The sequence below is a fragment of the Phocoena phocoena genome, chromosome 20 (assembly GCF_963924675.1).
Source record: "Phocoena phocoena chromosome 20, mPhoPho1.1, whole genome shotgun sequence".
Lineage (NCBI taxonomy): Eukaryota > Metazoa > Chordata > Mammalia > Artiodactyla > Phocoenidae > Phocoena > Phocoena phocoena.
In genome coordinates, this window is record NC_089238.1 from 59,143,009 (window position 1) to 59,283,224 (window position 140,216).

General features: G+C 54.8%; 4 protein-coding genes and 2 non-coding genes across 7 annotated transcripts in view; 5 read left to right on the plus strand and 1 right to left on the minus strand.

Annotated features, from left to right (window-relative positions):
• The first annotated feature begins 60,244 nt into the window (after positions 1-60,244).
• SPG7 (SPG7 matrix AAA peptidase subunit, paraplegin) lies at positions 60,245-90,092 on the plus strand. The gene is given in 18 exon segments (XM_065898667.1): positions 60,245-60,448; positions 62,586-62,688; positions 63,989-64,078; positions 70,979-71,220; positions 73,465-73,604; positions 74,606-74,708; positions 75,813-75,938; positions 76,199-76,361; positions 76,593-76,766; positions 82,293-82,417; positions 83,513-83,615; positions 84,220-84,330; positions 85,550-85,665; positions 86,731-86,887; positions 87,660-87,826; positions 88,332-88,409; positions 89,887-90,048; positions 90,051-90,092. Coding segments are annotated over 18 exon segments (2,385 nt in total). The 5' UTR covers positions 60,245-60,265.
• LOC136141579 (U6 spliceosomal RNA) lies at positions 62,259-62,365 on the minus strand. Its single transcript, XR_010657753.1, has one exon. It is a non-coding gene; the product is annotated as a U6 spliceosomal RNA (small nuclear RNA).
• A 5,450-nt stretch (positions 90,093-95,542) lies between the features above and the next one.
• RPL13 (ribosomal protein L13) lies at positions 95,543-98,370 on the plus strand. Of its 2 annotated transcripts, none has more exons than XM_065898778.1 (6): positions 95,543-95,605; positions 95,771-95,891; positions 96,017-96,158; positions 96,359-96,532; positions 97,606-97,662; positions 98,192-98,370. In XM_065898778.1, the coding sequence occupies exons 2-6, from the start codon at positions 95,788-95,790 to the stop codon at positions 98,348-98,350; spliced, it is 636 nt and encodes a 211-aa protein (XP_065754850.1). In that variant the 5' UTR covers positions 95,543-95,605; positions 95,771-95,787; the 3' UTR covers positions 98,351-98,370. The 2 variants fall into 2 exon arrangements, with proteins under 2 accessions (XP_065754850.1, XP_065754851.1); XM_065898779.1 differs by lacking the exon at positions 95,543-95,605 and having other exon boundaries at positions 95,788-95,891; positions 96,359-96,379; positions 96,521-96,532.
• LOC136141619 (small nucleolar RNA MBII-202) lies at positions 96,220-96,303 on the plus strand. Its single transcript, XR_010657787.1, has one exon. It is a non-coding gene; the product is annotated as a small nucleolar RNA MBII-202 (small nucleolar RNA).
• A 2,095-nt stretch (positions 98,371-100,465) lies between the features above and the next one.
• CPNE7 (copine 7) lies at positions 100,466-112,864 on the plus strand. Its single transcript, XM_065898424.1, is given in 23 exon segments — positions 100,466-100,701; positions 101,404-101,579; positions 101,582-101,610; positions 103,948-104,022; positions 104,185-104,259; positions 104,763-104,846; positions 105,505-105,594; positions 105,794-105,892; positions 106,398-106,485; positions 106,861-106,905; positions 106,908-106,918; positions 107,551-107,635; positions 107,638-107,683; positions 108,078-108,132; positions 108,575-108,626; positions 108,746-108,891; positions 109,612-109,676; positions 110,422-110,536; positions 111,416-111,606; positions 111,608-111,647; positions 112,167-112,236; positions 112,239-112,287; positions 112,729-112,864. Coding segments are annotated over 23 exon segments (2,058 nt in total).
• Positions 112,865-139,005: 26,141 nt separating this feature from the next.
• Positions 139,006-140,216, plus strand: part of DPEP1 (dipeptidase 1) — a 6,360-nt gene continuing 5,149 nt past the window's right edge. Inside the window, exon 1 of the mRNA XM_065898671.1 lies at positions 139,006-139,218. Coding sequence (XP_065754743.1) covers positions 139,115-139,218 — 104 coding nt within the window. The 5' untranslated portion in view covers positions 139,006-139,114. The remainder of the gene's footprint in view (positions 139,219-140,216) is intronic.

Consider the following 140,216-nt stretch of genomic DNA (forward strand, 5'->3'; position numbering starts at 1 on the left):
GGCTCCATAAAGCGCTCAATCGCTACTTTGTAAGACACAGAGAACTGCCGCCATCAGGCCAGCGCTGCCCGGTGCCTTGCTGGCAGGAACCGGCACCTTTCTGCACGCACAGGAACTTCCCGCTTCCAGGCCCAATATTCGTGTCATCTTTCAGAAGACATTCCAACATCAACAGTACCAAGACTTTTACTACCAAAATATACATAACAACTAAATTTAAGCTGTTTAAACAACAATGACAAGGTCCAGCCAAGTGCAGGGAATTACAACTAGTTAGGACCGCTGCTGATGTCCAAGACATCCCCTTCCAGAGATGTAAAAGAATCACACATCTTGGAATCAACATGAAAAGACAGCAGTGATGGATTTATAAAAACTGTTTTCTGATAACAGGCAAAGAGCTCCTTAAGGGCAGCACCTGAGCACCGTCGCCCAGGGCCTGGCACCTAGTGGGCTTTGAACACATACTTGATGAGAAGCTAAGCAAAGCAGAATCTCAAGAGGTGGAAAGTCCCTTCAAGGTCACTCAGACCAGGAGCTCTCATACTTTTCCACACACAATCAATGGCGAGAAACACAACTGACACCCTGACCCAGGATATACCACACCCAAGCAAAACAAAAATTGAGACAGTATTTCCATACAGTATGTGTGACACTCTGATGTTTTCTAGTCTATTACCTTAAATTTTTAAAAACTGGCAAGACCCACTCGGCTGTGCTATCCTCTGCCCTACGCAGTCAATGTTTGCAAACTCACTCATCTAGGTACCGTATCCCTAAGTTTTTGCCATAATCATGCATTCATTACCCATGCCACCATTTATCTAGTTGTGTTTTTTTTTGTTGTTTTTTTGCTGCATTGGGTCTTTGTTGCTGTGTACGGGCTTTCCCTAGTTGTGGCGAGCGGGGGCTACTCTTCATTGCGGTGCGCGGGCTTCTCTTGTTGTGGAGCACAGGCTCTAGGCACACAGGCTCAGTAGTTGTGGCGCATGGGCTTAGCTGCTCCGCGGCATGTGGGATCCTCCCGGACCAGGGCTCGAACCCATGGCCCCCTGCACTGGCAGGCGGATTCTTAACCACTGTGCCACCAGGGAAATCCCACATCTAGTATTTTCTTTAAATAGAATAAATTTCTTATTTTAACGAAAGTAACTTTCCTTTCATAAGCGTGCCATGATGAATGGGAAACGAGCACCACTCTCTGTACAGAGACGGAACTCTACACTGTGCCGTGCGCCTCACCTTCACAGCCGCGCCCCCTACTTGGCAGCAGCCCTGAGAGCCCTCCCGTTCCCTTCAGGTGAGCCCCTTGGCCCCAGGCCCCAGAACCTCCACGCCCCGGCACGGCCTCAGCACGCTCCAGAGCTGCAGGAAGGAGTGCAGGGCTGCTGAGCCCTGGGCCCCCATCACCACGACACACAGTGCCCAGGTGGCAAAGGCATGTGGGCCTCCAAGACTCACCCACCCGGCCCAGGGGTCCCCACAGCCCTGTGCATGTCTCTCCTCATCCTTCCCAAACCTTCCAGCTGTCTGGTATCAAGTGCGTCTCCACAGACAGGCGGCCAACTCCTGCAGGTGGAGAACTGGGCCTCCCCTCTCGGAGGTCCCCACGCTGAAGCACGGCACAGCCACATGGGCCTGATGCCCCACTGTGCGAGTCCAGGCAAGCCCACCGACAGAACATCCACCCTACAGGTGCCCAGGGACTCACGCCCGGTTACCTTTGGACTTAGGTAGCAAATACGTGCATATACTGCACAGAAAACACACACCAAGACAGTCTCCTTAAGACCTTCTCAACCACAAAACTAACATACACAGTCCTCTCAAACCAAAAATTGAAATAAAAAATATATATAATAATATCTAGAAAATACTAGATATGGGACTTCCCTGGTGGTGCAGTGATTAAGAATCCACCTGCCAAAAAAAAAAAAAAAAAAGAATCCACCTGCCAATGCAGGAGACACGGGTTCGAGCCCTGGTCCGGGAAGATCCCACATGCCGTGGAGCAACTAAGCCCGTGAGCCACAACTACTGAGCCTGCGCTCTAGAGCCCGCGAGCCACAACTACTGAGCCCGCATGCCACAACTACTGAAGCCCACATGGCTAGAGCCCATGCTCCACAACGAGAAGCCACTGCAGCGAGAGGCCTGCACACCACAATGAAGAGTAGGCCCTGCTCAACGCAACTAGAGAAAGCCCACACACAGTAACGAAGACCCAGTGCAACCAAAAATAAATAAATAAAACTGACTCATGATGATAAATAAATAAATGAAACTGATTCTTTTAAAAATAAGTAAATAAATAATAAAACTGTACTGCACACACGGTACATATACACTCACGTTACATACATACCCCACACGTGTTCCATATACACCCACACATGTGCTACACGTGTTACATATACACCTGCACACATTACGTGTGCCCACACGTTACGTCATTTACTTGCACAGATGTGTTACAGTACATCCACACGTTGCGTATACACTCACATTGCATATAAACCCCACACATGTATGTCATATATACACCCACAAGTGTTACATAAACACTCACATGTGTTGCATGTACACCCACACACGTGTTACATGTTGGCAAGGAAGTGAGCATCTTTTAAGGCACAGCACATCTCCTGCACAAGGTCAGGCATGAAGTGAAGCAGAGGGAGCAGGTGGCGGGTTCAGTCCCAGGGACGGGCTGACCAGGCTGCGTGAGGAGCCCTCCTGGCTCCCTCCACCTGCTGACCCACAGGGTGACCCCTGCCATGGGGGTGGGAAGCACCTGACTGCAGGCTTGGTCCACACTCGTGCATTTATCCCCTCCTTGTTACAGGGAAAGCAGACGGCTGATAAAACAGCGGGCGATTCTAACTTTATCCCTTTCCTCTCCTGCTCCACGCCCAAACCTTGCATCACACAATCACGGCACATCCCTCACCGTGACCCAGCCCCACACATCTCAGTCACTGAGCTATCACGAAAATTTCTACCTGAAGGACATGAAGTAAATTATTTTTAAACATTTGAAATTCAAATACTTAAAAAATTCACCCAAAAGTTACACTGTTACATATCAAACTTAAACTTATTACAAACACTGTGGGGCCGGGATCAGGCCTCAGTATCTGTCAAAGCCATTTTTTAGTTCCATGCATCACTTTCCTGTTTCCTTGCATTATGGGTTCTACACAACTTACCTCTAATTCACTGATTAACGGTGAGATAATCCCATCTTATTGTGCTGACAGAATCACAAACCTTCCTCACTTGTGCTGTCTTCCAGGGACAGTCAGCACCAGTTCTAGGAGAGGGCGCTGGTTGATGCCAGAGGACCTACGAGTAGTGCACACATCACAAAAAGCTCTACTTTGGTGAGAAGTGGAATCACTGGAGGTGCCCAAGATGACTACTTATGTGTTTTTATAGAAATTCAGGTATAGATAAAAACGGATGAAGATCACTTCATCTTCTTCGTGCAGTTCCTTAGACACAAGAACTTATCAGAAGGGAAAAGTTAAAATATTTGAATTGCATCAGAATATAATTAAATTCTGCCCCCAAAGAAGACCCAGAAAATCCCAAAGCAAGTCTCAATTCTACAGCACACAGCCAACTGCCCTAAGTCCCACCCGATGCTGCATTATGCATTAAAGAGCAGAAATAAATCAAAGTCAGTCAGGAAACCACCCAGGGCTCTAGTCACAAAGTGGAAGCCGACTTACACAGGGTCCTCGCTGTTAGTGATACTCCCAACGTCCTCCAAACGCCACATTAAGAAAAACAAAGGCCAGAAACCTAACACCCTGAAATGATGGGGGGGGGGGGGGGGGCGGGTGACGAACTCGGAGGTCTACACTCTCACTTCACTTCCACCTTCATCAAAAACCTCTCTATAAACACAGCTCAGCAAAGCACTCCTGCAGGAAGCGGCTGCAAAGAGCCCCAGCACCTGGGAAAGCGTAAGCGTGTGCATTAAAGCCTAAGTCATGTCCCATGGCCTGTGTGTCCCGGGAGCCACCAGGCAGGGGTGGGAGGATCACAGGGTTGGGAAGACCTCCTCAAGGACCCAGCTCCCTGCAAGCGGGGTCGCTGCCCCAGCAACCTGCCACGGGAGACACCTGTGAGGTGAGGAGGGGCACGCTGCACTCCCTGACTTTAAAAAAATCATCCTGTTTTTAATGCTATCCTGGGAAACTTCTGCATTCTTTCCTCAGATCCCAACTGAATGTCTAGCAATTCAATATGTGGTGAAGAGATGTGTACAATATAGTAAGACTGGAAAAAAGAGAAAACAGGGTGTCTTAGCATACAAAGGCCTGTGACTTTCGTTCACATTTTTTAACTTACATTTTAACATATACACACACCTGTTCTCATAGGCCCGGGATGGGCACTGCAGCCTCCACAGGAGGACACAACCAACCCCCCTCTGCGCCCTCTGCGGTGGGACCACGTGTGCAGATCCGGTGTGTGCGATATACGCCTCACTGTTGCTCAAAACACAGCACTTTCACAAATTGGAGAAGGGAATTTTTCCACTTTATAAAAAAGTAAATATAAACTGAAGACTCTGAGACAGACCAAGAGCACACCCGGCTGGTGGGGCAACTCCCACAGCGACCACACTCCCCCGGGAAGAGGGGCTGCAGGCCCAAACCCACACTTGACGGCACAGAAGGGCTTGTTCTCCCAGTTAAACGTGACTAAGCAATATTCAAAATTAACAAGTTTGGGGGACGTCCCTGGCGGTCCAATGATTAAGATTCTGCGCCTCCACTGCACGGAGCGCGGGGTCCGATCCCTGGTCAGGAAATTAAGGCCCCATGTGCCACATGGCGCAGCCAAATTAATTAATTAATAATAAAATTAATAGGTTTTAAGTTCCAAACCCATTCATTTTCACATTTACTGCTGATGAATGCTTGCTTATGATCCTACAAAACCCAAATCCTTTCTCTTGATTATCATTTACAAATTCTCTTTCTAATATATCCCCCAGACACTAAGTATGCTCTCCATCAGCCACCAACATGTCACATGACTGGAGAAAGGTCCAAGCTCAGCTTCTGCAGGAAGTCCTGCTGGCCCATCCCATCTCGGACGTGTGACCACGATCAGGGGGAGCGAGGGCCTGGCTCTGTAAAGGGTTTTCCTGGAACACGGCCACACTCTTTCCCTCCCCCGTTACCCACGGCTATCCTCGTGGTTCAACGGCAAAGCTGGGTACCTTTGACAGACACCTGTGGCCCACAGAGTCCAAAATACTGAGCATCTGGCCCTCTATGTCAGATCCCAAGGTTTTACTCAACCAAAGATAAAGTATGTCTTCATACAGACAACTGAGGAAGGTGCTACTGCTGCTTTTAAGGGTGTTTAAGGGTTTTCATTTTTAAAGTTAATTATCTGTAAAGACAAATCTACAGAGATGGGAAGTAGGCTAGCAACTGCCTGGGGGTGGGGGCAGAAACAGGAACTAACTGGAAACAGGTAAGAGGGATCTTAGTAAACTCAGGAAAAATCACTAAATTATACACTTAATATGAGTCAATTTATGCTATGAAAATTACAACTCAATAAATTAAAGAAAAATTTTAAGTTAGTTATCTGTATAACCGTGCTTTTTGTCATCTAAGGCTGAAGCTCAGGGTGCAATTCCCAGTAATTCTCTACAGATTCCTCCCAAACATGTGTCCCAAAACTTAACCCTGTGACAGCACGCAGCTCACTGTGGCTGGAGGGACAGGAGCGCACGTGCGCCCTCATCCCGGCCAGGCAGCCTGCGCGTGGCCCACCCCGGTGTCCAGTGCCGCCGTGAACCCCCAGTTCTCCACCCTCCACCCACCCGAGTGCTCAAGGGCTAGGGTGTCCACGTTCTGGATCCGGCTTAACCAAATAACGCCTCGCTCTTAGTAACCACAGAGGTGAACACAGCCGTCTAGCTGTCACAAGTCAAGAATACTTCGTCAGGAGAAACACATCTTCAGCACATTTTAAATATCCTCTACTACGTTAGCAGTTAAAAAATCATCCTTTGTCATCAAATTTTGTTTTACTTTGCTGACATCAATGTTTCAAATCCAGGAAATAAGATGATTATCATTAAAGGTAAATACTACACTTTTTTTTTTTTTCTTTTTGGTCACGTTGCTTGGCATGTGGGATATGGGATCTTAGTTCCCCGACCAGGGATCGAACCCACGCCCCTTGCGGTGGAAATGCGGAGTCTTAATCACTGGACAGTCAGGGAAGTCCCAAAACTCCATTTTTTTTTTAAGTCTTTATTGAATTTGTTACAATATTGCTTCTGTTTTATGTTTTGGTTTTTTTGTCCGCAAGGCATGTGTGATCTTAGCTCCCCGACCAGGGACTGAACCCATGCCCTCTGCATTGGAAGGCAAAGTCTTAACCACTGGACCACCAGGGAAGTCCCCCAATACTCTACTTTTATATCAAAAAAATTCTAACTTAAAACTGAAGCAGAAAAAAAAAAAACTGAAGCAGGCCCACACCTCTACAGTCAATTAACCTATGACAAAGGAGGCGAGAAAATACAACGGAGAAAAGAGAGTCTCCTCAGCAAGCGGTGCTGGGAAAGGTGGACAACCACATGTAAATCAATGAAGTTAGAACACTCCCTCACACTATGCACAAAAATAAACTCAAATGGCTTAAAGACTTAAACCATAAGACATGACACCATAAAACTCCTGGAAAAAAACACAGGTCAAACATTCTCTGACACAAATGGTACCAATGTTGGGACTTCCCTGGTGGTCCAGTGCCTAAGGCTCCGTGCTCCCAATACAGGGGGCCGGGGTTCAATCCCTGGTCAGGGAACTAGATCCCACATGCATGCCACAACTAAGAGTTCGCGTGCCACGACTAAAGATCCCAAGTGCGGCAACTAAGACCCGGTGCAGCCAAATAAACAAATAAAAATTTTTTTAAAAATTTGTCCCAATGTTTTCTTAGATCAGTGTCCCAAGGCAAAAGAAATAAAAGCAAAAATAAACAAACTTGACCTAATCAAACTTACAAGCTTTTGCACAGCAAAGGAAACTGTAAATAAAACGAAAAGACAACCTACAGAATGGAAGAAAATATTTGCAAACGATGCGACCAACAAGGGCTTAATTTCCAAAAGATTCAAGCAGCTCATACAACTCAATAACAAACCAAAAAAAAAAAATCAAGAAATGTGCAGAAGGGCTTCCCTGGTGGCGCAGCGGTTGAGAGTCCGCCTGCCGATGCAGGGGACACGGGTTCGTGCCCCGGTCCGGGAAGATCCCACATGCCACGGAGCGGCTGGGCCCGTGAGCCATGTCCGCTGAGCCTGCGCGTCCGGAGCCTGTGCTCCGCAACGGGAGAGGCCACAACAGTGAGAGGCAAAACTACAATGAGGTATCACCTCACAAAGGTCAAAATGGCCATTATCAAAAAGTCTAAAAACAGCAAATGCTGGAGAGGGTGTGGAGAAAAGGGAACCCTTCTACACTGTTGGTGGGAATGTAAATTGGTGTCGCCACTGTGGAGAACAGTATGGAGGTTCCTTAAAAAACTAAAAACAGAGTTACCATGTGATCCAGCAATTCCACTCCTGGGCATATATCTGGAAAAAATGAAAATTCTAATTTGAAAAGATACATGTACCCCAATGTCCATAGCAGCACTATTTACAATACCCAAGACATGGAAGCAACCTAAGGGTCCATCAACAGGTGAATGGATAAAGAAGATGTGGTATTTATACACACGATGGAATATTACTCAGCCATAAAAAAGAATGAAATAATGCCGCTTGCAGCAACATGGATGGACCTAGAGATTATCATATTAAGTCAGAGAAAGATAAATACCATATGATACCACTTATATGTGCAATCTAAAAATTAATACAGGGACTCCCCCAGCAGACCAGCGGTTAAAGACTCCGAGCTTCCACTGCAGGGGGCATGGGTTTGATCCCGGGTCAGGGAACTAAGATCCAGCATGCTGTGCAGCATGGCCAAAATTAATTGATTAATTAATACAACTGAACTTGTTTACAAAACAAAAACAGACTCATAGACAGCAAATTTATTATTACCAAAAGAGAAGGGGGGAGGGATAAATTAGGAGGTTGGGATTAACGTACACACACTACTATATATAAAACAGATAATCAACGAGAACCTACTGCATCGCACAGGGCACTGTACTCAGTATCTTGTAACACCCTATAATGGCAGAGAACCTGACATGCATATACATATCTGCAACACTTTGCTGCACACCTGAAACTCACACTATTGTAAATCAACTACAGTTCAAATAAACAAACAAACCGAGGCAGGAATCCCTCAAACAGCACCTACATCCCTGCTAACATTTCTAAAAAGAATTTATAGCTGAGTTAAAGTCCTAATCAGCCCAATAAAAGTTCTCTCCCTCCACAAAAAGACCCTTCTACAAGCCAAGCTGCCTTCCCCTGAGCAGGAACCGGCTGCTGAGGACCCCCTGAGCCAGTGTCCCCAGCAGCTCAGGGCAGCAGCATGGCTACGTCCACAAGCATAGCCAACCCAGGAGCCAAAAGAGATGTTATGTTACTTCTGTAAGACCACAAGTCGTCCTTCCGCCAGCAAGAGTGTAAGTGGGAAAGCACGAGACCACAATGTTGTGAGAAGACGTTCACTCGGCGCTCTACTACCTGCTGGAGGTACAGCTGCCAACACAACATACGCTATCTACCCGTCCAAAACAGTGCGGGGAGTGGGGTGGCTTATTACAGAACGTGGCCAGAGGTGGGGCTCTGGAGCCAGGCTGCCCAGGGCCCAATGCCGGCCTTGCTACTCATGACCTGTGTAACCCCAGGCATGTGGTCCAGCCTCTCTGTGCCTCAGTTTACTCACCTCGACAACAGAGAGATGAGTAGGTCTACCTATGCCTCAGGAGTTACCAGGAGCAAATGAGTTGATCTTGTGAAGCACACAGAACGGCCCCCGGCAAGGAGCGCATGTTTTACAACTGTTCCTTCAATAACGAACAGAAGTGATGTGCTCACTAAATGCACAAGCTATGCCGCTTCACAAAGGCCTGGACGCAGGCTGCCACGCGGACACGTGGAGAGCCGCTGTCAGCCACCCACGTCCGGGGCCAGAGGTCAGGACGTAGCGCAGCGCCACCGGGGGCAGATGGAGCAGGCGGCACTGTGTGGGGAGTGGGCCTGCGCCTGGCCCGGCACTGGCAGCACCTGAGAGCTGCACTTCACCCAGACCAGAGCCCGATCCTTCCATGAGCACTCTTCACAAACCATAACCCAACCTGCTTAAACCAGCCTCTACAGAAAAACGCTCCAGGCAAGACTCCTCAGCAATGACCAGGATCACAGGGTCCTCAAATCGGCTCCACGTGAGCCACACAGCTATGTGTGTCTCCTCAACAAGAAAAAGTCACAAAGTACCAACACAGACGCATCTCAGAACGCAGGCCAGGTGAAGATGTCACCACAAAGGCAGAACAGGGAACCCAACAAGTCCCTCCCTCAAAAGAAAGCAATGGACAAGGTGGCAAAAACCATCAGGATCAACTTCTTCACAACTATGTAACCACGGGATCCAATCAAAAGCTTCCATCTACGGGGACACATACTGAGAAAGCTCCTGATTTCTGTGGCAGAGCACCGACAGTGGTGGGACGAACCCACTCACCACACTCTTCGTGCAGGCGGCTGATGCCAGACAGGGCACCGCCCACCCGACCCCCAAAGGCCTGTGGTTGTGCTTCTGACCTGTATGGTAGGAATGTAAAACGGTGCACCTGTTGTGCAAAAGAGTTTGGTGATTCCTCAAAAAGTTAATAACAGATCTATAAAAAAATTTTAAAAGATTTTTTTAAATCACTAGGGACTTCCCTGGTGGTCCAGTGGTTAAGACTCCACGCTTCCACTGCAGGGGTTGCGGGTTCAATCCCTGGTCGGGGAGCTAAGATCCTGTATGCCACTCGGCACAGCCAATAAATAAATAAATAAAAATTAAATTTAAAAAATCAATCACAGAACTGTCACATCACCCGACAATTCCACTCCCAGTCACACACCTACGAGGTGTTCAAACAAAACCTTAATACACATTTGCTCACATCAGCACTATTCATTATAGCCAGAAGGTGGAAAGAGCCCACATGTCCATCAACAGATAAATGTAAACAAAATGTGTGTATCAGTACAATGAAATACTTTCCAAACATATAAAAGAATGGAGTTCCACTACCTGCTACAACAAGGATGAGCCCTGAAAACACCCAGATGCAAAAGACCAACCTTGTAAGATTCCCTTGACATGAAATGTCTAGAACAGGCAAATCCACAGAGAACCAAAGGACGTGAGTGGTTGTGAGGGGCTGGGGGAGGGGAGCATGCAGAGTGACTGTTTCTGGGAAACCCTAAACCGGGCAAAACTAATCTATGCCAAAAGCGGAATAGGTGGTGGCTTGGGCTGGGCCTGGGGCATTAAGTGTGACAAGGAACTTTAGGGGGTGACAGACATGTTCTACATCAATTTTGACTGTTGGCCACATGGGGTAATACAACTGTCAAAATGCACCTAGCCAGGCTTCCCTGGTGGCACAGTGGTTAAGAATCCGCCTGCCAACGCAGTGGACACGGGTTCGAGCCCTGGTTCCGGACGATCCCACATGCCACAGAGCAACTAAGCCCGTGCGCCACAACTACTGAGCCTGCGTGCCCACATGCCTAGAGCCTGTGCTCCGCAACAAGAGAAGCCACCACAATGAGAAGCCCGCACACCGCAATGAAGAGTAGACCCCGCTCGCAGCAACCAGAGAAAGCCCACGTACAGCAATGAAGACCCAACGCAACCAAAAATAAATAAATTAATTTATTTAAAAAAAGAACACCTATATCGATTTTAGAACGAGCACTGTTACTGTCGAGACTATACCCATGGAAATGTCACTAAAACCATCACAGGCACACTAGTGATTACCCTGAGCGACACAATCACGTGCCAGATGGACATGAGAAATGACACACTCTGGTTAACGTCAGATCAAGTGAAGGGCCAGAGGCCCCACCTAAGAACGGCTGCTCCCACAGAAAGCCCCCCGCCAGAGCCTTGGTGACTCTCCTCCTTGGAAGACAGCCCAACCAGCACAGCTGCTGTCTGTCCTGAGAGGAACACCACTGCTGCAAGGCAACCAAGGGAAGACAGTGATGCTAACAGAAAAGAATTTTCTGAAAAGTTGTTGTTTTGGGGTTTTTTGGTCTCTGCTGGATCTTCGTTGTAGCGCGCAGGCTTCTCTAGTGGCGGCGCGTGGGTTTGGTTGCAGCATGTGGGATCTTAGTTCCCTGACCAGGGATCAAACCCGGCCCCCTGCATTGGAAGCGCAGATTCTTAACCACTGGACCACTAGGGAAGTCCTGAAATGATGTATTTTTTAAAGTTTATTCAAAATAAATTCCAGTCAACCCCGCTCCTGCATGAAGTTAGCACTCACGTTATGTAATTCAGGTCTGCGGCAGGGCTTTCATTGATGTCACAACTCCCCTAGAAGACACACCATCACCCTGCTGGGTTCAGACGTCTCCCACTCATCTCCAAAGCTGCCGCCACAAAGAAGCCGCTGCATTCAACAACACTTCTTTCCACAAAATCCAGACTTGTCTTACCTAAGGCAGCAAAACTTGATTAAAGTTCTCACAAAGGAAAATACACCTACAGTGTATCTTCTCCATCTTAAAAATATCTCAAATCCATCCAGTCCCTCGGCTGTACCACCAGCCCTCCATGGTCCAGTTCCACCATTACTGCCTCTAGACACGGTCTCACCCGCGTGCAGCAGGCGGGAGCTCTGAGATCAGAACTAGGTCAGAGCAGAAAGGACTAGTCTTCTTCCCGGAGCCGACACCTGCAAGGCGGGTGCAGCACTGCTGCCCCGCAGTCGCAACTCTACGAGCAGTGTCACTTTACAGTAACAACACTTCCTCTTCTGGATCAATCAGTAAACCTTAACTTTGTTAAACTTCGGCACTGAGCTACACACTGTCTTAATACTGCGACAGAACTAAAGAGGGCATGAAGCACACCTACTGAAGACACAGGACAAGGATTCCCTGAACCAAGCCCTCGTGCTGCTGTCTGAGCTGCAGCTGCTCGTGGGGAGCCCAATCTGACTCCAACAAACAACTGACAAACTCTAGCTTTTCAAGTAAACAACTGTTGTCAGTATCTGTTGTCAATTATAAAATCTAAGCTTTTAAGCAAAAAATATTAAAATTCTGGAAAACTTCTATGCCAGCTTCCACTCTGACCAAGATGGCATAAAAGGAACACATTCACCATCCCCTCAGCCCTGGACAAAAGTACAGTTTCCAGAGTCTGGACACCAGGTGGTGAGGAGTGACCCCCCAAGAGATGAGAAGTGGGGAGAGGGAGAGGGTGCGGCAGGGGCAGGAGAGCCTGAAGAGTACGGAGCTGGGTCCGGGTGGGCACATGGGGGACCTGTACAGGGACAGAGCTCCAAGGAGCAGAAAAACCAGCCCTGGACTGAACGCAGCTCTGGTCCCACCTAGCAAAGCTGCAAGTAAAGAACTGAAAGAAGTAACTGCTTCAAAGGAGCTCAACTACCCCCAAGAACAAAGCCCAAGGATGTTTACAGTAACACGAAAATATCCAGCAACGACAAGGTACCATTAACAATGCCTGGCACACAATCAAAAATGACCACGCAGAAGAGCAGGAGAGTGTGGGCAACAACAGAGGACAGCAGCCACGCACAAGTGAGAGGACAGCCACGCCGGATGGACACGGACCCGGATGCTGAAGACCCATGTGCTGATCAGACAGATGAAGATCTAAAACGACCCAAATCCAACTTCTTGACAAAATAAAACTACAATGTATGAGGTAAACTTTCCTGAGACGAGAATGTGTGTCACAGCAGACATCACAGAAGGAAAGCAGTGAGCTGAGAGACAGAGCAACAGCAAGCGCCCCGAATGAGACAGGGGGCACGGGGCACCGCCGCGCTGGGTGACATTTTAGGCAATCCCACAGGAATGAAAGTGGAGTCTCCAAAAGAGAAAAGGAGGGAAAGAACGTTATCTGAAAAAATAACGGCCAAGAATTGATGGACACTATAAACCCACAGACCCATAAAGCTCAACAAACCCCAAGCACAAGAAACATAAATAAAACTGCTCTACGCTGCATCAGAAACCAAGTGACTTGAACTCTCAACAGCTTCAGAGGAAACAGCCACATTCCACACAGAGGTCTGAGTACCAGGGGGACAGCAGATTTCTGGCTGTAAACAGTACAAGTCACAATCAGTGAAGTGACAGGACTAAAGCACTCGGAACACAGGGTCAGCCTGCAAAACACCTCTCAAAACAACGGCAGAAGAAACACACAGTGAGGCAGACAGAAGCTGGAAGAGCTCATGCCTGAGTCCACTGTGAGAATACCACACAGAGGAATGAAGAACACCAAAAAACAGAAACCACCCAGTTTCTATGCAGTTTTACTCCTTAAACTTACAAATCTGCAAACTGCACCGTATGATTTAGGTTGTCTAAAAAACTCTTCAAGTCTAGGTTTTAAAGTTTTTTCAACTTATTATTTAAATCTACTTAGAAGAAAATTAACCATTAAAGTAAAAATAACGTAGCATGTATTCTATAACATGTAGAAGATGTGTCACAACAATAACACAGAGACCTGGAGGGGAAGAATGAAGTACAGCACACAAGAGCAGTAAAGCACTGCTCACAACACCGACGGCCCACGCGGTCCATCGCGCAAGGGAACGGTATTCTACAGCCTGGACGAGCCCTGACGACAGTACACTTGGTGAGGCGAGCCAGACACAGAAGGACAATGCCATGTGACCCCACTCACACGAGGTCCCTGGAGGAGTCACGTTCACAGACGCAGAGCAGCGTGGGGGCCGGGGCGGGGGGCAAGTTGACAGTGTCCTGGGGACAGAGCTTCAGTCAGGGAAGATGAAAAAGTTCTGCAAATGGAGGGTGGTGACGAGAGCTGCACAACACTATGAGGACACAAGACTGTGCACTTAAAAATGGCTGAAATGGGGCTTCCCTGGTGGCGCAGTGGTTAGGAATCCACCTGCCAATGCAGGGGACACGGGTTCGAGCCCTGGTCCGGGAGGAGCCCACAAGCCGCAGAGCAACTAAGCCCATGCACCACAACTACTGAAGCCGGCACGCCTAGAGCCCGTGAGCCACAACAGGAGAGGCCCAAGTACTGCAACGAGGAGTGGCCCCCACTGGCCACAACTAGGGAAAGGCCAAGAGCAGCAGCGGAGACCCAATGCAGCCAAAAATAAATTTTTTAAAAAAATGGCTAAAATGGGTTATGTTACGTGTACTGTACCACAATAAAAAAAAAAACTCAAGCTGGCAATAATCCAACTTTAATGAAGTTTTACTAAATAAAGAAAAATTCACAGAACCATGAACGGTACCATCCTATTTTAGTTGCCTAAATTCTCCAAACTTTTTCCCCCAATCTAGGAAAATAAGGACAAATGCCTCCTCTAACTAATTACCATGGTCATTTCTACTACACTATAAAGCTGTGAACACTAGGGTCTCCTCTACGCCATGGTCACTGACCAGCAGTGCAGCTCCTGGATGCCAGAGGGACCAAGTCCCAGCCCCTCCCCCACCGCCGTCCAGTCGTGAGGCGCCGCCCAGAATGTGCAAAGGCCCCTCAGCATCTCTGTAATCAGTGGGATACTCCACTCATCACAGCTTCACTTCACAAGCAGCCTCGTTAGTACCAACTCAATCACCATAAATACTTCATCCCAATGTGTTACTCCACAGCAAAGTGTTCAGTTCACATTTAATTCAAAATTAATCCCTCCGGCTGGCATACATGCATGACGACTGTTAGTAAGTTTAATACTCCCCCAGCTTTCTACTTAAGGAAAAAATTCATTTCTTCTGTACAAGTCAAAACACACTTGGGGAAAGTGCTTCCTGTTCAGAGCGCAACTGTGTTTACAAAAAGATCAATACCAGTAGATCACGATGGTGGAATGTATCCCCTTAGCCTAAAATTTCTTAAAAGTGACAAACATCTTAGAAAAAATAAATCTAAAACAGCACTGAAAAACAATGATGTATCAGTAGCTGACCAGATCAGACGGACAAATAACCCACATCTAGGGAAACCACAGGTCAAACTATATAGAAAGACCAAAGTCAAGACACTGCTGCAGTTAAAAGAAAGCTGCAAGGACAAAACTCAGTGAATTTATGCACTTCCAAATTCATCTGGTGTGACAGGGCTCTCTGCACACTGGCTCCAGAAGGCCAAATCTGTCCCACTGCTGCTTTTGACACAGTCCACAATCTAAGAATGGTTTTATATTTGTATCTGATTGAAATAGAAGAGAATATTTTGTGGCAACAGAAAATGACATGAAATTCAAATTTCCGTGTCAATAAATAAAGTCTTACTGGAACACAGCCAGGCTCCTTTGTTACATATGGTCTATGGTTCCTTCATGGCAGAGCTGGGCAGGTGCAATGGAGACCACGCAGCCCCAAAGTCTGCAAGTTACTATCAGGCCCCTTATAGAAAACCTTGGAGAGATAAATAAAATAAGACAAGTTTGCATATTCAAAGAGCTACTAAATACTGACAAGATGAAAAAGTCCAATCCAAACCCTAACAAATAAGTGAAATTTCAGACTCGCACAAAAAGGCAGAAAACCCTACAAGTTACCATAAAATCCTAAAAGGTTACCTACAGAGGATCATGAATCAGCCTGGTGTCAGATGCCACATGACACAGAACAGGGGTCTGGAAGGCTCTGACGTTCAGGGCACCGGTGCTCAGCCACTTGGGGCCGCACAGCCTCGTGCTGGCCCGGAGAAGAGCCGCCCCAGCAGGCGGGCGGGCAGCCGCGCTCCCGCTCCACGCTCCTCCAGGATGCCCGGATCCAGCAACAACCACGTGGCTCCTGGTGACAGCTCCAGTCACCAGCCACACTCTCAGTAATGTCAGGATGCCAACGACAGCAGGGACCAGGAGAATGAGCCCGTACCTGAGCCTGGCAAGATGCCGGCAGAGCCTCCCGCTGGCTGTGGGGCAGCCACATCATGTCGCTACACAAAGGACACCCTCAGGCTCTTTCTGTAACGAGCCCAACTTTGCTGACAGTTCAATTGTCTGAAGAAGAAATGATTCTCTGATTTATCTAAAACCTGAAAGCCTTACTCCTTAACCTCTTCACTAAGCCTCGGTTTGGTCATCAGTCAAGCAGAAATCATCCTGCCAACCACACAAGATCATCGCGGGATACAGAGTACTTGGATGATGCCCGGCACACAAACAACTAAGCACCTGACAAACGCTAGCATTATGTGTTGGCTAAAAGCTAAGTAAATTTTGGAAGAAAATCACACTGACATCAAAGGGAAAAAAACAAAGCTTAACTGCTCCCTAAGCTTTAGAGAGCCAGACCAAGGCCCTCTATGAACATTCTGACCCCGATAAACTCAGCATCAAAGCAGCTATCAGATTAGAAGTAACAGTGAGCCTTGCACAGGGCCATGAACAGCGCCTGTCCCCACCAGCCCACCTGCACACACACGTGTGCAGATATACACATATCCACACATGGATACACAATGCAGGATAATACTGTATGTTTATAAAAGTCACACCCAACAACTGAGTTACTTACTACCCATGTTCTTTTGGCCGTGCCGCGCAGCCTGTGGGATCTTAGTTCCCCAACCAGGGACTGAACCCGGTCTCTGGCAGTGAGAGTGCCGAGTCCTAACCGCTGGGCCGCCGGGGAAGTCCCGCTAACTCATGTTCTTTAACACCCCTGACTCTGTAGTCAGGGAACCTGGCAAGAAGGAACCATTAGTGTTAACTTGAAAAGGAAAACCAAAGCAGAGAACTAAACAGTTGTTAGGCAAACTACAGCAAAAATGAGAGGATCTGGGTGTGGGCCGTCCAAACGACTGTGCCCCACAGCAGACTGCGCACAATGCACCTTCCCTGCCTCGCCATCCACACCTGCAGGGTGACTCCCAGCTCCTCCCGTCAAGAGGCTGCGTGGCCACAGCTATTTCACACCCCATAAACCTGGGCTGGCCTCACGATGAGCTGGGCCCAGCAGGACGGGGCACAAGTGACATCGTGCAGCTCTGGGCCTCAGGGGTCACACCGTGCCTGCCCTCTAGTCCACTGTCCTGGGCAGGGTGATGAGAGGCACAGCCCAGTCACCTGTCAGCCAGCCACCAAGATGGCCTAGCAGCACACAGAACCAAGGCTTTAGCCCTAGAATACAAGACTGGTTTCATGCTCGAGAAACAATCCACGTAATCCACAGAATTTACAAACTAAAGCAGTAAAACCGTAGGACCAACTCGACTGGTGCAGAAAGTTTTTGCTAAAATCCACCATTCATTCCCGATAAAAACTCAGCAAATCTGGAATAAAAGGGAACTTCCTCAACCTATGAAAACCCCGTTAACGGTGAAAACTGACGGCTTCCCCACAGTCAGAAACAAGCCTCAGGGATTCCCTGGTGGAGCAGTGGTTGAGAGTCCACCTGCCGATGCAGGGGACACGGGTTCATGCCCCAGTCCGGGAAGATCCCACATGCCGCGGAGCGGCTGGGCCCGTGAGCCATGGCCGCTGAGCCTGCACGTCCGGAGCCTGTGCTCCGCAACGGGAGAGGCCACAACAGTGAGAGGCCCGCATACCGCAAAAAAAAAAAAAAAAAAAAAAAAAAAAAAGAAAAGAAAAGAAAAGAAAAAAGAAACAAGCCTCAGACGAGAAGCTACTCTCCCCCTTCTTTTCATCACTGCACTGGAGGGTCTGTTCAGGGCAGTCAGACCAAGAGAAAAGAAAGAAAAGGTATCAGAGTAGAGAGGAAGGAGTAAAGCTGACTTCACATGTTGACAGCATCATCATCTATGTACACAGACAAGCCAACCAAACCTAGCAAAGAGACATCAGAACTAGCAAGTGAGGTTTAGCATGGCTGTAGGATACAAGGTTAATAAAAAAATTTTTGACATCTCTACTATTACAAAATATAGAAATTTTGGGAATTCCCTGGTGGTCTAGTGGTAAGGACTCCACGCTTTCACTGCCGAGGGCCCAGGTTCGATCTCTGGTCAGGGAACTAAGATCCTACAAACCGTGTGGAGCAGCCAATTTAAAAAAAAAAAGAAATTTTTTAAAAACAACATTTATGGACTTCCCTGGTGGCGCAGTGGTCGAGAATCCACCTGCCAATGCAGGGGACACGGGTTCGAGCCCTGGTCCAGGAAGATCCCACATGCCGCGGAGCAACGAAGCCTGTGCACCACAACTACTGAGCCTGCACTCTAGAGCCTGCGAGCCTCAACTACTGAGCCCACGAGCCACAAGTGCTGAAGCCCACGCTCCTAGAGCCCGTGCTCTACAACAAGAGAAGCCACTGCAATGAGAAGCCCGTGCACGGCAACGAAGAGTAGTCCCCGCTCGCCGCAACTAGAGAAAGCCTCGCGCGGCAACGAAGACCCAACGCAGCCAAAAATAAATAAATAAATTTATATACATATAAAAAAAAAGTCCTACAAGACAGCCCCCGCAGCAAAAAAGAAACAAACAAAAAACAACATTTACAACAGCATCAAAATACGAACTACTTTAGGGGAAAATCTGACAAAAGATGTACAGTATTCTAACCCTGACAAGTGAAGCCCCGCTGAGGGAGACTGCAGGACAAAGCCAGCAGAGAGAGACCCAGTGTCCAAGGCCGGGAGACTCTGGTCTGCTCACCCCGAGAGCCAATGCGACCCCAACCAAAACCCCAGCAGGCAGGCTTCCCTGGTGGCGCAGTGATTATGAATGCGCCTGCCAATGCAGGGGACACGGGTTCGAGCCCTGGTCCAAGAAGATCCCACATGCCACGGAGCAGCTAAGCCCGCGTGCCACAACTACTGAGCCCTCGTGCCACAATTACTGAAGGCCGCACACCTAGAGCCCAAGCTCCCCAACAAGAGAAGCCACCGCAACGAGAAGCCCTCGCGGTGCAACTAGAGGAAGCCCACGCACAGCTATGAAAACCCAATGCAGCCAAAAATAAGTAAATAAAATGAATTTTAAAAGAAAAAGAAAAAAAAAACAGCAGGCTTCTCTGTGCAATGTGACATAAGACAGAAAATAACCAAAACAAGTCTGAAAAAAGAAAAACGAGTCTGCAGTACTGACACCCCAGGACGGCAGGCCTCACTGTACACCTACAGGAACCGTGACGGGTGCTGTGGTGCGGGGACAGACGAAGAGATCAATGTGACAGAACAGAGTCCAAAAACAGACCCACCCACACACAGACAACCGATTCTCTACAAAGATACCGAGTCAGTGAAGAAAAAAGATTACATTTATATAAAATTCTAGAATATGCAAAGTACGCTACAGAAAATCAGGAGCAAGGGAGGGCTGCGGTGGGGGGGATTACAAAGGGGTCCTAAACTTCGGGAGGGTGGCAGATACATCCGTTATCTCGAGTGTGCCAAAATGTATCAAATTGTACACTTCAATAAGTACAGCTTATTGTACGTCGGTAACACCAGACTAAAGCTGGAGAAAAAAAAAATAGCAGTTACCAGGCATCCAATGTCACCCTTGGCCAAGCAAGATGGGGGGAAAATAAGTAAAATTATTGTTTAGGGCTTATGTGCTAGTCACTGTGCTGGTTGCTTTAACAGTCATCAGCTCACTGAATCAGAGAAAGAAAAATTAAAAAGCCCTGAGAGGCAGATGTAATCTCAATTCTCATAACAACAAGAGAGATGCAGTGACTTGCTCTCAGTCCTGGCTCTGACCCTGCCTCTAACTCCTGCACAAGAAGGCCGAGATGCCACGGCACGCGGCACAGGGCAAACACGCGCCGCGATTCCAGCCACAGCTGGTGCACGGCAGTCTTAGGCCAGGGCACTGAGTGGCCAGGCTGTGGCCAGGCAGCCATGGGCTTTGTGTGTCCAGACTAAACGTAGGTGAGGGAAACTGGGTAGTCTACGAGCTGGAAAAGCAAAGGCAGAACAGCAGCCTCTGAGACCAATCGTCTCTCCTCTACATCCTAAACTTAAAAGCACTACTGAACTCCAAACCAGAGACTCGATGGAAATGCTAACAATGTCCACGTCATAGCCTTCGAGCAGCTGAACACAAAACTGAAAGGACTGGTAACCTGAGTCCCTGAGTATCCATATTTCATACCCTCAGAAACACGCATCTGAGACAGGTGATTACAGCAAGTCAGGGAAAGCTCACAAGACAGCAAGAAGGCAGCAAACTGCCCCAGAGGCCTGAAGGAGCCCTGCGGGAAGGGACTCTGCCAGAGGCTGCTCCGAGCAAAGCGTGCAGTCACGATGAAGCCACCGGGGAGGTGTTAAAGGTCCAACTCACCATCCAAGTCACACACTCAACTCCCATGCAGCACCACACAGAAGAGGCAAAAAGGAAACACTCCTCTCACGGTGTATTTTAAGGACTTGGCACCCTAACTGCCGGTCCCTGTCCACCACGCATGGGGCAGCTGGCGGTGTACACAGGTCCCTGCCAAGCGCTAGGACATCTCACTTTATCTTGATTTTTATAATAATTTTTCTTAATTAATTTTTTTATTTATTTTTTGCTGCATTGAGTTTTCGTTGCTGCGCACGAGCTTTCTCTAGTTGCAGGGAGCGGGGTCTACTCTTCGTTGCAGTGTGCGGGCTTCTCACTACGGTGGCTTCTCTTGTTGTAGAGCACAGGTTCTAGGCGTATGGGCTTCAGTAGTTGTGGCTCGCGGGCTCTAGAGCACAGGCTCAGTAGTTGTGGCGCACGGGCTTAGCTGCTCCGCAGCACGTGGGATCTTCCCAGACCAGGGCTTGAATCCACGTCCCCTGCATTGGCAGGCAGATTCCAAACCACTGTGCCACCAAAGAAGCCCTATCTTGATTTTTTAAACTCTCTGGCAAAACATGGCTGAGTGGTAAACTGAAAATAATTAGCACTGTTTCCCACTTACCAGGCGTACGTCATCACTCACAGAAAGAGAGACAAATCTCTGTAAAACAAGAGGCCGGAGGACCCAGGCTGAGGCCTCCTCCAGCTGTGCCATCTGCCCAAGCAGGAGTGAGCACGGGGATGGGGACAGAGATGGAAAAAGGCACCTGCTCCAGATCCAACGGCAGGTTTCCCACCTTCTTTCTGAGGCTGAAGCTGCCACGTGAACACACCCAGGGCACAGAAGCGACAGCTCAGCAGGAAGCCCGAAGGCCATGAGCTCCCTTCTCCACGTGCCAAGTCTGAGCACAAAACACGTTCTTATTTTTGCACAGAGGTGGGAAGAGGGTACCAACATCTCTAAGTTGAGTGCAATATTTAGAAGATGCGGACAATATCTAAAAGAAGAAATCATTTTGGACTCACACAACAAACCCAGCAATGAAACAAGGAGCCTAACCGACACACGAAGCGAGTGAGAGGCACGGCGGGTCCAGACAGCCAGAGTCGACAGGCACAGCAGCTGGCATGGCCAGGAGCTGCAGGCACCTGCTCCAGCAGGAACCCACCGCGCTCGCCAAGACAGCTTCATCGGGTGGGAAGACAGCTAAGTAGAGAACAATTACAACATAGGACAATAAACTATGACCAGAGAGGGGCGCAGAGACATCCCCCTGGAGACGGAGGATGAGAATCTAGCCAACAGGGGCCGAGGGCACACCCGACAAAGGGGCAGCCGTGAGATGGAGAAGGCTGCCTGAGGAGGTGAGGCCTGAGGGTGAGCGGGCAGCGCCAGGCACCAGGGAAAGTGGGGAGAAGGGACTCCCGGGCAGGAAGCAGCCCTTTTAAGACCTGGAAGAGGGCAGTTTCCTTAAGGAAGGGAGTAACAGAGTCAGATCTTCATTTTAGAAAATCACTGTGCAAATTGTGTGGAAGTGCCAGTGACTGGTGACAAAAGGGAAAAAAGGACCAACAGTAACAGAGGGTCGATGGGGACAGACCTAAGTGGACAGACGGGAAGGAAGGTGTTTACGAGGGAGAACAGAGAGAGGCTTCAGAGAACGCCCTGCACCGACCCCAGCTGGAGGAGTGGGAGGTCTGAGAGCCACGGCCGGGCAATCACCCTCCACTGACTCCGGAAAAGGACCAACCGCAGCCAGGAGAACGGAGGAGGGTTCAGTCCAGAGCCCCGCCCGGGGTTCCCTGACACACCCCATCACCCACCCGTCTCCACCGGCCCTGCGAGGTGCACACTCGAGCCGCCCAATCCCACGTGTGTCAGCAGGCCCAAGAGGGCGGTGAGAACAGGCACCAAGGCCACAGTCAGATCCCAGGATGCCCCTGCGATGGGCTCTCGAAGGCCCCCATCCCAGGGGCCACCAGGGGCAGACAGCCCAGCACATGGCCGGGACTGATGTGGACTCCTCCTGGGGCAAGGCGGCTGGCCTGAGGCTCGAGCTACGGGCTCGGGAGGGGGCTCCAGGGCCAGGAGCCTGCAGGGAGAGGCGGCACAGAAGCAGGGACTTCTCAGACACAGGGAGGGGACCGCTCCCCACGCTGCCCAGCCCGTGACCAGGTGAGGCCAAAGCAGGGGACCCCAGACGCCGTGCGGCAAGCAAGCCAGTATCTGCAGCTGCCACCTCCTCACACGCACAAATGACCAGGCAGGTGCTGCCAGAAGCGCGCAGGCCTCTCGGACGCTAAGCGCAAGACCAGAACGTCAGAACCAGAAGTATTCTCGACAGGCTGCCATTCGAAGGGAGACCAAGGTCTTTACAACTGACCTCATAGCTTCCAATGGCGACCACACCTCAAGCTGTGTGTAACGGACCAGAACACTGCTCTCCAGGGGGAAGCGGGCCACCACCTCCAACCACAGAGTGACGCGTGACGGGCCGAAATATACACACGCGTAGTCCACAGAAACCCCAGTGAACCCAGCTTACGTCTCCAGTGTAGCCACGCTAGTGCTGTCAGGCAGTCTCCCCCACTGCCACCCCAGCAGTGCAGGAGGCCATCCGTGCCCTCACCTCCTGCCCGCTGCTGCAGTGGCACAAGGACCTCAGTGAGGGCTCAGCAGGGGAACCTGCACAATTCAGGACAGATGTGAACACTTCTTGTTCAAGAAATCACTGAATGCTCCCTGGGAGTCAATCTTCCAGGCCAGGCCGAGAGGCTGGAGGGGTCTTGGGCGGCAGGTGGGGTCGCACAGATCAACTCAGGTAGGGAGGAACTCCATGACCACTCAGCTGAATACCAAAAGCCTCTGGCACTTAAGCTGGAGGGAAAGAAAGTCACGCCGTTCTAACCTCCAGAACCTGATGCTCTCGTGACCAAACAAGAGAACAGCAGACAATCCAGGGCCCTCCCCACGGAGCTGCGCCATGGCTGCGGAGAGCCCGTAATGAAGGCCTGGCAACTCAGCACTCGACTAGTACTCACTACCAAGCTGGACTGTTTCCAAAGCAACCAGAGAGGAACTCTAAATCAACCGGTTTTGCATGGAAATTATTCTCCATTACAATAAAATATTGCAGTCAGGAAAAGCATTTTGACAAACAACTAGGTAGGCAACATCAATAACATTAATGCTAATTATTTATTCCCCAACCGTACAACTTTTCCTTAAATTCTAAAATTACTTTATATTATTCACACCAGAAGTTTGAAAGCTATTTTATGAGCACTAAATATTACCATCAATAAAGCACGCTGGGGGCTTCCCTGGTGGCGCAGTGGTTGGGAGTCCGCCTGCCGATGCGGGGGACGCGGGTTCGTGCCCCGGTCCGGGAAGATCCCACATGCCGCGGAGTAGCCGGGCCCGTGAGCCGTGGCCGCTGAGCCTGCGCGTCTGGAGCCTGTGCTCCGCAACGGGAGGGGCCGCAGCAGTGAGAGGCCCGCGTACCGCAAATTAATTAATTAATTAATAATTATAGCACGCTGGGTCTTCCATCTTTAAATCAGGAATAAGTGGCAGAAGATAGCACAAGAGCAAGTCAACAAGTACAAAAATACAATCAAATCAAAGTTCTGATCTTTGCTCTAATATCTACATCAAGCAAGAAATGCCCTCAGAAGTCTGAAGATCAGGAACATAAAAACAGCTGAGCAACACAAAGATGAGAAGACAGAAAGAAGTAAATTCTGAGAACAAACCCCTTAGCCAAGGCCTCCTCACGTCAAAACCACCAAGTTCCAAATCCAGCTGAGGCGCATGAACCCATTTTCAAAAGCTGGAGTCAAACTCAAAAGCCCCTGCCTTCGACACCCCTAAAGCTACTGCTAGCGCGTCACAGTCTGAGGAGCTCAGCACAGGGGGACAGTCACGCCGCCCTGCAAAGAGATCAGAACGCTAGTACTTCACAGTACCCTCTGTTCTCAGGTTGCTCACGGGACAGAAAGTGATTTGTTTTGTAACGATACAATGATCACTTACATGTGAACATGAGGAAGAAATACAAAGCAACACCCAGGCACACCAGGAAAGGGGTCCAGGCCCTCCTGGGCCACGCCTGCCTCCAAGCGGCCCTCCCCACCGCGGCGGCTGACGGGGGACTGGGCTGCCCAGAAAGACTCTTCGCCCCAATCCCCACCTGACTGGGGGTGACCGATCCTTCCGGAAAGAGGCTCTAGCATCTCGCCTGCCAACAGCACCATGACCACTGCCAGTCCTCACACAGACCGGAGAAGAGGCCAGGGCCACCCACAACCCCCTTACCAAACACAAGGCCCACCACCCTCCTTGACTGGTATTCCTCCCCCAGACCCACCTGCGCCTCTGCAAACTCCCTGACCCAAAGAGAACAAGGTACCTGCGAGATGCCTTCCCCTTCCTCCTGACCGACATGCTGGTTTAAAGGTGACCGAATCTGGGAGGGGATGAACCGCACACCACTCACCATGGTTACATGCTCTTTGTGGTCCAAAAGGACTTTCACGATCTGACACATGTGCAGATGCTGCCAGGCGTAACTACAAACTAAAACCATGATGACTTTTAATAAGATTAACTGTCTAACCAGTAACTTTTTCAGCCTTTTCTAGACAGAAAGAGAAATCTCTGTAAGATACCAACACCCACCAAACAGCAGCCCCTCAATGTATGAAAGCTTTCCACCTATTCAGAAAGGCTGGCCACCCCGACGCTCCTCTCAAAAGGTCAGAACTGTGCTGCTTTAAAACAAATCAAAAGCACTCAGACCTCACTGGTGAGCGTGAGCCAGCACAGGCTCTGCAGAGGGCAACCAAAACGTCAAATGCCCATAACCCTGACCATGGAATCCTAGGGACGGAAACAACAGATGACACTTACACCAGAAGGATACACAAGGATGTCATTCTGTAACAGTGATATGCTGGAAACAAGAAAATGTCCGTCAGGAACAAGAAGGTTAGCTAAGTTGTGGCACATATGTGTTATGATGATGGAAAAATTTGAAGCAGCTCCACAAGTATTAACACAGAACAAACTCAAAGAATACGTGGGAAAAAGCAAAGTACAGAAGAACATATATCTGCCACTCATGTAATCCACTCTGCACAGACTCATACACTTGTATACGCAGGGCCACCCCTGTAAGGACACCCAAGGGGTGGGAAGGAAGTGGCCTGGAGCTCGGCACTGGGGGCCAGGAGCCAAGGCTTCCCATGCCAGCCTACAGACAAAACCACTGTTTTCAGTGGAAAACCAAGCATAAAGACAAAAGCAAAACAAACTGTGGGAGGATAAAAGAATGTACAGTTTTAAGTCATCACAGCAGGATCAATCTACTCCATCACCATGGATCTTAACAGTCTGAAGCAGAGAAATTTTTGTTTTCTCCTATTTGATCTGAAAACCCTAGCCACCTCTATCTGTCCAACTGCTGGAGTTACTTACATGTTCCCTCTAATGACACACCTGACAAACACCCTGGAAGTGTCCCCAGCTCCTCACTCACTGTGCTCACAGCAGAGCGGGCCTCAAGTCCCAGTGAACCGGAGTCTCTCAGGGCGTTAGCAGAGCTGGGTGGAGACCAAATGTGGGTATGCACTTCAGAGTCATTCATTCATTCATTCATTCATTTATGGCTGCGCTGGGTCTTCGTTGCTGCGTGCGGGCTTTCTCTAGTTGCGGCGAGCAGGGGCTACTCTTTGTTGCGGTGCACGGGCTTCTCATTACGGTGGCTTCTCTTGTTGTGGAGCACGGGGCTCTAGGCGCGCGGGCTTCAGTAGTTGTGGCACGTGGGCTCAGTAGTTGTGGCTCGCGGGCTCTAGAGCGCAGGCTCAGTAGTTGTGGCGTACGGGCTCCATTGCTCCACGGCATGTGGGATCTTCCCAGACCAGGGATCAAAGCCATGTCCCCTGCATTGGTGGGCGGATTCTTAACCACTGCGCCACCAGGGAAGTCCCCAGAGCCTCTCTGGGCAGACACAACACGCACGCACATGGGTGCACAGGCTGGCAACCTGCACCACACAAAGCCAGTCAAACAGGTGCAAGTCTGCCCCCTAAGTGTCTTCCCTGGCCTCCTCCACCACAGAGGGGGCAGCAGGTCAGCACAAAGGATGTCGCAGGATGTGGATGCAACATGACGTGGACGAGCGTCACCTACAAAGGGCTTTTCCAACACGAGAGGCCAGCAAGGCCCCCCCACACACAGCACAGTCCCCTGCCAGACTTCCCCGCCTACAAATCATGGGGGCAAAGCGTAATCTACAAACCACAACATCATTCTCACACCTAAGCAGATTAACAATTCCCAATACCACCTGACATCCGGTTCATATTTATATGTCCAAGTGTCCCCAAAACACTTTTTTAAATTGAGATCTGACACATAGCTCAAAACATTTTTTTAAAGCCCTTTTGCCCGCTCCCTCCAAACCAGGATCCAAGCAAGGTTTCCTCACTGCCTGTGGTCACTAACACAGATGCAGGATAAACATCAGTTAGAACAGCTCACAGACAAAGCCGTGAGTTGGCATTAGTGATGCTGAGTTAGATCACCTGGCTAAGGTGGGACCAGCAGGTCTTCCTACTATACCGACACAGGAGTCCTTCTACAACCAAGAAGTCATCGATGGGGTGACCCTTTGTCAGTACATGAATACTTTGAACCAAAAATTTTACCCACGAAGGTAAAAAGGTTTAATCCAACTCTAATCCAGCCTTTCAACCTAACTTCCAGTTAACAGGAAACACAGGACAGAGGAGGAACCAGTTAAGACCCCAGAACCCGGACAAAGCCAGACAACTCAAGAATGCCCTTCCAGGGGCTTCCCTGGTGGCACAGTGGTTGAGAGTCCGCCTGCCAATGCAGGGGACAGGGGTTGGTGCCCTGGTCCGGGAAGATCCCACATGCCGCAGAGCGGCTGGGCCTGTGAGCCATGGCCCATGCGCCTGCGCGTCCGGAGCCTGTGCTCCGCAACGGGAGAGGCCACACAGTGAGAGGCCCGCAAAACAAACAAACAAAAAAGAATGCCCTTCCATCTACGGGTGACTGGTCTCAATTCAGGAAGAAGAAACAAAGGGGGAGGCTGACGCTAAAGACCCAAAGGAAAGGGGCAAACACAGCATGGAGTCTGTCAGGTCCTGAGCGCGGCCCCGCAGGCTGCCCCACGGCGCACAACGCTGCTGCTCGCAGGAGACTGTCATTTTTTGAAGGCGCTCCTGAGGGGGACATGTCAGGAGGCTACATCTTGCTTCCAAATTGTCGGGTAGCGCGCACACCCCCAGACGAAGCAAACAGGGCGAACTTAGCAAGCGCTGAACCCAGATGGTAGCACGTGGGTGATCACGGTGCTCTTCCTGCCTCTCCATAGTTCTGAAAATTGTCATGTTAAAAAACTGGAGAACAACTAAAACCTTCGTTTTTTGCGCTCAAGTTTGCAGGACTAAGAAGAGGTACTTACAAAATCAACTAAAAATACTCTTTACGCTAGGTATTAGGGACTTCCCTGGTGGTCCAGTGGGTAAGAATCCGTGCTCCCAATGCAGGGCACCCAGGTTCGATCCCAGGCTGGGGATCCCACATGCCACGGGGCAACTAAGCCCGTGTGCCTCAACTGGAAAGCCCTCATGCCGCGAACTACAGAGCCCACGTGCCCTGGAGCCCACGAGCCACAACTACAGAGAGAAAACCCGCATGTCGCAACTAGAGAAGCTCGCCGCAACTAGAGAAGCCCGCCGCAACTAGAGAAGCCCGTGCGCCAGAGAAGAGCCTGCACGCTGCGACAAAAGATCTCGCATGCCACGACGAAGATCCCACGTACCGCAACTAAGACCCAACACAGCCAAATAAATAAATACCTATGTATTTTTTTAAAAAAAAGGCTCTGCGCTTCCAACGCATGGGGCACGGGTTCAATCCCTGGTCAGGGAACTAAGATCCCACGTGCCACGGCGTGCCCAAAAAGATTTTTTAAAAACGGGTAAAATACTTCAACAAAATAATAATAAAGCAAACATGGCAAAATGTTACCTATTAAATCTGATACACAGGATGTTCATTTTACCATTCTGTCCTCCTTTCTGCACTTTATAGCAAAAAGTCAAAAACAAGTGCTCCTTTAAAAATAAAAAAGTGTTACTGGTACAGCTGCTGTGGAAAACACTCAGGCAGTTCCTCACAAAGTTAAACAAAGAATCACCATATGATCCACCAATCCCACTTGTGGGTGTGCACCCAAAAGAACTGAAAGCAGGAACTTGAACAGATATTCGCACACCCATGTTCACAGCAGCATTACAACAGCCAAAACATGGAAACCTAACCATGCATCAACGGAGAAATGGATAAACAAAACTTGTGATATACATACAGCTCAGCCTTAACAAGGAAGGACATAATGCTACAATATGGATGAACCATGAAAACATCCCGCTAAGCGAAAGAGGCCAGGCACAAACGGGTAAATGTGCAGAGTCCATGTCCAGGGGTCTCTGTGGACAGACTGCTTCCGTGAGGGAAGGCGGAAGAGTCTGAAACGGATAGTAGTAATGGTCATAAGAACAGTGTGGATGTAATTAATGCCACTGAATTGGACACTTAAAAGTGGTTAAAATGGTCAATTTTATGTTATTTACATTTTATCACAATAAAAGAAGGATGAGTAACACCCCCAACTCTACACTAAAGAGTGCCTAGAGAGGACTGCAGCTAGATATGAACACATAAAAGGCAAACTCAACACAGTATGCAAGAGCTTCCTAAGCCACTCCCAGAAAACACGGTTCAGTGCTACAGTACCCAAGACGAGGGCCGCCCCTTTCCTAACAAGCTTGTTTCCACTGCAGCTGAAGATACCTCTTCACTGAATCCACACGCCAGATACAAAGTGCTCACCCACGAGTAGGAAACATGAAAACATCCTTGATACAGATGCCTGCAGTCACTGTACCCTGACCTCCCTGGATGTAGCGGAACTGTGGGCAGAGCCAGAATTCCTTTCTCTCTCCAACTTTCATTTCTTTTCTTTTTCCTTCACCAAGTTTTCAGAACACTGGTGACTGTACATCTTTGAATATGATTAATTGGGCTCCATGGGAAAACAGGTCACAGTAAAATAGTTTTGGAAATGTTAAATATGGCTGATATATTTTAAATGTTAAAAATTAGACCTCGGGACTTCCCTGGTGGCACAGTGGTTAGGAATCCACCTGCCAACGTAGGGGACACAGGTTCGAAACCTGGTCTAGGAAGATCCCACATGCCGCGGAGTAACTGGGCCCGTGTGCCACAACTACTGAAGGCCGCGCACCTGGAGCCCGTGCTCTGCAACAAGAGAAGCCACCACGTTGAGAAGCCCTCGTACAGCAACAAAGACCCAATGCAGCCAAAAATAAATTAATTAAAAAAAAAAATTAGACCTCATATTCGTTTCTTGGTATGTATTCTTCTATTTCAAATTTATTATGGCTTCAAAAGAATCCAAGGAAAGGGGGGGAAATGGCTCATTACGGGGAGTGCTTGATAAACTGGTTCTGCATCTTCCTCTTTCGGGAAGAGTTCCTAACCTAACTTCAGTCTTTATTAAGACACCAAGGACACAGCACAGCAGCAGCGGTGGCCTGCTTGGCCAGCCTGGATGTGGACTCTGGGGAGCAGCACATGTGGGGCCCTCAGGGCCGGCAGGTCCCCATGACTTGAGGGCCTCATTTTTACGGCCAAGTCTGACAAAGCAGCGGGCACCTATGAACAATCACCCTAATGCACATTCTGACTGCAAAAATGAAAGAGAGGGATAGACAAAAACTGGAAGATAAGTAAAACCAAAGTTCTAGGGTTGGTTTTTCTTTTGAAATTCCTCAAATCTGTCTAAAAATAAGACATCCTATCCCAAATATCTCAGTAGAAAAGACAGACCCTACACCCTTAACCAACCTGCTGCCTGCATCCCACATGGGAACTCACGACCCGGCTGCCCCTGGAAGCAACCTGGGTGTCCTGCCCCCACGAGCAGCATCCCTGCTGACAGGACAGTCACACCTCGGGGAGCTGCACCCTGGCCCACTCCCCTTCCACCGCGGCTGGTGGAGAGCGGCACTCACGCGCACCCACTCCTGGTGAAGTCAGCCAACAAGCAGCAGCTGCTTCCTACCTTTGTCATCGACGATCCTGGATGCTTAGTGAAAACCCCTTACTGTAACTCTAACTCTAACCTCAAAGGACCACACCTCAACAGAACGGAACCTTGGTTACTCTGAAGTTTTCCAGGATGAGGTAGCCTGGAAAGCTCAACGTGCCTGAACTGAGACATCCCACAGTGACACACGTGAGCCCTCGCATTCAGTGACTCCAAGCAGGTAAACATCCCACCACTGGTAACTGCATGGATACCGCATCCCCTGCTCCCCGTGTGTCCCCCACCCAACACTCAGTCCCTGGAGGATCAGTCCTTAAGGGTTTTGGTGTCAGATAACCAACCTCGGAAAAGTGTAGGGTCACTAGAAGGCAGGTTTGCTCCTGCAAGAAACAAATATAACCTGATACAAAAATATCTCACTACTCAGAAGTGACTTTAATGAACCTGAAGGCTATTTAAAGCAGCCTACTTCCCTACATTAATCAGCACTTGATATTTGCTTTTGCATAAACTCCGTTTATGAACTATTTGTGTTTATCTTTTACTTTTTTAAGTGAATGCATGTACAGATATACTAACATGCCAGCAACAAGGACTGGGCAGGGGCAGTGGTCGTGGGGCACCACGGGGACAGTGGGGGGCAGCAGAGCGCTGAAGGGCCTCACCCTGTGCAGGAGGTTTCAACGGCACTCCCAGACTACATCTTGTGTGAACTTCTGTATTCTCTTCCCGTTTTACTGAAAAATAATTGACTTCCATCCCTGTATAAATTTAAGGTGTATAGCCAGATGGGTGGATTAACATACATTGTGAAATGACTGCCACAGGTTCAGCTGACATCCGTCTTCTCATACAGACACAATAAAAACAAAAGGAGAGAAAAGGAAACCACCGCTCTCCTTTCCAGAAGGACTGAGGATTTGGTCTCCTAACAACTCTCCCGCACACTGCTCAGCAGCGGCAGCTACAGCTGCCAAGCGGTGCCCCACACCCCCAGGGCTCATCTGTCTTGTAGCTGCAGGTCTGTACCTTTTGACCACCTTCCTCTAATTCCCCTCTCCTCACTCTCTGCCTCTGGTCTCATCTCTTTTTCTATGACTTTAGTGTTTTGTTTTGTTTTAGATGCCACATATAAGTAAGATCATACAATGTTTGTCTTTCTCTGACTTACTTCACTTATATAATACCCTCAAGGTTCATCCATGTGGTTGCAAACAGCAAGATTTCCTCCTTTTTATGGCTGAATAATATTCCATTGTATATATGTACCACATTTCCCTTACCCATTCATCTATCAACAGACATTTAAGTTGTTTCTATACCTTGGCTATTGTAAATAATGCTTCAATGAACATGGAGGTGCACAGATCTTTTCAAACTAGAGTTTTCATTTCCTTAGGATAAGTACCCAGGAGTGAAATTGCTGGATCATATGGCAGTTATGTGACTGACTGACTGACTGATTGATTGATTTAGGTCTTAGTTGCAGCACGCAGGATCTTTTACTTGCGGCACACAGACTTCTTAGTTGCGGCATGCATGTGGGATCTAGTTCCCCAACCAGGGATCGAACCCGGGCCACCTGAATTGGGAGCGCAGATTCTAACCCAGTGGACCACCAGGCAAGTCCCCATATGGTAGTTCTATTTTTAATTTTTTGAGGAACCTCCATATTGTTTCCATAGTGGCTGCACCAATTTACATTCCCACCAACAGTGTACGAGGGTTCCTTTTTCTCCACATCCTCGCCAATACTTCTTATTTGTTGTCGTTTTGATAACAGCCACTCTGACAGGTGTGAGATGATCTCACTGTGGTTGTGATTGGCATTTCCCTGACGATTAGTGATGACGAGCACCTTTTCATGTTATCTGTTCGTCATTCATTATATTCTTTGGGAAAATGTCTACTCAGGTCCCTTCCCATTTTTTTATTTGGGTTATTTGGCTTTTTGCTATTGAGCTGTATGAGCTCTTTTTTGTATTTTGGATATTAACTCCTTATCAGATACATGGTTTACAAGTATTGTCTCCCAACTCCATAGGTACTCTGTTCACTTTGGTAATGGTTTTCTTTTGTTAAACCAATTATTAATATAAATTCACTATCATCTAGAATGAACGTGACTTTTACATTTTACATCCCAAAGAGTAGTTTTCGTCATGTAATCAGTTTGTAACATTTGCAAGAGAGGTCCATGGGCATGAAACCTACCAGCACCGCCTCACCCACACCACGTTCTACCTACCTGGGCCCCCAGTGCACAGGGGCCTCTGGGCGAGGAAACTGGCGTGCTCTCCCCTGTGAGGGGGGCCAGGAGAGCCTTTTCTTCCCTTTGATGCAGGGACAATACCAGGAGAATCTATTCAGCAGACAGTATCAACAATTAACAATGAGGGCTTACTTCTCTGAATGACATGCTAGGCTTCCAAGTCCAATTGTGAATTTATTTCAAGGGAAAAAAGCATGTGCGCTGAGTCTCATCTATGTGACTATCACCTCTGAATCTTATTAGGTGACAAGTTAGTTACATTTTCAGCCGTAAAGCTACAGCTTAGGAAATGTAGCCACTAACGAAAGATATTATTTGTGTGGGAAGTTTAGAAAGTACCCTAGATTTTGATGAGGACACAGGTCCCCGTTCCAACTCTCAAGCGGCCGCCTTGTAAACAGAGGTGTGGGTGGAGTTAAACACGCAGACACCAGGCCACGCAGGAAATGAACTCATCAACGTTAGTCTGTTTGCTACAAATCTCTCCGCCTCCTTTTAGAGGCCCACAACCCACTTCCAGCCTCCCCTAAGAGGGATGCAGCGAAGCTTGGTCCCCCAGTAATAGATACCTGGCACCCCTGCAGCTGTTATTTACTGCTCTCAGGACTGCAACCTGCAAGCAACTCAGAAAGAGCAGAGTCTGAGAATGAGGGGAGCACAGACTGTTTCTCTTCTTAAACCAACAGCCCACTTGCAAACACCTGGAAACGAAGTAGCCTTCGCCCGTTAATCTTAAGTTATTTTTACAGAACCCTCTTAGCTCTCAAAAGCATCCCTGGGGCTTCCCTGGTGGTGCAGTGGTTGAGAATCTGCCTGCCAATGCAGGGGACACGGGTTCGAGCCCTGGTCTGGGAAGATCCCACGTGCCGCGGAGCAGCTCGGCCCGTGAGGCACAATTACTGAGCATGCGTGTCTAGAGCCTGTGCTCCGCAACAAGAGAGACCGTGATAGTGAGAGGCCCGCGCACAGTGATGAAGAGTGGCCCCCGCTTGCCACAACTAGAGAAAGCCCTCGCACAGAAACGAAGACCCAACACAGCCATAAATAAATAAATACTTTAAAAAAAAAAAAAAAGCATCCCTGGACAAAGAAACAGTACCAGGCCAGCCTCGGGGAGGGTGAGAAAAGGCCAGAGAGTAGCGCAGCCACTTGAGTCCCTGCCCCATCCTGGATCCCCCACCCCCGTGGTAATGGTGCAGCCATCAAACACTGCAGTCAGGGTCACGAAAACAACTATAGCAACTTGTTCTCTCCCTCAGGTGCAGGGCGGTTGTCAGCCAGTAAAATGGTGAAATGCTTTAATGTTATGGAGGGGTGGTAACAAAGGCACTTGGCAGAGCTACGAGCGTTTAAGTGAGAGTGAACGTTCAAAGCCAAGCACCACACAGCCAAGCGGCCCAAAACATCCACTTCTGCTCTCCGTTTATCTCTCCATCCACAATTAGACTGCATGCAATTCGGGGCCCTGACTACTTACTGCTGGCCCAGTAAAGCCATCCCCCGCTGAAGGCTCCAGGGCCAGACGCCCTGAGCGTAACTGCTGCCGCCCACAGCCCGACCAAAGGACAAAGTCCTCGTGACACAGCACATGACAAGCATGCAGTGACAGAGCAGGTCAGAGGCTCCGTTCTGACGGCCTGAAGCAAACCGCACCGAGTCTCACGCGAGCAGACACCGGTGCAGCTTCACTGGACGACGAGCTCCAGACACACAGGGCTGTGTATCTCCTGCCAGGTGCCACTCCTTCCTCAGCCTAGAGCCTAACTTTTTTTTTTTTTTTTTTTTTTTTTTTGCGGTACGCGGGCCTCTCACTGTTGTGGCCTCTCCCGTTGCGGAGCACAGGCTCCAGACGCAGACGCTCAGCACCCATGGCTCACGGGCCTAGCCGCTCCGCGGCATGTGGCATCTTCCCAGACCGGGACACGAACCCACATCCCCTGCATCGGCAGGCGGACTCTCAACCACTGCGCCACCAGGGAAGCCCAAGCCTAACTTTTAAGATCCGTCTTTCAGGCAAATATTGACTAGGTATCTGATCATACGTGCACAACATGTGCATAGAACTATGGGAAATACAAAACAGACGGCGTGCAAGAGAAGCCTAAGATATCGTGGCCTTTCTCCTCTCCACCCACCCGCCTTCATCGCAGGCTGCTTCTCCAGCTTCAAGTTCTCTAGCCCCACCTACCCAGACTCAGAGCTACTCTCCTTGGGCTGCAGTTTAACGGTCTGGGAATAACACGTGTAGGAGCCAATCACAGGCTCCTGGGGAGCTGCCCACTCCTCCCTGCAGGGGGCAAGCACTAGAGACTGGGGCTGGGTGTCTCACAGCTCCACAAGGCAGGGGACCTTTTATATAACTGGCCATCCCTCTCAGCTGACCCTCAAGTATTTACATCAACACTTGTCAGCAGGGACTTCCCAGGTGGCACAGTGGATAGGACTCCACACTCCCAATGCAGGGGGCCCGGGTTCAATCCCTGGTCAGGGAACTCGATCCCACATGCATGCTGCAACTAAGAGTCCGCATGCCAGAGCTGAGGAGCCCGCCTGCTGCAACTAAGAAGCCCTGGAGCCACAACTAAGGAACCCGCCTGCCACAACTAAGACCCGGTGCAACCAAATGAACAGTCTTCGCATCTTGTCCAGGCAGCCCACTCTCAAGATCCCCAGGTGCTCTGAGGGCGGCCTCGATGGGAGGCCCTCCCAGCCTCGCCTCAGGCCAGGCGCCAGCAGACACACTTCGCTCCTCAGCCACTTCCCTGGGACAGCACCTCTGCCAGTCATTTGAACTCAGGCATCATTCCGACAACAAAATCTCAATCCCATCATCCATTTCTACCACTCACCGTACAGTTCCCTAGAAAATGGTGTTCCCACTTCCTGTAACAGTTTCCACTGAGACCTTTCTAAACCAGACATCATCCAAAAGCAGAGGATGGCGGGGTGAAAGAACAGGCTAGAAGACAAGGCAGGGGCCCCTCATGAGCAGTGGCCGCCCTGGCTGGCGCTCACTCCCTCCACCCAAGCCCTAAACGCCACCCCTCTCCTGGCAGCCCAGATTCACGCATCGCCAGGCACTGGCCTTCCGCTGGCACCAGCAGAGCCCACGCACGGCCTCTGCCGTCCCTCAGCAGGCCATGGCCAGGGCCCTCATCCTAAGTCCCGCACACTCGGGCTGTACTCCGTTTCCCTGGCTTCATCTGCTACCACTTTCTTTCATGGGCTCCGTGTTCAAACAAGCCAAGCTGACATTCTCACGTTACAACCCGCCCTCGTGGCCCTTGTCCAGAGCCTTCCGGCAGTCTGCCGGCCTGACCCTGCTCTCTGCACACCCACCGACGCCCACCATGCTTCCAGAGCACTTCCTGCATCAACCCCCAGACCCGGAGCCAGAAATGCCCTCGCCCCTGCGTGCAGCTCCTGCCCCACATCTTGCTTTCATCTCTGTGCTTCCCCCACACAGTCCTGCACACAGTGAGCAACCAACAAACATCTGACTAAATCAGTGGGACGTGGGGAAAGCTGTCTGTGTAGTCTTAGAAGCCCCTCCCTAAAGCATGTTATGCATTCCAGTTACAAAAAGACACCAAACTGTTCTCCCCATATACAGCAGGCCACATTCAGGAAAACACTCAAAGAAACCAGAAGTCAGCTACACAACTGCCTATACGCAGTTGCTTTACAACTGTGCCAAATGGGTGAATGGTTACAAAGACAGAAAAAACAAAGACTGTACTCTTCACAACTGCCAAGGTCATGAAAAACAAGGAAAAGACCAAAAACCTGTTACAGATAGGAAACCAAAGAGACAGGCAACTAAATGCCATGTGTGATCCTGGAGCAGTGAAAGGACATTAGTGGGAAACAAGTGAAATCTAAACGAATCTGGGATTCAATTAACAGTATAACGCATCAATGCTAATTTTTTTTTTTTATTTTCAGCCACGTTGGGTCATCGTTGCTGGGTCATTGTTGCTGCGTGCGGGCTTTCTCACTGCGGTGGCTTCTCTTGTTGCAGAGCATGGGCTCTAGGTGCATGGGCTTCAGTAGTTGCAGCTCGCAGCCTCAGTAGTTGTGGCTCGAGGGCTCTAGAGCTCAGGCACACTAGTTGTAGCGCAGGGCTTAGTTGCTCCACGGCATGTGGGATCCTCCTGGACCAGGGCTCAAACCTGTGTCCCCTGCATTAACAGGCGGATTCTTAACCACTGCACCACCTGGGAAGTCCCAATGCTAATTTCTTACTTTTGCCAAAATTACCACTGCTATGTAAGATGTTAACATTAGAGGACCTGGGTAAAGAATATAATGGAACTCTCTGTACTACTTTTGCAACTTTGCTGTATATCTAAAATTATTCCAAAATAAAAATTTATTTAAAACAAGACCTTGGGACCTCCCCGGCAGTTCAAAGGTAAAGACTCCACAGTTCCACTTCAGGGGGTGCGGGTTCAATCCTTGGTCAGGGAACTAAGATCCCCCATGCCATGTGGTGCAGCCAAAAAAAATTAAATAAAAATTTAAAAGAATAAAATAAAAAATAAAACAAAACCTTGTCCAGGACATGTGTTTCCAGCATATCCACTAATCCCCTATCAATGCCAAGTTCTGCTGGCTGACGGACGGCACTGAGTCTCTCCGAGACCAAGGCAGTTCTGGGGAACCAAGGCCAAGCACCAGAGCCTGCTGCACACGGACCCGGCCCGACCTCACGTGTTACGACAGCGCCGTGCACTCCCGGTGTGGCTGGCAGAATAACGTCCCCAAGGGCTCCACGACCTAATCCCTGGAGCCTCTAGATATCTCAGGCTACTCATCAGCAGACGGGGGACGAGTCTGCATCATCCGGGTGAACCCCACATAATCACAAGTGTGTTTAACAGTGGAAGATGGAGGCCGAAGACAGTCAGAAGAAGAGCTATGTTCTTAGTTGTACTTTTAGTTCTTTAATTTTATATGGAGGTTTATATAACACTAATGAACGTACCCAATAAGGTAATAAAATGAAGATATTGACCTATGATAAGTTTCAATGAATTATGAAAAGTAACAGTTTAAATAAATGTCCTGTGTTTTAAAAAAAACAAAACAAAACAAATCCACCTTGGAAGGTCAGAGAGACACAAGGTTGCTGCCTTCAAACATGGAGGAAGGGGCCATGTGAAGAGCCTCCAAAAGATGGAAGATGCAAGGAAATGAAGTCTCCATGGAGCCTTCAGAAGGAACCAGCCCCGCTGACACCCTGCCTTCAGCCCAGCACGATCCATGCCAGGCTTCTAAACTGCAGGACTGTAAATAAGAAAAAATCTGTATTGTTGTAAGCCTTTAAATTTCTGGTCATTTGTTACAGCAGCCACAGAAAACAGTGACAGCACTGAAATATAAAAACCACAAGGGTTTCTCCAGATTGTGAGAGCACGCCTTCCTTCCAACCTTCACACCCTCCTGTGGTACCTCTTCAAATCCTCCATCTCCCCTCTGTTTCCCATCTCCCTCTAGACAACATATTTGGAGCCTAGAAGAAAACTGTCAAGGCGAGGAAAACGAGATGCTGTGGGTTAAATTCTAAGAGATTCCCTCCCCAGTGTTCTAAAACTTCATTGTGCCCTTAGTCTTTAATTAAGTATCTTTTTTTTTAAAGATTAGAGTTATTGCTTAAACTGTCTTCTTTAAAAAGTTAGTCATCTGATGAGAACCCAGGTTCAGCAGAATCAGATCTAATCACTTCACCAAAGAAAAACAAAGTTCACATGTAAATCTCATTAAGGTTATATCTGCTGAAAATTACTTCAGCTGTGAGTGAAAGCACAGATCCCTTTTCTAAACTTCATACTAAAAGATAAGAGACACAATTCAAAGATCACCTTTCCCAAGTATTTAGGGGAAATTTTTTCCCATAAGAAAACATTCTGAGCTTTAGCATATTTAATATATTAACCTCTAGACTAAAACACTTCAAATTCCAGATGGACTCTTCTCAAAGTAATGGAAATACCAATGTAGGTAAGCTAAAGCTAAACGGAACAAATCATACACCTCAGCAAAGAAAGAATTCACAAAGTCTATAAATTCTTTGAAATCAGAATCACCTGAGGGCTACAGTTTCAGACCACTAAAGACTGGCTTTTCGGGACTTCCCTGGTGGCACAGTAGTTAAGAATCTGCCTGCCAATGCAGGGGACATGGGTTTGAGCCCTGGTCTGGAAAGATCCCACATGCTGCGAAGCAACTAAGCCCGTGCGCCACAACTACTGAGTACTGAGCCTGGGCTCTAGAGCCCACGAGCCACAACTACTGAAGCCCACGCGCCTAGAGCCTGTGCTCCGCAAGCAGAAGCCATCGCAATGAGAAGCCCATGCACCTCAACGAAGAGTAGCCCCCGCTCGCTGCAACTAGAGAAAGCCTGCGCGCAGCAACGAAGACCCAACGCAGCCAAAAATAAATAAAGTTATTTTTTTTAAAAAAGACTGGCTTTTCTCCTCTGTAAGCATCCAAAAAGGCCAAGATTTCTTATAGTGTTCTGCACATCCTTTAATTAGTCCAGTGTTTTAGTAACTTTTTTTAAAGTTAATTCCTTCAAGAGTGCTGCTTTGGGGTTTTGCTGTTTTTTATTCTTACTTCCTGTTTTACAGGATGTACAACCGCATTTAGAAACATGGTACATACCAGCAAGGCTTAATTTCTTAAGAGTAATAAGGTTCTACTCTGCTTTTCTCATTCTATTTTAGATAAGTTTACACAGTACAGCCATAATATTCTCAAGTCTAGATTATCACCGAGAATGAAATGAAAGTCTTTTTTATTTTACTGGATATGAATGCAGTTAAAAAAAAAAACCCCACTAATCATAACTTTAGCCCAAACCTTATGAACAAAGCACCTTCCCAAAATGTTCTCATTATTTAGAAATGTTCATTATTCCAGGACATTCGCATTCTGGGTCTGAAGACTACCACTGGAAGGGGCAGAGGAAGGGACACTTAACTACTAATGAGCTGAGAAAAGAAGTCTATTTGCTACATTTTAGATGAAAAGTAATCTCTGATATCACAAAGTTATTAAGCATTTACAAGTTAAATTTCAATCCCAGCCATTCTTAAAGGTCACTTTTTTTTTAAACAAGTAACTGAAAAAGGGGGGATTTTATGAATTTTATTTAACCTTGACAAAATACTTTTCTTTGACCTAAGTGATCAAAAATGTTTTAAGTTGAGGGCTTCCCTGGTGGTGCAGTGGTTGAGAGTCCGCCTGCCGATGCAGGGGACACGGGTTCGTGCCCCGGTCCGGGAAGATCCCACACGCCGCGGAGCGGCTGGGCCCATGAGCCATAGCCGCTGAGCCTGCAAGTCTGGAGCCTGTGCTCTGCAACGGGAGAGGCCACAACAGTGAGAGGCCCGCGTACCGCAAAAAAAAAAAAAAAAAAAAGTTTTAAGTTGAGCAAAGACCAACATGCTTATTTTGTGAAGAGGTGCACATTGGTTTCTTTGCAAGTGGAAAAAGAGCACCCACAGATTTTCAGGATAATAAATAATTCACTGCACAGATGCCAAAGGCAAGACTGGACACGTGGGTCTCGCCCTCAGCCAGCAGCGAGGACGCTCTAACTCAGCACCGCTCCCGACGGCCGCCTACCTCCATCCTGGCTGCGGAGGGGGCATCACAGAAGGATTTTCAGTCCTTTCAGCCTTGGAAAAATCTGAGCTATATTAATAGGCCAGACTTCTTCTATTTTCACATTGAAAACCCACTTAACTCTTTATTCAAAGGACCAGAGTGTGAACTGCAGGATTTCTCAAGTTCTAGAATGATGTCTTTAAACGTTTTCGACAACCACCAATTCCCCTCACCCCTTACCACCTAAAATGTTAAAAAACCACACAAATCTACTGTTATCTAAACCAAGAACTCAAGTCTTTATCACCCAAATTATGCCCACGATTAGGCTTTTCAATAACAACCTTTTCCCAAATACATAAGTTTCATTTTTAGAAAACAGAAACATAAGGGGGAAAAAAATAACACACAACTCCATTTTGGTGTATTCCCTCCAAAGAGATTTTTTTTCCTTCATTAAAATGCCAAAACTAGGGACTTCCCTGGTGGCGCACTGGTTAAGAATCCGCCTGCCAACGCAGGGGACCCGGGTTTGAGCCCTGGTTCAGGAAGATCCCACATGCCAGGGAGCAACTAAGCCCGTGTGCCACAACTACTGAGCCTGTGCTCTAGAGCCCGCGAGCCACAACTACTGAGCCCATGCACCACAACTACGGAAGCCTGCGTGCCTAGAGCCCGTTCTCCGCAACAAGAGAAACAACCATAAAGAGAAGCCTGCGCACCGCAACGAAGAGTAGCCCCCGCTCTCCCCAACGTAAAGCCCACGCACAGCAACAAAGACCCAATGCAGCCAAAAATAAATAAATAATGTTAAGGGGCCCGCCTCCATTCTGGAGAATTTATATTGCTTTGGCCTTCTTTATTACAACCGCTTAGGAAATAAAAAACATAAATCAAAAAATTCTAAACCTTTCACAGGACTCCACAGTGCTCACATGACACGCGGCCAGAAGGTGCCCGAAGTTCTCATCACCACGAGCAGCAGCAGCAAACCACACTTGGCGAGCCTCTGACTGTGGCCCCCGCACCACAGTCCTACTCAAGCTGCTTTCACAGAAAACATTCTTTTTCTTCCACAAAGACAACCGTTACTTTATTTCCTTTATCTCTCGTTCTGTGCCAATTGTAAAAGCCATGCCCCACACCTTTCGCAAGTAAACCTGTAATAACAACAAATAGGAAAATGGCTAAAATGTACATAGTGTAATTCCTAGTCAATCAAACAAATGTTCATGATACTAAGTATGTCCTTTCAAAATTTCTCAAACACTTCCATACACTGCCTTTAAACAATCCAACAAATACTTCCTGAGCCAATTCTAAGCCCAGGGTCATGCCTAGGCTGGGCCCTGGGTGACAGAGACCGTGCCGCTCTTCATTCAGCTTAGAGCCCTGTGATCACACATTTGATCAACTGTGTTGATGGGGGGGGGCGGTGAGGATTTGCAAGGGAGACAATGATGGACATTCAGCAAGACCCTGGTCCAAGCAGAGGGTCACCTAGGAAATGAAAGGCCAAGGGAACCGGAGCATGAGGATTTGAGAGGACGTGAGTGAAGGACATGGGTGGGGGCAGGGGGTCACACAATCAGGGTTAGGCCACTTAATAATCCTTTGGGACACTTTCATAAAAATAATACTTGTAGAGCTTCCCTGGTGGAGCAGTGGTTGAGAGTCCGCCTGCCGATGCAGGGGACGAGGGTTCGTGCCCCGGTCAGGGAAGATTCCACATGCCACGGAGCGGCTGGGCCCATGAGCCATGGTCGCTGAGCCTGCGCGTTCGGAGCCTGTGCTCCGGAACGGAAGAGGCCACAGCAGTGAGAGGCCCACACACCGCAAAAATAATAATAATAATAATACTTGTAGTTCTAGCATATATATAAAACACTATTTGGTTGAAAGGTGAATTTAAAGAAAATTTTTAACATGGGGAGAGAGGAGCGCGAGTTAAGAAAAGCACAGAAGAATACTAACAAAAACATACACTTACGTACACAGCTGAGTCTGACTCTGGCTTAAAAGATATCAAGAATAAGATGCAGCAAACAACAAAAAAAAGAACCGCTTAGAAACAGAAACATCTCTATAAGAATTAACAACAACAACAGAAAAGAATGAACAGAGAGTTGTTGAAGTGGATCATTTCCTAAGCCTTTTTAAAAAGGCTTTCTATACCAATTATCTCTAACTGCCTGCGTTCCAGGTGCTGGGGATTGACGCCATCTTTCACAGAGTTTAAGATAAAACCGAAAAAGTTGAATTGCACAGAAATTCCATTTGAAATTCAAATTAACAGAACACACATGAAAACATTTCAAGACAGTAACTTTTATTTGCGTTCATTCGATTTTTTGTACAAAGTTTATCAAACAGGCCAAACTCAGTCCCCACGGAGCACTGACTGAACAGCAATAGTGAACTGACCCAGCACACAGCCAGGCAAGCAGTGCAGCGTCATTCGCACCTATTAACTAGCAAGTATCTTGCTATTCAAGGAAGCTCATCCATTATACTTACATATGAGAGATGAAAGGACTTACATGGACTAATGGACAGATCAAAACACTTATTTTGGCAACAAATGCAGACCATGCTCTGAACCAGCATTTACTGACGCTCTCTAATTATGTTATTTAGTTGACGATGGGCTCATTGCCATCCTATGCAAAGTAACTCTCCTCTCATATTGGATGAAACGTAACCTTACTGTGTCAAATGTACTTAAAAACTCAAGGCACACAACACAACGCCTCTTGAAAAATATTCTCCAGTACAAATAGCACAGCTCCTTTAACTCTATTTGTAGAAAGTTCTACTTGTCACTGTATCAACACTGTAATTAGAGCTAAGATGACAGCCACGAGTCACAAGCAGCCCATCTGGTCTGGAGAGATGAAAGGCCTGCTGTGCAGTGTGACTATCACGGCTGGCCCACAGCACGCCCAAAGGAAAACATCCAACAGTGGCAGCACAAAGGTACAACTGCAAAGGAGGAATTCAAGACTATGTGACACCTTTAAAAACAAACTTCTGGCAAATTTTGTTATGTATATTTTCCCACGATAAAAAAAAAACGTTTAGAAGAAAAAGATCTTTTCAAAGTTTCAAAGCTGGGTCAAATTTGGCACTATCTGTGGGTAGCTTTTCAACTAACTCAAGAGGCACACACAAAGAACAGAGGAAAATGTCACAGCAACTTGGTCTTTGTTTCCTCCGTTCAGAGAGCCAGCCTATCAAAGGCGAGCCCGCTCCTGAGCGTGACACCGCAGAGGGAGGACAACAGCTGAATGGAGGGCGGGGGATGAAGGGTCACATTCTAAGTTGAGCAAGATGTGTTCCCTTTTTCCTTTCTAACTACAGTTTCAAAGTAATACCAGAGTACTTGTGCAATCATTCTAAAAAACACAAACAGAACTCCAGGTCTTCCAGGACAGCGACACTGAGTAAGCGCAATCAAGGTCCTAAAGGCATCAAACACAGTCTCAGGGTCTCTGATTTAGAGCTATCCAAGTTATGCCATTGACTGGGCTCGCACAAACCAAAAATAGTAACTGTTTCAATGGCACTTCTTCTACAAGCAGTATCATCTTACATCTTTTGGCTGAGAGCATTTCATCACCCCCCCAATTCAACAACCGCGCGCACTCTCACTGCTCAGTGGAAAAGGAATGTGCAAAATCCCTTCAGAATACCCTCTCACCCTATAAGAAAGCCTGAGATTTGACTTCTCTGCTGACAAACCCTGTCCTTGCAAGCGAACATAAAACTTCCCATAACCTACAGAAACGATGAAACCTAAGCCTGCTGCATCTGAACGGTTAGAGAGAAGATGGTTTTGAAGGCACGGGGCCTCTTGGCACAGCTTCATCTCCCGAAGCCTCTCCAAAACTCTTCGGAAGCTGGGATACGAGACTAGCTTTCACAACACAACAGAAGCAGAAAACCCTGATGGGACACCAGGAAAAGAGCAGCCCTCAAGAAAAATTAAGACTCCCCCCAAAACGGCAGAGACACAAGATTCAACAACACGATCCCTCTTTGAAAGGGGACTGAATCCATGTGGCAGGGCCAACCCTACACACACACACACACACACCACACACACACCACACACCACACCACACACACACACACACACACAAACACACCACACACACGCACGCGCTCTCACAGCTACCGCCCTGCCAGGGGATGATGAAATGAGGAACGGAAATTAACATTTCAGGCAACGTCTCACATTGTTCCTTGAGGCCAAGGGCTGCTGTTGCAGCCGCCGCCAACGCTTCCCTCCCACCCGCCCCCCAGTCCCGCCTACCCTCCCCCCGAAACACCCCCGCACCGCTGCCCCGCATTCCTGCCCCTCCGCGGGCCCACGCGCCTCCTGCGGCCCCAACGCCCCCTCTCCCTCCAGGGCCCCGGCTCGCCCTCCCCCTCCGGCTTAGAGCCCGAAGCCGCCTGCTCCCATTTCAAAACAGCGATAATAATAGGACGCTGGGAATAACAACTACAGCCTACACCGCGAAGGCGTCCCTCCCGCGGGTCAGAGGTCGGCGCCCCGCTCCCCAGGTGCCCGGGGCCCTGCACAGCCCACGGCCGGCCTCTCAAGACTTCCCGGGCCCCCCAGGCCCGCCCGGAGGCCCCAGCAGCCCCCCGTCTGCCCCTCACTGCTGCCCCGGGACCCCAAGGTCCCCACGCCCACCCGGAGCGCCCCGTCGGCCCCTCCGGCTCCCCAGGCTCACCCAGAACCCACCCTCAGCCCCGTGTCGGCCCCCCAGGCCTGCCCAAAGCCCCCGTCGGCTCCTCAGGCCTCTCGAAGACCCCCGTCGGCCCCCGCCCGTCTAGAGCCCTCCCTCTGCCCCTCAAGGCTGTCCCAGGACCCCGGTAGGGCCCCCAGGGCCCGAGGCCCACCCGGAGTCCCCCGTCGGCCCTCTGGGCCTCCCAGGCCCACCCAGAGCCCACCCTCAGCCCCTGTCTGCCCCCCAGTCCAGCCTGAAACCCCTGTCTGCCCCCGGCCCCCAAGCCCGTCCGAAACCCGCCGTCGTCCCTCCCGGCTACCCCCCAGGCCCTCAGGCCCTCCCGGATCCCCCCCCACAAGCCCGCCCGGAGGCCCCGGAGGCCCGTCACGGCTGCCCCGGACCCCGGCCCCCAGGCCCGCCGAAGCCCGCTGCGCTGCTCCGCCCGGCGCGGAAGGCCTGCAGGCCGCAAGGCCGCCCCACGCCCCGCGCCCGCCCCAACCCCGGCGCGACCGCGGCTCTCACCGGCTCCGGCTCCGTCTCCGGCCCAGGGCTCAGCGGCGGCGCGCGGGCGAGGCCATGCAGCCCCGGGCCGTCCCCGGCCCGCGGCCCGAGCGGGAAGGCGGCGCGGGCTCCAAGCGCCGGCGCGGCGGCGAGGCGGGCAGACGCGAGCCCGCCCTCGGGCTGCGCCGCGGCGGTCGGGCGCTCACTGAGGGGGCGTCGGGCCGCGCGCTCGGCCGCGCCTCCCCGCTTGGGGCCCTCGCTCCATCGCGCTCCGGCTCGGGCGGCCTCTGGCTCCGGGACCCGGCGGCGGCTGCGGCGGCGCGGGCCGCATGAGACGTTACCTCCCATTGGCCCGCCGTATCCACCACCGCCATTGGCCCGCCGCCGTCGGGCACAGGGCTGCGCACGTCACGGCGTCGGGAAGGAAGTGAACGCGGGGCCACGGGGGACGCCGAGATTGACAGCTTCTACCACAGGCAGGGGCGGGACCAGAAGCACGTCCGCGGACGGATTGGGCAAGGTCTTGCGTCCTGGCGCACGGGGCGCTGGGGTAGCGAGGAGCCGGATTGGCTATCTGGCTCGCGGAGGAGGCGGGTCTTTTGTTCTTGGACGTGACGATTGGCCTGCCCAAGTGCCGGAAGCGGCGAAGGGAACGGTCGGGAGCGGGTCTGGGCGGAAGGCGCCTGAAGGCGCGGTGTTGCGGTGCGGCCGCGGCGCCAGCTGGTCCGGAGGCGCGCCCGCGAAGAGAGGGCCCGGGGCTGGGGCCATCGGTGCTCTGTCAGCTCACAACGAGTCCGTCCTGCGTTGGCTGCACCTGCCGCTGTCCAAGGGGTGCTGGACCAACCGTCCGCCAACCGAGTCAGTTCTCAGACCTGCTTCCTTACAGGAAACTAAGATCCGCAAGCCGCGCGGCGCGGCCTAAAAAACAAAAAGAAAAACACTGACCTCAACCAAATAGAGAATTGAAAGTAGGAAATACGAATAAGGAGGCAATTTGCTTTGAAATAATCTGAAAACATACTAAGGCAAAAGCAAAGCGAAGTTCCACAGAAGCAGAACCTATGTGGTAAAAATATACAGTAGAGAAAAGGAAAGAATTAAGCCACTGAATACATTAATGCACAAATGTTTACTGAGTGTCTGCTCATTTAGGGCCAGGCACTAAATCAGACACTGAGAACGACCAGGAACAGAAGGTAGTTCATCAAATAGCCATACAAGTATCTAATTACAGGCTATGATAGGTGCTTTGAAAGAGTAGTGTAGGGAGTTAAAAATACTGAGTGAAAATCAGGTCTTGTCTGGGGAGTGGCTTGCAGGTTTCCCTACTTAAGTATTGACACTCAAAGTGCTGACAGAAGGTTAAAGAAGAACTACCAAGTAAGTTGTGGTGCAGAACATCCAGTGAGGCCGCCCCAGTCACATGTGACAAGTCCAGGTTGACATGGGCTGTGAATATAAAATACTGGATTTGGAAGACTTAGTACTAAGAAGAAAAGAATGTAAAATGTAAAAAATGTAAAATGTAAAAAAGTAAATTTTGGGGACTTGCCTGGTGGCGCAGTGGTTAAGAATCCGTCTGCCAGTGCAGGGAACACGGGTTCAACCCCTGGTCCGGGAAGATCCCACATGCTGCGGAGCAACTAAGCCCGTGCGCCACAACTACTGAGCCTGCTCTCTAGAGCCCATGCATCACAAGAAGAGAAGCCACTGCAATGAGAAGCCCGCGTACTGCAATGAAGAGTAGCCCCCGCTCGCCGCAACTAGAGAAAGCCCACATACAGCAACGAAGACCCAACGCAGCCAAAAGTAAATAAATTTTAAAAAAAGAAAAAGTAGGGCTTCCCTGGTGGCACAGTGGTTGAGAGTCCGCCTGCCGATGCAGGGGACGCGGGTTCGTGCCCCGGTCCGGGAGGATCCCACATGCCGCGGAGCGGCTGGGCCCCTGGGCCATGGCTGCTGGACCTGCGCATCCGGAGCCTGTGCTCCGCAACGGGAGAGGCCACAGCGGTGAGAGGCCCGCGTACCACAAAAAAAAAAGTAAATTTTTTGTATTTACAACATGTGGAAATGATAGTATTTGAGACAGTTGCATTAAATAAAATATAGTTTTGAAATTAATTTTACCTGTTTCTTTTTAATTGTGGCCACTGGGAAATTTTAAATCATGCCCTGGCTGCATTCTGTTTCTGTTGGACAGCCCTGGGCAAAGGGGCAGACTAACCCATGTCCTGAAGGTGGAGAGAGGGACAGCACCTCTCCTCTCGTGGTGTCTGGAGGGATAGCACTCATTGGTTCAGAACACATTGAGGGCTTTTAAGTGCCTACTGTGTGCCTGGCACCATTCTAAGGCCTGTATTAAATGTGGAGTAATGGGGGCTGGGGAAGGACTCAGATAAGATGACCTTTGAACTGAATCACAGAGTGAGGGAGAAGGCAAGTGGATTGAGGAAGTGCACCCCAGGAGGGGGCAGGAAGGAGCCCCGACAAGCACAGAGCAAAGTTGGAGCAAATGAGGTGAGGGAAGTGGCTGGTGAGGGTCCCAGTTCAGAGTTAGGATTTCACTCTGAATGAAAAGTAAGCCACAGCAGGTCCCAGGGAGGTGAAGGGACCTACTGTTGAAAGGGTCGCCAGACTTCCCTGTGGTCCAGTGGGTAAGGCTCCGCGCTCCCAATGCAGGGGTCCGGGTTCCATCTCCGGTCAGGGAACTCTATCCCACATGCCGCAACTAAGACTCCCACATGCTGCAACGAAGATCCTGCGGGCCACAGCTAAGACCTGGCTCAGCCAAAGAAAGAGAGAAAGAAAGAGTCTCTCTGGAGATGATGGGAGCCCAGAGGAGCTGGCAAGAGGTGGCAGTGATGTCTGGACTGGTGAGACAGTGTGATCTGGCATGTGTTTTGAAGATAGAGTAGGCAAGATTTTGTGGGCTGCAAGAGAAAGAGAGATGTCTGGGATGGAATCGACATTGGCTGGAAAGACGTGGCGGGGGAGAGCTTAGTTTTGTACAGTTAAGTCTGAGATGCTTGGGCCTCCTTGTGGGGCTCTAGGGGGATAGCAGCAGAGAGGTGACCAGGACCTGCAAGGTGTCCAGGCACGGGGCTGTGTCTTAGCCTGCAAGCAGCCCCTGCAGTGAACGGCTCAGCAGCAGCCCTGCTGAAACAGTGTGAACAGGACAGGAGGCCAACAGGGGAGCTGTCACAGCAGTTCCAGAGAAAAGAGACGCAGGAAGAATAACAGGGACCTAGTGAAGGCGGACGATGGCAGGGTGGTGGGACAGGGGTCAGGGGCCAACCGCCTGCTGGGCCAAGGGGGCGGAAGGGGGCTGCCAGAGCCAGCATTGCCACGTCTTCCAGTTTTTTATTGGAAATTAAATTTTTATTGGACATTTCAACAAAAGGAATTAATTTGCCAAACATTGTGTGGCCAAGCAAAACATGAGATCTACAGATTCCTGATTTTGATCCCTAAAGGGTAGTTCTCCAGCCCTTGCCTGGGAAGCCTACTTTCCTCAGTGCAGTTACCTGTGCACACCCCAAGATTCTGACTCGGAAGCTCTGGAGGGAAATCCACAGCATGCACCCACGTAGTCCCGGGGCCATCCTCCGTCCCCAGAGCGTCCCCCAGCCCAGTCAGGAAGGCCTGGCCCCGACAGTACCTGTGCTTGGACATCTCCTCCGATACTGCTCCTCGACTGGATTCATCACAGCCCATCCGCACCCCACACAAAGCACCTGGATTCATCCTGCAAACACTCGTACAGGGCCTACTGTTTGCTAGGCACTGACCTGGGAGCTGTGGATTCAGCCATGAACTAAACCAGGTTCCTGCCAAAGGCACTCACGCTCCAGCATGTCCGTGTCCCTGGAACGAAAAGGAGCTAATTGTTGACCAGACACAAGCCATTCATGGCTCCAGAAAGGCCCGGTGATGCTGGATGCCCTCCCGCATTAGAAATGATGTGTCCTACCTGGTCCCCACCCCGGGCGATGGCACAGATCACCTCTCCACGCTCCCCTGCCCACCCACACCCCTGTGCTGTGGCCTGGGAGAGCCGCAGGGCTGCTGCACCTGCTGGGCTCCTCTCTCCCTTGCCGAGTGGCCAGAGCAGGCCCACAGTCTGGCACCTCCCTTCTTTCTCTTCCCTGTGGCCATAAGAACTGACATCTGGGTTTGGGCCCAGCTGGCCCAGCCTCAGCCCTGTGCTCGACCCCAGCTTGCCAGCGTTCTCAGCACTAGAATTTGGAGCCCAAGCTCATTTCACAGTAAATTATTATGCGTTTTGCTTTCCAGTTACCATAGCTCTGTGGTGTGTTTTCCCCAAAACCTCAGGAGGAAGAGGAACTGTGGCAGAAAGCAGCATTCAGATATTCCTGGGGTCCCCGACCTTGGGACCACCGGAAGCACCCGCCAATTTTTAAAACTCTGTACCCAGTACTTTTCCTGTAGTCCTACCTGTTTTGATGTCATGTTAGAGTCAAAATGTCATGATGTATTCTTTTAATGAATTCATCACAAATCCAAGTAGGAAGCTTGAGAGTAAAGATGTCTTCCTAAGACTTTGTTCCTAGTAAGGCTGTCCCACACTTGCACAATGTTTTATGTGATGAATTTCAGCCTGCAGAAGGCTGGGGCCTTGCTCAGCTGGGAGGTGAACATGAACTCATTCAACAAACGACTGGGTGCCTGCTGTGTGCTGGGCAGTGTCACAGCCACGACAAAACACGAAGATCTCTTAACACTTTCACAGTCAGTCAGGACTTGAAGCACCGTTTGGTGATAACGTAACTGGAGTAGAATATGCCAGAAGCTTTGCTAGGCAGACACGTTCAAGTAAGTGACATGACACCGCCTGCAGCCCCTCTCCTTGGATTTGTGAAAGAGCCACGGACGTCCCTGGAGGCCGTGTTCCTCGCCATCCCTGGAAAGCAGCCCTTGGAGATGCAGCTGAGCTCTGCTGGTGATGGTGGATAGGACAGCAGCCCGCTGGCTGGTACCAGTCCTGCAACTAACCACAGTGCTTATTTTCCAGGATGGTAAATTCAGAAACTTTTAGTAATGCTGAATTCAGTAAAGACTTTATATTAAAAACAAACTCCCCAAATTGTCCCTTGGTACTTGAAGTTGTCTTAGCTGGAGAAGGGCCCAAAAGGAATAATCTTTTTTTTTTTAATGGTCTTCTTTTTTTTTTTAAATTGAAGTATGGTTAATTTACAATGTTGTGTTAGTTTCAAGTGTACAGCAGAGTAATTCGGTATACATATATATACATATACATATTCTTTTTCAGATTCTCTTCCATTAAAGGTTATTACAAGATATTTTATATACAGTAGTGTGTATGTGTTAATCCCAAACTCCTAATTTCTCTCTCCCTGCTCCCCGCAGCCCCTTTAGTAACAGTAAGTTTGTCTTCTATGTCTAGGAGCCTTGTTTTCGTTTTGTAAATAAGTTTATTTGTATCATGTTTTAGATTTCACATATAAGTGATATCACATGATGTTCGTCTTTCTCTGTTTGACTTACTTCACTTAATATGACGATCTCTAGGTCCATCCACAGAATAATCCTGAATCTAAGTTCCCTTGTTAAATGTGTGATGCTCGTGGGGAATTCCTGGGTGGTCCAGTGGTTAGGACTCCACGCTTTCACTGCCCAAGGCCCGGGTTCAATCCTTGATCAGGAAACTAAGACTCTGCAAGCCACACGGTGTGGCTGAAAAAAAAAAAAGTATGACACTCATAGATATCTTTGGTAAAAAAATAATTCTAGTTACATAAGAATTGCCATGTTTGGGCTTCCCTGGTGGCGCAGTGGTCGAGAGTCCGCCTGCCGATGCAGGGGACACGGATTCGTGCCCCGGTCCGGGAAGATCCCACATGCCGCGGAGCAGCTGGGCCCGTGAGCCATGGCCGCTGAGCCTGCGCGTCCAGAGCCTGTGCTCCACAATGGGAGACGCCACAGCAGTGAGAGGCCTGTGTACCGCAAAAAAAAAAAGAATTGCCATGTTTGCCTTAGACCACAGCTTGCAAAGAGAGGTTTGGGGGAGGTCCCCAAGACTCTTTGTGGGTGTCAGCAAGGTAAAACTCTCTTCCTGACAATACTAGGAGGTGTCTGTTTCCCTCTGTTCCTGAGTGCACACGCGTGACGTGGGACAATGACGTCCCTCTGACAGCTGAGGAACATGCCTTCCTGTGTCTTAAACATTTCTCGGTTTTGACATGAACATGGTAAACATCAATAGATACAACCCACATAATCAAAAAGTCTTGGGCTCTTACGTAGTAGAATCTACATATTTAAAGGCTTAGCTGGAGGAGAGGGTGGTGCAGCTGTGAACGCGCCAGGCCTGCACTGACCAAGCACCAGTCATGCCAAGGTCAAGTCCCAAAGAATATAAAAACATTTAAAAATAATGCATAGGGACTTCCCTGGTGGCACAGCGGTTAAGAATCCGCCTGCCAGTGCAGGGGACATGGGTTCAAGCCCTGGTCCGGGATGATCCCACATGCCAGGGAGCAACTAAGCCCGTGCGCCGCAACTACTGAGCCTGTGCTCTAGAGCCCATGTGCCACAACTGCTGAAGTCCGCGTGCCTAGAGCCTCTGCTCCACGAGAGAAGCCACCGCAGTGAGAAGCCCACGCACCTCAACGAAGAGTAGCCCCCGCTCGCCGCAACTAGAGAAAGCCCGCGCGCAGCAACGAAGACCAAACGCAGCCAAAAATCAATCAATCAATTAATTAAATAAAATAATGCATAATGTGTATTTAATACATGAACAGCAAGATGACCATGACTACGGACTCCGGAGTGGGCGTGTGCTCCATCTTTTGTAGACAAGATCCCACGGATCCCTCTCCCACGACAGTAGTCCTTAAGAGCACACACTCTGGCACCAGACTGCTTGGGTTCAGACCCCAGCTCTGCCCCCTATTAACTGTGACCCAGGGCAGCGCGTTCACTCAGGGCCTCGGTTTCCCCACCTGCAATGGGGGATGAGAGAACCTACCTGGCCGGATTCTCACGAAGAATAACCCACCCAGCATGGTTTGCACAACGCAGCCGACACCTGTTAACCGTGACCACAAACCTAAGGAAATGCTCACATTCGTGCTGGGATCGTCCTTCCCATATTTGATTTCTAGAGTTGCCCTGCATCGAGCTCCAGTTCGCGGATGCCCACGGGAGCGAGCAGGATGCACAGACGCTCGGCAGCCTGGGGGCCGTGGCTGGGCTGTGGGGACTGCTGTTCCCAGAGTGCCGCGGTCCAGAAGACGGAGCTGCGTGCCACCAGATGGGCGGGCGGGAACACAGCAAGGAGGGAGAGAGGAGGCTCGGCCCTGGAGATCGCGGGGAGATGGGAGAAGGTGAAGCAGCGCATACAGATGGAGCTCAGCCCAGCCTCAGGGGCTCGTGGGCTCGCACGTGGCCCCGGAGCTGTCCCGCACGTCACTCAGGCACCTGCCGATGGGTTTGCTGTGGAGGACGTGCCCTGCCCAGGCCCGGGCTGCAGGGCCTGGACGCCAGCCGCCCGGCTCCTGCACTGACCTCAGCCTAAGAACCAGCCCCTGCCTGCTTCTCGGGGTCCTGGGCGGGTGCTGTGCTCGTGCGCTTAACTCCCACCATATGGTAATCTGGGGACCGCGTGGGCATTCGGTGTTACAGGAATTAATACAGTTTGTCACTGAAACCCAGATTTACGTCACAACTTTAAAGGGGTTCTAAAAGGACCGACGTGCACGTAGACGTGCTCTAGCTGCCCCTGGGCTCCTGTGTTCGGGGCTGTGACCCCTGTGGCAACCGCGAGTTCCGGCCAGGCCAGCTTCTCCCCGTCCATCCTCAGGGTGCTTCAGTTCTTCCCTTCTGCCAGTAGAGATGGATTGTAAACACAGTCTACGGGATTTGTTTTGTTTGTTCTGTTTATTAAACTGTAACCTCATATAGGATTGCCTTAGGGCCCAAGTAACAAATAAACTGTCAAACGAAATAAAACATACAGCAGCAGGGGTGGAGACGGCAGAACCCAATTTGCACACTGTGATCCGAGGCGTCTGTGAAGCCAAGTATCCTCCTGTCTCCGAATAATCTCCAACTTGACCCGACCATCTCTTGTGCCCTCTCCAACCAGGGCTGGCTGGAGGGGGCACAAGAGGAATTCCGGAAACACAGGACCCCTTGGGGGAAGCTGCTGGGAGATCTCGGTGCCCGGCCGCCTGTGCTGGTCTATCTTTTCAGCGATCCACAGGAGAGGGGGGAGTATGTGAGCCATGGTTGAAATTCTATATAGAAGCGGCCACCTGTTCCTCTGTCAAATCAACCCTGTCAGTCACAGAGAAAAGGCAGCCGCGCCTGCACCCCTGAGCCTCGTGGCCGCTGCCGCAGCAGCTTTTCCTGGAGGGAGGCCTGTCTGAGCGCTGAGCCCTCGCCTTGCGCCGCATCTGCGCTGAGGCTGTCCTGTGTGCTGACGCTGTGCTCGGCCAGCCTGGCCTCCCTGGGACTGCGAGGCAAGCCAAGCGGCCAGCCACTGGGGGAAACTGGAAGCTCCCCAGGTTTCCAGGGCCTCCTGGAGACCAGTCCCTGTCACCGCACCTCCCGTCCGCCCACGCAGGGTCTTCCTGCCCTCAGCACCCAGGACACAGCCATGCAACATCTGTCAAAGGCAATTTCAGTTTATACCACAAAAATCTCCCTTTCTCTCCAGTTCCTTCCTTCTCTGCAACTTCTTTGGAGGCCTGTCACCAATCTCCAATCTCCCCAAAACTCGCCCCCAGAAACTCCAGCCTCCTACCCATCTCCCATCAGCTTTGCTTTGGACCAGTAACAGCACTGGTGTGTTTTCCCCATCCTCTGCCTCTTTCATCCTTTCTTTTGAGCTATTTTTGTCCTTTGTCCTCCCTACAGAATATCGAGAATGGGCCAGCCACCTCTGAGTCTGAGGGAACGGGACAGGAGTTCGGAGGAAGGTGGGTTTTCCTCAGTGGGCTGGCAGGAAAGGCCAGGACCTCTGCAAGCGCTCGCTCGTTACTGTCTTTTCCCCGTTTTGCTGTGACTGTCCAACTTCAATGTGGTTTGTGGAACATCTGCAGAGGCAGGCCCGCCACTGATGTGCTGATAAACCATTAACAGCCACAGACCCCTGGGGTCCAGAAGCAGCCAGCCGGTGGCCACTCTGTGTCTTAATATGGAAAAGCACAAAGGCCTGGGACCGTCCTCCTTCCAGGAGACGGCATGCTCTGTCCAGCGGGTGAAACGGAGCCTCTCCGTGACAGCTGCTAGCTGTGTGTTATGGGCACACAATCTGGCTAGTGGCTACAGGATCCCAGAGCATCCTGTTGGCTGCAGGGCACCTCCAATGGGGAGCTCCCAGGAGACAAAACACAGAACAGTGAGGCCTTCCTTCTTTCCTTATCCTGTCATCCCCCTAACAGGTAACCCGAGGGACCAGAGACATATCAAGCCTATAACTTTCAGATACTGGCTGTAAGATGGACATCCAGACACGATCCCTCTTTCCTGCCAGCGGAACCCAGACAAGGCTTCTGAACAGGTGCCAGGGCGTGGAGGTCAACACTGGGTGTCTGGTTGTGGCTCCCAAGTGGCTAAAGGACCTGGACAGGCAAACCCCAATGTGAACAGACAGAAAACCCACTGCAAACTCACACTGTAGGAAAGGGGTTGGCCCCTGACAAGGGAACGATGGGGGTGCCCACCCACTGCGAATGGATCTGGAGGCTCCCTTGCAGTCTCCCTCTTTGCTGTGGCCACGCCCGCTCCAACCACAGCTCGGAGGGTGCTGGCAGCACCGTCAACTCACGCCTCGACTCCGTGACCCCAAAGGCAAAGTCCTCTCCCCGTTTGCAAACACGAGTCCTAGGAACTCCCTCACGGTCCAGTGGTAACGATGTGGCACTCGCACTGCCGGGGCCCAGGTTCAACCCCCGGTTGGGGAACTAAGATCCCGCAAGCCATGTGGCTCGGCCAAAAAAAAAAACCTATGAGTCCTAAGGAAGGACTTGGGGGATGACTGTCCTCTCCCTGAACTACCCAACGTGGTGACTAGTGTGACGCTGCAAAGGGCTAGGGCCACACGATGGGTAGTGAGGAACCCAGTGGGTGGGCTTTACTGAGCAGGTATAAACAGCAGACATCTTCTCCAACCATCACTGCGGGCAGCAGCCGCCAAGCTGGCCCTCGATGACCCCTGCCCCCTGGGATTCATACCCTTGGGTTGTCCCTGCCATGTGGCACCACATTACATGAGAAGCCCCTGGAGTCACACGGTGAGGAGCTGCTGCCACGGGCCAGGAGCCAGGCAAGGGCGTTATCTTGGACACTTGGCAAGTTTCAGGTGACCACAACCCCAGGCGTCACCTGCACTGCAGCCTGGTGAGAGGCCAAGCACTCAGGAACCATGTGGTAATAAACACTGGTTGTTCTAACTTGCTGAGTTTAGGGTAATTTGTTACACAGCAATGGATAACTGATATAATCAACAGAGCGAGTGGTTAAACTAATGAATTTGGCATGTGCTGTCCAGAACTCTGGGTGTTAACACAGACCTGCCCTTTCCAGGCCCCTCCTAAATGTCTGTCCAGAAGCCCACGCCCACGTCTGGAGAACTATTGAGGAATACATAGCTACTTAGTCATGTGCGAGTTCCTGGACAGGTTTTTTGCTAATAATAATGGACTTTTCTCCTTTCAAGAACAAATCTGATATTGTGACATCTTGTTGTACGTGTGAGTAAAACCCAATTAGTGAGCCATACGAGAAGAAATCGTCTCCTAAGAAAGATGTGCCGTCCAGAAACAAAATTTACCAAAATGCAGATGACTTTATTCAAACATTCCACAGGGGGGTGTATTTTATAGATGACAACCTAGCATTTTGCAAAGATCTAGGTACAGGCCAGGTCTCAGCCCAGCAGCTCACCACCATGGGCACAGTTAGTCATTACCTTATGCGACAGCCAAAGGGCTCCAAAGACCAGGCCCGAGTGTGGAGTCACTATGCTGTTTTAAAAATTTTTATTGAAATATAGTTGAGTTACAACGTTGTGTTAGTTTCAGGTGCACAGCAAAGTGATTCAGTTATACATACACGTGTATATATAAATATATATGTATACGTATATACATTCTTTTCTATTTTTTTTTTTTTTTTGAGGTATGCGGGCCTCTCACTGTGGTGGCCTCTCCCGTTGCGGAGCACAGGCTCCGGACGCGCAGGCTCAGCAGCCATGGCCCACGGGCCCAGCCGCTCCGCGGCACGTGGGATCCTCCCAGACCGGGGCACGAACCCGCGTCCCCTGCATCGGCAGGCGGACTCCCAACCACTGCGCCACCAGGGAAGCCCCCTTTTCTATTTTTATTGTTTTCATATTTATTTATTTGGCTGCGTCGGGTCTAGTGTTCCTGGTGGCACTCAGGCTCCAGAGCCCGCAGGCTTAGTTGCCCCGAGGCATGTGGGATCTAGTTCCCCAACCAAGGATTGAACCCCCACCCCCTGCATTGGAAGGTGGATTCTAAACCACTAGACCACCAGGGAAGTCCCTATCTATTCTTTTTTTAGATTCTTTTCCATTATAGGCTATTACGAGTTACTGAATATAGTTCCCTGTGCTATACAGTAGCTCCTTATTGGAACTGTGATTTAAAAAAAAAAGTTTAGTACTTTAGTTGCAGCCAAGCTGCCTAATTAGTGAAGAAGCAAAAAATTATTTGCTCTGATATTAATAACAGAGCTTATATCTTAAAACCAAAGATGGCCCAAAAGATCAACCTCTGTCCCAGACTGCTAAAGTGTTATTCCTATTTTACAGACAAGGGGACGGACAGATGTCCGCAGAGCAGCTTGCCTGAAGCCCCTCGGCTGACAGCTGGCGGCAGAGGAGCCCAGCAGGGGTCACAGGGACGGCAGCAGGACGAGGCGCCTTGCTCCCCTGCCCTTCCCGCCTGGTGACAGGAAGGTGATACAGAGGCCTAGATAAGCCTGGGCCGCAGTCAGTTCACCATGATGGCCTCTGACACAGTTAAGGGAAGCCAAGCCCAAAGGTCTTGAGGTGCACAGGGTTCCGAGAGCTGAGGAAGTAGAACTGAGTAAACACAAGTCACAAGGTACAGAAAGAACAGAGAGCAGGTGACCGACAGGAGTGGCTCAGGAAAGTGAAGGCGGTGCCTCAGGAGTGGGGCCCGGGAGGAGCCGGGTCTCCTAAGGCCACCCCCCCACCCAGGTCCTTCTCTGCCAGGGTCCAGGCCACTGGGCATCTGAATTCTCTAACTGAACCCCCATCGCCCGAGGCCACTGCAGTGCTGGGACTGAGCAGGGCGGGGTTCAGAGTCAAGGTCCACCTCTCACCTGAGGCCTGGCTTGCAGCCAGCTCTCAAAGCACAGCTGTTCAGTAAATGTGTTTGGATGAGTGAATTAATATTTCCCAGAACCTCATTTCCCACCACATCCTGGATGTGGACGGCTTCCCAGCTGATGAGCCGCTTTCATGTATTTTCATTGCATTTTATCTTTACAACAACCCCGTGGGACACCCAGTATCAGCCTCACTCTGCAGATAACTTTATCCCCATTTTACTGATGAGAAAACTGAGGCTTGGAGAAGGTAATCAATTGCTCAAGGCCACAGACTCAGAAGGACAGAAGCCCGCACTCCTTTCCCAAAGCCCAGCTCCTGCCATCACCCTGCACTGCTTCCAAATGAACCTCCTGCAAAGAGCTTAGATTCCAATACCACTTTTTACTTCAAACAGTGTTAACAGGACTGCATCTTACACTCTCCCGAAACACGTTCAAATTTGTTAGAGGCTGTGAGTCACAAATTCTCTGTGCTGGGTGAGAAGGGAACCGGGTGAGGGTGGGGCTCAGCCACTTCCTGTTAGGGCGGCGTTGCACAAGCTTTGATAGGGTGCAAGGGGGCCAGAAACTACTGGGAAGCCTGGTCATGGTTACGGGACTGGTCTGGGGAGAGTGGACAGGAGAATGTGGGTGGGACAGTTTAACCAGTGAAAGAAAAACAGTGAAACAGTGAAGGAGGACACCGGGGAGGATGGATGGATTGTTGAGAAAGTGAGAAGGCAGGCAGTCCAGCTGTGCAGGACAGGGGCAGCCCCCTCGCCACAATCAACCACACTCGAGAACCTGGCTGCCAGAGGGGGGACCTATAATCAGGACGCTGCATTAAAAAAAAAGTCCCTAAACCTTTGCAGCTTCAGGACCAACGGGGCGGTGGGGGGGGGACACATATGACCTTTACAGCCATAGGGCGAAAAGCACAGGCCCTGAAACCAGTCAGACCATCTCTGAAACTCTGTGCCATTAATTCTTAGCTGTGGCCTTGGAAAGGTTACTTTAAAGTGTTCTGAGTCTGTTTCCTTATCTGTAAAATAGATGTAAAAGCATTTACTTTGCACACTTGTGAAGATTAAAAGAATGTTTGATACACAGTCAGGCACTAGCTGGCCCTCAGTAAGACTGGTTATCGTCTAATGACCTTAGGAATTTGGGGATTACAGAAAAACACACAAACAAACTTAAGTCACCATAACACAATCAGCAGTCTCAGGGCTAAAGGTTCAAGCACCAGACCTCCGGGGGGGCTGGGAAAGAGGCGGGGACCCTGGGGTCCGGAATCCCAGGGATAAAACCACAGCAACCCCGCCCCCCCCCCCCCCCCCCCCCCGCCTCCCAGGGATAGAGCGGACTAAGTCCCCCGGGCTGTGATCCTGGTCTCCAGAGCTGGGCACGACTTCCAGAGGGAGTCAGCCTGCCTCCAGGAGAAAATAACAGTGGACGAGATGGTTACCTCTCCAAAATTAAGCATCTGTAGGCCAAGATTGCCAGCCGCCTGCGCCGGGGGGCTCAGCTACCCTTTCCTGAAGTCCTTGCTCTTACCCTAAGCCCCTTCCTCGTCCGCTCCGTCCGCAGGACCCTCCGGGCACCACCCGGGCAGGCTCTGCGGCCAGAGCCCGGACCAGCGAAGCCCTCCTCCCCTCGGCAGCACCCTCTTCGCGCCCAGACCGCGCCGGGGTCCAAGGGTCGGAGTAGGGGTTAGGGTCCAGGTCTGAGGGTCGGAGTCGGGGTCAGGATCCGGGTCTGAGGGTCGAAGTCGGGGTCAGGGCCGCGGGCGGCCCTGCCATCTGCGCACGCTCCGCGCCCCTCGGGCTCCCTCGCTCGCTCTGAAGTCCCGGGACCCGCTGCGCCAAGTCCCTACGGGAGCGGCGGCTCGGCGCGGCGTTCCGATGCCCTCCTTGGCTTCAGCTCTACTCGAGGCGCTCCGCACAAGATGGCACCTCAAACCGCTAGAGAACTCCAGTCGGATTAGGGGTGCAGCTGACGCCGCGTGCGTCGCCGGAATCCGCGAGCAGGGGACTGAGGCTTGGCAAGCTTGACCGCGCAGGCGCCCCAACGAGGCCCGGACAGCGCAGGCGCTCCGAGGACCGCCCCCCACCCCCCGCGCCCCGCCCGACCGCGCAGGCGCCCCGAAGAGGCCCCGACCGCGCAGGCGCCGCTTCTGAGTCAACATGGCGGCTGCGTGTCTGCTGCTGCGGGCCCTCCGCCTGGGTCCGGGGCCAGGGCCGGGGCGGCTGCGGGGCCCCTACTCTGGCTGGAGTCCAGGCAGGTCCGCCAAGACCGGGTGGAGGTGGCCGTATGTTGTCCACAGGCCTCTCATGGGTGTCGTCGGGCCTGGAGGCCGAGTCCTGCAGGTAATGTGCGGGGAAGATGCCCTCCCGCCGGCGGGTCTTCGTCGTCCGAGAGGCCGCTCCGGCCGGCAGCCCGGGGGAGGAGCGGGGGCCGAGGCGGGCGGGCAGCCCGAGGGAGGGGCGGGGGGCGAGGCCGCACAGTTCCTGCTTGGACTTTTCTAGTCTTTGTTTCGTGTGTTGGTATTTTCTGCCCGTCTTCCTGGCGTTTTGAAATTGAATCGAGTAAGAGTTTCATCAATTTCTGGCAGAGAACTATTAGCTCATATAGATCAGATCCCACCCAGATGAATTCCAGCACCTTCCAGATGCTCGAAGTGGGCTGTCAGAAAGTTTTTCGTGTGAGCAAAGTACCTTGCAACTGTGTTTTACTTTTGTCGTGTAGCTTGACATGTTATGGATTCAAATTCATAGACCCTCTGTGTGAAGGGTGTGTTCCAGGCGCTGTTAATGTTAGCATTTCACTCTGAAAACAAAGACCCTAAGTTCTAAGCTGAAAAATCAGCCTTTTTCGCCGATTTTTTTAGCCCTCTCTTAGGACCTCGACTCTCACATTTTAGGTTATAATGTATTATTGTTATTGTATTTTACCATAACTTGAGAACCAATTTCATATCATAATCCTATTGTAGATTCCTGGCCACCTTTCCTGAGTCTGAGGACAGCTATAGCTGCATTACACTTGTTTTTGTTTTTGCTGTTTAGTTCTATTGAGAAGGAAAATCATAATTTATTATTTTGAATCAGATTCTTTGATTATTCTATGAAAATAAATAAGGACTGAAGTAGGCAATTCACACATACTTGTGAAGTCTAAACAGATAACCTCACCAGTGGCTATAATAGTAATAAAACAAAGTCATCTGGTTTAAACAAGCAGTGTTTAGGGCTGACTTTGAAGAATGACTTTTTTCCCCCACTCGATCTAACACGCTGACGTTTCTCAGTTACTGGGCCCAGTCCACACTCTATGGTCCTCCCTTATATGCCTCCTGGTCATCACTGAGCCAAGAATAGTAGTATTAATTAAATGGGACAGTAATTGTGTGGACGAGGAATTTTTAACCTGCTGCTAACAGGAAATTACATGTAACATACTCCTTTGGTAAGGAGTTACTTTTCTCCGTAATAACAGCAGACCAAGGATGAACTAAGGGGAAAAAAATTAAAAATAAATAAGTAAATAAAACAGAAATGAAGAAATTGCGCCACGGAGATAGAAGAAACTAAGATGTACCGTTGACCGTAACATAAAACACACTCAGGCGGGAAACTGGTGGGCTGCCTGGGAACGTTCTACAAGGAATAGTCGTCTGGAGTTGTGGGGAGCAAAGGGTTTGGGCAGCCACTGTGGCCTTTGCTCCTTGGGTCCTGCAGGACAGTTGTGAGCCTCGGCTCACAGAATGGCAGCCAGTGTTCCGCTCCTTGAGTTCAGCGTTTCTTTGACTTGCTCGCTTGCTTTTAAGCTTTTTGTTTTGTTTTGTTTTTTTATCAACATCCCCATTTTATTTTAGTTAGTTTTTTTAAACTATTTTTTTAACATCTTTTTTGGAGTATAATGCTCTACATTGTTGTGTTAGCTGCTGCTGTATAACAAAGTGAATCAGCTATATGTATACATATATCGCCATATCCCCTCCCTCTTGCGTCTCCCTCCCACCCCTCTAGGTGGCCACAAAGCACGGAGCTGATCTCCCTGTGCTATGTGGCTGCTTCCCACTAGCTATCTGTTTTACATTTGGTAGTGTATATATGTCCATGCCACTCTCTCACTTCGTCCCACCTAACCCTTCCCCTCCCCGTGTCCTCAAGTCCAAAAAATATGGGACACTTCACGAATTTGCGTGTCATCCTTGCGCAGGGGCCATGCTAATCTTCTCTGTATTGTTCCAACTTTAGTGTATGTGCTGCCGAAGCAAGCACTGCTTTTAAGGTTTTGATGTTGTTTGTTTTTTTCTTTTGATGTTATGTTAAAACTTTGCAGTAATGCTCAGACTATTGCTTCACATTTCAGGACGGTGTTCATATTACAAGTAACTAAATATCAGAGCTTTTAGGAAAGGCTGTGCAGCAGGGAATTAGTCTGCATTGCCTGGTGTGCTGTGGTGTTGGTGGGATTGATTCTCTGTCTCGCTCTTTGCAGAGTTTCCAGTGGCGACTGCTAACCCCTACATTTGAAGGGGTCAGCAGATTGTTGGTGAAACAGCATCTCGTCCAGAATCCAGTCGGACTCTGGAAACTTCTAGGTGTGTATCTTTTGAAGACAGAGGTGACAGGCAGAGCCTATGGCATTTGTGAGTAAATTCAGAGAATGTCGCTCGTTTGACGTCATCAGAAAAACGAAATCGCGAAGAGGACCTTCGGCTGCTACTCACTGTGAGCCCTCAGATGCTCTGAAATGAAGTTTATGAGGAGGAAATTTGTCTGAGGTCTGAACGAGCCATTTTCGCTTCTTTTGAGTTGTCTCTGTCTTTTTTCTTTTTAATTCTGGTAATAATTGGGCCGCTTGACAAAGGTTTTCTATGTGCTGCAGCCAACTCCAGGAACGTTTAGTAAGGAGCTGCAAACTGGCCGTGTATGTCTTACGTACAGAAGGCAAGTAAACACAGCCTACAGATAATGTGCTTTTACACTGGAGTCGCACCGTTTATTGAGATCTTGTGACATCCGGCTGTCTCTTTTGATCTTAGGTCAAAGGACCATAAGGGTTGACACCTGTACTTTTACTCCCCCCTTTATTCAGTTGGAACAGGGAAAAGGTGAAATCTCCCACTGCTACATACGTACCCACCCCCGGTCATGGCAGCCTACACGTGCCCCCAGTGGCACAGCCGTCACCTCCAGACACCCCCGTGTCAGGTGGACATCGAGGTAGTTTTATTTGTGACTCTCTTAATGTGTGTGAAGAAAGGTGCGGCCCAGTCACGTCGTGAGACGCCTTCCCCCGTTTTAAGCAGTGGTTGGTTCAGACCTTGGACAAGTCAGAGCCTTTGGTGTGAGGAGTGGTCCGGGGCGCGTCTGGGTGGAGGTGGTGGCCCGGGCCGCTGTTGCTGCATCGTGCGGAAGCCGCTTGCCGCTGTTCATTTGTTTAAATTCATTTAAAGTGACTGCATGTCAGGGGCTTCCCTGGTGGCGCAGTGGTTGAGAATCTGCCTGCCAATGCAGGGGACATCGTTGTGGCTCACGGGCCTAGCCGTTCCACGGCGTGTGGGATCTTCCCGGACTGGGGCACGAACCTGTGTTCCCTGCATCAGCAGGCGGACTCTCAACCACTGCGCCACCAGGGAAGCCCTGTGTTCATCATTTTTATTCCCTCACGTTGGCTAATTTAAATTACAGAAACACTTACTTCAGTTGAAGTAGTTCACTGTTTACAATGAGTAGATATTAGAGTAAGAATGATTACCCCAGCTTCTAGATCCTGTGCACGTAGCTTTCAGATAGCTTCTGTTTTGTTTTGGTTGTCTGGGAATACGCTCTTCTCCTGAGGGTTCCCCTGTAGTTGCAAGCCTGATTGTTGTTAAACACTTTCCCTCTTCCTTGTAGGAGGCACGTACTACTTTAACACCTCAAGGTGGAAGCAGAAGACTAAAGGCAGTGATAAAGCCAAGGGGAGGAGCCCTGAAGATGACGAAGGTATATCCATCAGGTCTTAAGCGCTGCCTGCCTTGGTTGTCTGCACATGTGTGCTCTAGTCTGAGGAACAGGAAGCCCATCCTAGGATCACAGCTGCCCCCGTCCCTAATGCAGTTGCTGGGTTCTTCCTGCCCATCCTTTTAGGGACGGCATCATCAGCACCCGTGTCCCTTGCTCAGAGCACCTGAAGGCGGGTGGGGCTGCTGTGCTCTGTGTGGAAAGGGTGGATCTCGGATCCGCCCCGGACTCAGAGCTCTGGGGGAGGAAGGCTCCAGGACTCCCTGGCCGAAGCCCCGCTCTCGTGCACACCTGACTGGTGTTGGCACTGCCTCCAGGCCTGAGGAGCAGCCCCAGAGGACAGGATGGTACGGGGCATGGCCTTGGGGAAGGAGTGGGGCCCCAAGCCCCGGGGCACAGCGAGCTCACTTGCAAGTCTCCTCTGGACTCTGGAATTAGGACTCGATGATTGTGTGAAGGGGAGGGAAATGAAAAGGGAACTTTGGACTGAATTGACCTCTAAGATGACAGCTGGCTGCAGGCAGCTGATACACATGGAACTCGCTAGGCCGTAGGAATGGTTGGAGCGTGCCCAGCACTGTGCTCAGTGATTTGTGCACTCTCCCTTCAGAGTGACCCTGTCACTGGCCCTTTCTACATACGAGGACGCTGGATGCCTGCTCTTTGCCTGGTCCAGTGAGGGACCCGTGCGTGGGAAGTGGCGCTGATTTTGACGTGGCTGCAGAGGGTTGCGGTGCGGGACCCGAGGCCCGGGGGCCCTGGAGGAGGTACTTTACCCAAAGGCTAGCCATGCTCAGAACCAGGCTCCTGTGAGCCCCAGACGCCTCAGGGGGGACGGCAGCCTGAGAAACGCTTTCTTTATCGGACCCCGGGCCTGTCACCAGAGCTGCACACAGACTGGTCCCGTTCCCCAGGCCTCATCTTTCCAGAAGGCCGCAGCCACCGTGGCAGCTTAGTTGGAACAAGACGGCTTCCCGACCAGGTTTTGGTAACCGTGGGGAGGACCTTCCTCCCTAGTCTGGTCCAGAAACGTCTTCAGGAGCTGGGGGGTCTGGAGGTTCGGCCCCAGAGCCCACAGGTTATGGGGTGAAGCCCCTTGTGCTCGACTTTCTAGGAGGGGCTGCGTTTTCCTGATGCTCATGTCCATCCTTCGCTGGCGGCCCCTTCGTTTACCTTGAGAGGAGCTGTAACTTTCCATTGGTCTCGACTCCCATAGTGCCCTTGGCTGGGTTCAGATTAGGCGTTTGTGGCTGTCGACCTCCTGGCTGCAGGCTCAGGCAGTGTGTGTGCTGCAGGCCTCCTTCATCACCCCGGGGGAAAGCCCCCAGGGGACTTGGCTCTTCTTGTTTTTTTCTTTTTATAAATTTATTTATTTTTGGCTGTGTTGGGTCTTCATTGCCGCGCGCAGGCTTTCTCTAGTTGCGGCGAGCGGGCTTCTCATTGAGGTGGCCTCTCCTGCTGCGGAGCATGGGCTCTAGGCCCGCGGGTTTCAGGAGTTGTGTCATGTGGGCTCAGCAGTTGTGGCTCGCGGGCTCTAGAGTGCAGGCTCAGTAGTTGCGGCACATGGGCTCAGTTGCTCCGTGGCACCTGGGATCTTGCCAGACCAGAGATCGAACCCATGTTCCCTGCATTGGCAGGCGGATTCTTAACCACTGCGCCACCAGGGAAGTACCCCCATGCATTCTTTTTTTTCTTTCTTTTAATTTATTTGTTTCTTTGGCTGTGCCGGGTCTTAGTTGCGGCATGTGGGATCTTTTAGTTGCGGCATGCGGGATTTAGTTCCCTGACCAGGGATCGAACCTGAGTCCCCTGCATTGGGAATGCAGAGTCGTAACCACTGGACCACCAGGAAAGTTCCCCACCCCACCCCCATGCATTCCTAAGCATTTCACTGCATGACCTTTGACCATGGGTATTTTTCTTTTTTATTTTATTTATTTGTTTATTTTTGGCTGCATTGGGTCTTTTTTGCTGTGCACGGGCTTTTCACTAGTTGTGGCGAGCAGGGGCTACTCTTTTTTTTTTTTTTTTTTTGCGGTACGCGGGCCTCTCACTGTTGTGGCCTCTCCCGTTGCAGAGCGTAGGCTCCAGACGCGCAGGCCCAGCAGCCATGGCTCACGGGCCCAGCCGCTCCGCGGCATGTAGGATCTTCCCGGACCGGGGCACGATCCCGCGTCCCCTGCATCGGCAGGCGGACTCTCAACCACTGCGCCACCAGGGAAGGCCAGCAGGGGCTACTCTTCGTGGCAGCGTGTGGGCTTCTCATTGCGGTGGCTTCTCTAGTTGCGGAGCGTGAGCTCTAGGCGTGCAGGCTTCAGTAGTTGTGGCGCATGGGCTCAGTAGTTGTGGCTTGCGGGCTCTGGAGCACAGGCTAAGTAGTTGTGGCACACGGGCTTAGTTCCACGGCATGTGGGATCTTCCCGGACCACGGATCGAACCCATGTGCCCTGCGATGGCAGGCGGATTCTTAACCGTTTTGCCACCAGGGAAGTCCCCCCCCCATGCATTTTTAAGCATTTCACTGCATGACCTTTGACCATGGGTATTTTTCTTTATTTTTCCCACTTTTTTTTTTCCCCCGGCCGCACCGTGCGGCATGTGAGATCTTAGTTCCCAGACCAGGGATCGAACCCGTGGCCCCTGCACTGGGAGGGCCAGGGAATTCCCTCGTACAATTTTTTTTGATATTATGTTTTTACATTTTTCCTACAGTTTCATTGGTTTTGTCAGCAATTCCAGGTCTCTTACTCCACACGTTTCCATGTGAATTTACTTTGTAGAGTTTCCTTCTTCTACCTTCCTGGGGTGTAGCGCTGGCAGTCCCAGCTTTCCCCGAGGTTTGTAGGCACCTGACTGTTGAAGGAGGTCCCAGTCAGGTGCCCTCTGCTCGGCGTTTGGCAAGTAGCACTTCGATAGTAATAACTTGTAGTTTATCACCGAGATCATAGTTTCCTTTAAAGCTGATTGTTTGAACACATGTGTCTTCGTGTTCTGAGATATGTGGTGTGTCTTCAAGTGTGTCATTCATTTCAGAGACATTCTGAGCTGGAGGAGGAAGGTGAGGGCTTGCTTCATGAGAAAATACGGAAGAGAAACCCCGAGGAGGCTGATACTGGCAGATGTGAACGTCGTTTCCTCCCAACAAGTCAATGCTGGGTCCAGTAACACGTAGTTTAATGGAACAAAGTAGGAAATCCAGAACAAAGTTTAGGAAACTAAATCCAGAATCTAGTTTGTCTAAGAATTAGCAAGTAACTAAAGTGGCATTTCACACGGTGGCAGAAAGGGTGGATTGTATGAAAAATGGTTTGGAACCGTTGCTTAGTTGTTTGGAAGGAGATTAAATTAGACTCTCATTTCATATACCAACATAAATTCTGAGTGGATTGAGTCATTCAATTTAAAAAACGAAATTGGAAAAGAATTAGGAGAAAATAGAGAGGACCATTCCTTAACTTGAAACGGGTAAAGCCTTTTCTTAGAAGGAGAAGATAGGTGGGTCGGAGCAGCTTCTGCGTCTGCCTGGCCGGTGTCCCGTCGCTCAGGCTGGTGCATGGTCCTGCGGATACTGATTTCTGGGAGGAGTGGCCATGGCCACTTGCTTTCTGCAGCTTCTAACCTGCCGTGGCTGCGGACACGTACTCCCCCCGCTGAATCCCATCGCAAGTCACCATCGGGCACTGTAGCGCCGGGGGCCCGAGGCAGAGTCAGTCTGGAGAGAGGGTCGTGCCGGCTCCTACCCTCCGCACGTGCCGCACACCTGCACGCCTGGCGCACACCCGATGAGGTGGCGGCCCTGGGCCGGGTCTGCGCCTCCCCGCCTCCTTCATGTGCTGGTTGTATGTTGGTTCCTTTTGGGGTGAACGGTAGCTTGCCTCGAGAAAGCGGGGTAAAGTTTATGTCCGTTACATTTGCATTAGACGATAATTGCTTGCTTAACCAGAGGTTTTTTTCCATGAGGGCGTCTTCTGGACTGTGAGGGAGTTGACTGGCCCGTGAGCTCTCAGCTCTGTGGACCGCATGCAGGCAGCACAGCCCAGCGTCCCGCTCAGACCTGCCCTCTGAGAGCCTTGATGAGAAAGGCCAGTCCTGAGAGATTATACACGTTCGCTTCTCCAAACCCAAGATTACAGAGCTGGAGCACAGATTAGCGGTTGGAGTGATGGAGTCGTGGCTTGACTGGTGATGGATGCGCAGACGTTGACCTGTGGTGGAATTGCACAGAACTAGAGTCACACGGGAGCGCGGGTCGCAAGGGGTGGCTGTGTCAGTATTGTCCACGTTTGGGTTGTGATGTTGTTCCCGGTTTTGTCAGATTGACTGTTGGAAGGCCCTGAGCCCAGTAGACGCGGAAGAGGGGCCTCTGTTACTTCTCTCGAGTACATGGCGCCTACAGTTACCTCGTCGTGAAAGGTTAACAAACGGCGATGGCTGGCATTTCCGGAACACGTTTTGTGGACGGTGCTCCTTTATCCTCTGTGAGGTGCACCTCGTCTCCATCTTCAGGTTTCTCTCCGGGCTGAGGGTCAGGACCAGCCCCGTGGTGGTATTAACGAGAGCCGGGGTATCGCCGCATCCTCCAGTGTTCACGGCACGGTGCTCACGGCTGGGGTGAACACCTGGAGGGCTCCTGCTGTGGTCTCCTACACGTTCAGCAGCGTCGTAACTCGTTCATTTGTCTTCAGGTGACTCACCGCAGCAGCTGACATCCTCCGACCCCCAAGAAGGACTCGTGGGACCATAGTTTTCCAGCGGTCCCGCAGGCTGCTGTCCAGCGGGTAGACAGTCTAACGGCTTAGGAGGCAGCAGCCTTTCCTGGGTGCCCCAGGCAGTAGAGATTTTGGGGTGACCCTCAGCTCTCCGTGAGCTGGATATACGAGGAGCAGCCGGCGGGAGGAGCTGTGCTCACGAAGGTGGGTTCACCCTTCGCAGACAGGGCACGGGCAGAGGCGCCAGTCGGCAGCCTCGTGTCCCCGAGTCTGTGGGGATGATGGACTTGGTGAGAAGGAGACAGGGGGCCTTCGGAGTGGAGGGAATGTCCTTTCTGCCCAGAGCGTTCACATGCCTTTTCTATGTAGAGTCTCAGGGTCAGATCTTGTTTCATCTCTTAGAGCTCGAGAAGCTTCCATCTGTTTAGCCGATCCTATGTCTCACTTTCGTATCTTCCCTTACTGTTTTCCCGTTGTCTTTCTTGGAGCGGCCCTCATGATCTCATACCTGATCAGTACTACGGATATATGTCTTGTTACATTTGGTTTCCTTATGTTAAAGTTTCAGAAATAGAAGTAGTTCAACCAGTTCAAGCTGGCGCGGCAGGGCTGTCGGGCAGTGCGGCTGCCAGGGTTGATTGCCCCCCACTGGGTTGTTAGCAAGGCTGAAGGTTAAATATTTGAGAGAGGCGGCTTCTCACCTGAGAACATGAATCTGCTGTCCACAATCACAATAAGTGGTCACCTTTATGAGCTTGAAATATGGGATACACTGTTGTAAGCTATCGTAAGATAGGGTGATACCTGAAATGTACCTTCGTGTTTTCAAAATGGCTGCTGTGACGGTCTCTCGGGCTTCAGCTTTTTCCTTTTATTTATTTTTTATTTTTTAAATATTTATTTGGCTGCTTCGGGTCTCAGTTGCGACACGCGGGATCTTCAGTTGCGGCATGTGGGATCTAGTTCCCTGACCAGGATCGAATCTGGGTCCCCTGTGTTGGGAGCGCGGAGTCTTAACCATTGGACCACCAGGGAAGTCCCTCAGGCTTCAGGTTTCTAAACCGATGTAAAATGCTTTCGAATTCCCCCAGGCCGCCCGTTGGAGAAGCAGGTGGTGTGTGTGGGTGGCTGCACCTCCAGGTTGTGCAGAGGGCAGGGGGGCCCTGAGTCCCTCCACAGTCTGTCCTTGGAGAGGTGACCATGGCTGGCTCTGCTGTGTGTGCCGGCATGGCCTCTGGGGAGGGTGAGTGAACGGTGGAAGCTTTGGTTGTTGAGACAGGTCTGTCTTGGGCAGAACTGGTGAAGAATTGTACACGCGTTTCTCAAAAGGCGTTAACTGCAGGTCTTGCAAAAGCTGCATGGCGTGTTAGGAAGGATGGGCCCACCCTGCACAGGTGAGAGAGGCCGGGTTGTTCCAGGGCCTCCTAGGGTGTGGATGAGGTGTCCGGTGGGTGCAAGGACTGGGGAGGTGGGCTCCTGGGGGGCAGTGGGCTAGCGAGACCATGTGAAGTGCTGGGTGGACAGCACTGTGTCAGTGAGACGCAGCCCCTGCCCCCGTGTGATTGGTGGGAGGAGCGCTGTGGCCTTGCCTTTGCTGGGACTCCTTCCCATCTGTGCTGTGCGCCGGAGGGAGGTGCTGCCCCCAGGAGCTCCTGTGTCAGGTGTGAGTGGGGGAATTTGTGCCGTGGTTCTGATAAAGAGCGGGCCTGCAGCCTCTGTCTCACACTCCGAAGTGTGCTGCTCGTCCAGTGTTTCTGTGACGAATGCCGTGCAGCTCGCTTCCGTGTCAGTCCCAGGTGGCTGTGTGGGGGGAGGGCAGCTGGTGGTGGAGAGGCTGTTGTTAACAGGGACCTGGGCGTGAGCCACGGGCACTGGGGATGGGTCGGTATCTGGTCGAGCCTGGAAGGCCAGCGAGGGTCGTAGTCGGGCAGACGTGCTGTCAGTGAGATGTGGCGTCACTGGAGCTGCGCTGGTCCTGGGAGGCTTTTGACTTTAAAAATGGTTTCATGTTATCCCAGCAGGTGGGACCCCAGGAATGGGATGTCGGTGACTTTGAACGGCGTGTAAGCAGTCACTGTGTTGAAGCATCGGCTCGTCGAGCCCCCTGACGGGGGGGGGCGGGGCAGGGGCGGGGGCTCGCCCTGGCCTTACACCCGCTCCCCCCACCCCGCAGAGGCGCGGCGGCGCCGGGAGCGCGAGGACCAGATGTACCGCGAGCGGCTGCGCACGCTCTTCGTCATCGCTGTGGTCATGAGCCTGCTCAACGCGCTCGGCTCCAGCGGCGGCAACATCTCCTGGAGCGACTTCGTGCACGAGATGCTGGCCAAGGGCGAGGTGCAGCGGGTGCAGGTGGTGCCCGAGAGCGACGTGGTGGAGGTGTACCTGCACCCCGGCGCCGTGGTATTCGGGCGGCCTGTGAGTACCGGGCCTGGCGGGGTTGCTTAGAGCAAGCTGTGAGTGTCTTGATTTGAGGAGGAGGCCTGGAGGCTTTGAGAAGGGGGCGAGGCAGTGTGGTCCCAGCGGGGTCTGTGCAGAGAGGAGGTGGGAGGGCGACAGGGGCTCTGGGCTGAGGGAGAGGGGGCAGCGGGAGTCCGGGCTCTGCCCGGTGTGCGGCTGGCTGGAGCCCAGCAGGCGGGGGAGGGAGGGGCTGGGGCTGTGCCGGTGGAAACCCCTTGGGGCCAGAGTATGCGGCTGAGAGACCGGTGGGCAAGGGCCGGCCCTGGGCAGGAGCAGGAAAGAAAGGGGGTGGAGGAGAGGGGCCCTGCGAGGGGGAGGGGAGGCTGCAGGCTTGTGCCAGGTAGAGGGTTGGGCGTCAGGGAGGGGGAGACACGCCCAGCAAAGCAGGTGGGTGGGCGCAAGGAGAGCTGCTGTGTAGACCCTCCTGTGAGGAGGAGTCGCTGTCCCGCCTGCCTTCCCATCTCCGACCCCTCTCATTTACCCCCAGGAACACGACGCCAGCCTGAGGCCCTGGAAAGGTGACATCCATACCAGAATATTTTCTTTTTTCTTTAATATTTTATTTATTTATTTATCTGGTTGTACCGGGTCTTAGTTGCGGCAGGCAGGCTCCTTAGTTGCGGCATGTGAACTCTTACTTACAGCATGCCTGTGGGATCTAGTTCCCCGACCAGGGATCGAACCCGGGCCCCCTGCATTGGGAGTGTGGAGTCTTATCCACTGCACCACCAGAGAAGTCCCCCAGAATATTTTCTAACACACTTACCCTGTTTGTGTTTCCCGGGTGCCTCTATACTGGCCTGAGAGCCTTCTGTGTTAATACTTTTAATCCAGGATCCAGTCAAGGATCCTGACTTTAGCATCCTTCCCATCTTCTGTTAACAGTTTAGACAGTGGGAAAAGCAGGCACCTTTCTCCACGCCAGGAGACAGGGCTTTCTGGTTGCACTCGCTCTGCTCGCTGGAGCCCAGGTTTGCTCCTGTGGGCGGAGTGCCTGCTCCCTGATGGCTCACTCACACGGTGCCCCAGAGCATGCCCCGCGGGCGCCCCGGGCGCTGCTCTGCTTCTGGGCTGCGTGGGTGCTTGGGGTGAGGGGGCTCATCCTGCCCGAGCAAGCGCGGCCGTGGGCGCAGCCCAGCCCTACGAGCCTCTCCCTCTTTACAGCTGGGCAGATCGTAGAAGTTAAATTCCAGTGCGCTTGAGAGGCCAGGGGCGATGGTAGCCGCTGCCGGCCCAAGGGTGAGGGGCCTGGTGGCTGCTGCTGCAGCGGCTCATAGGGGCCCAGAGGATCAGAGAAGGCTTCACAGGCGCGGGGTTGAAGGGGCTTCTGGGATCACGCCTTTTGCCTTTGGATGTTGAAATAGAAAGAGGGTCCTTTCTACGTTTTTCCCTTCCATCCAAATTGGCCAGGGCAGGTGTTTGAGTGATCAAGGATCGATGAAGTTCAGACCAAGTGTTTGGGGTGCGTTAGGTTAATCCAGCCACTAAGGCCAAGAGGCGTTCCAGTGCAGAGCTTGGTTGTGACTGGTGGGTCCCCTGTGTGCCCCTCCACCTGGCCTTCTCAGCCCACAAAGTGGAGCCTGACCCGCAAAACTTTCAAGAGACTTCAGAGCGGGGGAAATCTGGTTGCTCCATTTAGATTCCGAGAGTGTGCTTAGAATCTGAGCCTGGAACAGTTTAACTCTGGAAAGCATGGGCCCGGCTGCCAGAACCATGACTGACGTGGGACTGGGGTGGAGGTGACGAGACTGTCCCACCAGCTTCCGGGAGACGCCGCCTGCTCCCTATTCCTTAGTCTCTCGCCTGCCTGAGGACGGAGGAGCGCACTCGGTTGACTGTCAGATCCAGCCGATGGTTAGACAGGGACCCTTCTCAGGGTGACTGTGGGTTTGGTCCAGCACTGCGGGTTCCTTGCCGAGGCTCTGCTGTGCCCTCACAGCGGAGTGCGATCCGGGTGCTGAGTTTAAGACGCACGTGCTGCCCTTCGTTTGCTTAAAATGTTTTTTCGTGAACGTGTCACTGTAATTGTGTTTGAGAGAACGAAAACTCCCTAGACGTGGAGGGGGTTTCTGAGTGGCAGGCCTCTGCTTCTGAAGTCCTGCAGTTGTCCACACACTGTGGCTGGGGCGCCGTTCTCTGTCCTCAGGGTCAGTGGTCTGACCTGTACATCATTCTCGCGGTCCCTCTGCTTTCTGCCCCCAGCGGCTGGCCTTGATGTACCGAATGCAGGTGGCAAATATCGACAAATTCGAAGAGAAGCTTCGAGCAGCTGAGGATGAGCTGAATATCGAAGGCAAGGACAGGATTCCGGTTTCCTATAAGCGGACGGGATTCTTTGGAAAGTAGGTTGGTCATTTCTGTGTGCCTCTAAACTAAACCAGGCTTGACTTTGGAACGTGAGAAACAAACCCCAATAAAAATCTCACACTGGCTGTGCCTGCAGTGAGCTGGAGCCCCTCGTGGGAGGCGGGCGCCTGAGGGGTGGCATGAGGTGGGCCAGCTTGGAGTCACTTTTAGGCTCCGCTTCCGCTGTGTGTGGTGTTTCCGAATTCAGCCCAGGTTGGGTTTGCTGTTACCTGCAAACAGGAAGATGAGGCAGGAAAGGGAGAAGCAGGGTGTCCAGTGGAACTTCTTGGTTCCGTGCTGAAGAGAGACATAGAGACCGTGCAGGGCCTGTGGGCGGCAGGGCCTGCGGACTCCTTGGTGGGAGCACATTCGTTAGCGGGTCACAGGCCCTGTATCTGGACGCTACTGTGTGCAGAGGTCTGCGTCCCCTCGTGGTGACCAGCGGCGACTGTGAAGTGCTGTGTGTCTGTCCCACAGCCTCTGGCTCCTGAGGGTTCAGGGCCCCTAGGCTGCACCTCTGCTTGTTGTAGGGAATGGGGGGCACACCTGGATGGGTCCCCCTCTTCATCTGGGGGGTGATGCCCTACGGTTTTCTCTTTTTACTGTTACACCGATTTTGCCTTAGTGACCAAAATTGATGGCCTACTTTTGAAAACAAAATACGTGGAAGGTGAAGAGATGCTCTCGGCAGGCATGAGTTACCCCGGGGCTCTGGATGGCGGGGGACATTCTGGCTTCATGCCACGGTCAGGTTCTGCGTGCCCAGCGCTGCTGTGCTCCAGATCTGAGACTTCGGGCGCACTTGATGCAGGAGGGGTAGTTGGTGAGAATGGGACAAGGAAACCCGTTTTCAGTGCTGGTTCCACAGGTTGATCTCAGAGTGAGGGAGCCCTTCTCATCTTGGGAGCGTCTGTGGGCCCCAGCCTGTGTGAGGCGTGTGTGTCGGCTGCCCGGCGGCCGGGCCTGAGGCTGTGCCCACCTTTCTCTCTCATGCTAGCGCCCTCTACGCCCTGGGGATGACAGCCGTGGGCCTGGCCATCCTGTGGTATGTTTTCCGTCTGGCTGGAATGACAGGACGGGAAGGCGGATTCAGTGCTTTTGTAAGTTGTACTTACCGTCTCCCCGAGCTTGTGGTCCTGGGGTTCGTCTGTTTGTGCTGACCTTTTCCCGTCACCTGCAGGATGAGTGCACAGTGGACGTCCGCCTGGACGTCGTCCGGCAGCTCCTCTTTCCTTCTGCTTGGCTGACCTGGGGGGCGTCGCACTGGCTCCAGCTGAGGCCTCGCTCCCGGCACGGGGGTGGCCGAGCCCAGGGGTTTCCGCTGCGCCGTGTCCTGCGTTCTGCGCTCTCAGCTGGACTTGACTCTCTGGGGGGTTTCCCCTGCTAGCCGAGACAGCTTTAAAGGTTGTCTTGAAAAGGACGACCTGTGTGGACTTCAGAAGGATTCTTCTGTTGTCATGGCATTCACTGCAACGTGCACTTTCCCTCCCCCTCAAGTCGTACCTGGCCTGTCAGCCGCATCTGCAGAGGGCCGCGGAGGAGCCCCTCCTGGGAACCGGCCGGGGGGACAGAGCGCCCCAGTCTCCCCCTGGACTGGGGCCCTCGGTAGCTCAGGCCGTGCAGGCACACTGTGAGCGGCAGCATGGTGTCTCGTGGGGTGCGCCGGACCTGGCTCAGCCAGTTTGATAGTTCTTGCACACTTTGGGCTGTTCATCGTTGTATTTAAATAATGCCGGGGCGAATCCCACGCAGCTGCATCTTTTGAGAGCCTGTCCTGAAGGAGATCGTGGCTGAGGTTGAGCTCCTCGCCAAGAGCTTGTCTGTCCAGCCAGATTGCGCTCCAGAAATTGACCAAGCAACTTTTTTACCAACACTCCCCACAACTGTGTGTCGTTACATAACTTTTATAATCAGAAAAAGAAATCACACGGTAGTGGGGAAGGTCACACAGAGAAGTAAGATGGCTCATGCAAAGACGTTGAGTCACCTAGTTGACATGGGGAGTGTTTTCCTTTACGGCAGATTGCCGGACGCCGGGCGGCTTTCTAGCTGTCGGCGCCCTCGTGTGTCTGGACCGTGCCCTTAGCTGCCGTCTGAGTGAGCGGGCACGGTGGGGCAGGACTTGCAGGTGAGCCGGCGCCCAGGGCTCCTCCGCCCTGTCCTGCTGGGCTACACAGGGCTCCGGCCCTTGTCTTTCTGCCCAGAATCAGCTTAAAATGGCTCGCTTCACGGTTGTGGATGGCAAGACGGGGAAAGGAGTCAGCTTCAAAGATGTGGCAGGAATGCATGAGGCCAAGCTGGAGGTTAAGGAGTTTGTGGATTATCTGAAGGTGAGTGGGTGGCGGTTGCGGCGCAGGGGGCGGGGCGGACTGCCTGGCCGGTGCCGCGCTACACAGTGAGCCCCCTGCTTGGCCGGCACCTAAGTGGTGGCTTCCGTGACCGCGGTGCCCTGCGCTGCCTGTCACCCGTCACCGCAGAGCACTCTGCTTTCCCAGAGCCACGTGGACATCACCCAAGGCCCCCGAGAGTCATGTCCCGAAGGTTCTCTGGAGCGTCGGGGGTCAGTGCGTGTCCTCTGCTGCTTTTCTAGAGCCCAGAGCGCTTCCTTCAGCTCGGAGCCAAGGTCCCGAAGGGCGCACTGCTGCTCGGCCCCCCCGGCTGCGGGAAGACGCTGCTGGCCAAGGCGGTGGCCACAGAGGCCCAGGTGCCCTTCCTCGCGATGGCTGGCCCGGAGTTCGTAGAGGTCATTGGAGGTGGGCCCCCTGACCACGTGTCCAGGGCGCGCTCCTTCTGCAGTGGCTGGTTGCCTTAGGGAGTCGTGGGCGTGGAGGGAACGGGGTGCTGACGTTCTGGGGAGCCGTGGTCTGGGGGGTCCAGGCGGGAGTGGGCCGGCACACGTGCAGCAGGGTCCGCCTGCTGGGGCTTCCCCGAGAGCAGGGTCCGTGCCCCTGACCTGCCCGCTTCCCCATCCCCTGTGTCCTCAGGCCTCGGCGCGGCCCGCGTGCGGAGCCTCTTCAAGGAAGCCCGCGCCCGGGCCCCCTGCATTGTGTACATCGACGAGATCGACGCCGTGGGCAAGAGGCGCTCCACCACCGTGTCCGGCTTCTCCAACACGGAGGAGGAGCAGACGCTCAACCAGCTGCTGGTGGAGATGGACGGTGAGCGCTGCTCGGGCCGGGTCGCAGGGAGGCTCGTGTGCCCTGAGGGTTTGTCAGCACTGGGAACTCTTCCTCCGGCAGGCGGTCACCAGAAACACAGCTTTCACTTTCCCAAAGTCAGAGCAGTAGTTCAGAAAGAAAAAGGAAGAAAAGGTGGGGATGCCGTGTCGGGCTGGGTCACGACGGTGGTGGTCAGTCTCAGAGGAGCCCAGGGAGTCTTGCTGCTGTGAGAGTCTGTGCCCGGCGTGGGTGCGGCCGGTGCCTCAGATGCACGGCCGGGGGTGCTGTGTCTGCTGCCCTTGAGATGACCTGTGGACTGGCTTCCACACAATTTTTTTCTTTTTAATGGAATTGGTTTTTTTTGAGCTACTCCTGTAAGATCCTCTTTGGAGTGTGTGTGTGTGTGCGCGCGCGCGTGTGTGTAGATATTGTGTTTGTTTTCATTGTGGTAAAATGTACGAAACATAAATTTTACCGTTTTAACCATTTTTAAATGCAGTGTTTAGTGGTAGTAAGTACATTCCCAATGTTGTATGACCATCACCACCATCCCTCTCCAGACCTTTCTCATCTTCCCAAACACAAATTGTCCCCATTAAGTACCGACTCGGCATCCTCCCCTCCCCTAGCCCCTGGCACCGCCATCCTCCCGTCGGTGTCTGATTTTATTGGGAACGCACAGGGTTTGTCCTGTTGGGACTGGCTTATTTCACTCAGCATCATGTCCTCAAGCTTCACAGGGTCTTAGTTCCCTGACCAGGGATCGAACCCACACCCCCTGCATTGGAAGCACAGTGCCTTAACCAGTGGACCGCCAGGAAGTCTCAGAATTCCCTTCCTGTTTAAGGTTGAGTAATGTTCCCTGGTGCGGATGGACCACGGTTGGCTTATCCGCTCGTCTCTCGATGGACTCTGTTGGCTGTTGTGAACGATGTTGCTGTGAACATGGGCACACACATCTCTTTTCAAGTCCCAGCCGCGTAGGACCCAGTTTTAATTTTTCTTTCATTAGAATTCCAGTGCTGTTTTAGGTATTGTAGGTAAGGAAAACACTTTTTTCTCAAAGTAGTTTTGGTCTAAGAGAACCATTTATTTGTATTTTTTTAAAAACATTTATCTTTTATTTTGGCTGCGCCAGTCTTAGTTGCGGCATGTGGGCTCTTAGTTGTGGCGTGCGTGAGGGATCTAGTTCTCTGACCAGGGATCGAACCCAGGCCCCCTGCATTGGGAGCGCAGAGTCTTACCCACTGGACCACCAGGAAGTCCCTATTTGTGTACTTATGTTCCTCTTTAAAGTATTCTCAGCGTTTGGGATGGTGGATCTGGTGGCCAGCGTGTGGGCAGTGGAATCTGATTGTGTGTGGCTAAGGGTGAATCTTTTTTATTTAGCCTCTCATTTTCAAAGAGTTTCAGACTTACAAAAACAATGGAAAAGCAGTCAGAGTTCCTGTAACTATTCCCTTACCCCACGCAGCCCAGAGGCCGACGTGGGTGAGGCCTGACACAGGTGTCCAGCAGCTGCCTCTGACCTGCAGATGTGCCCTTTCTGGCCCAGGGTCCAGTCCAGCCTCACGTTGCTTACTTGTCCTGTCTCCTTGGTCTCCTCCAGCCTGGGCCTGTCTTTATGTCCTTGTCCTCGTGACTGTGGCACTTCTTCCAGGCCAGGCCCTGGAAAGGACGTCCCCTGTGAGGCTGCTGTGTCCTCCGAGTGAGGTTGAGCCCCGCGTGTGTGGCAGGAGCCGCTCGACAGCCTTGGTGGCATCACTGTGCACGGCGGTGCCCCCGTGCCCCGACTCTGGTGCTGGGACGCGGGCCTGCAGCGCTGGGCAGGTCGGGGGCTGATGCAGGGGAGGCATTTCGTCATCTTTTCAGATGTGTGAGAAATCAAAGTGTGACTTCTCACGGCGGAGGAGAGGGCTGCCTCGTTAGGTCCTGAGAATGGTTTGCGTCTGGAGCTGCCCCTGGAGACCTGCGTCTCCCTCTCGTCCGGGTGTCCGTCAGGATGGCTCAGGGACTCTGCCCCGTGGTCAAGGTCTGAGGAGCAAGCTTCCTGGGGAGGACGTGCCTGGGAACTCGGTGTCTGTGCAGCTGAGATGAAGCTCTGGGGGTCGCTCCCTGGAGATGGGCCCTCCTGGGGCCCCTCACCCACCCCCGCTGCTCCCCGCTCTGAGCAGCCCCTCGCCGTGTGCTGGGCTGTGAGCAGCTGGACCCTGAGCGCACCGTCTGGTCGTCTGCAAGTTAGACTCCTAGTCTCCAGGAACCCCGTCGCAGGGTTTGATGAGCGTGCTGTCAGAAGTGCTGCATCTCAGCCGTGGGGAACCTCGGTGATGCCGTGGGACACGGCGGGGCGTGTCTGGAAGCCACCGTCAAGCTCCACGGCCCTGGCGGCTGTGCCAGACTCATGTTGTCCTGCGGCTGCCCGCCCGAGTGCTGGCCCCGGGGGGCTTGTGGGCCATGGGGGGAGCGGCGGGGTGTGCGCCCCTCCTCCCCTCCCGTCCTCCGAGCCGGGGTTTCCTGACGTGTCGAGTGAGGCTAATGCGCGACCTCACCCGTAGTTGTGACCTTGTGTGCGTGACGGTGGGGCTCCCTCGTGGCCCGCTGTGGCCGAGCACCTGGGCCCCGGGAGCAGTACCCCACTCTCTCTGCTCCTGTTGCTTTTTGCGCTTGAAGCCAGAGACCACCCTTCCGGGTGATGTGCACCCCCAGGAAGCGTTCCCAGCTGGCGCCTTCTCTGACGGGCCCCTCTGTGCTGCCGGGAGAGGAACAGCTTCCCCCGGCTTTGCTGCAGCCGTGGGCCCCCCAGGCCCCGCCCCCCAGGCCCCGGAGCACCCCCTCAGAGGCCCTGGCAGGGCTGGACCGCCGCCCGCGGGCCTTTGTGCACAGACACGGCTGAGCGTCCGAGGAGCCTTTGTCACCCCTCAGGGAGGAGCAGTGTCTGCTCATCCAGGTGCAGCGCATGCGCCAAGTGCGGAGCGTGCAGTGGACCTGGCGCCGCAGTGGGAAGCCTGCAGGGGCGGGGCGCCTGCGCTCCCTCTCGCAGCCCAGCCAGGCGCCTCTGGAGAGATGTTCTCGGCCCCCGGCTGCTGGGCCACGACTCTGTCCTCCTCACACACACGTCCCTGTCACTTAGCTGAGCGCTCATTCCTGAAGGCAGAGTCATTCCTCTCACTTCATTCAAAATAGTGGCAAGAGCAGACATGGTGAGGACCTGAAGAGACTGGATCCCAGGTCTGTGCGTGAACCTGGACTCTGACTTGAGTGAAGCAGCTGTGAAGACGCATCTGTGAAGCAGCAGGGGAAGCGAACCTGACCCCCTGCGGCGGGAGAGGGAGAACGTGCAGCCTCCCGGGAGACAGCTCGGCCGGCTCTGAACACGCTGGACACACACGGCACGTTGACCCGGTGTCCACAAAACACGCGTGCACCAGTGTTCACTCGCCTGTAACAGCTGAAACCTGGAAAGAGGCCGTGTGTTCTGCGGTGGGTGCGTGGCTACGCCCTGATGTGTTCTCACGGGGGTACCAGGCAGCAGTGAAGAGACGCTCGCTGTCGTTAAGCCCGACTACCTGGCTGGGTCTCGGGGTTTATGCCGAGTGAAAAAGGCCAGCCTGTGAAGGTTACAGGCTGTCCGCTTCAATTTATACGAGACCGTGCAAATGACGGTTCTGGGAAGGAGAACACACGAGTGGCGGGGAGGGGACGAAGCTGTGCAGGGAGGTCTTTGTGGTGGTGGGATCTGCCTCAGTCCGGGGTGGAGGCCGGGCACCGCGCAGAGAGATGCGTGCCCGTCAGACGGGGTTGCGGCAGCTCCGGCTCCACGTGGGAGCAACCTGACACGCAGCCACGGGGACATCTGTACAGTTTCTGCCACTTGCGGTGTGCCCAGAGCTATGCCAGTCCGCGAACAAGCCCTGTGGGCCGCTTGCTGGCGCAGAGGCCATGGCCGTCCTGCGGGAGTCCCCGCCTGGAGCTCCGGGCTCACGCTTACCCTGGCCCGGCTGCTGCTTTCTTCTGCACCCGTTATTCCTACTGTTTTTCAATGTTTCTTCACTGTTGTATAATCCCAGGATTCTGTGTTCACAGCCCCGGCCTATGGCAGGCAGGCGTTTGGGGAATCTGAGTGGGGAGCCCCGGCAGGTGTCCCAGGCAGCGCTCTGGGACTCGAGGCGGAGGGGCTCCTCCATCCCCAGGTGTCCCGGGAAGTGGACCCGGCCAGCTCTGCCCAGGGCCCCTCCCTCCAGCCAGCGTCTCATTTCCCTTTCAGAGTTTCGCTTTTCCTAAAATTGAGCATAGGCAGTCGGGGCAGAGGGGCTGGTGCATCACATATGCTGGGTGGCGCTTGCTTTTGTCCGAGTTTATTTCAAAAGTCTGAGCTATTTTAAGATGCTGCCTTTGTGTTGGGAAGCAGACGCTTTTCTGCACTGTCCACTCTCGAGCCGTGAGTGGGCCCAGGCTCCATGAGGTGTCTGGGCTCACCACATCCCAAAATGCAGAGCCCAGGCTGGGAGCCTGGTCTCTGGGAGACATTTCTTTGAAGTTCTGGAGTGATTTCCTTGGGGCTGGGTGTGGTTTGGGCTGTCCTGGTGGTGTCAACCCCTGGGCGAGGTGGATGCCCTCCCTGGGTCGGGGCTTCCTGGGCCCCTGGCCGCTGTCCTGGGATCGTGCAGTAGAGTGAAGGACTGTGATTTCACGTCCATTGAAAGACTTTGTACAGGTGATTTGAAATTGTATTTGTCAATGTCAGTTTATGACAGATTAAGTTAGCAAAAGATGGATCCTGGCATCTTTATTTTTTAAACTTTGTGTCATGGAACTTTTCCGAAGCTGGGGAGAGCCTGCTTTGAGTGCCGTGCCCCAGCCCAGCCTCGGTGCCTGTCGTAACTACGGCCAGTTCTGTCTGCCAACACCCCTGCCTCTTCCCCCGTGGGTTAAAGTAGACCCAGAGTTCTGCACCTTCACTAGGATAAATACCTCCCTATCATTGTGACACTTGTTCTTACTAGCATCTAACATCCAGTTGGGGTCAGATCCCCCCGGCTGCTTCGTGGGGCGTTTTTGCAATTGCTTTATTCAAATTAGCGTCCAGCCCAGGTTCACACATAGGTGTGGGCCGTTAGTGATGGTTTCTGGACTTGCTTTTAAATTCTCATGAGAGACCTGGGGCCCTCAGTCCCAGTGTTGGACGGGACATGTCCCCAGTGTCCCTGGCAGTGGTGTGGGGAGGTGCCTCTTGCACCCCGGGAACACTCTTCCTGCAGGACTGCTGTCTGGATGTGGAGGATGGCTTTGGAGGGCAGAACCGGGTTCCGACCCGTGGTTCTGCCTCTGGGCCGCGGCCTGGGAAGGAAGTGGTGGGTTCTTGCTCTTGTGGTTTTGGTGGAAGCGCTCAGGAGGGACGGGCCCGGGTGCGTCCACAGCTCTGCGTTCAGGTGCCCAGCCTCTCCCGCCCCCTGTCCCTCGAGGGGGTCTGTGGGGAAGCTTCCGGGCTGGGGACCCCACCCTAACAGCTGCTGTCTGTTCCTTCAGGAATGGGCACCACCGACCACGTCATCGTCCTTGCGGCCACCAACCGAGCTGACATTTTGGACAACGCTCTGCTGAGGCCAGGCCGACTGGACCGACATGTGTTCATCGACCTTCCCACGCTGCAGGTCAGTGCGGCCTGGCTGGCCTTTCCGGGCCTCGGCTCCCTGCTCTTCTGGGTTTTTTTGTTTTAAATTTTATTTATTTATTTATATTTTTTGGCCGTGTTGGTTCCTCGTTGCTGCGCGCGGGCTTTCTCTAGTTGCGGCGAGCGGGGCCTACTCTTCGTGCGGTGCGCAGGCTTCTCATTGCAGCGGCTTCTCTTGTTGAGGAGCACGGGCTCTAGGTGCGTGGGCTTCAGTAGTTGTGACACGCGGGCTTCAGTAGTTGTGGCGCATGGCCCCAGTAGTTGTGGCGCATGGCCTCAGTAGTTGTGGCGCACGGGCTTAGCTGCTCCGTGGCGCGTGGGATCTTTCGGGATCAGGGCTGGAACCCGTGTCCCCTGCACTGGTAGGCAGATTCCTAACTGCTGCGCCACTGGGGAAGCCCCTCTTCCCCTGGTTTTGATCCTTGTTGTTTTCCTCTTTATCCTGAAACGTCTGGGCCGAGTCCTGCGGCACAGTCTTCGCAGAGCCTCAGAGCCACGTGCTGCGTGGCTTTGGAGCACGAGCTGCACGCTGCCCTGACGGGGTGGAGGGTGCGAGCCCCAGGGACCTCTCGGCCCCTCTGGCTGCACTGCCCCAGGCCTCTGCTCGGACGTCCACCTCCAGGGGGTTGGGCCTTCGTGGTGGCCGCCCAGGGAGCAGGAGCCTAGCGTGGCTGAGGACCCAGCAGGGGCAGGGGAGGGTTTGGAGGGTGAGCGTGGCAGGTGGCTGGTGGGTTAACGTTTCCGCAAAGACCGACGTGGGGGTCCGGGCCGGGCCCGGGAACACCCAGCCTTGTCCTGTCGTAGGTTGTGGCCTGCCACTGCTTCCGAAGGCCTGGATTCCCGTCTTCCTGACGTGTCACACAGGGTACAAAATAACCTTTGCTACCTGTGATGTGTGACGTGCTTTATCTTCTCCTGTCTCCTTTTTTCCTTCCGGTTTTGAAACGCCGCCTGCAGCCCTGAGTTGGTTTCTCGGAGCAAAAGCAGACCTCACGGCCGGTGGCTCCCGAGTGTCGGCGGGCGGGAGCCTGCACCCGTGTCCTTTGACCCGTGTCCCCTGTCCCGTGTCCCGCAGGAAAGGAGGGAGATCTTTGAGCAGCATCTGAGGAGCCTGAAGCTGACGCGGGCCAGCAGCTTTTACTCCCAGCGGCTGGCGGAGCTGACGCCGGGCTTCAGCGGTAGGGGCGCGGGTCTCTGTCTGGGGCTGGAGAGGGCGGAGGGGGCCTCCCCAGGGACCTTCCACCCCTGCTCTGGGCCCACGGCCAGCACAGCCGGGGTGGGAGTGAGGTGTACACGCAGCAGGCAGAGGTGAGAGGACTCTCCTCCCTGAGGTTCTGTCGCCTGTGCACGCCCCCCCACCCCCAGCAGTCCTGGTGGTCCTGCCTTTGTTCCGCTCCTCCCCACTGGGGGCTGACCTGCAAGGCCACGTCTCCTCCCGGGCCCCCCACTGCCCTCCCCCACGGTCTCCGTGTTGTCACAAATCAGGTTTCTTTTCTGTATGGCTCTCGTTTTACAGGGTAATATAAGTAGAAACCCCTTTTATCGTGGTATAAATTTCTTCCCTTTGGACTTTGTTTAACGTTCTGAACTAGAACCTCATGGGTGTCAGAGAACCTTTCTCAGCCCTCGACGTGTGTGTGGAACACTAGGTGGAAGGAACCAGCAGGGGTCCAGAGGGGCGGCTGACCTCAGCCCTGCGGCCACTCGAGGGGAATGGGGCAGCCCTCTCCTCCCGCCCCCCATCTCTCTGCGTCTGCTTGAGTGCCACCCCCGTGCCCACAGGCGCTGACATCGCCAACATCTGTAACGAGGCCGCACTGCATGCCGCGCGGGAGGGGCACACGGCCGTGCACACGTCCAACCTGGACTACGCTGTGGAACGCGTCTTTGCCGGTACACAGACCCGCCCACGGGTGGGGGGCAGGCCTAGACGCCGCGCGACAGAATTATTGCCCAAGAGGGAAGACGGGTCAAGAGTTCCTGTTTTTACGTCAGGCCTTAACGGTGTGACTTACTCTCGTTAGTGCAAACAGAAATACCATAGGGTGTCACAAGCTCAAATGTGAGTGTCCTCAGCCCATCGGCCAGCGTGCGGGGCCTGAGCGCCGGACAGGCCCCTGCCCACGTCGCCAGGGTTGGCAGCTGCGCCCCGGGCGAGGAGGAGGCCTGCTCTGCAGGAGGCTCCGTGCTCTGTGTTGGGCGGGGCCGGCGCCCGCAGCTGTGCTCACCTGCTGCCGTACGCGGGGTCCTTGGCCTTCTGTGAGGAGAGCGGGACGAGCTCCCACAGCCCGGGGGCAACACCAGAGGCCATCAGTGCGCCTCGTCCTCCCACAGGGTTTAGAGCAAGTCATTGAGGGTGGCACCAAGGAGCAGGCCTCTCCCACAGATGGGCCCGCCACCCGCAGTTTGAGGTCAGACCTAGGACAGGTGCCTCTGCAGCCTGGGCACAAGCCAGCGTCACAGTTTCTCACTGTAAATTATGTTTTGTGTAAGCCATTTCTTTTACGTGGAAAGTGACGCGCTTACCGCGAGAGTATCTGAACAGGAAAGACTAGAGAAAACCCGTCCAGAATCCTACCTGGGTGTGTGGTGCCTCGAGCGGGGTACTCCCGAGCTGCAGCGGCTGCTCCTGGGCCCGGCTCTGGGTGGGGCGATCCGACCGCCACAGCCAGTGCGTCTCAGGACGTGTCCCCTCACAGCAGGTGCTGGGGGTAGTCCCGGTCGCGTGATTTACCAAGTACCCTGAGCCTAGAGCTTGTTCAGGGTGCAGAGGTGGAAACACGCGGCTGTGTGGACGGTTGGGGACAGCGGACAGGACCTCAGCAGTGACTTGAGGGGGGTGCCTGTGAGGTTGCGAGGTAAGGGGTCAGTTACTCGGGCAGGACCGGAGAGCGGGGGCCGCGGCTGCCCTGCCAGGTCTGGGGGCCGGCAGGAGACCCGAGCTCGTGCTGTCGGCCCCGCAGCCCTGTGAGGGCCTTGCCCGAGGGGCTGCTGCTGGCAGCGTTTACACAGGTGGGGCGAGCGAGGCCTCGCTTTGGTGCCGCGAGCACGCGCCTGGCCGCGTATCCGGGTGGCCGCGCGCCTCAGCTCACCTTGCTGGGTGTTCTTTCAGGGGCCGCCAGGAAGAGCCAGGTGCTCTGCAAGGAGGAGCAGAAGGTGGTCGCGCTGCACGAGTCGGGCCACGCCCTGGTGGGCTGGCTGCTGGAGCACACGGAGGCCGTGGGGAAGGTGCGTGCGGCGGCCCGGGCATGGGCGGGGTGGCCGCGGCCGCCCGTGGGGCTGAGGATTGCCAGGGTCGCCGTCAGCTCTGGGACGTGCTGACGTCGTGACTCTGAGTTTAGAAAGCAGTGAGGCGAGCACACGTCGCGTATTTGGCAGGCGTACCGTCGTAACGCCCCCTCAGCTGTGTGCTTTCGTGACCGGGGGTCCCTGAGTGGCCCCTGCGGACGGTGCCCGCGTTTGGGGCGTGGGTGCCCCGTGTGGAGGGTTGTAACTGTGCCCTCCACGTAGGCCTGAGCCGGGGGCTTGGTCCCCCCGGCTGAGGAGGAGCCGCCTTGCTCCTTGTTCCGTGACCCCCGAAGACGGGGCTGTGCGGCAGCTGCAGCCCGCGTGTGGTGTTTCCCCGGGGGTGACGGCTGCAGCAGCGCGTTGCCAGTCGGGCTTCGTCGGCCGGTGTCCTGCTGCTCAGGCCGGTCCCCGCTGTGTCCTGGGCAGAGTGCTGTGGCGAAGGCCTGTGTGTGCAGGAGCCGCCCGCCTAGAAGACCCAGTGATCAAGATAACTGTTTCCGTGCAGTATCTCAAAAAACTAACATGGGAAAGCCCATGGTGAAGTAAATACCCTAATTTAAAATGGCCTGTTCTTAGGGTTTTCCATTCGACGACAGAGTCAGGCAGACTAGTCGTGCCGAGAAAGCCCCTTGCCCACGCTCGGCACTCCGCCAGGCGAGGTGGGGACGTGTCCTCCTCGGAGCCTCAGGGTGGCCTCCTGCTGCCAGAACCCTGCCCCGCGGGCTCAGCAGGCGCGGGCTGTGGGTGGGAGCATGGGCAGCGCAGGGCCCTCGGCGGGTCGTCCCATCCTCGTCACCTTTCCTTCCCTCGCGGACGCGTGGTTGTATGCAGCTGCCTCACGCCCCAACGGGGGGGGGGAGCCCTTCTCCGTGACGCTGTTACAAACATGGGGCAGGCACATTTGCTCCCTGCTGTGAACCCTCTGGTTGAAGAGGGTCTTACTGCACCCCCCAATCTCTGAGGCCTACGTCCTGCCCACTACCTGGGGCCACCTCTGTTCTGCAGGTGTCCATCGCGCCGCGGACCAATGCAGCCCTGGGCTTCACTCAGATTCTCCCAAGAGACCAGCACCTCTTCACCAGGGAGCAGCTGTTTGAGAGGATGTGCATGGCCCTCGGCGGCCGTGCGTCCGAGTCCATCTCCTTCAACAGGGTCACTTCCGGTGAGGGGCTGGCGCCCACACGACTTCCACAGCCTGCAGCCGTTCTGCGTGAGGGGTGGTGAATCCGATGGAGGGGTCTGAGTAGCAGGTGCAAATGCAGTTTTGAATTTCATTAAGTGTTTCTAAAAGATGAGCTGTGGTCAAAGGAGGTTTGGAACTAAGCAAGACTTTCTCGATGATTTAGTTGTTACAAAAGCTTTTCCCGGGCTTCCCTGGTGACGCAGGGGTTGAGAGTCCGCCTGCCGACGCAGGGGACGCGGGTTCGTGCCCCGGTCCGGGAAGATCCCACATGACGCGGAGCGGCTGGGCCCGTGAGCCATGGCCACTGAGCCTGCGCGTCCGGAGCCTGTGCTCCGCAACGGGAGAGGCCACAACCGTGAGGGGCCCACACAACGGAAAAAAAAAAAAAAAAAAGCTTTTCCCCACGTGCAGACTGTAAGCGGAGCTAGGTAGTCTCGCTGGGCCGTCAGGAGGTGGAAGAGGTTCTGGGAGACTCGGGGCCCCACGGATCTGGATGTTGCCAGGTCACTGCCGGCGCCATGAATCCAGAGATGCATCCCGAGGAGTTGTTTTTGGTTTTTTTGTTTTTTTTTGCGGAAGCCCATGAGGAGTTGTTTTTTAAAGAAAAGAGCATTTTTTTAAGTTTTAAGGACCAGTGACAGGATACAGTTGTCCCCGGGTACCCTCCTCTGCTCTCAGGGGTCGGCAGGGCCCCGGGTGCCTCAAACTACACCTCCAGGAAAGAACCCCCTTTTCTGACCCCTCACTCCAGCGGCGCAGGACGACCTGAGGAAGGTCACGCGCATCGCCTACTCCATGGTGAAGCAGTTCGGGATGGCGCCCGGCATCGGGCCTATCTCCTTCCCTGAGGCGCAGGACGGCATCCCAGGCATCGGACGGCGTCCCTTCAGCCAGGGTCTCCAGCAGATGATGGACCATGTGAGTCCCCCCTGGTCCCGAGCTGCATGCGGGTGGGAGACAGGCCTCGTGTGTGCTGGCTGTGTGCCCAGAAGAGTTGTGCAAGGGCCTGCTGGCGCCCAGTGGGACCGTAGACAACACAGGACTGTGAGGGACATCAAATAAGTATATGTCTCCAGTGACGGAGCCAGCACCCGTGAGCCCTGCAGCTGCCCACGGGAGATGACCGCAGTGTCGCTGGCACGTAGGCAGCCGTGGGCGTGGAGGACAGATGTGGGTCCGGGGCTCCAGGAGCTGGCGGGCTGTCTGCTGGGCAGGCCCCTTGAACAGGGCATTCCCAGGGCTGGGGTGGGGGCAGGAGGCCCTTGACAGCCTTGCTCTCCTGTTCGTTGTAAGACACGAAAGGCCGTGTTCCTGAACCTGTGTTTCTTCTGTGTACCTTAGCGCCAGGGCCGGGCCGCAGGGGACCCCACGCGTGGTGGCCAGCCGCCCTGGCCCATCACAGACTCTTCTCTTCCTTTTGCAGGAAGCGAGGCTGCTGGTGGCCGCAGCCTACAGGCACACTGAGAAGGTGCTTCGGGACAACCTGGACAAGCTGCAGGCGGTGAGCCCCCGCCGCCCCCCGGGCCCTGTGCCTGCCTGTCCCGCCAGGAGCTGGGCCTGCCGTCACTGCCCTGCTGACGCAGCCGCTCACCCCTCCCGTGCACAGCACTCCAGAAAACGACATAACCAGCGAGGCCCACCCACCTCAACTGAACGTAGCACCTTTTGTACCTCGTTTAGCTTTGTATCATTGAACCTCTCAGGCCAGTTCCTTCAGAGGAGACGGAGGGACATCGCCAACCCTCCTGGGCCGTTACCCAGTTTCAGCCAGTAGTGGGGTCTGGTCGACGCTGTGTAGTCCTTTTCCAGCTCTTACACTTCTCCTGGAACTTTTAAACTAAATTCTAAAGCTTAGCATAGTTTTAGGTGCCCATGGAAGCGCCAGATATAGCACAGAGCCCTCTGCCCCCAGCTGGTCCCCTCGTGTTAACATCTCCCATCAGTGGGGCACGTTCCCCACAACACAGTGACCAGCCGACGCGGACACGGCGGCGTTAACCGCAGTCCACGCTTCAGCCGCCTCGCGCAGCGCTTACCCCGCCTTCCGGTCGGTCGTCACTTCCGTCAGGCCCTCCTGGCTGGCACGGCTCCCACCTGTTGCTCATGGCAGTGCAGGAGGGCTGGGCTGGTGTGTGTGCAACGTCCCCCAGTTGGGCTCTGTCTGGTGTCCTCATCGCCAGCCTGAGCTGTTGGGTTTGGAGGCGACCGCAGAGGTGAAGCTTCCGTGGACCCGGAGGGGGTGCAGCTCTCTGTGGACGGGCCGTCCTGTGAAGGACACTGTTCCTTCAGCGTGATGTTGTGGGCGTCGTGTTGTGGGGCCCCGAGAGCAGCAGCGCCTGCCCGCCGGGAGCCGTGCGGAACCCACCAGGACCGGCCCGCTGCCGTGCGGGGCTCCCGTGTGCGCTGGGACCTGCTCGCGCCGTCCGGGCGTGCCTGGGCTGAGCACCATAGAGCTGGCCCCCGAGCGCCACCTTCACAGCCGGCCCTCCCTGCCCGCGATTCTGCATCTGCGGGTCGTGGGTCTCATAGTCCTGCAGTCACGTTCACTGAAGAAATCCGCGTAGGAGCGGACCCGCACACTTCAAGCCCGTGTTGCCCAGGGCCAGCTGTCGGAGCGGCCAGCGTGGGAGCGATGGGACCCCCTCAGCAGCGGGTGTGGCGGCTCTTCGTGGGCCCCTCCCCTGGTCCCATCGAGGCGGTCCTGCCCGCCAGCTCCACTGCCCACATGCTGACGCTCACGCGTGTTTGTGAAGTTGAAGTTGCCCCAAATAAACACGTTGGGAAGGGAAGTAGAAAGCTTAATGGGGCTGGCAGCTGGCCTTTTCTCCAAGGCGGAGTCAGGGAGCAGTTCTGCACTCTCGGCCGCCCACCCGGCCGGCGGGTCCGGGGGCTGGGCCCTCCCTCCACCGTGCCCTGCTCTCAAAGGGCTCTTGTCCGGGCGCTCGTCAGCCGCTCACACTGGCCTCTTGTTCTTGCAGCTGGCGAACGCCCTGCTAGAAAAGGAAGTGATCAACTACGAGGACATCGAGGCCCTCATCGGCCCGCCCCCCCATGGGCCCAAGAAGAGGATTGCGCCACAGAGGTGGAGCGACGCCCAGAGGGAGAAGCGGGAGGCGGGGGAGGCGGAGGCGGCGGAGGTGGCCGGCAGCAGCCCCTGCAGGGGGAGGAGCAGTCCTGGCCCTGATAGCTGGACCACCTTGCTAGCCGCCCGAGACGGTCCCTCCTCTCAGCCCTCGCAGGTCTCAGCTCAAGGCCCCTGAGATCTATTTATTGACTTCCCTGCCCGGGACAAGTAAATGTCTCTGCAGAGACGCACGGTTTCCTTCGTGTTTGTGGGTCGTTCTCGCCCGTGGGAGGGTCACCGGTGCGCACGGAGCGCCCCGTCTTGTGGGGGCCCTGAACGGCCAGCTCGTGGTGCGGGGCCTGGGCCGGGCTCCTCCCGGCTCCTGAGACGGTCAGGATGCTCCGGGCTCCGCCGTGACAGGGCCTCCAAGCCCCTCATTGCTTGTCCTCCGCGGGGCCCTGTCCTGGGCTCGCTCATCAGTGGTCACAGGGACAGGCACTGGGCCTGGAGGAGTGAAGCACCGTCACCTGCTGCCGCGTGGACGGGTGCACACAAGGGGCACTGGGGGGACACCTGGGAACTGTGACCACTAATAAATGCTGTGGATGGAGGCCTCTGTTTCCTGCGTGGTCAGCTCTGCCCCGAGGGCCGTCCTGGGTCACGGATACTATATTCACAGGGTGTGATGTCAGCTGTGAGGTGACCAGTTGGGACCCCTCTCTCTTGTAGTACTGTGGGAGGGAGGGTGTGGGACAGACGGACGGGTTGCAGTCGGCCCCCCGAGTCCCCGGCGGTGTGACCCACTTGGGGGCTCCCACCTGCTCCTCGTTGCTTCCACCTCCCCTGTGCATCGGCGCCCCGAGGAAGCTCATGGGGGCGAGCAGCCCAAGAGATGCTTCACCATCTGCCCCAGTTCCCCAGGTTCCTTCCCAAAGATCGGCCGAGGGTTCAGAGGGTGAGGCTGGTGTCTTCGCCATGGGGCGGCCTCTGTAATCTCACACGGATATGGCTGTGCTCAGCCCCTCGTAGTTTACCATTAAAATGGCCCACGTCTGGTGACGCTTAGCCAGGAATAGGATGGAAGTGGCGTGAAGCGGGCTGCCTTGCTATAGTGGAGGAAGGTGCAGCCTGGCTTCCCAGGGCTGGCCAGCGAGTGGGCTCACGGCCGCCCAGCAGGGAGGGCTGCGGGGACGGTGCTCTGATGGACAGAAGGGAGTTGTCCTAGGTGACGTGACCTCCCGGTCCTCAGGCATGGCACCCGCAGGGCGCACTGGGCACAGGGCCTGTGCACCTCTGCTGCCTCTCGCGCCTCCCTTACAGGGCTCCCGGAGGTGAAGGGGATTCTCCCAATAGCAGCTCGTGGTCCCCTGGAGCAGCCAGACCACGCTGGGCAACCTGCCCCTGCCCAGCAGAGCGGTTACATCGTGGCCTGACGGTAAATGTACATGTAATACAATCAGAGCCCCAGAAGACCGGTAAAGACTATTAGATGAAGTAACTTAGAGTTCTTACATCATCATACAAGTTGTTCTCCACTCTCGTCCATGCTCATATAAACATGTTTTTTTATTTTTTTGTTGAGGTACTGCATACTTGTTTCAGGTGTACAACACAATGATTCCTATTTGTTTGTATTGTGCCGTGATCACCACGGTTAGTCAGTTAACACTGGTCACCACACATACTTACGGAAGCTTTTTTTTTGTGATGAGAACTTTAAAGATCCACTCTCTTGGGACTTCCCTGGTGGTGCAGTGGTTGAGGGTCCACCTGCCAAAGCAGGGGACACGGATTCGGTCCCTGGTCCGGGAAGATCCCACATGCCGCGGAGCAGCCGGGCCCATGTGCCACAACTGCTGAGCCCAAGTGCCGCAACTACTGAGGCCTGTGCGCCTGCAGCCCGTGCTCCGCAGCAGGAGAGGCCAGTGCAATGAAAGGGCCTCATACCGTGGCGAGGAGGGGCCCCTGCTCACCTCAGTTGGAGAGGGCCCGTGCACAGCAGCGAGGACCCAACACAGCCAAAGATAAATAGATAATTAATTTAAAAAGATCCACTCTTAGCAACTTTCAGATAAGATATTTGTGATTATAATAATGTACTTCCAGGTGCTCACTTACATTAGGTGTCCCTCATATTACAGGACCCTCTCAGCCTCTATCAGGTTTACGTGCTGGCTGCGACTTTGGTAAGTCGAGAGGCCGGGTGGTTGAGTTCTGTGATGAAACACCGTAAAATTATCCTGTCCTTGCTGAGTTGTTCGGCTCCTGCTTTTCCTAATTCAACCAGCAGCCCATATTTATGACAGCGTGCTAATTTTTGCAAAGTGCTCTAGGAACATGACTTTTGTGTGTGTCAAAACACAAGAAAAACACATTGCCGCTGTGAGATTAATTTTTTTTTATCAACTAATTGAAAGCACACAGTCCTGACCGCTGGACCGCCAGGGAATTCCCTAAGATTAATTTTAAAAATCAAGACTGTGTGTCAGGGACTTTCCTGGTGGTCCAATGGCTAAGACTTGGTGCTCCCAATGCAGGGGGCCTAGGTTCAATCCCCAGTCAGGGAACTAGATCCCACATGCTGCGACTAAGAATTCACATGCCACAACTAAAGATGCCACGTGCCACAGCTAAGACCTGGTGCTGTCAAATAAATAAAGACTGTGTGTCAGAGGGCTCCAGGAGCTAGTGTTGACTATCTTTGGAGGGGGCCAGTCAGGTGTAGGTGTGGGGCAAGCAATTGGGGCACAATTAAAAGGAAATTCTGGGAGGCTGTGCATACCCCACCCCTCCAGGGCTCTCCTCCAGGAACCCTGACCCCAGTGAGTGCTAACTCCAGCGGCATTAGCCAGTCCTTTCAGTGGCCCTTGCAGGCCCAAGCCCGGGACAAAAGCCCCTTGGCAGAGTTGTGCCGTGGAGTTCTGTGGCAGGGAGGCAGGGGCTGTCCCTCTAGCTGAAGACTTCTTTATTTTTAATTTATTTTTGGCTCCGTTGGGTCCTCATTGCTGCACGCGGGCTTTCTCTAGTTGTGGTGAGCGGGGGCTACTCTTCACTGCGGTGCACAGGCTTCTCATCGCAGTGGCTTTTCTTGTTGCGGAGCACGGGCTCTAGGTATGCGGGCTCAGTAGTTGTGGCTCGTGGGCTGTAGAGCACAGGCTCAGTAGTTGTGGCGCACAGGGGATCTTCCCAGACCAGGGATCGAACCCGTGTCCCCTGCATTGGCAGGCGGACTCTTAACCACTGTACCACCATAGAAGTCCCTAGCTGAAGACTTTTAAAACCCTGAGCCAACAAGTCTGTGTGTCAAGAAGGATGCCTACATAACAGTTCACTTCTTTCATCTTCCCAGCTGGGAAACGGCTCTCAGCAGAACATCACATGGGAACTTCGGGCCTTGCTAATTCTGCATTTCCCCAAGGATGTAAGTATGGACCATTCAGATGTCGAAAAACTGTGTGGCCGGGTTGCCGGGTTGTGTGCAGCAGACCGAGGTCCTCGAACTGCAGCTTCAGCTTCTTACCACTAACTCCAGACTTCAAACCCTCCCCCGGTACCCCGGGCAGCACCCTATGAGCAGACAGAGCTGCATGAGTCTGTGGGTCTGAAAGGGGGGATGGGGACAGGAATGTGTTTGAGATTAGAAAATAACAAGGTATCCTGGTCCATGGCGGGATTACTGAAAGGCGTCTGAGATAGACATGGGAGGTGTGGGCTAACGTCTGTGTCCGAAGAAATACGTCCCAGGCCAAGGCAACCGGGTATTCAACAGACATCTCCTCCAGGGCCTCTCTGCTGCAGTTAGGCTGCCAGGTGGAGTGAGTGTGGGTTCAGTTCCAATGGACAAAGTGACTTGCGAGGCAGATGATGACCCCTCGCTCTCCCCCGCTCCCTTCTCGCCTGCACTGCCTTCCCTTCCCTGTCACCTGGAAGCAGAGCTGTGTAACCTTGACTTACCATGCACCGGGCACTGCACTGTGTTCTGTGTCCTAACAGCAGCTCCTCCCATTTCACACCAATAACTTGCCCAAGGTCTCAAAACTAGTACAAAGATTTTATACTAGCTAACTCCACAGCCACTTAACTGTGGGTCACTGACCTTCCAGTTTAGCCGTCTGTGTCTGTGAAAGGATGCAGATTTTTTTCTTTTAATTTTTGGCTGCATTGGGTCTTCATTGCTGTGCGTGGGTTTTCCTCTAGTTGTGGCGAGCAGGGGCCATCTTCATTGCAGTGCGGGGGCTTCTCATTGCGGTGGCTTCTCTTGTTGCGGAGCACGGGCTATAGGTGCATGGGCTTCAGTAGTTGTGGTGCACGGGCTTAGGTGCTCCGTGGCATGTGGGATCCTCCCGGGCCAGGGCTTGAACCCGTGTCCCCTGCATTGGGAGGCAGATTCTTAGCCACTGAGCTAACAGGGAAGTCCCAATGCTAATTTCTTAGCTTTGCCAACCTTACCATTGCTACGTAGGATGTTAAGAGGACCGGGGTGGATAATATAATGGAACTCTCTGTACTACTTTTGCAACTTTGCTGTGTATCTAAAAGTATTCCAAAATAAAAATTTATGACCCTAACTTCACAGATAAACACCACTTCCGAGTTCACCGAAAAGTGCTTTCTTGCATTTGCTAACAACTGTCGGCCAAGCAGGACTGATACAGCCCTTGCGTCAGAGCTGAGCAGGTACCTATTAAATGGTGGCAGGGCTCCAACCTTCCACACAGCCTTGGCACTTACGTGTTAAAAATCCTCCTTTGCCCTTTCACATGTTCTGGGCTCCCCAACCATAACCCTGTAATTCCTCAATGAGTCCCTGATTTTTCTAATACCCGGGGGGATCTCAGTAGGGCAGAAAGCTATCAGCATTAGTATCAGCTACCTGTTTACTCAGTGTAGGACACAGGCCTCCAAATTTCTTATTTTGTCATGAAATTCATAAAACGTTGATTAGGTTTCAGGGGAGGAAGCTTGGTGACTGGGGTGAGGCTGGGAACGTAAAGGGGTTGCTGGGTGTCAAGGCTTAAGATGGCAGGATGTGTTGGCGTCGTCCCAAGCTGTCCCGGGAACTGGAGGCGCCACAGCCCAGGTGGCCTGGCTACTTGGTGTTTTCACGACGCTCAGCTGCGTGGGTGGCAGTGTGCACAGCGGAGCGTGGGACAGCCGCGACCCGCCACGCGGTTCTTAGTTCCACACTCGCTGCCGGGTACTCGCCACCAACGGCCCGACCGCAGACCTCCGTGCGACACGCGCAGGGCGCTCTGGAAGGCCCGCTCCTAAGTGTGCGCTCCGCCCACAGGGAGAGCAAGCAGGCTCCACGTGGTGGCCGGGGCCGCAGACCAGGACGCGGAGGGCGAGGCCTACCGTGGTGCACAAGCAGGCCGGCCGGCCGGCCCAGGCTTCGCGGGACCCAGACCGTCCGCGGGCCGGGGGCGCGGGACTCCCGTAGCACGGAAAACGCGGCGCCATGTTTGTCCGTGCAGCTAGGGCCGCCGGGGTGGGGGTGGGGCCTGTACGTCACTCGGCGGCCCTGGCTCTGATTGGTCAGAACGCTCCGTCGCTTCTGATTGGCCGGGCCCAGTACCATCCCAGGGTGCTCTGCGATCCCCTTTCTTTTCCGCGTCCGTGAACCCGCGGAGGAGGTGAGTACACCCGAGCGTGGCGCTATCGCCGCTATCCGACACCATCCGGCCCCATCTATCGTTCCTGGGGTCCCGCCCGCCGCCGTCGGCGTCGGGCCGTGGCCCGGGCTCTGTGCGCGCACCGGCGTGGGCCCTAATTCGCTCCGCGTCCTCCCTGCTCCCCAGGCCAGTCGGCCTCAGCCATGGCGCCCAGCCGGAATGGCATGATTCTGAAGCCCCACTTCCACAAGGATTGGCAGCGGCGCGTGGCGACGTGGTTCAACCAGCCGGCGCGCAAGATACGCAGGTGAGCCGCCCCGAGGCGAGCGCGCCCCTTTCTCTCCCAGCGCGCGGAGGGCGGCCGGGACTCGCGGTCCCGGCCCGCTGCGGGAGGGGCGGCCGGTGACCGCCGCTCGGCTTCTGTCTGCGCAGACGCAAGGCCCGGCAGGCCAAGGCGCGCCGCATTGCCCCGCGACCCGCGTCCGGCCCGCTCCGGCCGGTGGTGAGATGCCCCACGGTCAGGTACCACACCAAGGTGCGCGCCGGCAGGGGCTTCAGCCTGGAGGAGCTGAGGGTGAGTGTCGCCAGCACGCGTCCTGAGTCCCACGGGTTGTCCCTCGTGGCCCACAGCCAAGTGATGACATTCTCCGGAATCGCTGCACCGCTGTGATGAAAGTGTGCTTGAACCCTTTTCCATCTGACGGCTGGGCTTTCCCGGCAGGGGATGGGGACCGGGGAGCCCTCGGGTCTTCATCTGTGTCTCTCTCGGGGCAGGTGGCCGGCATCCACAAAAAGGTGGCCCGGACCATTGGGATCTCGGTGGACCCGAGGCGGCGGAACAAGTGCACAGAGTCCCTGCAGGCGAACGTGCAGCGGCTCAAGGAGTACCGCTCCAAGCTCATCCTCTTCCCCAGGAAGCCCTCGGCCCCCAAGAAGGGAGACAGCTCTGTGAGTACCGGGCTCCCTCTGTGCCCAGCCTGGTGAGGGCGTGGAGGTCTCACTGGGGGTTTAGCTGCCTTGAGAAGAACACACGTTTGTCTGTAGCTTTTTATCATCCAAAACTGGGTCTTCATGCAGGGTAGTAGAGAGTTGGTAGATACCTAGAAGAAAGCCTCTGAGAATCCACAAAGTAATTATTAGGACTGCCGAGATTCACCGTGGGCAAGAGCTGTGGGACTTGGAGCCAGCTGTCGTAGAATTGGGAAAGCGTTTTTCCGGTTACTGACCTTTGTGTGAAGTTAACAGTCCATCCGTGTGGGCTCCTGAGAGTTGGTGTGAAGTTAACAGTCCCTCCGCGTGGGCTCCTGAGAGTTAACAGTCCATCCGCGTGGGCTCCTGAGAGTTAACAGTCCATCCGCGTGGGCTCCTGAGAGTTAACAGTCCCTCCGCGTGGGGCGTGGGCTCCTGAGAGTTAACAGTCCCTCCGCGTGGGCTCCTGAGAGTTAACAGTCCCTCCGCGTGGGCTCCTGAGAGTTGGTGTGAAGTTAACAGTCCATCCGCGTGGGCTCCGGAGAGTTAACAGTCCCTCCGCGTGGGGCGTGGGCTCCTGAGAGTTAACAGTCCCTCCGCGTGGGGCATGGGCTCCGGAGAGTTAACAGTCCCTCCGCGTGGGGCGTGGGCTCCGGGGAGTTAACAGTCCCTCCGCGTGGGGCGTGGGCTCCTGAGAGTTAACAGTCCCTCCGCGTGGGGCGTGGGCTCCGGGGAGTTAACAGTCCCTCCGCGTGGGGCGTGGGCTCCGGGGAGTTAACAGTCCCTCCGCGTGGGGCGTGGGCTCCTGAGAGTTAACAGTCCCTCCGCGTGGGGCGTGGGCTCCGGAGAGTTAACAGTCCCTCCGCGTGGGGCGTGGGCTCCGGAGAGTTGTTCTACGTGTGTCTCTGCTACACACGTGGTTGGCGCTTTTTCACGTGCCTGTGCCTGCCATCGGCTAGACGGACAGGGATCCATTGGCAGACACCCAGCCAGGGCTCACAGGCTTGGGCAGATGAGCTGAACCCACCTAACTCCCTTCTCACTGCACACAGGCTGAAGAGCTCAAATTGGCCACCCAGCTGACCGGACCAGTCATGCCGATACGGAACGTAAGTGGGCATGTTTGGAGGGAGCAACTGACCGACGGGGCGGGGGTTGGGTTGGAGGGAGTCAGCCTGGCATCTGGGGCCCATGTTGAGATTTACAAGTTTGTGGAAAGGACCTTCTTGCCACCCTGGAGAGAGCCTCCTGCATCTTAACAGATGGACTCTTTGAGGGAAGCTTTGTGGACCCTTACTTGTCACCACTCCCTCTGTCGGGTCCCTTTTCTCTTCTATTTGGAAAGGCCAGGATGTAGGCAACCCTGGGTGTTTGGTGATCCTGTAACCTGAGTGGCAATTGACCAGGCCCTTGAGGCTCCTGCGAGTGGGGCGTGGGCCTGAGCCTCCCCTTCTCCAGGTCCTGTACAAGCACAGTGCCCCGCCCACCCTTCACATGACTTGGGGTTGTTTTAAATCCACAGGGGGTTGTTACAATCTTCTGGTGGCCTCCCCTGTTAGCCTTTCTTGGGTGGGCAGATGCCCCTCCAAGGCCTCTCAGTTTGCTGACAGCTGCTCCTGGGCCTGTGCTCCCTTCCAGGTCTACAAGAAGGAGAAAGCCAGAGTCATCACAGAGGAAGAGAAGAACTTCAAGGCGTTCGCCAGTCTCCGCATGGCCCGTGCCAACGCCCGGCTTTTTGGCATCCGGGCAAAAAGGGCCAAGGAAGCTGCGGAACAGGATGTCGAAAAGAAAAAATAAAGTGCTGTTGGCAACTTGTGATAAGCCTGCAGTGTCCATGTGACCTTCGTTGTGTAAGGAACTGGGCCCTGGGGAGCCGCCTCCTTGAGGGGAACCTGGAGCACGTCCTTGTCCCTCGTCGCAGCAGGCCTGCTGTGAGGGGAGCAGGTTCGGGGCCTGGGAGGCAGGTGCTTAGTGAGTTTCCTTGTCGGAACCCTCCACCCCTGCAGGAGCTGTGCGTTTGGTACCAACTACCTCAGGCAATTTGGAGGACTATTAAACCACTGTTCTCATCTCTAAAGCTAACAGTTGATAAGGTACTTATTTGACGTCCATGCTCACTTTGTGTATTTGGAAGTCATGAGCCATAGAAAGGTCCGCTGGTGTGGAGGACTGGGGGTTGGAGCCTGATGAGCCATCTGAGAGAGGGTACATGGGCCACTGCCTCTGGACAGCCTGGAGACACTGGTTCATTTGCTTTGTGCTCAGAGACATGGCAAGGAGTTAAGCTACCCGAGGGCAGGGTAGCTGCCCGTCTGCTGGAGCCTCGGCTGAGGTGCTCACAGGCTGGGGGGCAGAGAGGCCTCTGGCTGGGTGTGCGGGGCTGGGGTCTACTGTGCCAGTGTCCATCTGGGCAGAACTGTTTGTGGGTTGTAGGTGCACCTCCTGGACGGATAACCAAAGTACGTGTGCTGGTGTCACCCGCAGTGCGTGCAGTGGCCGCCAGGGAGTGCTGGGGCATTTGTAGGAGACTAGCGTCGGTCTGGGTAGTTACGAATAATTTTTGTTTAATATTCAAGTTACATGGTATTTTTTATTTTGGAGGGAAGGTATACATCACTGCATTTTAACCCATGGGAGTGTCACCCCTCCAGAGTGAATTTTAATTTGATTTTGTATCCTGTAGTTGCTTTGTTAAAATGTAGATAATTGTGATATTTTTCTAAAAAATTGAAATTCTAAGTCCCTGTTGATTCAAGTTGTTGTAGTTTACAGGGAAACCATAGTCATTTTAGGTTATTTAGGTTTTTTTCCCACTTGACTTAACTTAGTTCAAGCCAAAGAGTAGACTAAGGGGCAGCTGTGCAAAGGGCGAACAGTCCTCTTTCCTCGATGCCTCGCGTAGGTGGCTGCACTTGCCATTTTTTTCCTTGTATGTTTTCTGGGCGTTACAGGAGGAAAATACAGTCTTTGCGTCACAGAAGGTCCAGAGGAAAGGAGAGGCAACGACCTCCCTTTCCTAACCGCAGCCTCTGTCCAGAGCAGTTCATGCCCAATTCCAGGAATTTCCCAGTGTCCGTGTTCTTTTTTGTTCCCTCAGCTAGAATCAGTTCTCAGTAGCTTAGAACCAGACCAGAGGAAACTGAATGAGCTGACCCACTTCTGGCCCAGGGCCTGCCTGGCATGACCGTCCTGAGGACCTGGACGGTGGAAGCTGAGGATGGAGCAGGTGTGGGTGGGCCAGGGAAGGTAGAAAGCGATGTGCGGGGAATTGTCTCAGAACAAATCGATGAAGAGAGAACGGGCACTCGTTCAAGTATTTATTGAGTATCTGCTGTGGGCCAGGCACAGTCCCAGGCTGCAGGGACATGGGAGTAACCAAAACAAACTATCTTACCTTTGTGGAGATTTCTTTCTGAAAGATCTCTGGCTCTCACTGCAGCATGTTGGGTGCGTGTCAGCCTTGGGTAGCGGTGAGGACTGTTGAACAGGAGGACCATGGTCCAGGGCCTGGTGAAGGCCTGCAGCCCAGGAAGAGAGGGCTGGCCTGCCAGATTCATCTCTGGGCCCACCCTCCTGGGAACGGCTCAGAGCTTTCTCGGGGGTTACATCTGGGGAGCCTGAGGACCTGAGGGGCAGTGGGAAGGTGTGTGTTAGGCCTTGGTCCCCACCCTCCAACTGTGGTGCCTCAGCTGGGCTCCCCTCCTTTGTAAGCCCCAGTTGCACTGTGCTGGGGGACGAACTGATGAAATGGTGCTGCGTGGTAAGTTCCTGCCCTTTTGAAAATTTCCCCAGGAAGGATGGTGCCTCCGGCAGAGGAGGTAAAGCTGGGTCACTGTTGGAAGGGACTGAGGGTGGAGGGGCTGGGCGCACCATGCAGGCGGCTCCTGCCAAGGGTATCCTCAGAGCCCCCAGATGAGCCAGGCACGAGTAAAACCAGGCCTTCCTCAGCTGGACCGCCCGCCCGGTGGACACTGCTGCCACCTGCCTCCCTGGCTGCACTGCCATCACCCCTCTGGGGGCTTTGGGCAGCTGTCCTCGTGGTCTCCCCCTCCTGCCCTGGCCCGAGGTCCCACCTTTGTGTCCTTGTCTGTGCGGTCCGTGAAGTGTGGGCTGACCCAGCAGCTTGTTTCTGCCCGAGTGGAACAGAAGTGAAGGATGGCAGGCTGAGGTTGGGTTACGAAAGATTTCACTCCCCCAGGGAAGCAGGCCACCATCCTGGGAGCAGCAGTATTGGGTGCCCAGGGCCAGCCCTGTGCAGAGTGGCTCCTGGTCAGGGGAACCCAGGAGGGGGACAGCCAGACTTGGACAGTGTCCCTTGTTCCATCTGGCCCTGGGCAGGTGTCCTGACTGTGGCTTCACAGGGGCTCGGGCGGCCCTGCCAACTTGGGAGGGGAGGGGTTGGTACAGCAAAGCTGCAGAGACACCTGGGGCCTGGAGGGTCAAGGGAGGTGAGAGTACTGGGTTCTGGGTGGAGACGGGGGTCCAGGTGGAATACCCCTGCTGAGTGAGTGACCTCACACAGGCCCTTGGACACGCCCTCCTCTCTAAGCCTGCCTGCTCATCCGTGGTGTGGGGATGGAGCAGGCCCTCTGGGGGGGCCAGAGGACTGCCTTTGTCTCAGGGAGGGAGGTGCCCAGGGGTCTGGGCAATGCCCCCCTGGGGTATCGCAGCAGCAGGTGGCGGGCGGGGCGAGGGGGAGGGGTTGTCTTCCCACAGCAGGGCCTGGAAGCAAGTCCTTCAAGACCACCCGAGGGCAGATGGGTGGGAGAGCGGGGACCCTGAGGGCTAGAGCCGGGGCACAGGGCCTCAGGGAGTGCTCAGCTGGACAGATCCCACCCCCACCCCGGGAGTCTGCTCACCCAGGGCTGCTTGCAGGTGGACAGAACCAAGGTGGTCCGGAGCAGCCTGCATCCGGCCTTCTCCAAGGTCTTCACACTGGACGACTACTTTGAGGAGGTGCAGAAGCTGTGCTTTGAGGTCTACAACACCCACGGGCCCAGCAGCCTCAGCTGCCAGGATGACGACTTCTGGGGGGCATGGAGTGCACCTCGGGGCAGGTGGGCGCCCGTCCCCTTAGGAGGGAGAGGGAGGAGGGCAGCATGGAGACCTCGGCTGGTCCTGAGGGCCGGTGCGATGGCATTGGTGGCCTGGGGACAGCGTGATTACACACAGACCATGTACCAGCTGCTCTGACACCAAAGCTCCTTCTCTTAAAACATTTTTTACTTAAAAAAATGTAATTTTGAACTGGGTAATACGTTCATATGGGTCTAAATTCAGAAAGTATAACAGGTACACCCTGGACCACGTATCTCCCTCGTGCCCCGTCCCCAGGTTCGTTACATCCTTCTGGAGAGATTTATTCTTGACTGAGCAAAGGAACGTAGTTTTTTCTCTGTAGATACACTTTTAAAAACACAAACGGCATATACTGTTCTGCAGTTTGCTTTTTTTCACTTCCATGACATAAGGGAGCCCTTCCCTCGTCTCTCCCCATGGCGGTGACCGGTCTGAGGTCCAGCTGCCACCCGAGGGACACTGCATGCTCTGGTGAGGTCGTTCCCAATTAGCTCTACCGTGGTCAGTGTAACGGGAGATCTTGCCACCAGCCCGACAGCTTAGCGCAGGCTCTGAGCCGAACACTCGCGTCACGTTAGATTCTCGTGAGTGCTCTGGGGTGCCTGTCTTTTATTGAGGTGTAATTTACATACGGTAAGATGTGTAGACCTTGAGGGTTGGGATCGATGGGCTTAGACAGTTTTATACACCTGACCATCACCCAGATCACACAGGACATTTTTGTCATCCAGCAGGTCCCCTGTTCCTCTCAATCCCCTCCCCCAATAGTTTTGCCTGTTCTAGAATTTCATGTCCATGAATCACACAGTGTGTTCTCATTTGTGTCCGACTCCTTTTACCCAGCGTGAAGCCTGTGTGTGACATCCCCATCGCTGCCTGGGTTGGAGCCGTCAGGGTAGAGCCTTCCATCAGTTAAGAGGACCAAGATTTAGGCAGGGCACAGCCCCACGTGAAGGAAGGCTTCTACCCAGTGTTGGCCTCTTACCTGCTCTCATGAGCGTGGAAGAGGACAACACACAGGGACACACACGCACGGACACACGTGTATCGGCATGCATGCACGGACAAACATGCATGCACATGTGGGTGCAGATCCATGGATACACAGATACATGTCTGGACACACATCTGGACATACACGTAAACTTTAGGGAAAGGCCCCCGCAGGACTGCCAGATCTGTGGGGCCGTCAGGGGCGCTACCATCAGTGGCCAAAGGCTAGGACCTGGTCTTCAGGTTCCAGTGCTGTGCCCTTGAGCGAGTCCCTGACCTCTGCTTCCTCATATGGGAAACTGGGGCCGTGACAAAGCCACTTCCATGGGAGCTGCGGGGCTCACAGGAAGCATGGTCACTTGTCAAACCAGCTAAAGCAACTATCCCATGACTCAGGAGAGCCCAGAAGTGAGTCTGCAAATGGGAGAATCTGGGGGGCCTGGCACGTGGCCCTTTTTGGCCTCCGCTTCCCCGACCTGGGATGGGTTTCTCTTCTGCACAGAATGTTCCTGTGTGCTCTGAGCTGTTAGCCAGGCACCTCCTGTTGCGGGGTGGGTGGATGGGGGTGTCCTCTGTCCCTCTGTCTCAGCTTGTCCGACAAGATCCTGTGTGGGGCAGGGCGAAGAGGGTCAGCACTGCCCTCACCCACCACGGCCACAGCTGAGGACTCGCTGGCCAGTGGAAGGGGGCAGTCCCCACACATACAAAGTACCTGGTCGTCCAGCAGCCATGAGGGTGGTCGTCCTCTATCTTGTTTGCAGACCAGTCTGAGCGCTGCTCCTGGTGAGCAGGTGTTGCTGGCTGCACACGGCATTCCCGGGTCAACTCTTAGCCCAGTCAGGGGCTTTTAGGCCAATGAGGAATGCAGCCCCCGGGGAGATTGTTGAGAGGAGGGGAGGGCTGGGCAGGGGGCTGAGACCCCAGGGAGGGAGCAGCCTGGGGGTCCTGGATGGGGCTGGGAAGCCCCATGGCCGCTCGCTCGCTCGCTGGCCTTGGGCTGTGGTAGGGGCTGCGCTGGTCCGTAGAGGGTGATGGGTTCCCAGGGCGCGGCTTCTGCTGCAGGTTGCACACACGCGCTCACCAGCGTGACTCGGTGGTCTCCTCCCTTTCCTCACCTGATGCGTGGGCGGTGGGAGGGCCTAGGAGGCGGTGAGGTGTGCCGCTGCCAGGCGCCGAGGGCGTGGTGCCCTGGGGGGTCGGTTTGCGGAACCTGGCCACCGAGGGTGAGTGGGGGCGTTGGGGAGGAGACAGGGAGACCCAGGACGGGGTTAGGGTCCTCAGGGGAGCAGATGCGTACCCCTCCCTGAGCCTCTGACTTCCAGATCGTGGCCCAGAAGGTGGTGACCCCAGCACTGTTGCTGAAGGTCAGCAGGAACGCTGGCAAGTCCCCCAGCACGGTGAGGCCCCGCCCCCTGCAGACCCCCGCCCATTCCTCGCTGAGGCTGGGCGTCCGGACACCTCCCCGAGGCTGGGCTGCAGCTGGGCAGGGAAGGGTGGGGTCAGACCCCTCCTGACCAGCCGGGAGCCTTGGCGCCTTGGCGCTCTCTCCCTTCACCCAGGTGATAGCCAGAGACATTTCTGGGAATAAAGGCCATGCGGAGCTCTCCCTCCGTGCCAGGAAGCTAGATGACAAGGTGAGGGGCGCCCCCCTGGGGCCCAGCTTTCCCTCCTGTCAGGAGGTGTAGACCGAGCTACACTGTGTCCACAGGGAGACAGGTGGCTGAGGAGTGGGACGCACTCAGAGCCGTGGGTGGGGCTGCCTGTGCATGCGGTTGTGCTGCTGTCAGGGTCCTGTATGTATCGCTGCCATCAGCTCATCCTCAGCTCCCTGTGACGGGCACTCAGGGAGGTCCCTGTCCAGACAGTGGAGGAACTGGATCTGAACTCGGTTCTGGTCCTGCTGGCTTCTCACGTGGGGTAGGGGCACAGAGCAGGGGTCTGACCTGGCGTTGCCTGCTGCCTCCCCTGGACGGAGACTGGACCGGGGGTGGGGCAGGTAGGGGGCAGGGTGGAAACTGGGCGCTGGGCGCTGGGGAGCCAGGGACGCTCCAGAGGGGAGGCCGTTGCCCTCACAGCCAGGAGGTGGCAGAGCCTGGACCCCACCGCTTGCCAAGCACACCCTCTGCTCCTCCTGCAGGGCCTCTTCAGCAAGCCGGACCCCCTCCTGGAGCTGCACCGAATCAACGATGATCAGAGCAAGCAGCTGGTGTACAGGACGGAGGTGAGGGGTCCCTGGCCAGCACCCAGGGACAGCGTGAAAGGACGGGAAGGAGTCACTTCGGCCCTCCCTGCACCTCCCTGGCCCCCCACGGCTGTAACGTCTTGACCTCTGAAACCGCCATACCCCTTTGAACAGAGAGCTGCCAGGTGGGCATGGAGCTTCTGTCCTAGAATCAAGAATCCGGATTTGTTATCACTACCTGCTTGTAAAACAAGATTTCAGTCACACCAGTGGGAAGGCATTTTTTTTTTTTTTTTTTTTTTGCGGTACGTGGGCCTCTCACTGTCGTGGCTTCTCCCGTTGCGGAGCACAGGCTCCGGACGCGCAGGCTCAGCGGCCATGGCTCACGGGCCCAGCCGCTCCGCGGCACGTGGGATCTTCCCGGACCGGGGCACGAACCCGTGTCCCCTGCATCGGCAGGCGGACTCTCAACCACCGCGCCACCAGGGAAACCCCAGAAAGAGTTTCTTTCTGAGATAAATTAATTTGAGTAAAAAAAAGGCTATTTAAGGAAAAAGAAGTTCAGGTGGTCCAGGAACGTGGGGTGTTAGGAAGGTGGCTCTGGAAGGAACGAGCTTCGGAGATGCAGCTCTGGGCTCGCAGGGTCCTGCCCGGAGCGTGAGGCAGGGCCGCCTGAGCCGCCCCTCCCGGTCCGCAGGTGGTGAAGAACGACCCGAGCCCCACCTGGCAGCCTTTCAAGGTGTCTCTGAGCAGCCTGTGCAGATGTGAGGAGCCTCGGCCTCTGAAGGTGGGCGGGGCGGGGCTGGCTGGCGGAGGGTGGGTGCTGGGGAGGGGATGGGGCGAGTCCCCCCAGACCACACCTTCCTGGAGTCGAGGTACGTGGGGAAGGATGGTGGGAAGGGGGCGGCCTTGCTGCAGGGGCATGGAGACACCCAGGCTGGGGGCCTCAGAGGGGCAGGCCGGCTGAGGGGTCCCGCGGTCCCCAGGGCCTCGTCTGGGATTATGACTCCCGCGGGAAGCACGACGTCATCGCAGAATTCTCTACCACCTTCGTGGAGATGCAGAATGCCTTCCGGGAGGACCAGGTGAGAGCAGGAAGGGCCCGCCTGTCCCCCAGAATGCGCTGGGGCGCTGGCCCTGCGCTGGGTTACCCCAGAAACTGTTGTGATGGTTTTAGAGAGGCTAAAGATGGTGACAGAGCAGGACACCCACGCACACCAGGTGGCTGGAGTAGGGACCACCAGCCCGTGTTAAAGTTGAAGTGACAGGGCTTCCCTGGTGGCGCAGTGGTTGAGAGTCCGCCTGCCGATGCAGGGGACACAGGTTCGTGCCCCAGTCCGGGAGGATCCCACATGTCGCGGAGCGGCTGGGCCCACAAGCCATGGCCGCTGAGCCTGCGCGTCCGGAGCCTGTGCTCCGCAGCGGGGGAGGCCACAGCAGTGAGAGGCCCACGTACCGCAAAAAAAAAAAAAAAAAGTTGAAGTGACACATGCCGGTGGGGCAGGGCTTTCAGTGCTCCCCTGCCCCTTGGGGTGGGTGTTGAGTGCTGGCACTCTGGGGTGGGGGTCTCTGCTTGTCCCTGTCCCCCAGGCTCAGTGGGACTGTGTAAACCTCAAGTACACGCAGGAGAAGCGCAGTTCCAAGAACTCTGGGGTGGTCATCCTAGCAGACCTGAAGGTGAGCCTCGGCCCAGCCTGCAGCCCCTCCACCCCGCAGTGGGTGGCGGGGGTGCTCCTGCCTCAGCTCTGCAGAGGGTGATCCGGGCTGGGGTGGCCGGCCACTGCCTGGAACCCCCTGTAGTCAGATGGACCCTCAAGGGCCCCCATCCCAGCGGTCTGGTGCCCCCAGTGTGTGGAGGTGGGAGGGATGGAGGGGAGGGGGAGACAGAAAAGAATAGATGGTGGGGGGAAGATGGGCATTCAGGCAGCCTGAGGGCCTGAGAGGAGGGGACTGAGACTGCTGGGCTCCTGGGGGAGGGCATGTCCCAGGAGCCCCAGAGGTCCCGACCCTGAAGCCCTGGCCTCAGTCTTCCCAGGGTGGGGGTCCCGGATGTTCTACAGGGCGTACTTGTTCCGGGACTACATCATGGGCGGCTGCCAGACCACTTCACGGTGAGTCCACGGACTGTCTGCACAGCCTGCTGGGTGCATCCCAGCAGGATGGGTGTCAGCGCCCGGGCCCCACCCCAGGGCTCCCAGCAGCCCCTCCCCACCCTGGATGTAACTCAGAGCCCGTCTGGCACCCAGGGTGGATGGGCACAGAAAAGGCCTTTCGGCAGGGCCTACAGGTCCCTTCTGTGTGGCCTCTGCACTCCTTCTCGTGACAGCCAGAATGCCCTGAGGAAAGTGACTGGGCGGGGGGCACACAGGGACCCCAGCTCAGGGCTTGCTCTTCCCCAGCCCTGCCTAGCCCCTCCCCCACCCCCGCCTCCATAGCCCCCCGCCGTAGAAGGAGGTGCTGAGGGTCCGCTGTGACCACGCTGGCTCCCTGCAGCTACTGGCTGGTATTGCCCTCAGGCGCTGGCCAACCCTGGGGACCCAGGAGCTTTGGAGTTGGCACGTCCCTTCTGTGATCCCGCCAACACAGCGCTGGGCCCTCGGGCTCACCCCTCCGGGTTTCCCTGCAGCCCTGGGCGAGTGGCTCCCCAGGCCTCAGTTTCCCTTACCTGTCATATGGGGGTACAGGTGCCCACCCCAGCCCAGGAGGGAGGGGTTCCTGGGTCTTCGCACTGTGGCCCCTGCAGGTGGCCATTGACTTCACAGCCTCCACTGGGGACCCCAGGAACAGCTGCTCCCTGCACTACATCAACCCCTTCCAGCCCCACGAGTACTGCAGGCCCTGGCGGCTGTGGGCGAGACCTGCCAGGACTACGACAGGTGCGCCAGCCCAGCGCCCCCAGCCCACCGCCTCCCAGGCTCTGCGTGGGGTGTGGGTCAGCACCTGCCGGGCCCGAGATGGGAGGTGGGGCCGCTCCCCAACCGTGGTCCCCTTGGTCCTTCACACAGACATGGCGTCCAAATCCCACCTCACAGACCGTGAACTGAGGCCGTGGCAGGGCGGCGCCCTCGCCTGGGAGGTGATGGGGGCCTGCACGCTGGGTGGCTTCTTCACGGCTCTGGGCCTCAGTTTCCCCCATGTGGCTCGGGGCGGGGCCTGGACCCCGTAGAGTTTCATCCTGGTCTCCTGGCTCTGTCAGTATCTCTCCAAAGTACCCGCACCCACCCCCAGGGAGATCAGGGACCCTGGCTGATGGGGCCGTGTCTCTTCCAGCGACAAGAGGCTCTCTGCTTTGGGGTTCGGAGCCCGGATCCCTCCCAAGTGTGAGGTAGGAGAGCCCGGGTCCCAGGACCCCTGGCTGCTGCCTCTCCTGCTGGGAACCAGCTACCATGTGACCGGCGGTGGGCAGGTTGCAGGGACCACCTGCTGGCCAGAGGGCTGACCTTTGACCTCCCAGCACTGCAGCCCTGTCAGGCAGAGGGGACCATTAGTCTGGAACCTTCCAGTTAGAAAGGACATTCAACTGACTTAAGCAGAAAACTTGGGGGCGGGGGGGGGGCGGATTTATTGGCTAATGTAACTCAGAAGCTTCAGGTCCCCCTGGATCCAGGGCTGGAGCGATGCCCGGCACTGGTCTGTCCTTCTGCCCTCTGTGCGAAGGATCTTTGACGTGGTGGCCCTGGTGGCTCCAGACCTACCTCTCCCAGTAGGTGGGGGTGTGGGGTCCTGGGAGGGGGACCCACTGACCAGTCCCTTCTGTGCCTGCCCAGGTGTCCCATGACTTTGCCATCAATTTCAACCCTGAGGATGGTGAGCGTGAAGGTGGGAGCGCGAGGCGCCTGGGTGGGGCTGCAGCGGGGCTGGGCTCACCCCCCTCCCCCGCCGGAATCTGGGGCGTGGAGAAAGCCTGCCGGAACTGCCTGCCCAGGGTCCAGCTCTAGGTGCCGGGGCTGGGCGCGTGAGGAAGGGCTGCCTGCTGCTGGGGGACAGGGCAGGGCCAGGGCCCACTGTGGGCGAGATGGGGCGTGGCGGCAAGGAGGCCGAGGGAACCGGGGCAGTGGGCAGGAGGCCGGTGTGTCTGGACCGAGTGAGGACCCGGCTGGGAGATGCCAAGGGCCCCAGAGCCAGCGGCTGAGCTCTGCTCTCGGGCACAGAATTCTCACCCTGGAAGCTGATTTGCTCTTTACAGTTCTGTCGTACATACATTGTCATTTTGTTTGCTTTGCCAGGGACTTCCCTGTATTTTTAATTTACCCAAATAACACTGTGCTGAAGGCTGCATTCTGCTGCGGAATGCTCTGTAGACCTGTCTGTGCTGCTGTGGGCACGGCTACTCTGTTGCCTTCTTTTAACTTTTTATTTTGAAGAAAATCATCAAATTTATGGAAGAATAATTTCAGTACAGCACCTTTGGCACCTGCTTCGCTAGACTCACCCGTCATTGACTCCCTGCCCTGTTTCCTCCTCCTCTTCTCTCTTTCTCCCCCCACCTCCCGCCTCCACCTATATTTGCTACTATTGTCTTCTTTCTGAACCATTGGAGAGCAGGCTGCTGACCTGAACGCCCCCGCCCCACGTTCTCCACGTTGGTCTGCTCGCGGCCAGGACACTCTGTGCACGACCACGGTCCGGCTTTCGAGCCCCACGTTGCAGGCGACCCCGTCCTCTTGTCTCTCCCCCACGTCCGTCTGTCCCCACGTGTCCATGTTCCCTGCCATCCCAGGACCTGCCCATCCTCTGTCCTGGTGTCCTGATCTGGGCTCTTCCTCTCAGCCTTGCTCCATCTCCGTGACTTGCCATCGCCCAGCCTCTGATCGCCCGTGGTCCAGTTGTCCGACTGTCCCTCGCCCTGTGTGGGGGCAGCTCTCCCCGGTATGGAGCCCCAAAGCCAGGGTTGCAGCATTGCCCTTTATACCTCAGATCCGGGAGTTCTCTTCTATAACCGCGGCACAAATATCAATTTCAGGTAGTTTAATTTAGATCCAATACTTTAACCTATAGAATATACTCCAGTTTCACTCATTGCCCCCATAATAAGTCTATCACAATATTACTTCTAGCACAGAATCCAGTCTGGAGTTAAGGGTTACATTCAGTTGTCATGTTCTCCTATTGTTTGGAACCAAGTCCCAGACACATAATTTCATCTGTAAACATCAGTATAAACCTCTGAAAGAGAAACAGTAGGGTTCCAATGCCATCATCACACTTAAAGACGATGTCCATTCCCGAGTATTAAGTGTCCAGCTGCCTCGTCCACGTCCTGGTGGCTTTTCCAGGAGGAACAGGGTTAAGATAAGGGCCTCCACCTGACAGTGGGTGTGGCCGTCCTGCTGGGGACCCCTGCCTTCTCTCACGCGGTCCCCTTGCTGAAGAAACCCGCGTTTGTGTCCAGTAGGGCCCCTGGCTGGAGTCTCCTGACCTTGCCCTTGTGGTGGCCTCCATATCCCCTCTCATTCCTCTGGGGGGGGGGGGCGGGCGGCCAGGCTCTGGGGGCACTCAGGCCTGCCTCTGTCCTTGCTGGGGCTCGGACCCTTCATCTTAGCCGAGCAAGGTGGATGCGGGTGGATGCTGGGGGCGTGTCGCGGGACCCACTTCCCTGCGCCTCCACCTGAAGTTTGCCCCCACCCGTCTTTCTGTCCCATGGAGAAGCCCTGTCCTTCCTTGCTGACGCTTCCGGGGACCCTGACTGCAGTGGTCCCCAGGCTCAGGTGAAGCTTCCGTTCCAGGCGGTGAGGGTGTGGAGTTTGCGCTACTGGCAAACGCAGGGCTGTGAGATGTTAATGGAGAACTGGCCCTACTCTGGGGGGCAGGAGGAGGGCATGTGGAGCTGAGGGCTGGGCTGGGCACTGCAGGGGTACTCCAGCCGTGGACAGGGGACTGCCCATCCCCCTGGTCTGCAGGCTCAGAGAGGAGCCCTCTGGGAGAGGGTGCCCCTGTTGCGCTGTCGGTTGGCTCCTTTTCTCTGGAGACATCACGGTGCTGGGTGCCCACTGGGCCAGGGACTGGGCCAACTGGTGGACAGCCCGGCCGGCCTTCCAGGGGCTGTACCTCCAGGGTGATTCCTTCTTCTCTTGTATGTTTTCTCTCATCCAGATTTTTAGTAACGATTTCTGAGTGGTTTTGTTTTTTTCACACTGGAAATGGACCTTTATTTGAAACAAGTCCCAGTCTGTCTTCTGCAGATGCACTGGGCACCGGGCCAGGCTGGACCAGACTGTGTCCTTTGCAAACTCTGTTCCTTGAATCTCAGCGACTCTTCAGGGTGTGGGAGCCTCTTCCTACCCAGGGCCCACAGACCTCTCCTCCTCTGGCCTCAGACCTGGGTCAACCCCGGCTCCCCCAGCTGCGGTCTCCCCATCTATAAGGTGTGGCTGTTCCAGTATCTGCTTCAGGGTCAAAGAGAGCATGTGTTCACAGTTCATTGTGATTACGTGTGTGTGTGTGTGTGTGTGTGTGTGCGCACGTGCGTGCGTGTGTGGGTTACGCTTCAGCAAATATGCTTTTAGAAAAGCTTGGAAACCATAGTCACCCCCAGGCCATCTGGTTGGTGGACTTGGAGTTTGAGTGGGGGTAGATGCAGCTGCCCTGAAGGGTCCCTGTGGCCCCAGGAACACTACATCCTGCTAATCCTGACAAACGGCGTGGCGACCAACATGGCGGACGCACATGAGGCCATCATGCGCGCCTCTCACCTGCCTGTGTCTATCATCGTGGGGATGGGCAACGCCGACTTCACCGACATGCAGGTCCTCGACGGCGACAGCGGTGTCCTGTGCTCCCCACGGGGCGAGCCTGCCCTCTGACATCTTGAAGTTTGTGCCCTTCTGGGAGCTCAAGATCGTGAGTGCTGGGCTGGTGGTCGGGCTGGTCCCGCGGGCAGCGCATTGGGGCCCCGGGCCCCTTGCCGTTCTGAGCAGCTTTCGGCCCCTAGAAACTTTTGCAATAGAGAAGTGTCACATGGATGACCCGGAGGGCAGGGCTCCTCTCAGGCAGCTCCCCGCTCCCTTTGTGACGTGGAAAGAACTGCCTGTCCCGTGGACACACACTCACAGCTTCACTGGGGACCTGGGCCTCCCCTCCTGCCTCAGCCACTTTGCCCTGTGCCCAGAGTAGGGTCACACCGATCCAGAGGGGCCCACCTGTGCCACCCGCAGTGCCAGCGCGGACGGACTGCCCAGCGACCGCGTTCTCATCGTGAGCGCAAGCTCACCCGGCCGCCCACTGGGTGAATTCCTGGTCGTGGTCCCAAGAGCTGGTGCACAACCCATAGGGGGTGGAGGTCACGGTGTGAATGGCGGCTCTAGGGGAGGGGGCTGGGGGATGGGAAGCCGGCTGGAGGCACACTGTCCCCACCCACAGGCGTCCCCCGTGGCGCTGGCCTAGAGTGTGCTTGCTGAGGTGCCCAGGCAGCTGGTTGAGTATTACAGCCACAAGGAATGCCTCTGAGAGACCTCGGCGAGACCAGCCCGGGCTCCGCTCCGTGAGGACATATGGTAGGGGGCCAGCCAGGACTGTGTCCACCATCTGTTTCTAGCACCCTCCACCCCAACTACCCAGGGGCCTTCCGTCCCCCAGCCCACACCCACCATTGGCTCCTGTGACCCTGCTGCCTGGTGGGCCAGCCTCCCTCCGGGCCCCAGGGCTGAAGGAGGGACAGGTCCCCCTGGGCACGCCTGACCCTGCCTGAGCCTTGTGGGTGGGTGGGGGGTCTGGGGGATTCCTGCTGCATCTGATCTTCATGGGGGAGGGGGCAGCAGGCAGCGTCCTGTCTCTGAGAAAACCCAGACCCCCCCGACACCCATCCCTATAGCCAGATTCCTCTTTGTCCCAGCTGCATCCCCATGTCTCTCTGTGTCTGTGGGGTCTCTGGGGGTGGGGGCAGGAGGCTTAGGCAGAATAAAGTGTCATCTTGTCCTTGCAGTGGCTTTGTGCCTTTACTGCCCCCCCAGCAGAGGCCTGCAACCCCTGGAGGGATGGAGCGCTGCATGTGTGCCCTGCAGCTCCCACACTGGAGCCGGGAGCTTCTCGTCAGGCTCACCAGCTCCTTCCTGGACTGAACCAAGGGCCCTCCCAGGAATGAAAGGGTGCGGGGGCCATTGCTTGACCGTGGGAAGGGCCAGACGGTGCGATGGCCGCCCCGCCCCAAGCAGCCTCCTCTTGGCCAGGCTCGGGTGGGGAGCGGCTGCCTACACTGGGCTCTACGAGGACCCACTGGGGGCTGCGTGCTATGGGCTCTGTCAGGGGAGGGGTCACCACCTGCCAGCGCCTCCCAGCCCTCTGGGGGTGGATTTCCAATTGAGATTTCCCCTAAATTATCTTGTTGGGGAGAAACAAACTGTTCCGACCCTGAATCCAGGCCTACCCACCCTTCCATCCCTCCATCCATCCACTCTGGGGGCCTATCTTTAGCTCCTGATTCATCTCCCGTTCAGCGGGGATAGTGGGCGTCGCCATGGTAACCTGGCTATCGCTGAATTCCAGAAGGGCCGATACTGGTCTGTTCGGGCATGCGAGGACACCCAAGCAGCAGCCCTTCCATCCACATCTGGGAGGCAGCAGGGCTGCAGAGCGGCGGTGACGTGGTCCCGAGCAGCGAGGGTGAGCCAGCAGCAGCCCAGCCGCTGAGTCCTGTGGGAGTGGGTTGCCATTTCAGTGACAGAAAGCCGTGGACAGTTCCTGGGCCCGGCTCAGGGGCGAAGCCAGCAGAGGCTGGTCAGCTGAGCTCCCTGGGGAGGCAGAAGCCAAGAAGAATGGGAGGGGGTCCATGCACAGCATGGGGGCAGCCGTGATGGCCCCGGGAGCTGTCGCCTTGGTGCGATGTAGCCCCTCCCGGAGCACGTGGAGCAGGGAGGGGGCCGAGGTGTGAGGCCCCAACCTCTCACCTCTGGCCAACAAGAAGCAGAGAGCAGTTGGGCGTCAAGGGGGGTGGGGGGCAGCCCTCAGAGGATGCCCTCCTGGGGCCAGAGCAGGTGTGGACGCGAGGACGACGGGGGCAGTCGTGGGGCCCGGCCAGTGGGTGGTTCGGCCGGGCACGTGCAGGTGTAGGGGGGCTGCTGAGGGAGGTGGGGGCAGGAAGGTATCAGCTGGCTCAGCTGCATGGATGTGGTGATTTTACCAGCTGGTGCCCAGCCTGAGAAGGTGGCCAGCTCTGCCCACAGGCAGTAGAGTAATAAAGTAATTACTGCCCCAGGGGCGGTTCAGGCGGGTACCGACTGCTCCTGCCAGCCCGGCATCCGTTCCCACCTCCTTCCTTTGGGGGCCGTCTCTCAGTCCATGTATTTCATGGGCGTGGACCACTGTCCAAATCCCAGGGTGGACACGACCCAGGCCTGGCCAATCAGCGAGTGTGCTGTTCCCTGGCCACTGTGATTGGCTCTGGGCGGGCACTCCACCTGGCTGGCCAATGAGACTGGGTCCTGAGACTTTCCTGCAGGTTGCTAAGCTGATGGGATGGGACCCAGGAGCAGCTGATGACCACTGCCGCCACATGGACAAGGCCTGCCTGAGGAGGAAGCCGGCATAGAGAAGGTGGACAGAGAAATGATGCTGGGGGCACGTGGATCCGCTCTTTCCTTTCTGCTCAGGCCAGCTGGGGCTGGGGGTGGGGCTTCTGTCCCTTGCCACCCGAAGATTCTGGCCCAGAAGGATGGCAATTACTCCCAGTTTACAGATAAGAAAAGCAGGGCTCAGAACAGTTAAGTGACTTGCCCAGGGTCATACAGCTGGCCAGTGGCAGAAGCAGGACCCGCCAGCCTCTTGCAATTCCCGGAGGTACAAGGTACAAGGTTTCAGTACAAGGTTCTCCATCAAGGGCTCTGGAATCCAGATGGGATCCCAGGGAGGGAAGCCCAGGAAGGGCTGGGCTGAAACCCCGGCGGCCGGGCAGCCCCCAGCTCTTGAGCACTGCACGTGGGGTTCTCAGCAGGCGGACCCAGAAGGTGCGCCGTGGCCTGGGGCCCCCACGGAGGCACGTGGGCCTCATTGTCTCTAGAAGCGCACTGCTCGGAGCAGCCCCCATTCTCGGATGCGGGTTTGGGGTTTGCAAAGCCTGCAGCGGTCACTGACTTAAGCACTAGTCCAGAGTCAGGCGGGCGCCTGGCCCAGTTCTCATTGGACAGTCTCCTCAGCCTGCACGTGAGCCCCTGCTGTCACCTGGGGACGCGGCAGCTTTAAATCACGGCCCCAGAGTTCTTGGCCGCCCCTCCCCTCGAGAGGTGGGGTGGCTGCTGCTTCTCCTGGAGTCCAGGCGGCCTTGGTCCTGTGTGTCTCCAAGGCTCTGTCATGAACACACCACAGGACTGCCCTGGTCCCTTGCTGCCTGGGTAGGGGCTCCCCAGCTCCCATGACGCCTTCCTGCACTTTCAGGAGGGAGCCGGCCGACCCACAGAAATGGGGTGACTTCATCCTTGTTTGCCACTGTTCTAAGCCACCGAATTTTGGTATAACTCTGCACCCTCTCGTAAGGACTGCATGGGAGGGTGTGCACAGGGCCTGGCACAAAACACCTGTTGGTAAATAAATATCGGTCTCCCGCGGGAGCGGGGTGCCTCTTCCTCATTCTGTGCAACCCTGATTGTGGATGTGCCCCCAGCCTGCTGGTCGTCTGCCTCGCCCTGGGCCCCTCCCCTCCAGTGTCCTCAGAGTCAGCTGTGGGCTGAGGCAGCGGGACAGGGGCAGCTCGGCAGCCAGGCTGCTCTCTCCTCTGCTGTGGGGGAAGCGGCAGTAGGCAGCTGTGAGTGGTGTAACTGACGTGGACGGCAGGGCTGTCAGATGCCAGGCGTGAGGCCTTGGGCCCAGGGGGCTCTGGGCGAAAGCTTCCCCTGCTCTGGCGTCTGCCCCAGAGCAAGGGCACCCTGGACCCTTGCCCAGCGCACACCTGCCCCCATGCAGATCTGCAACAGCTGCCGAGCCCTGGCCGTGAGGACTTGGTCTTGGCTACCTTCCGAGCGTGGCTCAGACCCTAGCAGCAACCCCGGGCCAGACCGTGGTGGGTGGCGTCTCACAGAAGGGGACTGAGCTCAGAGACATGAAGTCATTGGACCTGGGTTGCACTGGAGCAGGGTCCTGAGTTGGGCCACCCAGCCTGGTTCTCAGGACCCGAAGCCCACAGCCAATAGGCCTCAGCTGTGTGTGTGTGTGTGTGTGTGTGTGTGTCTGTGTGTGTGTGTTCCTGGGGACATGGGCAGGGGTCGGGGGGGTTGTGTGTGTCTGTGTGTGTTCCTGGGGACATGGGCAGGGGTCGGGGGGGGTCGTGTGTGTGTGTGTCTGTGTCTGTGTGTGTTCCTGGGGACATGGAGACGGGTCGGGGGGGTCGTGTGTGTGTGTGTGTGTGTGTGTGTGTGTCAGCCTCGCTCTGTGGGCCCTGTCTCTGTCTGGTCGCCGAGCTGGGAGTCATTCAGTCCAGGGTGTGGGCTGGTGGCCGTGAGCGTGTCTTTGGAGCTGTGTGCCCTGCCCAGCATGGACACTTGTCACTCAGCGTTGACCAGGATGTCCCTGAGAACATGAGATGTGATAACTTTTTCCAGCTCTGGGAGGGGCTCCGGAACAGTGCCCCAGGCTCCGTGTCCCAGGGGGCAGGATGGCCAGACCCGGCCTCCCTCCCTCCCTTGCCATGTGGCTGAGGTGAGACCCAGGGATTTGGCTTCGGACACTGGACAGAGCCCAATGCCAGGTCGAACCAAGCCAGGGAATTGCAAGTTACGTCTTAAGGAACAGAAGTCCCTCCCTGCTGGCCACGGCCCGGCCCTGGGTGCTGGCCAGCCCCCTCCCAGGCCCTATCCCCGGACATGGCAGTCTGGTCATTCTGACCCTTCAGCTGGACCAGCAGAGCCGGACAGGAACCTATATCTGGATTCTCGCCCAGGAAAATCAGAGGAGACACCGTGCTGTGGCGCCCTAGGCAGCCTCTCTCTGGGGGTTTAACTTCCAGGGGCCCTCGTGCCTGATGCTCCGTGGAGGCTCCTGGAAGCCTGGGACCCCGAGAGGGGGCAGCTGGCCAGATGCAGGCTCAGGTGGTCCCAGCGAGGATCCCAGCTCCCATCCCACCCTGGCAGGCCAGGCTCGGGAGGGATGTGAATTTCTTTCCTCGCAGGTGGGCTGGTCAGGAGGTTTCCTGGGAGCTAAACAAAGGTATTTTACCTTAACGCTCATTACCTGGGAGGCAGGTCTCCCTGGGATGGGCCATCATGTATAATTTAAGCTATAGGCAATGTCCCTCTTTTATTTTATTTTAAATTTATTTATTTATTTATATGTGTATTTTTTGGCTGCGTTGGGTCTTTGTTGCTCTGCACGGGCTTTCACTAGTTGCGGCGAGTGGGGGCTACTCTTCGTTGCAATGCACGGGGTTCTCATCCTGGTGGCTTCTCTTGTCCTGGACCACAGGCTCTAGGCACGCGGGCTTCAGTAGTTGTGGCACGTGGGCTCAGTAGTTGTGGCGCACGGGCTTAGCTGCTCCGCGGCATGTGGGATCTTCCCAGACCAGGGCTTGAACCCGTGTCCCCTGCATTGGCAGGCAGATTCTTATCCACTGTGCCACCAGGGAAGTCTGGCAATGTCCCTCAGAGTGATTAACTCATAATAGAGTAAAGGCTCTTCCCCCTTACACGCCTCCAGGCTGACGCAGCTATACTGGTGGCCCCAGATCTTGAAGGTGACATCACCACAGTGTCCTGTCCTGCAGAAAAGAGGTTGGGCCTTGGTTCCATGAGGGGTGAGCTTCCCATGGGTGACAGTGGAGAGGGTGGGGTCCTCAGAGCAGGCCCCCCCTCTTACTGTCAGGCCCAGGTGCAGGCCAGCACTGAAGGCCCTGGCTGGGTGGCCAAGGGAAGGCCAGGAAGAAGAAGGTTGAGGGTCAGGGAGGGGGTCAGTCTAACGTCCAGGGGAGGTGGAGGCCGGGTCGTCCATCTTGGCCTTTAGACAGCACTGAGTTTTGAGCTTGTGCTGGAGTAATGTGTTCAGTCCCCACAGAGGCAGGAGGGAGAGCAGACGGAGGAGAAAGCTCATGTGGTCCTGGTGGCCCCTGGGCTCCTCGGGGGGAAGGCCAGCAACCGTCTCCTCCGTCCTGAGAGGACACGATCAAGTCCTAACCCCGGTCCCGCGGATGGGGCCTTCTTGGGAAATAGATCTTTGCAGGTGTGATCAAGGTCAAATGAGGTCATAGGATGGGCCCTGAGTCCAGGGATTGGTGTCGCCATAAGAGGAGGAAAGTGCCAATGATGGGACAGGTGCTGTCCCCGCCCCGCCCCCCCCCAACCATGGCAGGCTGCACAGGGAGCGTACCCCGACACCTTGGTTTTGGACTTCCGGCTCCAGGACTGGGAAAGAGTGAACTCCTGTTGCTTGTGGTTTTATGCAGCAGCTCCCAGGAAGTGGGGAGGCTGGGGACCCAGGGGCTGCCTGGGCTTTGGTGTGTCAGAGGCGTCGAGGGACATCTGCATTTTGTCTTATTTTTCAAATTTTCTAAAATAGTTTATTGTTTAAACAGAAGGACCCCATAACCGCACTTTGTTTTGATACACTGTTTTCTCATACCAGGCATGCGGAGCTGTGATGTGGACCAGTTATGACCGACTCTCCCTCCCAGCCCTGCCGGCCCTCGGGGGCGGCCACCTCCCGGAGTCCAGGGCCTGGGGTCCCTCAGGAGCTCCGTCCACCCCTGCCCTCAACGCTGCACAGAGCGCGAGGTGTCAGGACGCTGGCTTCCACTAGGGGGCGCCCCAAACCAGGCGCTCACAGGACCCCGTTCCGCGCTGACAGCAAATCGGCAGCTTCTTCCCCAGCTTTACTGAGACGCAACTGGCAGGTAAATTATGTGTGAGTTTAAGGCGTTCGATGTGATGATTTGATACACTTACACATTTTGGGACAATTCCCACAACAAGGCTGGACCACCAGCATCACCTCCCATAATCACCTGTTCTTTGTGTGTGGTGATCAGACTAAGATTACTCTCTGAGCAGCTTTCAGCTGTACACACAGTATTGTGAGCTGCAGTCACCATGCTGTACATCAGATCCCAGAGCTTACTCACGACTGGAAAGTCCTGCCATTTGACCAACACCTCCCCGTTTCCCCTCCCCCACAGTCCCTGGCCGCCACCCTCTACTGCCTGTTTTTATGAGTTTGGCTTTTAGATTCCACATGTAACTGAGATCATACAGTGAGAACAGAGCGTCCTTTTCTGTGTGGCTTATTTCGCTGAGCATAATGCCCTCTAGGTTCATCCTTGTTCCAGAAATGGCAGGATTTCCTTCTTTTCTATGCTGAATGCTATTCCTCTGCGTGTGTGTGTGTGTGTCGTGTGTGTGTGTGTGTGTGTGTGTGTGTGTTTGAGAGAGAGAGAGAGAGAGAGAGCGCGCGCGCGAGAGAGAGAGAGGGTGGGGCTGGGCGAGGAGGGAGAGACAATCCTCTCTATCCATCATCCACTGATGGACACTTAGGTTGCTTCCATGTCTTGGCTGTTGTGAATAGTGCTGCTGTGGATGTGGGAGATGTCCCTTCGAGGGTGATTTCATTTCCTTTGGAAAAGGAAATGAAATTCCACCCAGGAGTGGAATTGCTGGATCATATGGTAGTCCTATTTTTAATTTCTTGAGGAAACTCCGTACTGTTTCCATAGTGGCTGCACCAATTTACATTCCCACCAACAGTGCAGGAGGGTTCCTTTTTCTCCACATCCTCACCAACACTTGTTTTTTCTTGTCTCTTTGATAATAGCTATTCTGACGGGTGTGAGGGAATATCTCACTGTGGTTTTGATGTGCATTTACCTGATGATTAGTGATGTTGAGCACCTTTTCATGTCCCTGGTTACCATCTGTATGTCTTCTTTCAGAAAATGTCTAGTCAGGTCCTCTGCCCACTTTTTAATTGGGTTATTTGCTCTTTTTTTGCTATTGAGTTGTATGAGTTCCTTATATATTTTGGATATTAACCCCTTATCAGATGAATGGTTTGCAAATATTTTCTCCCTTCTGTAGGTTTCATTTTCATTTTGTTAATGGTTTCTTTTGTTGTGCAGAAGCTTTATAGTTGTATGCAGTCCCACTCATTTCTTTTTGCTTTTGTTGTTTGTGCTTTTGGTGTCATATCCAAAAAATCGTTGCTGAGACCAATGTCAAGGAGCTTTTTCTCTGTTTTCTTTTCAGGGTTTTGTGGCTTCAGGTCTTACATTTAAGGCTTTAATTCATTTTGAGTTAACTTTTGTGAATGGTGTAAGATAGCAGTCCAGTTTCACTGTTTTGCATGTAGCTGTCCAGTTTTCCCAACACCATTTATTGAAGAGACCATCTTTTCTCCATTGAGTATTCTTGGCTCCCTTGTCAAATGTTAGTTGACCAGATATGCAGGGGTTTATTTCTGGGCTCTGTATTCTGTTCATTGGTCTAGGTATCTGTTTTTAGGCCAATACCATACTGTTTTTGGTTTTTTTTTAACCATACTGTTTTGATTACTGTAGCTTTGTAATATAGTTTGAAATCAGGCCGTGTGATGCCTCCAGCTTTGATCTCCTTTCTTAGGATTGTTTTGGCTATTCAAGGTCTTTTGTAGTTCCATACAAGTTTTAGGATTATTTTTTTTATATATATTTCTGTGAAAAATGCCATTGGAATTTTGATGGGGATTGCATTGAATCTGTAGATGGCTTTGGGTAGTATAGACATTTTAACAATATGAATTCTTATGATTTATGAACATGGGATACCTTTCCATTTATTTGTGTCTTCAATTTCTTTCATCAGTGCGTCATGGTTTTCAGTGTACAGGTCTTTCACCTTCTTGATTAAATTTATTCCTGGGTGTTTTTATTGTTTTTGATGCTATTACAAATGGGGTTTTTTTTTCTTTTTCATATAGGGAAAATTTATAATAATTTTTGCCTCAGAGTGAGTATTCCAGCATCTCAAGGCAGAAACAGTCATGTGTGTTGTCTGGTGGTAGCTGCTGCTCATTCCCCACTGGGCATTTCAGTAGCTGTGGAAATGGGTAAACTCCCAGTTCCTAAACACAGTTGTTTCCAAGAGCTTGGGCTGAGGGATTGTGGACATCTGAGAGGTCAGCCTTGTAAAACCAATTTAAAACATGTGATTGAGAAATTGATTTCAACGTGTGATTTAAAGTTGAAATCTTACTGGGTACATACAATATTGGACCAGCTCAGAGAGCTTTGGGGGCTCCAGCTTCACAAGTGTAATTTGCTAGATGTACAAGTTTCTGTTTGTTCTGTGAGACAACTGTAGGAGCTAAAAAGAAAGTCAAATGGAGTGCATGTAGTAATACAATTAAACATGTTTATAGGAGCTTGACTAGGTTTCTAAATGGAATCAAACCTGAATCAAAGACTTTAAAAGTGATGAATAAATAGAATATTAAACTTCGTAGACTGAATGTGTAAGAAACTGGGATTGAAAGCTTTTATCATTAATAAACTGGATTTTATTAAATGGTAAAAGGCACAGTGAACCACATGAAAGCCACCAAATCTCACAGCTGACATCAGTTTTGGGAACTGGAACCATCCCTTTCCCAGGACAAGTGACTCAGGCCTTTACCCCCCCACCCAATGAACTGGCAGCCAAAGCAGGGGCTCCTGCATGGACCCTGCCTCTGAGGTCAGGTTTCTGCATGTTCGCCCCCCAAGCCCCTGTCTTCTGGGACTTGTGGATGAAGTGAGACCCCAGAACCCCCAGACTCGGCTCTGATTGGGCCGCTCGGAGGCCGGCCCCTTCCCCAGCCTTGGACTCCTTCAGAGCAGGGCCAGGGCCCTACTGGAGGTGGGTAGTGAGCAGGCGATGTCAGGAGGGTCCAGCAGCGGCGGGGTGGGGGGGTGGACGTGAGGACTGGGGCCGTGCATGCTGGGCAGGCCCCGGGGTCCTATCGCTGCTCCGCCTGGGGCCTTCTTCGCCCGTGGAGCTGGCACTGACTGGGAGACAGGCCAAGGGCAGCTCCGGGCCGGCTGGCGGCGGCTTCCGCCCTCCTGACGGACTCCTGAGTCCTGCCCGCACCTCGCGGGCTTCCCGGAAACCTCACCCCACCCCCTGAGGGGCCTCGATCGAGGCCAAGGAAATGTGGACGCTGCCTGGAGACCCTCTGTCTTCAGGTGCATGGGGGCAGGGCAGCGGTGCCCCGTGTGAAGGGGAAGACGTCCAAGTTCAGCGTGCCTGGCAAACGCGCAGGAGCTATGGGAAAACGCTCCGTGGATGTCGCCGCTCGGGGGCAGCCTTCTGGAGGGTCCCGGCAGTCACGTGTGACCCACAGAGTAGCCCTGGGAGCTGACCGGGCAGGTTAGGGCACACGTAGAAAACGCTGTCAGCCGCCCTCGGGCGCCGGTGAGACGGAGCCCGACTCGGGGCTCCAAGCCACTCCGTATGCTGCAAACACCCAGCACCCACTGTCCTGACAGCAGGGTGCGTGAGGGCGCACACACACGCGCGTGCACGCACACACACACGCACGTGCGCCTGGCTGAAGAAACACACCAGGAGAGCACACGCAAAGCGCGTGTACGGATGAAGTGCACGTACCAGGCGGGGAGTGAGGGTGCTGTGGCACCAGGGACGGGGGCGCGACTTCCCGGGGTGTCCGTGGGGAGAGAACGGCCCCCAGAGCTGCCACCCCTGATTCGCAGAACCTGGCGCAGGAGCCCCAGGTGGGCCGGATGGAATCGCACATCGTTAACCGAGCACTTCCTCCAGCTGGAGATCGGGAGTCGACTCCCGCCGAGCCGCGGAGCGGGACCTAACTCGCTGCTCTTCCCCAGGGCCTCCCGGTCCGGGCCGCCTTGGTTTGGCCTGTGAGACCCAGGGCGGACGGGAGAGCCGGCCAGTGCCCCCCGGAGTCGGACCCACAGAACCAGGTTCTGGCAGCCTCAGCGTTTGTGGTAGTTTTTCGGCGGCGATAGAAGACTCCTGCAGGTACTGTTTAAAATCATCTTGATTTTTTGGAATCCTGTGAATGTATTACCCGTTCAAAACAAAAGAGCCAAACAAAAGCCAAAATTAAAAGGGGAAGCCCTGCCGAGGAGGGGGCGCTGGTGCTCTGAGCCATGGGCCCCTCCTGGGCAGGGTCCTCCTGGGCAGGGTCCTCCTGGAGTCTCCCTCCCGTGGCCGCTGGTAGGACCCACGCTGGCACTGAACTCCGATGGTTACCCTGAAGCAGTGGTGGCAGTGGGCATGGGGGTAGCAGCTCTGGGACGTTTTGCCCAGAGGCCCCACTGACCGGGCAGAACCCTCCAGCCAGCCTGTACCACCCCCTCGGTCTCCTCCAGCAGCCAAGTCGCCCTTGAGTGCGCGGGGCCTGACCACCCGGCCCAACCCGCCTACGTTTGTTTGCAAGCACGTGTATTTGTGCACGTGTGTGTGCGTGTGCGTGAGCTTCTACACCTGCGGAGGGTGAGTGTGGCTCAGGGGCAGCTCCCAGCCCAGGGTGAGGTCTGGGGAGCCCTAAGGGAAGGGTGGAAGTGAACTCTGTACCAGGCAGAGGAGCTCGCAGGGCAGGGCGTCTGCTCAAGGCCCTGAGACAGGCTGGTGAGGGGGCGGTTCCAGGGCCAGGACCAGTCCCGTTAAACAGCCACGAGGTGCCCTCAGAGGGCAAGAGCCTACACTTCCCAGGCCGGCCAAGGAGGAGAAGCAGGGGCTTTAATGTTTATGCTCAACGTTGACCACGCTCGAAACACAGGACAATATAATTGTGCCCGTCAGAAGTCTTTAAGGAACATTTATAACAAGAGTTTCTGTACACGGCTCAGCAGGGGAACGATGGGTCCTGAGATCCCGCTGAAAGGGCTAAGATGAGTCTTTTTTGTCCTGTCTGACGACCCCCAGCATGAATAGCCCACCATAAAGACAGAAGTCTGGGAGCATGAATGGCGCTCCCTGGGTCTGGGGTCCCTGAGAGGCCCGCACACCCTCTGTAGCTCCAGGGGGAAAACAGAAGCCCCGGGCACCCCCCAAACTGTCCGAGACCCCACTCACCAGGCAACTCTCCTGGCTCTGCCTGTCTGCCAGCCTTGGAGGATGGCTTACCCACTCAGGTTGGCCCAGAAAGGCACCAAACTGGAAAATTCTGGGCTTGCAGCCAGGGGCCTGGGACTGAGCTGTATTTGGGGTCAGATGACAGAGGCGGGTCACCCAACAGCCCCCCTCCGGCCCCCTGGGTGTGGACTCTGCTCTGCAGGGGAGGTGGGAAAGGGCCAACCCCGACCCCACCAGGACCAAAAGAGCCTGCAGCCCTTCTTGAGGATGATTGAGAAGGGAACCATGGCTTCGCTTTCCCGTCACGAAGTGCTGTGCGGGGGGGATGGGCACAGAGCCAGCTGCCCTGTTGGTCTCAAGAACAGGAGAGGACAGACACGTCTTTACCAACTAAAACCATGGCTGTCACCTAATTAAAAGACATATTTGTTGTAAGCAGCGAGTACAGTAACACACTCACGTGGTACAAAGAAATCCGAGTCCTGGCGAGGTGTGTCTGGACGTCCTATTGGTGGCCTTCCTGCCACTGTGGGCATCCAGCCAGGTACCGTCACATGCCGTAGGTAATTGCAGGTGCGTCCACCCCCCCCTCCGGGCCGCCCTGCTGACTTCTGCTCGTCAGTCTACAGTCCCAGCAGCTGCAGAGAATACCTCAGTTATTCTCGTCCAGGCGGACATGGGGCAATGAACCGTGTGGCAGAGACACTATCTTGTGTGTGTGTGTGCCGTGTGTCCGTGGGGTCAGTTTCCCAAAGTGGGGCTCCTCGTTCACAGGGCAAATGCAGTTTGATTTTAGCTAACGTTTGGAGTTTGCCAGTCAGATTGGTACAAGAATCTTGCCATAGTTTAAGCTGCCTTTTTCTCATTCAGCTTTTTTTTTGTTTGTTTGGTCATCTCTTTGTTCATGCCCTTTGCCCGTTTTTCTGTTGGATTGCTTCTTTTTAAAAAATGACTTATTACGGCCTTTTGTGCTGTAAGCATTATTAGAAATGTGTTTTCCTAGTTTGTCACTGGTCTTTGATGCTCCCCTGGGGTGTGCTGGCCGTGCGTCTGTATTTTTCTCTAATGCCATCTATCTGCTCCCTTCCAGTGCTTTCTGATTTGTAGAATATGAGGCGGGGAGTCCAACCTGACCTGTTTTTCGGATGGTTCTATCTTTGTCTGAATACAATTTACTAAAATCCCACGGGATTGATGGGCTGCTGTCTCCATGGGCTGACCCTTCTTGCGTGTTCTAAGCAGGGCAGTGAGTCGTGAGCTGCCGCTGCTCAGCCAGCACCCACCCAGCTCTCTCACGCAGCACGGCACTCGTTAAAGAGGCAAGCGCTGGGTCTGGGGTTCCCTGGTGGCGCAGTGGTTGAGAATCTGCCTGCCAATACAGGGGACACGGGTTCGAGCCCTGGTCCGGGAAGATCCCACATGCTGCAGGGCAACTAAACCCATGCGCCACAACTACTGAGCCTGTGCTCTAGAGCCTGCGAGCCACAACTACTGAGCCCACGTGCCACAACTACTGAAGACCGCGCGCCCAGAGCCCATGCTCCTCAACAAGAGAAGCCACCGCAATGAGAAGCCCGCGCACCGCAACGAAGAGTAGCCCCTGCTCGCCGCAACTAGAGAAAGCCCACACGCAGCAACGAAGACCCAATGCAGCCAGAAATAAAACAAATAAATAAATTTATAAAAAAAAAAAGAAAAGAAAATGCTGGGTCCATCCCCCAACCCCTTCCCTCACTGTTGGACGTTTGGTGGATAAAGAATAGCACAAATTTTCCCACCGCTATTCTTCCACGTGATGAAGTGGTGACCAAAGCTGTTGGCAGTCTGTCCACTAATGCTTCTGGGATGTATACTGTGTGCCTGGTTTAGAGATACACACGGGATAAAGTGGTGACCAAAGCTGTTGGCAGTCTGTCCACTAATGCTTCTGGGATGTGTACTTTGTGCCTGGTTTAGAGATACACACGTGATAAAGTGGTGACCATAGCTGGTGGCAGTCTGTCCACTAATGCTTCTGGGATGTATACTGTGTGCCTGGTTTAGAGATACACACGTGATAAAGTGGTGACCAAAGCTGGTGGCAGTCTGTCCACTGATGCTTCTGGGATGTGTACTGTGTGCCTGGTTTAGAGATACACACGGGATAAAGTGGTGACCATAGCTGGTGGCAGTCTGTCCACTGATGCTTCTGGGATGTATACTGTGTGCCTGGTTTAGAGATACAGTTGTGAGCCAGACAAATACTGCCCGTGACTTTGGGGGGCTCGCCAGCGAATGGGGGTCAGGCCACAGTAGCAGACGCTCACCAAGGAGTTTGAGGGAACCTCGGGTCTGGGGAGTCAGAGTCAAGATTCCTGTTGAGTGGTGGCGTTTGTTATGCGTTACTGTCTGGAAAACAAAGCAAACAAGAATTTCTTTGATGTGGATAGGTCCGGCTGGGGAGCAGTACCTCCTTCTTGCACCCCAAACACCCTGCCCCTTGCCCGCTCCCAAGGCCAGTGCCTGGGGGCCCCTTCCCACGTCTGTAGATTCCTGCGCCCCCAGTGGCTGAGCCCGGCTCACCCCCCAGCCCCCTTGCTCGGCACAAATGCAGTAACTGCAACGTGGTATCCTTGCCGTTTCGCGATAGTTATCACTGACTGATATCTGGCTTCCACAGTCGGTTGGTACCCCACTGACTCGGATTCAGTCCAGCTGTTTCCATTTAAAGGGCCTGGAGGCCGAATTCCATTCCAGCCTTATTTTTCCTGAACCGACCCTCCTGTAGTGACCCCAGAAAGGCAGCCCCTGGCCCCGCCTGGATCACTAGCTCGCGGTGTGACTCGGATAAGTCACTCCTGGGCCTGGACAGTCCCACCAGCTGGGCCCTGCGAGCAGCGGGTGGGGGTTTGTCCCCTCCGGGCCCCCAGCGGGGACAGTGCCGCCCTCCCCCGCCCACCCTCATCTTCACAGACAGAGTGGCCACAGGCGCGTCCAGCACCCCCGTCCTCAGGTGTCCTGGGGAGCCGAAGTGCTCCGGAAGAACTATCTGAGATAAAGGGTGGAATCTGATGGCAACTTCCCAGGACAAAAGGAAAAGAAACAGAAAGTCCCCAGAGCAAGCAGGGGGACAGGGTTGCCCGGCTCTCTGGCCTGGCTGCAGGGCTTCCCTCGGGAGGTGTGGGCGGCAGCCCAGCTCTTGGCTCGTGGAGAGATGCCCCCCGATTGCCGGCCCCCACCCCCAGATCCCTGACACCCAGCCCGGGCTGGTCCATGCGGCGCCCCGGAGAGCCCGGCTCTGCGATGGAGGTGCCAGTGCAGGCCGGCCTCTGAGCCTTCCCAGGGTCTCAGCAAGTTCTGTCCCCCATCGGGGGCTGCTCACCCCTCCCCTCTGTCATGCTGCTTTGCCCTTTTCCTGTCACATCTTCCTCCAATGAGAAGGACGTGTCAGGGGTCTCCTGGGCCTGGCATTTCAGGGCCTGTGTGACGCCCTCCTGCGTGGCGGGCAGGGCAGTGTCCCAGGGTGACCTCAGGGCACACAGCCCCCTCGTGCCCCGCCTGGATGAGGCACACGTCCCCGCGAGGGGGGTCCCTGCACCGCCTGGTCTGAAGCTCCCCTGCCAGCTGGGTGACCTCTGCAGGGCATTTGGCACCCATGAGCCCATCTGTGAAATGGGGCACTAATTAGACCCACCTGCAGTGGGTGGGATGGTCGCCTCCAGAGGTGTGACCTCCAGGCCTGTGAATGTGACTGTGTTTGGGAAAATGCAGGTAATCAGGCTGGCACGGGCATCCCTGGGGGCCTGGCTGGTGGGGAGAGAGGGGGCGGCTGACTGGGTTTGTGGGGTGGGGGGGAGGCCAGCCTTGCGAGGGGCTGCAGGGGGCGGGTAGCAGGGGAGGACTTGGGCTCTGACTGGACCTGCAAGCAACCCTGGGGCGGGGCCCAAGTCCAGAGCCGCTCTGCCTCGTGTGGGCCCTTTCTCCCCCTGGCTGGCGTGGCCCGCAGCTGGCCCCTTGGCCTCCCGGGGCCCAGGGCAGGCGCAGGCCTCTAGGCTTTGTCTTCCTTGTCCGCCAGACTGCAAAGTGCACCCTGACCTGGCTGCTACCTCCTGAATGCTGTCCTTCACATTTTCCTAGAGAAAATCAGCCTGTGACCCTCAAAGCTCCAGGGACAGAAGTCCAGTTCTCTGAGTTTTCACTTGTTCACACATGACGCGACCATTACGTAGATGAGACGTGACACGTCTCCCCCAGAAACTTCCCTTGCGCCCTCACCAACCCACAGCCCCTCCCGACCATCCCACCGCCCGGGTTACCCATCCCAGGACCCTGCACCCAGGGACCAAGGCTGAGTGTCCTTCTTCATGGCATTCAGCCATGTTGATGTGTGTCCACAGTTCCCGTTCATTCTGTGTCACGCTCCACGCGTGGACGCGCCGTAATCTGTGGGTCCGTTCGCCTAGGGGTGGAGGTGACGGCTGCCCCCTGTGCTACGGCTGTGACCGCTTTGTTGCAGTACAGCTCGCATGCTGTCTGCTATGCACTGAATGTTCATGCACGTCCCCCCACCCCTGACCCAGCGGGCTTGAGTCAGTAGCCCCTCTGCTGTCCTTAGGGTTTGGTCCAGACCCACTGAGGCCAGTGAGGCCCCTGCCGGCCTCTGCAGCTTTCTCTCTCCCACATCTCTGCTGTCCTCTGCCTAGAACCTTCCTCCCTGGCCACCTGCCCTTCGAGATTCAGCTAGCTTGTCTCCTCCTCCAGGAAGCCTTCCTGTTCTGCAATTCTGCCTGGCTGCCCTGCTGTTTGCCCTGCCCACTGCCATCCAGGAACCTGCAGCTCTGAGCCATGTGGCCTGGGTGCGTGCCGCCCACGCCCCAGTTTCCAGGGCTGGGAAAGGGCGGCCACACCTGTGCTGCCCTCCGGACCCTCAGAGTATGCAGGGGGCTGCTCCACAGGCATGACCTCCGGGCAACACCGCGTGGCCCAACCGGCCACCAGAGGGCAGCAGTGGAGGGACGGGGGTGGGGACAGCTGCCAGGGCCACCTGGGGCCCATGTCACGGAGTGTGGGTCTGAGGACCATGGGAGGCCCTATGGGGACCCGAGCCCCTGGCCTCACCCCTGAGTGTCCACCAGCCTCAGGCTGAGCTTGGGGCTCCCGGCCTTTTTCACAGACAGGACGGGGCGGCCCTCACACAGCGCTTAAGAGACCCTGAGCATTTTCACACGAGCGTCTCCTTCAAATCTAGAGGGTCCCTGTGCCGGGCACCATTGTCCCCATCCTACAGTTCAGGGAGGGAGGTCGGCCCTAGCGGGAGGCCCTCGCCTGCCCTGGCCTGGTTCCGCCCAGTGACTACCCTGCCCTGGGGCGGGGCGGCCGGGCCATGGCTTCCCTATTGCTATGCTGGACAGGGGGTGTAAACGGGCTGCGCCCCAGGACCGGGGCCTCTGCAGGGACAGGGATATGCTGAAGTAACAGCTGGCGGGGCCCCCAGACCTACCCCCCTTGCGGAAGGCGCTCCCAGCCTCGGGATTGCCTGCGAGGCCCACAGGGAGGGTGGCCTGGCAGCCCCGGGCAGGGCCCTCGGGCACTGTCTAAATGTTCCTGGGATGTCTCATGTTCAAATACAGAAGCCCACCAGCCAACAGGAGACCCGGTGTCCCTCACAGGAGCTCATCCAATGGCCACAGGCGCAGGAGGGGAGGAGCCCGGAGGCCAGCCTGGAGGAGGGAGCCCACTGGAGGCTGCCCCCACCCCTGTGCCCGCCTTTGCTTTGCCACACACTCTGTGGTCCTGGCTTGTCCTGGAAGCTGAGGACACACCAGGGAGTGAGACAAACCAAACCTAGTGAGGATGGGGCCTCGGGGGCAACAAACGGGGAGTCCCTGCCCATCACACATCCTGCCAGACCGTGGCAAAGGCAAGACTAAGAATGTCAGCGAGCGTCACACAGCCTGGTTCTGACTGCGAGCCGCGCGGCCTCTGTCTGAGCCTGGCAGCCCTTCCCAGGCCCCAGCAGCCACCCTGGGACAGATGGAGATGTCCCCCTGCCAGGCCCAGGTGCCCGCTCTGTGAGCTGGACCATGCTGGACAATGTTTGGGGGCCCAGGGCACCCCAACCCCAGAAGGAAGGGCAGCCGGCCGTGGCGGTGTGCGCCCTTTGACCCCAGGCCTCCTGAGGAAGCCTCTCCGAGGGGCGTCCCCTGGAGATTACTGTTGACTCACCCATCTGAACATTATGTTCCCCAGGCTCAGCCTGACTAGGCGTGGTTTCTCTCTGGGGACTTTCAGAAGGACAGATGTGTCCCCCAGGGTCACAGGTGTGAAAGCAGGAAGGGCGCGGTGTAGTAGACTGGCTCCACACACTTGCTGGCGGTCCCTGAGCCTCCTCCCTTGGGGACTCCTGACCGGTCAGCTGCGCGGCGGGGCTGGGGGGAGGGGGGAGCCTGAGCCTGCACGTAGGGTCTCACCTGACACCCTGTGAACGGAGGGCTCAGGGCTGGGTTGGGGCCCTAAGGTGCCCAGACCCCCATCTCTGTGCAGAGCCCGCTTGAGCCCTCTGTCTCTGGTTTAATTAATTTGATTTTTCCATGTTAATGCACATGCTAACATTTCCAAACAGTACAAAGAGTAATAACATCAAAAGCAGAAACCTCCCTCCCACACCCTGTCCTCAGTGCCTCTGGCCCTCCAGCCGTCCCGCTATGCCAGGGCCCAGGCAGACCCAGTGGGGAAGCTCTGCTCTCCAGCCGTGGTGCCCCCAGAGTGGTGCCACCCCACATGTGGAACTGGGGCGTCGTCCTCCAGGGAGGGGCTGCACCTGGCTGCCTCCCCCGGCCCTGGTCCGCCGTGCCCGGGGGGGACACTCAGCCCTTCTCCACCCTGACCCGGCTCTCCTCCCGGGCCCTCCCCTCCCGGTGCCATTCACCCCGCACCCGGGAAGGGGAGGGTCGAGGGAGTGGATTTCCTCCAGAGCCTCAGCAGGGAGCCTCCTAGCTCTGCAGCCCTGCTTAGATCCCCACCCCCTCCTCACACTCTGGATCTCCGTGAACTTTGAGGTCGGGAGAGCCCCCGACCCGGGCCCCACAGCCACATCCCCTTCCTCGCAGTTCTGGTATCTGAGCTCGTCACAGCACTGCCCCGACTAGGGGGCTGTCCCCACTCAGAGTCGGTGTCTGCGGCCCAGGAGGGGGCCAGGGCAGAGGGCAGGCGGGAGTGCGGCTGTGCACGCCCCACTGTGCCCCCGCCGGGCTTCGGGGAGCCAGGGTGTGACCAGCTGTGTGTGCCCTCCCCGGATGGCGATGGGACTGCCAGGTGCCTGCCAGTGCCGACCGGGCTGTTCCCCACCTCCCACGCTAACCGCAGAACCCTGAAACCAATTAGCGCAGCCAGCCCCCAGCTGGGCCGGGTCACCACCCAGACCTTCCCCTGGGTTTGGAAATCCCGTGTCTCTGCCAGAGGACATTCCGATCCCTGACTGCTCTGACACTCCTGTAGCTGGGGATGTTACATATATAGAAACCAGGGCCCCCAGCCTCTGGGCCCGGCTGAGGACGCCTTGCAGCCCTGAGACACGGCGGTGTTCCACCCCAGCAGTGAGGGCGGTGGGCAGGGGTGGAATCCCAGGCCCTCAGGTGACAGGCTGCCCGCTGCCTGGGATGCTGTGCGCCAGGCGGGAGGGGCCCGGGTCCCAGGTGTCCCCTGTGAGCCTCCTCCCCACAGCTCCTAACTCAGCCCTCCCACCGATGCCAGCAGCCTGCCGGAGGCGGCCCCCACCCCCGACCGCCCGGCGCCCAGCCCAGTCCCGGCCCGAGACCCGAGGCCCAGCCCGAGGGTCAGCGGGCGCTGAGACCCAGTGGGCTGTGCGTGCCGGGCACGCCTGGCTCACGTGTCTGCGGAAATGCGGACCAGCTGACACGTGTGCGGCATTCGGCCCTCTGTCCCGTGCTCTGAGGTGTGTCGAGAAGGCCCCCGGGGGAGCTGCTGTTCTGTGTGAGGGAGGTGAGGCCACCTGCGGAGCTCGGGTAGATGGAACTTGAGAAAAACAGAAACAAAGCCCCAGGCCTCGCGGGGAGCCCGGCGCTGTGCCGTCTGGGCTGCAGGATGGCCGTCTCCTCCTCCCACTGCGGGCCGCCTGGGTCAGGGAGCTGTGGAGAAGCTGGTGGAGAAGCCACCAGCCTGAAGGCCACTTCCGGGGGCTGGGTGGACGGGGTGTTGTCCGTGAGGAAATTGGGCAGTGAGGATCTGGGGGCAGAGGTCCAGGTGGTGGCTTCATGGCTGGGCGTGGATGGTTGAGGGGCCTGAGGACAGCCCAACCCAGAGGTAGCCGGGTCTGAAGCTATCTGTGCCCCAGGGCCTCCTAGGACACACCCCACAACCCACCAGGGGCGGTCGTGTGCCAGGCTCTGTGCGTGGTCATGGGCTGAGGGCATGGCTGCCGGCCCCGAGGTGGGCATGGGGACCGGGTGGGCACAGTGACACGTCTGCAAAGCTAAGCATGTGTGTGTTGTGTGCTGCGTATGTGACAGGACAGGCCTGGTAAGAGTGTGTGTGTGAGCGTGTGATCACATCTGTGTACTTACGTCTGAGTGTGTTTGATCACATCTGTGTACTTACATCTGAGTGTGTTTGTGTGATCACATCTTTGTACTTACGTCTGAGTGTGTGCGCTTATATTTACGTGCTAAGTATGCGTGTTTCTGTATGTGCACGTCTGCATCTCTGCATATGTGCTGATCACGTGTACAAGTCTGCACGTGTGTACTTGTAAGCCTGTGCTGTGTCTGCACACACAGGTATGGGACATGTCTGAGCATTCTCGTGTGCGATGTTCAGGTGCGTACGTGTGCAAGTATGGGGGTCACGGGTAGGTGTGTCTGCACGTTCTCCGTGTTGGTGTCTCTGGGGGCACAGGCGTCTGCACGCGGGTGGTTGTGCGTGTACACCTGTGTAACTGTGCATTGGATGTGGGTGTGCTCTGTAGCCTGCGTGGCTGTGTGGTTGGCTGTGTTTGCACATCTCTCTGTGTGTTTGCTCACGCACATAGCGTGTGTATTCCTGAGGGATGTGGGCTGTGGACTCAGGCCCTCCGTGCTGCTCTGGGCTGTGTCGGGGCCTGGGCTCTGGTCCCTCCTGGCTGGTTGACAGCCCGGCCCAAGTGGGTGGGGGCAGTTTCGGTGGACCCAATCTTGGTCCTGGGAGCTTGGGTGAGCGCCTGCCCTGCCGTGCAGGGGCCTCGGGTGTGTGAGGATCCAGCTGGGCCCTGACTGCTCCCTGGACGCGGAATCTGCCGCCTCTCTGTGGCTCTGGGCGAAACTGAACAGCACCGTTTAGTTTTTGTGTGTTTATTTTCCTGTGTTCCTTCTGTTTACGGCAAGTGACGTTGATGTTTCCAGTTAATGATGTTATTCTCCTTATTTAAGTAAAAAGTGATAATGCTTTAAAGCAAACTATTAAGCGGCCCCGCTGAGAGCTGAGCTGGCTGCAAGGCTCGGGCGTCCTCCCAGGGACCCGCCGGGGAGAGCACGTGTCCTCGGCCGCCACCCATGTGGGGCTTCTCGTTACTAAGGCGACTGTGGGGTGCAGCCACCTCCAGGAGGCCGAGGCGGTTCGGCTTACTCACCCCATTTTACAGACCAGGACACTGGTCACCGGCAGTGGGAGAAGGGTCAGCGGGTCAGCTCCCCGCCGCCACACAATACGTCCTCGGTGGGCTCCCATCGCTCGCGTTTCCGGGCCCGGCGGGGCCAGCTGGTCTCTGGCCCGCGGATCCGGCCTCAGCCGGGAGCTGGCAGGGGGGCCGGCGGTCAGCCAGCCGGCAGGGAGCTGGGCTGGTGGCTGCCTTCCCGACGGAGTGTCCAGCACAGGAGCCAGGCGGCAGCACGGAAGTCACGCCTGCCACCTTCTCTCTGCGGGTCAAGCCAAGTGTCCCCCCTCTCGGCGGACAATTAGGAGGGCGCATGGATGGAGACGCGGGGGCTGCCGGCTCCGGAAAACGCAGTTGGCCACACGGGAGTTTGAACCCAGGGTGGCCTGGTTTCCAAGCTCGTGCTCTAAACAAAGCCTGTTCCCACCTCCCGAGAGCCAGTCTCTGAAATCAAAGGACCTGGGCCAGGCCGTCGGGCCGCGGCTCTGTCCCTGAGGCTCACGTCCCTGGGTGCCAGCTACCAGCACAAGAGGAAGAAACAGGAATTAGAAGCAGAAACCCTGTGAGAATCCTCCATAGCGACACCCACTGCATCCTCTAGGTCAGAAGGTTGGCCTGGGATGGACATTTCCTCGCCATGTCTGTCAAGGTGGGAGGACTTGACTCAAGCAGAACCTGCTGTGTCAGAGAAAGGAAGGATCCTCAGCAGGCAGGTTCAGCCTGTCTCTGGGGATGAGAAGCTGGACGGAGGTGGCCCCTTCGGGAACATGTACAGAGGGGGCGGCAGGTGGGCAGGGGGCAGCCACCCAGCAGAAATCGGAGAGGAACTCGGTTCAGACGTCACGGGAAGGGGTGGGAGTGAGATACGTGGTGGAAATTGGGCTTGTGGACGGCTGGATCGTGGACCAGCTGACCCCCAGTGCCCAAGTGCCCAAGTTCCCAAGTGCACAACCCTGGTTGGCCCACGGCCAGGCTGACTCTGGGGGAAAAGACACCAGTGGGTCCTTCCCTAAAAAACCATTTGTTTTGAGAATCAGGGTTGCTATTGATATGGTCGTGTTAGATGCTGACATTAAGGGCCCCCACTGTAATGGCGGCCCCCCTCTTGAAACTGGGAGGCTGCCCGTGTATCCACAGCACAGCAGCCTCGCTACTGCTACCTCCTTAAATATTATGTTTGAAGTGACAAAGACCTCCAGCTGGTTGAGGACAGCCTGCACATGCAACAAAAGGTCCAGATAAACAATGGGAAAAAAAAAGGTCCAGAGGAAACATTATCATCCAGTAAACAGGAGGAAACAAAACTTCTCACGGATATCAGACAATATGGCTTCCATAACAAGAACAAGGTGCAAAGGAAAAAAAAACCCCACCACCAACAGAAACACAAGAAAGCACTCTTGGGAGATTAAGTATATAATTCCTGAAAGAAAACTTTGGCTAAAAGTGCTCGAATTCAGAACGAGGAAATTCATAGAATAAATTCAAAGAACAGAATTTCTATTCTATTCATAAATTCACAGAACAGAAACGCATAGAATAAAAGCACGAGGAAACCTAAAACAGGAGAGAAAAACACAAGAGACAAAAAGGATCAACGCGGGTTGTCCAGCATCTGACTGAGCCCCGTGCCCAGGAGAGTGGGCAAAGAGGATGCAGGAGAGAAGGGATTCCAGGGCGTGTCCCGGGACCAGAGGCAGAGCTGGTGAACGTGGGTGCAGGGCGGTCGGATGAAACAGAGTCTCCAGTGAGGTACAACACTGAGAAAGTGCAGAGCCCACGGAGAAAGAGGGGATTCAAGGAGATTGTGCAAGAAAGCAACACGCCGCCTACAAAGAACTGGGTTCCCGACAGCAGTGCGGTGCGGACGGCCCCAGAACGTTCACTTTCTGAGAGGAAACGGTTTATGACCCTGAACTGCATGGCCGGTAAAACTGCTGCTCACTTATGAGGGCATAATAATGTCACGTGCAAACGCTCCAGGACTTGGAAATCCACTTCCCGCACACCCACTGCTAGCGGTGGTTTGGGGACCAGCTCTACCAAAAAGGACATAAACTGAAAGGCAGAGGGCTCAGGGCAGAAATTAAGTGGGAACCATAGATCCGAAGCCAGGGGCGGTGAGGTAGGAGGCCCAGAGCTTGGAAGATTGTGAGGACATGGTAACAGCACCCAGTGGAAGGAAAAAAAGGCAGCCAGAGACCTCAGACTCCAGAGCACACAGGTTCAAGGGTCATTTCGGGGGCCTGACCCGCGGGTCCATAGCGTGGTGGTCCCAGCGGGAGGTCCCACGGTGACTTGTGTTCCAGACAGATGCTGCGGTTGAGACGTGTCAGCGCTTACACAGCAGCCCGACCCTGCGCGCCCCGGCCGGCCGCAGGCTGTGAGTCACCAGAGAGAGGGTGTGGAACAGACGCTGTACAGCACGAGCCCTCCTGGACGTGGACTTGGGCCCTCTGGGTGTCATGTTCCGGGACCGTCGTCCCGGACATCCTCTCCTGTTTGAACAAGGGTGCACCCAGCCTTGAGTCTTGTCATGCTCGGGCCACCCTGGGAAGTGTGGTCGCGCCCTCAGCTTAGCTCCTAGAAACGCCGGCCTCTGTCACCAACTTGCAAGAGCGAAACCTAATGTGAATGGCCCGGTGAGACCAGCTGTGCGGAACCGCGGGGGGAGCTGGGACCAGAGGAAAGGTGAGATGTGGCCTTGACTCTATCTAAAAGTTTCACATTTCGTTCATCATGGATTTTTTGGGGGGCCAGGAATTTTTGATTTTTAAAAATATTGCGTTAAAATACTAGTTACCTCCGTGACTGAGGTTCCTAGTGTCCCCGCTTTGAAATTTGCCCCCAGGACGGTGCCTCGCTCTCCCTGCCCTCGCCCGGCCCGGGCACCTGAGCTGCAGAGGTGGGAGGCTGGGGCCAAATCTCACCCCAGGGAGGAGAGAGTCCGTAGGTGACGTGCAGAGTGGATGGTGGGGGGCCCGTCCCTCTGTGACACGGCGACAACGAGAAAATAACACTGAAAGTCCCCCTCCCGCAGTGCAACTGGGCCGTGGGCCCCTCCACTTCCTTCCTTTCCACTGGGCTGTTAAACGAATGAAGTATTACAGAGGAATGAGCAGAGAATTTAAAATCCTTTAAGCAATTAAATGAATTCTGAATTTAAAATGAAAAGAAGGTCAAAATTAAGTGTCTGGGAGGTTTAAAGAGACAAACGCATGGAGCCACCTGGGGAGGGTGGAAGGGGTAAAGGAGAACTTTGCCCTGGCAGACCTGGAGGGCCCACGTGCTCACAAAGGAGCAGTCAGTCTGCCGCGGGGACCCCTCAGCCGCGGAAGCAGACACGTGGATCACACAGGATGCCACTATACCCAGGGAAATGGCCGAGGAAGCACCGCAGACAAATGAGAAAGAAATCAGAACGACTATCTCAGGAGAGGAGGAGACAAAGTATACAAGACACAGCAAACCTAAGAAAATGTGTGGTTACATTTAAATGAATGCCACGCCCCGTGGGCTGTACTCCAGTATTAAGGAGTTTATATGTTGAAAGAGACACACAGACTTAAACACGAGTGTTACAAAGTATGAGGGAAGACACTAGCAAAGTAGTGACACGCAGAGGAACTTTCTAACCGTCGTAGGAAAGGAATCAAAGTAACACGAAGAGCACGGCAGAAGCAAGAAACGGGAGGAGCACGGCCGGCCGTAGCTTGGGAAGTAGCGAGGCTAAGGGGGGATGCAGTGCTGTCACCGTCGTACTGGCTTAAACGGTCACATTTACAGACAGAGGCGCTCAGATGAGGTGAAGAAATAAAATACAGTTATATGCTCTTGCAACTTCCCTGGCGGTCAAGGGGTTAAGACTTCGCCTTCCAGGGCAGGGGGTGCTGGTTCCATCCCCAGTCCGGGAGCTAAGAGCCCACAAGCCTGGCAGCCGAAAAAGCAAAACGGAAAACAGAAGCAACATTGTAACAAATTCCATAAAGACCTTAAAAACGGTCCACGTGAAAAAAAAAAGAAAATTAAAAAATATACAATTACATGCTCTTAAAAAAAGCCAACTCTGAAACAAAAACGATAAGGGGAAAATGTTGAAAATACGTAGAGTCAAATGGAGCAGGCCGGTGTGAACAAGGGGGGACGTGTGTTCACAGCCATGTCAGAGAGGAGGGTTCCGGGGAGAAGCCCCCCAGCTGCAGACGGGCATCGCCCACCACAAAGCAGCAGCGTCGGGTCACAGAGACAGGCCGGGGAGGTGGAGGGGGCTGGACACAGAGCACGGAGGACCGTCGAGGTGCTGGGGCCGTGGGGACAGTGCGAAGGGCAGACGGGGTCCTGGCTCGAGGTGGCGGAGGGACATACTCGGCTTTAAAGCCCGTGTCCTGGCCCAGCACCTGCTGGGCCACAGTTCCCAGGCAGCGTGGTCAGAGTCCTGGATTCCTCACCCTTCAAGGGGGTCTTTTGTGCACAGAGTGGTGAAGAGGGTGGAGTCCCAGGGCCTGGCACGGAGGATGTCCCTGTGGGGAGCGGGGGCAAGTCCTCGATGGGGTCTGGGGCCGGCGGCTTCGTCCCCTAGCATCTGGGTGGAGGACGCCCCGGAGCCCCTCCCCCCGGAGTGATGGTGGGTGGAGGGAGGGAAGGTAGACAGCTCCCCGCTCTGCGCAGTCTCCCCTGCGAGCTGCCGTTTCAACAGGAGGGAAACGGGGCTGGAGGCCCAGGCCCCGGGATGCAGAGCTAATGACGGCAGAGCCAGGGTTCGGACGTGACCCCCTTCCCAGGTGGGAGAAAGGGCCTGGAGCTGGGCCCATCCTGTCCTTGGGGCCGGGTCGGGGCTCGGGGAGGCCACCGGCCTGGGACCTGGGCTCCACAGGGCAGGTCTGCGTGAGGGTCCAAAGCCATCCAGGGACAGAGGTGCCAGGGAGCCCAGCGAGGGGGTAGGGTCTCCACAGCTCAGCAGCCCTGAGGATCCAGAGTGGGGTGGGGTCACCCAGCTGCCCAGCAGAACCCTGGATGCTGGCCCAGCCCTGGGACCGGGATTCACGATTCACTGGGCCCGGCGCTGCCTGGGCATCCGGTTCTCAACCATGCCCCCCACCCTCCAGCCCCTGCCTCCCCCGGGAGACCTGAGTGTGCGCCCCCAGCTCTAAGGAAATGCAAACGCTCTAAGCTTCCGACCCCAAGCCCCAGCATCCAACATGCTCGGTCAGAAGCCTGCAGCCGGAGCGTGGGTCAGTGTGCAGACACCCCCAGCACTGCAGTGGAGTGTGGCAGGAGTGCCCCTGCCGGGCTGTGCTCCACCTTCCAAGAAAAGTAACAAAAAAACTGCAGGCAAACAAAGGGGTACATTCAAGTACACAAAATTGAATCTCGTTTGTAGACCTCAGACACCAGGTCCTGGGGGCAGGACACAACAAACACTGGCGGCCCCTTTCCCTGCGCTAGCCCATCCTCTGCCCCACTTCTGGGCACCAGTCCCGCCCCTGGGGTTTTACTACACTTGGCCTGGCCCAGACAGCGACGCCCAGCCTCAGGGGCTAGGAACTCCCATGGATCCACCCTCGCGGGGAATGTGCTGATTGCTGATAAACAGGGGAGGTCCTGGCAACAATCACCTGGACCAAAGCCCTCTGTCTCGTGGCGCCCAGGACGGCGGGTCAGGACACACACAGGAGCAGCGGGGGAGCGCATCCCTGGGGCCCCGCGCCATGTGGGCCAGCTGGTGGTTCTGGCCCCTGGTGGCCGTCTGCACCGCGGACCAGTTCCGGGACACAGCGGAGCGCATAATGCAGAGCACGCCTGTCATTGACGGGTAAGCAGCCACCCATGCGACGGGCCGGGGGTCCGGGCGGTGGGGCGCTGGGGTCGAGGCTCATGTGCCCTTGACCTGAGACAGGAGCTGCCCTGTCTCCAGTGGGACTCAGATTCTCCAACTGCACTATGGCCTTTGCCCTCTGCTGGACTCAGTTTTTTTGTGGGCTCTCTCAGGGCCCCAGAGACTTCAGTACATGAGGGCCTGTGGGGAACGCGGCAGGAAGGAGGTGAATAGTGAGGCCCCCAAGGCCTCAGCAGCTCCCGGGACACCCCACAGCCTGGACCCCTGGGGGCTGGGGCTGGGGGCCGTTGGGGCCTGGCCCGGGGTCCTGTGTCACAGGAAGTACAGGTGAGGGTGGTGTCTGCTGTGGCCCTTGGGGGACCCTCTCGTCAAGCCCACCCCTCGCTCCATCCACCTGGGGTGACCCCATCAGGCCTGTGCGCCCGGCTTGACCTCACCGAGGCATCTCATGCTTCAGTGCCCCAGGCCAAGCTCCTGGGTGCCCACTCCCCCTGCCCCTCTTCCAGCCAAGACCCTGGTGACACCTTGTCACTCTCTCCCTGATGTCACAGCCAACCTGGCCGCGCCTGCCCCCTTCACTTACCCTCCACCCCCGCCCCTGTGCCTCTGACTGCCCCCTCCTGCCCCTGGCCTGAGGTCAGGTCTCCGCACTGCAGCCAGAGGAAGTCTTGGAGACACAAGTACCAACCCCTGCCCTTCCAGCTCCAACTCCCACAGAGCTCAGAGTAGTAGCCGGAGTCCTTCCAGCGGCCCCCAGGGCCCCTCGACGCTGCAGGCAGGCCTGGCACTGCCCTTGCCGCTCCCGCCCCCAACTCCTCGGGGCTCTCCCAGCCCTGGGAAGGACGCCACCTGTCCACACACACTTCCGCCCCACCTGCTCTTTCCCACCGGGTGCTGGGAAAGTTGGGGTACCCACTTGCCCAGGCTTTATGGGACAAAAGCTCTGCAAGAAAAGCAGAGAAAACAGGTGTCTC

Bases quoted from the DNA above. Each gene is read 5' to 3' on its own strand.
- RPL13 (XM_065898778.1), top strand. From the start codon at position 95,788: ATGGCGCCCAGCCGGAATGGCATGATTCTGAAGCCCCACTTCCACAAG. The intron at 95,892-96,016 runs GTGAGCCGCCCC...CTGTCTGCGCAG, and splicing joins CCGGCGCGCAAGATACGCAG to ACGCAAGGCCCGGCAGGCCA. The intron at 96,159-96,358 runs GTGAGTGTCGCC...CTCTCGGGGCAG, and splicing joins TCAGCCTGGAGGAGCTGAGG to GTGGCCGGCATCCACAAAAA.